Source organism: Vulpes vulpes, chromosome 11 (genome assembly GCF_048418805.1).
Source record: "Vulpes vulpes isolate BD-2025 chromosome 11, VulVul3, whole genome shotgun sequence".
NCBI classification, from domain to species: domain Eukaryota; kingdom Metazoa; phylum Chordata; class Mammalia; order Carnivora; family Canidae; genus Vulpes; species Vulpes vulpes.
The window spans coordinates 87,599,424-87,700,930 of NC_132790.1; the positions used below are offsets into that span (position 1 = coordinate 87,599,424).

Consider the following 101,507-nt stretch of genomic DNA (forward strand, 5'->3'; position numbering starts at 1 on the left):
GAAAAGGCAACCTACAGAGTGGGAGATAATATTGACAAATCCTGTATTTGTTAAAGGGCTAATTTCAAAATCTATAAAGAATTCATTCAACTCAACAGCAAAAACCAATCCTATTTAAAAATAGGCAGAAGTTTAAAAAAATCTTAAAAATTAAAAAAAAAAATAGCTAGAAGATCTGGATAGACATTTTCCTCAAAGAAGACAAACAGATGGCCAACAGGCATGTGAGAAGATGCTCAACATCACTAATAATCAGGGAAATGCAAACCAAAATCACAATGAGTTATCTCCTCACACCTGTTAGAATGCCTAGAATTAAAAAGATAAGAGATATGTATTCATTGGCAGAATACCTGAGAATGTTGATAAAAGGGAACCCTTGTGCAATGTTCATGGGATATAAATTGGTGCAGCCACAACAGAAAACAGTACGGAGGTTCTTCAAAAAATTAAAAATAGGAGTACCACATGATCCAGGAGTTCCAATTTTGGGTATTTATCTGAAGAAAATGAAAACACTCAAAAAGATAGCTGTACCCCATATTCACAGCAGCATTATCTGCAATAGTCAAGATATGGAAACAACCCAAGTGTCCACTGATGAATGAATAAAGAAATTGTGATATATATATATATATATATATATATATATATATATATATCTGTATATATATATCTATACAGAATGGGAAATTATTCAGCCATAAAAAAATGAAATCTTGCAATTTATGATAACATGGATAGACGTAAAGGGCATTCTGCTAAGTGAAATAAGTCAAAGACGAATACCCTATGATCTTTTTTATACATGGAACCTAAAAAAATAAGAACAAAAATAAAATGAGCTCTAGAAAGAGAGAGGTGGTTGCCAGAAGTGGTGGTTGCCAGAAGTGGTGGATGGGGATGGAAGAAACAGGTGAAAGGGGTAAAAAAGAGAGAAAAATAGATCTCCAGCCAAGGACAGTGCCCATGTTCTATTTTACTACTTTTAATATTAAATCTACCATTGTATCCTCAGTACATGAGTGTATATTTTCCAAGTTGTCTAAATTAAACTCCAATATGTAGTAACCAAAATAAATATTTATATTTTTGTGCATAGCATACACACCATAGACTGATAGTCAATATAAAATAGTACTTTAGGTCATTTCTGAGGTCCCCAAAAGGCTCATCATTAAATACACTGGATTGGGCTCTGTAGGAATCATGTTATTGAGTCTGAAAAAAAAAAATGTTGTAATGGAATGTGGTAGATGTAGTGTAGTCCCTTAAATCAGTTATTAAAAAATACTTTTTAAAAACAGATGCTTTGAAACTAGTAGAAATTATTGATGCTGAGAATACATTTGATTTAAAAAATCCTGTTTTCAATGCAAAGCTAAACTTCCAAACAGATACTATTTTCACAGACTCTGAGTTATGATTAAATATATAGTTGGGCTGACACAGTGTAGCAGTTGAAATAGAATCTGGGAAGGTAGGAAGGAAGGCAGGAAAGAAGGGAGGGAAGGAGGGGAAAAAAGAAAGAAAGAAAATGAATTAATTAATTTTGCTAAGTTAGTGAAAAATCTCCCACTCCAGTATCTGACCACCTTCAATATCTGAACTAATTCCCCATCCCTCACCCTGGTCTGCTTTCAGCAAGAGCCCTGTGGAGTCTGTCCAGCAAGAATCCTCCTCACCCCTGATGTGTGCTCTTAGTAATTTTCTACCCACTGCCCCCAACCCAGCTCCTTGGCTATAAATTCCCCCTTGTCCATGTATTCAGAGTTGAGCCTAATCTCTCTCCCCTAAAACAAACTCCCCTTGTAGTAGCCCCCCCAGAACAAAGTCTTCCTTACTGTCTTTAACAGGTGTCAAGAATATTTTTTTAACATTGTGTTTGTTCACCCAATGAATTATCGTAAGCCGTGAAAATGAAGGAACTATAATTGCATGTGTCAATGCAGATGAATCTTGTTGAGTCTAAAGAGCAAGTTGTAGAAGACATGATACAGGGGCAGCCCAGGTGGTGCAGCGGTTTAGCCCTTGCCTTTGACCAGGGTGTGATCCTGGAGTCTCGGGATCGAGTCCCACATTGGGCTCCCTGCATGGAGCCTGCTTCTCCCTCTGCCTGTGTCTTCCTCTTTCTCTCTCTAGCTCTCAAGGATAAATAAAACCATACAAAAAAAGAAAAAAAAGAAAACAAGATATAGCATTAATAAAGTTCCAAAACCAAGAACATAAAACTAAACAAAATAATGACAATGTTTAGGTATATATATATAACTTTTTTTCAAATGTCTGCATGTGTGTGTTTATAGACACACACACACATATATATTATATATATATATATATATATATATATATATATATATAAAATTTCCAAGGAAATGATAAACCTTAACAATCAGGAAAGTGGTTTTATGTGAAGCAGAGGCAAAAGGATGTGCTAGGAAAGGAGCACATGGGGTTGGATGGCGGGATCATGGGTGTTTATTATATTGTGAATAAATACAGAAATAAATTTAGGCGCCAGGAAGACTCCCTGGAGCAGATGATGGGGAGTACAGGCAGAGAGCTGAAGGGTGAATCCGAGTTACCTGGGGTCGGGCTGTACCAAGGACAAAGGTCAGTGTGTGCAAAGGCCTGTGTCTGGGAGAGAGAGCTTGACTTGCTGGAGCTGCCTCGGGGTGGGGTGGGGGTGGGGGTGTCCCAGTGAGGCCGGGTCCACAGCAAAGCTGCAGAAGAGTGAGACTAAAGGACGGGAGCCCTAGTGAGGTAGGAAGTGGGAAGCGATCCTGTAGGCCAGGCTGTACCCTGAAGGGGTGGAGGAGGGAGCCGTCATGCTGGTGTTATGAAGACACCTCTGGCAGTGCAGGGGAAGTAAGTAGGCCGTCCCCAAGCAGCCTAACCACTGTCTGTGCCGCCGGCAGGCTTCTGCAGCACCTTGGGCTCACACTCCGGTCAGGCTGCGTGGGCTCTGTGCTGGGGTAGCTACCTAGCCAGGCCACCATCCTGCCCCAGGGGCTAATTGGCCTAACCACCTCCACCTGGAATCATTCCCAGAAATGCCCTTCCCCGTCCGGGAAAGGAGCCCCAGAACCTCCATCCAAACATTCCCCTCCCTGGTTTGAACTGTCTTCACCAGTCTGTGTCCTTGGCGACCCGGGCGCTCTGCATTTAGGCTCCCAGGCGCCTGGCCCCGAGGGGCCCGGGGGCAGACCCAGTGATTGTGGAATATGGGAGCGAAGCCAACCCGGGGAGCGCACGCGGACACCCGGACCCGGAACTTTTAATTTCCCAGAGGAGGCCCAGAAGCTTCGAAGCAGCCTCCCGGGGGGCCCCCCTGCCCCACCCCGCCCCTCCCCTCCCCTCCCCACCCCCGCTCTGGCCGCGCCCTCTTCCTCCCCTCGGGCTGGGGCGCTCCGGAGCCCGCGGAGCAGAGACCCAGGGTCCCGCGCGTCGGGCGGCGGAAGGCCCCGGGAAGCAGGTGCAGTACGCGGTTGGAATCCGAGGAGTTGGCGCCCGCTCCTTAAAAATAAAGTGTGGACACGTGTCTAAGGAGGAGGCTACCAAAGCGTCCTCTCTCCCCGCGGCTTGCTTCCCACGTGCGTCGGGAAGAAGCCCCAGAGCCGCCGAGTGACCGTGGGTGTCTCCCCCGCGGGGCACCCCCAGCTCCCCGCGCCTGGAGGAGGGAGCGCCCGAGCGCATGAATGGGTGGGGGAGGGAGCGCGCGGCGAGCGGGCGGGTGAATGGCGACGGCGCAGGGGCGCGGGCGCGGCGCGGGCTCCACTTCCCTCTCCCGCCAGCTGGTGGCCTCGGGAAGGTGGCGGCGCCGGCGGCCCGGGCTGGGACGGGCCGGGCGCGGGATGGCGGGGGAAGGGGCGTTCCCGGCGGCCGCGCCTTCCGCGGCTATTGGATTAGTGGCCTTCGGGGATGAGCTCAGCCGGATCGGCTTTCAGCTGCAGCCTCGGGCCGGCGGGGCAGGCGGGGCAGGCGGGGAGCGGGCGGCGGAGGGGGAGGCGGCGGCTGCAGCATCCAGGGCTGGCCGCGGCGGCCGGCGCGCCCCGCGCACAAAGGCGCGCAGCCCCCGGGGAGGGCGATGAGCGCCCCGCCGCGCGGGCCCGGGCCCCGGCTCCAACTACCGCTGCGCGCGCCCGGGGCGCCGGGGGCGGGGGCCGGGGGCCGAGGCGCGGCCCGTGAGCCCTGAGCCCGGGCTCGCCGCCCTCCGGGGCCGGCGCGGAGCTAAGCACGGCGGGAGCGCGGGCCTCGGCGCGCCCCGGGGTCCGCGCGGGGAGGCGCTGCCGCGCTCGCTGCCGAGCCCTCGCGCCCCGCCGCCGTGCCCGCGCGCCAACTTCCCAAGAACGGCCAACTCCAGGCCGCCGTGCCGGGCGCCGGCGGGGAGGACGCGCCCCTGGCCGCGGGGAGCGGGCCGGCGTCTCCGGGGTGGCTCGGGCGCCCCTGAGTGGGCGGCGGCGGCGGGCTCTCGGCGCAGCGCAGGACGCGCCAGCCCCGCGACTCCCCCGGCGGCCGCCCGCCCTCCCTTTTATGGTGAGTACCGGCCGGCTCCCGGCGAGGGGCGCCCGTGGGCGCGCGGGAGCTCCTGGCGCGGGTCCTGCCCCGGTTCCCGGGAATTCCCGTCCGCGGGCTGTGGCCGTGCGGACCCGCCGCTTTGCGTCCAGGCTTGGGGCATTTGGGGCTTCGGGGCTGGCCCCTGATGCCGTAGGTTCGAAGCTTGCTGCCTCTCGGGGTGATGGAGACGGCGCGGAAAACTGCTCCCCGAGCCTCCCAGCCCGCGTTTGGGCGCAAGATCCGTCATTCATTTGCGGGGTGACCTTGGGCCAGGCGCCAAACCTCAGTTTCCTCATCTGTAGGATGGGGCTGATCACGGTACCCGCTTTATAGGGGCATTGGCAGATTTATGAGGTGATGCTCCTGTGCCTGGCACATAGGCGGTGCTCGGCCTGCTGCTGGCCGGCGTTATTATTAGCGGTGCGAGCCCAAGCGTGTCACAACTTTCCGGAGCTGTAGCCGCTCCCTCGTCTGTATAATGGGGACCGAGTAAATTCTGGGGGTCTGTTCGTCGGGGTGCGTGTGGGGGGAGGGGATTCGGAGCTCTGGGAGTCAAGGGCCTGGCACGCAGGAGGCTGTGATGAAGGGGTGGCTGTGGTTGCCGGTTACTCTGGACGCCGGGTGGGGAGGCTGGTCGCCCGGCCTGAGCGCCGCCGGGGCCAGTTTCTGGCCTCGCTTGGAGACAAACTTGGTGATGCTCAGGAAGGGAGGGGTCGCGAGCTCCGCGAGCCACGGGCTGGGGTGCAGGGGTGCAGGGGTGCAGGGGTAGGAGGTGGGGTCCGGGAAGGAGGGAGGAGGGCAGAGCCTGGAGCGCGGCAGGGGTGTCCGCGGGGGGTGGGGGGTGCGCAGGACGCGCCACGGGCTCACAGCCAGGAGGGGACACCGAGCCCAGGACCTCACCGGGCTGGGGTAAACTGAGGAAGCGCCCCCCTCCCCGCAGCCACCCTAAGGGCTGAGCGTGGACGATTGCGGACTGGAAGGGAGGGGAGGGCACCTCGGTGCCGCTGTCACCAGGAGGTGGAGAGCTCTGGGCTCTGGAGTCAGGCTAGAGTTCGAATTCCGCCTCCACCGGCAGCCCTCGCTGTGACCTTGGGCCGGTACTCTAATCTGTCCCAGCTCGGTTTCCTCCTCTGCCCTATCCTCCACGGGGGGGGAGGGGGGGGGGGCTGCGGGGTGAAGATAGGAGTTCTCTCCTCTCTAGGAATCCGAGCCCCCACTCCTCCACCCACCTTCTGGCCCTCCCCGCAATCTGATGAGCCTAAATCTGGAAGACGTGAAATGTTATGCTTGAGCCTCAGGGAAACGCTATTAAAAGGAGACTCCGGGATCTGCCCACCCTCTTCCCCTTCGGTCAGGCACCATCAGAAGAGATCAGAGCACTGACTCTCTCCCAGTCTCTCCACCTTCTCCCCTCTAGCCTCCAACCAAATCCTGCAGCTTCTGTCGCTCAGGCTGGTAGGGGACTCCCTCTCCCCCCTCCCTCTCCCCCACCTTCATCTGTTTCTGAAGGTCTGCAGATTAATGAAGTTTGTAGAAAGACAAAAGTGTCAATAGCGTGCTATAAGCATGCTTTACACGAGGGCCTATCCCTCTGAAGTACATACCCTCCAACTGATTCAATTTTTAAAACTTCCTTAAAAAAGTAGTCCTAAAAAGAATTTAAACTACCTCTGGCAAACAGCAACGTTCAACCTGCTGGCCATTTCACTCAAGTATCTCTCAAATGTCTTGTATTTCTGTTTCCTTTCAAAGACTGATACATTCGATTATATAAAAAGAAAATCTGCAGGGAAAAGAAACCACCAGCAATAGTCAAGAGATACAGGACAGACTAGGGGTAGAATTGCCCCTCCTATCACAAAGGGCTCGTTTCTTTCATATGTAAAAGGTTCCTCAAGTCAATAAGCAGAAGATCAAAACTGGACAAAGACCATAAACAGTCCACACAAGATGAAATTGAAATGATACTTAAACGTATGACAGGATGCTCTACCTCCCTCAATAAGAAGAGTGCAAGGTAAAACTACAGTAAGATACATTTTTTCACGTTATCAGATTAGCAGGCAGTAGCAATAAGCATTTATCAGAAACATCTTTTATTTATTTATTTTTAAAGATTTTATTTATTTATTCATGAGAAGGAGAGACATAGGCAGAGGGAGAAGCAGGCTCCTCACAGGGAGCCTGATGTGGGACTCTATCCTGGACCCTGGGATCACACCCTGGGCTGAAGGTGGCGCTAAACCGCTGAGCCACCGGGGCTGCCCCCACAGAAACATCTTTTAAAAATATAAGTGCATTGGGGCACCTGAGTGCCTTAGTTGGGTTAAGCATCGGAGCCTTGATCTCAGGTCAGGTCTTGATTTCAGGGTTGTGCATTCAAGCCCCACACTGGGCTCCAATCTGGCCTACCTGAAAAAGAATCCATCAGTCAAAGCCCTCTCTATCTTAGAACCTCCTCAAGGCTGCCCTGCACTAGAATCAACGGACTCCAGGGTCTTCCAGGCCTGGTTATTGTCCCCTTCTCCCTTTGTCATCATTTTCTTCTCTCATTGCCTTCCACCCCCTGGCCTTTCTGGTTTTGCTGTCCCCCCTGCCTTGACTACTTTTTCTCTTTCTCCTCATCTATTTTGCTTGCTTCCTTTTTTTTTTTTTTTTTTTTTTTTTTGAGAGAGAGAAAGAGTGTGAGTGGGTAGGGGGTGGAGACGGAGAGAGAGACTCTCAAGTAGACTCTGCAGCGGAGCCCAACACAGGGCTTGATCTTACAACCCCGAGATCACAACCTGAGCCAAAATCAATCACCACCGTGGGCTCACACTTCACTTAAGACTTGCTTCTTCTGACTTGGGTAGGCCTGTCCTTGGGGGACTTTACTCTTCTCCCAGAGTTTCTCATTCCTTTGTGAAGAGACTCAGTTTAACTTACCATATGGGGGCTACTTAATTCCCCCTGAGTTGGCTGGCCTGTTGTCCCATAGCCAGGCTCCTGAAAGGTCTCTTTTCTGTTGGTATAAGAACGAAGGGTCTCCGGCAACTCCCTGGCTAGACTCAGGTCATTTGTGTGGAAAATCAGGGCGGTGGTGGGACCTGGGGTGAAGTGATCCGAAGTTTCTGCTTCACAGTCATTTAAAAAAAAGTAAGTATATAAGGGCTCCTGAGTGACTCAGTTGGTTGAGCTTCCAACTTGGTTTTGGCTCGGGTTGTGATCTTGGGGTTGTGGGATTGAGCCCCATGTGGGGCTCTGTGCTCAGCATGGAGTCTGCTTGAGATTCTCTCTCTCTTTCTCTCTCTCTCTCTCTCCCTCTGCCCCTCCCCCTGCTGGCTTTCTAAATCACGCTCTCTCCTTCAAATAAATAAGTAGAATCTTTAAAAAAAAAATAAGTACATAAATGTGTGCACTTATATAAACATAACCATACATATTTGGTAAAGAAGATCAATAGCAAAAAATACATAAGATATCAACACATATTAAAATAAAACACGGTTCCTAAATAAGTCAGCTAGTTTATCTGCTGCTGCTCAGCTCAGGAAATAAGAATCTGGAGGCTGTGAGAAACACTTGTCTGTGCTGAACCCTTTGGGAAAGAGGATGGTGAACCCAAATCAGGTATCGTGGGCCCTGTGGGCCTTTCCAGGGCAGTGTTGACCACATGTGCTTTTTGCTTCACATTATTGAGTTTAGAACTTAATCCCCATTGAAGATGTGTACTTTAATTATGAGAAAAAAATATTTGTTGTTAAAAATCCAAACTACACAAGAGATGTGGAGTAGATATTCCTTCTTCAACCCCACTAGTAGTTTCTCACCTAGCCAGAGGTAGCAGGTGCTAGCTAGATGCTGGCAGGAGGTAGAGGAGAGCTGGGTGCTGGGTGCTGGCTCTGCCAACAAGAAATGCAGCATGTGGTGCAGAAGACAACAAGGACGAGGATGCAGGGAGATGGAGGGCTGGCACAGAGGCTGCCCGGCCTGCTTGCAGGGAGAAATCAGCCAGCCAAAGGAAAGTGGGAAGGTGCCCAGAGAACGTATGGATGAGATGTAGTGCTCCAGGGAGTCTGACATGGCTGCTCTGAGCTGGGCCATGCTGGGAGGCAGTGTGGGAGAAACAAATGTGAGCAGGCCTTGGGGACTGTTGTGCCAAGCTCTGGGGTGCAGCTTCCCCCTGAGAAGGCACCTGGAGAGATGAATGACAAGATGGATGATGGCTTGGTCAGACTGACCCCTTGGCAGCATGGGAGGGGGGTTAGGAGACACAGACTGGAGTCAAGGAGCCCCGTTAAGGAGACCATTGCTGTAACTGGAGCAACAGCAGAGGTAAGGGAGAGCTGAAGTTGCTGAGTGAGAGCTGGAGAGATGGAGGGACCCCCAGCAGAAACTAGGGTGTACACAGAGGAACTTGGTATACTGGGGAGGGATGAAACTGTGGCTCAGCCCTGGACATGTAGGTTATGAGATGCCAGTGGGTCCCCAGATGTCTGACATCTGGAGGGGGTGAGCATGCCCCCAACCCCCGGCGGGGAGGCTTGTGGTAGAAAGAGGCCAGCTGGCTTTACAAGGTTGTTGGAAGGAGCACCTAATCTGGTGATGGTCAGAGGCTTCCAGAAAGAGGGATCTGGTGCTGAGGGGAGAAGGCAGGGCCGGAGACCCAGTTTGAAAGAATCGGCAAGAAGCCAGAAATGAGAGAGGAGGAGCAGAACCTGAAGATGTGACCTAGGGGGCACCCCATTTGTTTATGGGGTAAGGAAGGTGCATCCTAGAGCCCGGAGGTGACCGGAAGCTGCCCTGAGCTCTGTACCTCCATGTGTGTGCAGAGAGAGAAGCCCAGAGCAGCTCCAGAGTCACCCACCTGGCTTAGTGCTGTGAAGGGTCATTGCTGGTGAACCCGGAGCCCTGCCTTCTCCAGGAAGGAGCTGAGATTGTTCCAGTCAGTCTGGCCACAGAGATGGCTCCCCTGTCAGCCATATACTATGAGACAAGTCAGTCACACAGATTCCTGGGGCCAAGGGCTCCCTCCCACCTGGCCCTCTTCTCCTCTCTCTGTCTCTCCCAGGTCTCCATGTTTCTCTGCTTCCTCATAAGCCCCCTTTCCTCTCTCATCCTCTCCCTGGTCTCTCAAAAATGCTCCTAGAGACACCTCAGGCTTCACAGAGGGACCTTCAGAAATCCCAGCAGGTGCCTATCGTGATCCCCTGGATCAAGCCCGAAGCATGAATAAATTTGCTTTTCTTTCAGGCATCCTGAGTTTTCCCACAACCAGTCACGCCAAATAAATGGGAGATAAATGAGGGGCTGGCCATGAAGATTATTGTGTTTCCCTCACAGAATGTTCCCCAGGAGGGTCCCAATGTGTAGCACCCTCCCCCACCACCTGTGTTCCAGCTTTGCTCTAGCCTGAGCCACGCCAGGCCTCACAGAGGCCAGCTGCCCCCCGGAACAACCCGCATGTGCCTGCAGCCGCCCTCTGCGCACAGGGGCAGCTGCAGGGTGACCAGGCCTGCCTGCCAGGGCTGCATGGGCCTTGCCGTAGGGCCTCTGGCCTCACTGCCTCAGAAGTGTGTCTCTTTCAAATGACCTTGTAGATAGAGCATGCTGGCCTGGTCTCTGACCGGCAACCTCCTTCATCCCATCCTCTGCTCCCCTTGCTGGCTGACAGCCTGAGCTTCTTCTGCCTTGGGGGCTCCTGGCTCAGTCACGCGTGGGAGGATTCCCATGGAAACCCCACAAGAAGGAGAGGCTGGGGGAAGCCTCATTGATTTGCACTCTAGGAAGACAGGCGTGAGACGGTTCCACCTGGAACTGGACAGATGGCTCTCTTTGTGAGCGCTGGGGAAGAAAGGACTTGCCCAGCCAGTTGTAGTGTGAATTCCATGCCTGTATATAGACGGGAAAAAGATAATGGGCGTCTGTGGATAAAACCCTGGAGGTTCTTTAGTTCATTCGTCATTGGTGGTTTCATCCTGAATGAGCATCTTTTAATAAAACAGCCCCTCTACTTAATATTTGTGCTAAGAAAATCTTTAAAACATCCCCGTCAAACCAGGTTCAGGTAGGTATTATTGGCACCATTTGTTGTAAAAACGCAGGAATGGAGATGACAGATGAGCTCATGGAGCTCTGTACTTCCAGCTCATGCCTCTGTGGAGGTTCTTTTGCTCATTTGCTCAGGCCTGTGCGTCGTGTAGATAGATGTTCACCTAGCACTTGCTCTGAGGCAGAGCCACTCGGAGTGCTGGGGCCTGCAATGAGGAGGCCCAGACCTGCTCTTAAAAGGTTCCCTAGCTGGTGGGAGGGAGGCAGCTAAGGAGACTCGTGGCCTCCAGTGATAAGTGTGGTGGACAAGTCCAGGGGCTCTGCGGGTAGGGGAGAGGGCTCCCCAGAGGTGTTGATACCGAGCCGAACTACCCGGATGTATGCATGGTTGGGGGGGGGGCGGTGTGCAGGGAGAGGGAAGGGAGGGAGGCAGCGGCGGGTTGGGACAGGGATGTGTGGGCTGCTGTGTGCCTGTTGGGAAGTTCGGCAGGGGGATGGGGGTGCAGTGGAGGGGTTTAGTGGAGGGGCACTTGGGGAGGTTAGGGTTAGGAGTCTGCACTTCATCCTGCCGTGAAGGACTGTAAGCAGGGGCATGATTAGATTAGCTTGGCTTTTTTTTTTTTTTTTTTTTACAAATGCCATAGCAGATACTTGAAAGCAGTACGAGTCTGTTAAAGGAACTCGAATGGTATCAGACCTCACTGTTTTTCATAGTCCTTGTCATAATTCAGACCTGTCACTGGGTGTGACCCCTTTGGGGCGAGCTCTCCCTAGAGGGAAGCCATCGGGCGTTAGACTTTCCTGTAGCCTCCCAGATCCCCAGGGAGGCAGCATTATTGTTGGTTAAAAGCAGGAATGAAATCCACACTCACCCCTAAGTCAGAAGCCAAAGGCCGCCCTGAGGGGAGGGCGGCTCACCCAGCCATTGCCAAGTCCTGCAGCGTGGGCTCGTGGGAGCGCCGTGCCGGGAGAGCCGGCGGACGGGCCTCTGACAGTGGCACTCCTGTCCTGTGCCTCTGGAGCCTGCGTGTCACATCTGCAGACCGCTGCGGCTCCTTGAGCGTCGCGGCCTCCACGCTTCATGTTTCCTCATTTCTCTGTCAGGTTGCGACACCCACCAGGGTCCCGGGAGGGGCGACTGGCGGTTTGGGGTTTTGTCTCCTCGCTCAGCTATCATTGAAGGCCCGGGGCGGACCGTCCGGGGGACCTCAGTAAGCGCCCCGTCCGAGCAGAGACTAAGAAATGAAGTCTGTTTGCGGGGAGTGCGGCAGAGGGGCGCTAGGCCCCGGGCAGTGTGCCCTCTGCCTCCCGGGTCCAGAGGCGACCCGATTCCTAGTCCCAGGAAGTTGGACTTTGTTGTAGCGCCTGTGTGCCTGGCCCGGGGCCAAGTTCTGTGCTGGAGACGAGAAGAGAAATGTGACAGGCGCCCACTCCTTCTGGCTGAAGGGAGAAGGCAGGGACGGAGTCTGACCGGGCTACTGCTCTATCCCCGGCTCCCAGCACCACGGGGCCCGGCACATGGCAGCTATCCTCCAAGTGTTTGTTGAGTGAATAAATGAGGACCGGGGCAGGAAGCGTGCCCGGCTGTATCTAACAAAGGGCAGCCTGGAGATGGCCAAGCGTCAGCTGCTCAGAGAAGATGACAGCGTTAGTGGCAGAATGAGGCCCCAAGTCCCCATCTCCTGACTACATCCTCTAAAAAGAGCAGAAAGCGAGACCCCCCTGAAGCTCAGTGTCACCTCCCCACACTCCTACATGTACTGTACCCTGTGTTTGAAGCACGGTGCCTGTGTCTGTGCCCTGGGGAGCAGAGAAGCCCAGGTGAAAGCTTCCTGCGCTCAGACGAACACTCCTGGAGTTAGAAAAAAAAAAGAAAAGAAAAAGCAGATCAACAGGATCAGAGAGCCCAGGCTGGCTCTGGATGGACAGAGTTGCAGGGCAGGTGCCTGGAGGCCTGGTGGATCAGGGCAGGCTTCCTGGAGAAGGTGGAGCTGTCAGGCAGGACTGGGGAGATAAAGCAGGAAGGACTAGAAGCCCCACCCACCACTGACCTATAGCAGGGGTTTAGGATCTGGGACTCTGTTCTGAGCTTCCTTTCTCCCAGCTCTGACCTTGAGTCAGCCGGTCACCCTGTCCCTGGATTCTGGTCCTGACCATTGCCCTTGACAGTTTCCACAGGGCCAAAACCAAATGATTTAGCCCCTCTTTCCTGCATTCGTTATTCAGTTACCAGTTGCAGAGGCCATAGGAGCTGGGACCTCCCTGGGGTGAGGACTGCTGAGGCAGGGAGTCCCGCTGGGGTGCAGGGTTGCTGAGAGCAGGATAGAGCCCCCATTGCAGCCGGGCATCTGGGCTGGAAGCTAAGACGTAATCCCCTGTTGCTGAGCGTGTGCACTGACGTCCGTTCTTTGCTCCTATGAACCATCCTGCCCTCTGCTCTTTAGCTGAGTCCTAGCGCACTCCCGTGGTCGTTTCCTTAGGATGCGTTCAGGCACCGAAATGGCAAGGTCGGAGAATACACACTTTGAAGGAGCTCTTCCCATTTCCTGGGCAGCTCCTGGGGGCCCTGTGCCGTTCCAGACTCTACAGACATCCTTGCAGAGGCAGGCAAGGTTAGCACTGAGTTAGCGGCACTTTGCAGGTGAGTGTCAGAGAGGTTACGTCCTGGCCTGGGGCCCAGTGGGCAGCTGGGCATTCAAACCTGCCCTTTGTTACATTGCGAGGTCGCTAGTTTTCCAGGAGCAGATGGACCTGAGCACTCTGGTCAGGCCCTGCCCTGGGGGGCGCAGCAGAGGGCCCGACTGTCATACGTCTGCCTTGCCTCCCCGCCCGCCTTTGGGTTCCCCACCTGCCACTGATGGGGCAGTGGCTTGAGGCCCTCAGTGACCCCGCAGGAGTCTCCTCTGGGGATGTGGCTTGGCCATTGCTTTCAGACACGCAGCAACAACTCCAAAGTTGGCCTGGTTGTGTACAGGGATAAAGTAGTTTCCTTAGACACGTCCTGTGCAGGCCACATAGCACTGATTACAGCTGGCATCGCGCACAGGCCCCGTTCCTCACAGTGTAGAAGAAGATGGAAGAGCACGGGCTTGTCCTACCGTGGCCCGCGGGTCCATCTCATTCCTGCCACTTGCTGGGAGCCTCTCTCAGCCAGTTTCCCCTTTTGAATAAAGGGGCACATGCCTTCCCGTGAAGCAGCTGTCATGCCACCTGTGAGTGCAGATGCTCACGGTCAGTGATGGAGACAGCGCCGAGGAGCACATGTAGTGGGGACTTTGGGTTCAGCGTGGGAACAGCTCTGCTGTGGTTTAGCCATGTCACTTTGCTCAGGCTGCTTCCTCTTGGCGCCTCAGTTTTCCGATCTGTTAGAATGGAACTATAAGGTGCCTTTAAGTGAATTATAAAAGGGGCAGATTCCAGCCCCCTCGCAGTCAGATGCGCTAGGGCAGAGAGTATAGACTTACGGAGGTGACCCTGGAGGAGTGTTGGTTCTATTAATTGAATCTCCCCTGAACCTTTCACGCACAATTTTGCTTATTCCTCATAATCTGGTTGAGGCTCAAGGGCTGGGTGAAGGTTGCTGTGAAGCTCCAAGATGACTAGAGAAAAGATAGAGAAAAAAGCAAGTTGTCTTGTTAACTGAACTACAGTGTCCAGTTTTCTTGTAGACACAACTGCTCTTCATTTCCATTTGGACCCTTTGGGTTAAACACCCGCCTCACTCCCCTACTTCTGCCCTCTTCCTCCTCTGCTTTCCCTCCACAGTAAGTGGCAGTGTACTGCACAGAATACTCTGCACTTTTGTTTCTGGAGCTTCATCTCTGTCGAATCTTCCATGTCAGTATGTTCTTTTCTCCAGCTGCATAGTATTCCATCATATGAATTATCATAATTTATTTAGCCTGTCTTTAGTTGTTTTTTTCCCCAATATTTTGCTATTACAAACCATGCTGCCTATGTGTATATGTAATATATATAATATTTGATTTATAAGTGTACTATACATAATACGTATGTGTACATAATACATATCATGTGTATTATACATACATATGTAGTTCTGCGTATTTAATACTAAATAAATAACGAAGTAGAACTGCTAGGTCAAGGGGAACACACATTTGCAATTCTGAGAGATGGTGCTAATTCGTCATCCACTGAGGTTACATACAGCATTTTACCTTCGGTTTAGCAATGTCTGAGCCTGTCTGCTTCTCCAAGAAGCTGTTATCCGGTTTTTTGAGCTTTGCTAATCTGATAAACAAAACTGGCATTTCATTGTAATTCTAACTTGTTTCTCTTTTATTATGCATTTGGTAGAGCATCTTTTCAAAAGAGCCATTTGTTTTTCTTTTTATGTGAACTATTTGTTGTATCTTTCACATTCCATGTGTGGGTTGGTCTTCTCTTACCAGTTTACAGTAGTTTGTCATATATTTGTGATTTGTGTCATAAATGTTTCCCCACATTGAAACAACAAGCTAGTTTAACCTTTTTTATGAGTGCTTTTGGTTTTTTTCTCATTTTCATTTCTTATTTCTTATGTTGTGTCTTCTCCCTCCCTTAAATGATCAGATTAAGTGGTTGGTATATTTTATTGTTTATTTTAGTCATCAAAGCCCCACATTTAAAATATATTTAGTTATATGTGAAAATGTTAATTATTTAATTTTAAGTGAAATAACGTGAATAAAAGTCCATGATGCCAATATTTAAAAAGAAAATTCACTAATATTTTGTAGATTAAAAAAAAGATAAAATGATATAATCCATATGCTAATAGTGTTTACATCTGGTTACCAAGACAGGTGGTGATTTTTACGTTTTGTGCATGTTTTTGAATTTTCTAGAATTTAAAAACTGATTTAATGTTTTCTACTTAATAGTCTTTAATTTTTAGAATAGTTTTAGAGTTATAGAAGAACTATGTAGAAAGTAGGTAGAGGGCAGCCCCAGTGGCTCAGCGGTTTAGCGCCGCCTTCAGCTCAGGGTGTGATCCTGGAGAACCGGGATCGAGTCCCATGTCGGGCTCCCTACATGGAGCCTGCTTCTCCCTCTGCCTGTGTCTCTGCCTCTTTCTCTCTCTCTCTCTCTCTGTGTTTCATGAATAAATAAATAATTAAAAAAAAAAAAAGAAAGTAGGTAGAGTTCCCATATACTCACACCCAGTTCTCTCTATTATTAACATCTTACATTAGTATGGTACATTTATCACAGCTAATGAACCAGTATTGGTACATTGTTACCTGAAGGCCAGGCTTTATTCAGATTTCCTTAGTTTTCACTTGGTATTGTTTCTCTGTTCCAGGCCACCATATTAAATTTGGTTATCATTGGGCTTCTCTTGGCTGTGACAGTTTCTCAGATGTTCCTTCTCTTCAGTGGCCTTAACTGTGTTGAGTATTGGTCAGGTATTTTGTTGGATGCCCCCTACTGGAATCTGTCCTATGTTTTTGGCATGATAAGACTGGGGTTATGGGTTTGTGGAAGACCATAGAGATAAAGTACTATTATGCATTATGTTACGTCATTTCATTACATACTATCAACATGAGAATGATATAATAATAACATTATAATAGATAATATAATATGGTTTTATTGCTTTGGTTTTGTTTTTGTGGTATTTTTTCCCCGAAGAACTAGTTCTCAGTTTTTTATTAGTTCTATTCTTTTTCTATTTTATGATGCTTAATTCATGTATTTTAATTTTTTAACACTTATTAGTATAAGTACACCAGCTATGATTTCTACTTTAGTAGGATCCTAGGGGCTTTAAGATATGGAATGTGTTTTGTTATTCTTACTCTCTCCATAGTCTGCAAATTCTATATAGATTTCTTTTTTTGAGTTGTTTAGAAGAGAGTTTTTTAAAATATCTAAGTGGTAGGGTTCTGTATCATAGTTTTGTGATGAGTTTTTAGTTTTTATTTTGTGTTGTTAGATTCTGTATTATCTCTGCTTTTTTTGTGTGGTTTATTTGCGGCCTAATAAATGGGAAATGACCTGTCTTATTAATTATGCAATTTTTTTTATGTCTTTGCTTAATTTGGTTCATTGACCTGTCATAAGCTAAAAAAGGTAAAGTTAGCTGCCCCTACTGTCTATCTGTCTGTTCTTATGTTTACTGTAGCTTTTGTGGCGAATTTTGGTGCTATTATTTGGTATGTTAGATCTTTAATACTGTGGAGTCTCTTTGGAGTCCCAACTTTGGAGATGTCTCTTGTAAGTAGCATACAGTGAGAGTCTTGTCTTGATTTCCAATCTTAGATTTTTTTTTTTTTTTTTTTGTAGTTTACCATGGCCATTCATTGACATAGCTAGTGTTTCAGGCTTAGTTTTACTATCCTATTTTATGTCTTTGTGTTATTGTTTCTATTGCTTCTTACAGCAAAATCTTTCACTGTGTGGTCTGTTTTATTTTGTGTTCTTTCTGACAATTTGGAAAGTTTGTGTTTTATTTTCAGTTCTTCCAATGGTTGCCTTTATAACTATGTAAGATGCATTTTGTCTTTTTTTTTTTTTTAGACTGTGCTAATTGTCTCCCTTCTGAAATGAGTGATCACAAAATTAGTTTACACGTTTAATCACAATTTTCATATGCTTCACAGCAGCCTTTTTCTGGTGAATTTTCTTGGTTTGCCTTTTTTTTTTTTTTTCTTTTCCTCCTTTCTTTCTCCTGGAAGCATCTTTGACTCTATTGTGTGCTTGCTCCTCTCTGAAAGAGGCGAGGCTTCTCTAGGTCAACATTTTGCAATAGATTTATGTAGAGGAGAGGCCAGGAAGTATCCTAGGAGAGCAGGAGCGCTCCCTGGTCTGTTGTAATTTTGTTCCCAGGACCATGGCCATGATTTCTTTCAGCCTTGCTTCTACCCAGGCAGCAGAGATCTGGAAGCCCTGGGCTCCCCCCCTGCCCAGGCCCTCCTTTCGCTCTGCCTCACTGACACACTGCTTCCTGTGATGATGGCACCCTGGGTTTCCTTTGCCAGCCCTGCCCTCCTCTATCCTCTGGGTGTCCTAGGCAGCTCCTGCTGTTCTGTTTAGGATCCCTTGGTTTTTTCCATCAGGGAGTGCCAGCTACTGGTCGGCTCTGCCAGCTTTTTCCGAGATCTGCGGCCACAGGTGCTCTCTCGCCCCCGTCGGATCTTCACTGTTTCTGGCAGCCCTTTACTGTTCTTGGCAGTCTTTCCTTCGAAGTTGTGGTTCGGGTTACAAATGTGTTCTAGTTTCGCTGAAGATAACATTTACATTTCTCTTTCTCTTTCTCCTTTATTTTAGGTGATTCGGGATAGGAAAAGGAGTAACTGTATTCTGCTATCTTAGAACTGTCTAGTGTTGCACATTTTTACGCGCTCTGGTTTCCACCAGATTAAACATTAGCCAGAGCTCTCGGGTTAGGATTGGCATGTGCTGAAGCGGGGGTCTGCAAATAGAAAGGAAAGAAAATGGGAGTTGAGAGTAAAATAGGAGAGTTAAAAAGGAATCCATAGTCTACCTGCTATGCTGTGCGGCAGCAGAGTTCTCTTCTTCTCCACTTGGACTGTGGCTGGCCGTGTGCCACTGTTTGGGTGGGAGGTTGTGGCCAGGCAGGGCAGGGCATGAAAAATGCCTACCTCTTGGTCTGTCTCAGGGGAAGTTGTTTCAGCCCAGCAGCTCTTAGGCTGGAGGGGAGGGTACATGCCTCTGCTCTGAGCTAGTTGCAAGGCTCACTTCTCCATCTTTCCCCACATCCAAGCAGTCCAAGCATCCGGGATTCTGGCTGGCCTCCTCGAGATGGTAGCCAAGTCCTCCTCCCTGAAAACCAGGATCCTGCCTCAGAGGAGGTTGTCCGGTGTCAGTGTTGTTGACCTTGTCTATGTGCCCAAAGAAAGAACATGTCCATCCAAAGGGAAGGGGTACTTGTGGGATGTCCAGAGGATAGAGCCGGAGAGGAAAATCTTGCCCGTAGAGTCTCAGGTTTGGCCCTTTATATTATTGTCTCTCAGGTTACCACACTACCCAGAGGGTGCTATTTGTCCCCATTTTACAGATGAGGAAACTAGAATCTGAGAGAGGCTCAGAGACCTTTCTTTGGACACACGGCTTAGAGAGGAAGACAGGGATTTGGATGCAGTTCTATCTGGCTCCAGAGCCTGGACACTAGCCCCCTTATTCCCCTGCCTCCCACTCACCTTCCCATGGAGACACTACCCATCCTCAGATAGTTGTCCTGTATCCATGTTCATGTCCCTGGGTGATTTTGTTGGATCCTCACTCTGTGTCTTTCTTCTCGAGCCTGGCTACATTTTAGATACAGGGAAGCCAGGCTTGAGAACCAATGCGCCACACCCTATATTTCTGCATCCCCTGTGTCTTGGCTCAGGCCTAGTCCCCTGGGACCAAATACACCTGGGCTCTTCTCTAGGCTCTGTGTGGTCTTGGGTCAATCACTTTACTCCTCTAGGCTCCGTCCTTACTTCTAAAATAAAATTGTCTGTGATCACTAGAAGAGCAGAACATGGACTCTGGAGCCAGATGATCTCAATGTGAATCTGAGCTCAGCACCTATTCAGCCATGGGACACCAGTTAATTAGTTACCCTTTCTGTAATCTAGTTTTCTCAACTATAAAAGGGGAATAATACCGTACACGTCCTACAGGGAGGGCTTAAGGATTAAATGGACTCATAGATGTAAACTGTTCGGAACAGTGTCTGGCACATGGCAAGTACTAGATAAGTGCCAGATATTATTATGTTAATTGTTATGATTAATGCATGCAAAGGGGCCCGGCCCCTGGGCACAGTGGCTGTCGTAACCCATGCCCTTTGCTTTCTTCCAGGAGCTTGGGCCCCTGCCCCAGCCCGGTAGAGGCTGCGGAGGTGTGCGGTCCAGAAGTCTGGTACCCAGCCCGGAGGCCCCAGCGAGGTAGCGGTGGCCCGCGGCGGCCCCCTCCCGGCAGCGCACCATGGGCCAGAAGCTGTCGGGGGGCCTCAAGTCGGTGGAGGTGCGCGAGCCGGCGCTGCGGCCGGCCAAGCGGGAGCTGCAGGGGCCGGAGCCGGGGCGGCCGGCGCGGCTGGACCAGCTGTTGGACATGCCCGCCGCGGGGCTGGCGGTGCAGCTGCGGCACGCCTGGAACCCCGAGGACCGCTCGCTCAACGTCTTCGTCAAGGACGACGACCGGCTCACCTTCCACCGGCACCCGGTGGCCCAGAGCACGGATGGCATCCGGGGCAAGGTGGGCCACGCGCGCGGCCTGCACGCCTGGCAGATCAACTGGCCGGCCCGGCAGCGTGGCACCCACGCCGTAGTCGGCGTGGCCACGGCTCGGGCACCTCTGCACTCGGTGGGCTACACGGCCCTGGTGGGCAGTGACGCCGAGTCGTGGGGCTGGGACCTGGGCCGCAGCCGCCTCTACCACGATGGGAAGAACAGGCCCGGAGTGGCCTACCCCGCCTTCCTGGGGCCCGAGGAGGCCTTCGCGCTGCCGGACTCGCTGCTCGTGGTGCTGGACATGGACGAGGGCACGCTCAGCTTCGTCGTGGATGGCCAGTACCTGGGCGTGGCCTTCCGCGGCCTCAAGGGCAAGAAGCTGTACCCGGTGGTCAGTGCCGTGTGGGGCCATTGCGAAGTCACCATGCGCTACATCAACGGCCTTGACCGTAAGTGCCCGGGGGGGCGGCGGTGGGGAGTGGAGGCTGCCTGGTGCTGGAGGCGTCCGGGAGGGTGGCAGGGAGCAGGTGAGGCCCTGCCCTCCGTGGTCGCTTGGGATGACCCTGCCCGTGCAGAGGACACGGACTCTGGGATGCTCTCATTTACTGGCTTGGTGATCTTGGGCTGTGCCTCAGTTTCCCCACGTGCAAAAGTGGCCCAGGGATAGGAATCTGGGTCAGGGCTGTTGCCAGGGCTCGACTAAGATAATAATGTAGGCAGAGTGCTTAGAACAGTGAGTGGCACCTAATAAGGATTTCCTGTGCTGCTGCTAATCATGAATCTTGCTGCCTGCATAAGGGTCATGCAAAAATGATGTCTCCTGTGTGCCAGGCCTCAAGCCCGCAGCAGGGGGAGAGTGACAGTAGAAGATACAGTTCCTGTACTTGAATGCCATGCACTCTGAGTTACTGATAAGTAATAAGTAGTGATAATAACAACTATCATTTATTGACCGCCTGCTGAAGGCAGGGACCAAACACCCAATTTCCAGCTCTTGCTGGTGAATTGCCTGTTAAAAGGGGTCACCTGCCCCTCCTCTATAGCTGATCATTGCCTCCTAGGACCGAGCGCCAGAAGTTGTAGAGTCTTTTGATTTTTCCAAGAGGACCCAGGAATCTAGACTTGTGTGAAAGAGCCCAATTTTTGAAGTTGGCAGCTGTTGAAAACACCATGTTGGCAAACAAAACACCCTTGCAGGCTGCAGACAAGCCCCCAGGCTACTTGGGGGTGATCCTTGGCAGCTCTTCGGCCTCCTCTCATTTAACATGCACCATCATGCTGTGAAGCAGCTTAAAAATCATTGCAACAAAATTGGTTATGACGTTAGGAGGGAGTCACTCAGGGAGGCAGGGTGGCCTCTGCACAGAGGCATGTGTGGCCGCCAGCTGAGTGGAGCCTTGCGGGCTTATACACTCCTCATCCACACATGACACTTCCTGCCGCAGCCCGGATGAAGCTCACGGAGGCAGGTGCTTGCAGCCAGAATTCCCGTTTATTCACATCAGATGAGAGCTGTAATTGCCCCCTTTTCAGAGATGAGAAAACTGAAGAGTAGAGCTATAGAGAACCAGGCCTTACGTAGGTCTATCGGCCTTCGAAGCCTATTCTTTTCCCCTGCTCCCCCCTCCCTTTCAGTTGAGGGACTGAGAATAAGATCCCAGAAAAGAAGTCAAGAAGAGGATTTTACTCAAGTAAAATTTATATTTCCTTGAGTGTAGGGTAGGTTGACTGATTTCAAGGGGGGAGGGCCACAGAAAGTGGCCAGCCGGTATGCTCAGCTCTCTGGTGTAATAGGCGACATTCTTGCTCAGATTTCATTTTCACGGATGTTAGACAAAGATTACCATCGATGGCAAAGTGTTGTTCTGTATTCTTTGATTAACTGGCTAGATCTAGGACCAGATGAATGTGTCCTGAGAAAGGCTAGTTTAGTCATCCCAGTGCCTTGTGGAGAATGTGATAGACATGAGGACTGGCCAAACCCAGTACTGAGAAAACCAACAGCAACAACAAACACCCCTTTCAAGCAGAATTGGAAAACGTACTTGCCAGGAATTATCATGGGAGGAGAAGAGTGGACTTGGCATACAAGGCTTTGGAGTCTGACATGCTATAGTTCCAACTGCATCCCCAATGCTCAATGGTTTTGTGTCCCTGGTGAGCCATTCTAATGCCTTACAACTCATTCTGCTTATCAGTAGAATGGGACAGTATCAGGCCCCTTTCACAGCTGCTGTGAGGTTGGTATGGCGGTACCAATAATATGGTAGGTGAGATTAGAGACTGACATACATGGATACCCAGTAGGAGCTCCTTGAGCCAATGGTTGGGCCCCCAAGGTGGGCTTCCTCTTGGGTATTGGTTCATGCTCAGCTATTTGTTGCTTTGTTTTCAGGTTCAAAGCTAAGGTGCTAATGAGGTTGTAGCCAGTGGCACGCCCATGCATGTTAGGCTCAGGAGCAGTCAAGCCATGATATCCTCCTTGGTGTAATGGTGGGGACCTGGATGAGAGAGGACAGCTGTTTCGGGGGCACTTTGAGCTCTGGATCCTTCAGGTGGCTACAGAAGCTTAGTGAGGCTGAAACTTGGTCTGTTGCATCCTCCTCCTCACTGGCAGGGACTTTTGAGGTTGGCTGGAGCTGGAATGCTCATCAGAAGGCAAGGGAAGGCCAAGATGTCATGTGATGCAAACCTGTAGCATCTGTTGTCGCATGTCAGGATTAGCTTGTCTGCTATGGCACTGGCCTGTTCTCCAGACAGGAGTAATATTCTCTCTTATGGGCAAGGTATGATTGCAGAAAGGGGGAGCCTGAGCTGTTCTGGGCTTTGAAAGGCCATGGTCAGCCTAGGATAAGCCCTGACTATAGAACGGGCCATAGGACATGCTGCAGTGGAGTCTGATAGGGGCTGGTTGGGAGGGGACTGTGTGCTGCCTGTAGCTGGTGACCTGAGCTGATGTCCACCAGGGGTAGCCCTGGACACCGGGAAGGGTTTGGTTCTAGGGAGTCCCTGGACAGGGACGGTGACCCAAGGTGGGGTTTTGTATGTGAGAATTCTGAGCCAACATTGGTTGTGGACATGATGTCAAGTCCCCACACTCAGACCCGACGGAGATATGGGGGAGCACAGTCAGAGACAGGCTCTGGAGCAGAAAGGCAGGGCTGCTCTCTGAGGTGGCTTCCCCAGAAGATCATCGGAGAGAGAACTGTGCCCAGGGCCCCTCACAGACCATGATCGGCTCTGGCCCCATCACTCACCAGAAGGTTGGCCACAAGGATTACTTCCTCTCTCTGAACCTCAGTGTTCTCCATTGTAAAATGGGCATGATAAAGCTTGTGGGCACAGAGCAGACACATAGCAATTGGTGCTCACTGCTTTCATTAACCAGGCGAGCTGAGCCAAGCCCTGGGATTCACCTATGGGTTACAACAAAAGTGGCCTTAATGGAAGCTTCTCCTCTAATGTGATGGAAGTAAGTTGATGGATATCCTTTTCTCAGTTTTTGAATTTTTATGCCTATGAAAGCAAGACTTAAAAAGGACTAACCACGTTTAACTCTGAAGCACTGGGGGCCAGAGCTCCTAGAAGCATGCTGTCCTGTCTTAAATGCATTCTTCAGCCACGGCATGGAGCGAAGCAGCTCTGCATCTCAGGGTTTACTGTAAAGAGCTGCAGGACGCCCAGGGCCCTGCCATATGAGCGAAGCATGGATCCGAGGCCGGGCAACTGGGCAAGCTGTCTCCGGATGATGGGGTCCACAGCCCAAATGATAACAGCAGTAATAACACACCACCAATAACTACCTCTTATGTAGCGCTTAGCCTGGGCTGGCCTCCTATTCACAAATTTTAACTCATTTAATCCTTGTAGCTAGTCTTTCAGCTGATGCCTTTATTATCTCATTTTACAATGAAGAGATGGAATCACAGAGAATCTGAGTAAGCTGCTCGAGGTCACACAGCCAGTAAATAGGAGAACCAGGACATTCAAACCGAGGCACACTGGCCCCGTGGGCCCCTTGCGGAGATGTTTGCAAAGGGGGCAGGATGAGAAGGAAAAGGAGAGGCTGCTCCACCGGGCAGGGTGGCCACGCAGCCAACTGGTCCTTTCCTCCTGTGGTGGGTCCGGGTGAGACCATGAGATGCTGTCCCGGCTGTTCTCCTCCCTCTTGCCTTCATCTCCAGCCCTCAAAGCTCTTGGCTCAGCACAGAGCTCCACGGGGTGTTCTGAAAAGTTAGCTGCATCAAGACAGCCCCAGCGGTGTCTGGGAATCAGGCCTGCTTTGGTCGCTAACGGGAGAATGTCACTGAAAATGTCCCAACTGCTGTGAGGTTTGGCCCAACTGCTGTGAGGTGGGCCAGGCCTTTGGAATCGGCTCCAGGCTGGTTTCCAGAACTGCTCCTCTGCTCCCTGGCTCCTCCTGCCACATGTTGGAGGCCAGGAAGGTTGACAGAACAGCTTTGTCTCCTGCCCTGGAGGTCTTGGGTGGTGAGTGGTGTGTGAGCGCCACAGGAAGTGGAGAGGGGCCCCAGACAGGGACAGGTGGGCTTGGAGCCCCGTGCCGCTTTGACAGGGGGCTCATAACGGTCAGACTTTTTAAAATACCACCCCTGTTTTGTGCTCCGGGCCAAGTGTCCTCTATCTTTCTTAACCCATACAGTAAACGTTGGGGCAATGTTGCCATTATTTCCATCTCGTAGATGGGAAAATGGAATTTTGGAAAGGTAAAGAATTTGTGCACTTGCTCAAGGCCAAGCAGGTAGCCAGCAGCAGAGCTGTGCTTAAACCCAGGTCGGAAGAGTCGCATGCCCTGCCCCCCTGCCGCCTGGGCCAGCCCTGACCCCATTCTGCCCACCGTGTAGGGCCCGGTTCCGCAGAGCAGGCGTTGGTTCCAGGGCGTCTTTCCTGGGGGGTGGAGAGGAGGAAACGGAGGATCTCAGGCCTAACTGGCAGGGAGGTCTTGTCCACCTGCATCGAACCGGGGAAACTGTATTTCCAGACGCTGTTCCTAGATGGTTTAATTGACCTGCCAACAAGTATTTATTGGCGCAGCAGCTCAGGAGAAGAGGCTGGCAGCCGGCCAAGGCTTCTGGTATTGATGAAGGCCAGAGAGACTTTTCTACTGGGCTGAGTACAAGGGCACCATCCCCTTGCCAGAGCCAGTCTGCACTGAACTCACCACCTTCCTGCTCAACTCCCATGTGTCTACAGGGTGCCACAGTCCTCCCAGCCTCCTCTGCCCTCTCCACCCAGGCCTGGTCTCCCCTCGCTCCTCTGCCCTCTCCACCCAGGCCTGGCCTCCCCTCGTTCCTCTGCCCTCTCCACCCAGGCCTGGCCTCCCCTCGTTCCTCTGCCCTCTCCACCCAGGCCTGGTCTCCCCTTGCTTCTCTGCCCTCTCCACCCAGGCCTGGTCTCCCCTCGCTCCTCTGCCCTCTGCACCCAGACCTGGTCTCCCCCTCGCTCCTCTGCCCTCTGCACCCAGACCTGGTCTCCCCTCGCTCCTCTGCCCTCTCCACCCAGGCCTGGTCTCCCCTCGCTCCTCTGCCCTCTCCACCCAGGCCTGGCCTCCCCTCGCTCCTCTGCCCTCTCCACCCAGGCCTGGTCTCCCCTTGCTTCTCTGCCCTCTCCACCCAGGCCTGGTCTCCCCTCGCTCCTCTGCACCCAGACCTGGTCTCCCCCTCGCTCCTCTGCCCTCTCCACCCAGGCCTGGTCTCCCCTCGCTCCTCTGCCCTCTCCACCCAGACCTGGTCTCCCCTTCACTTCTCTGCCCTATTATTCTGCCCTGATCCCAACTCATCCTCAGCCCAGGGCTCTGCCCCCTGCACCGAGTGCCCTCATTTAGCACCGAGTGCCCCCCATCTGCCCCATTCACTTCCTTTTCCACATGTGTACCTTCTTTCCCCAAGTGGATATAGAGTAAGTTTCCGTAGGACGATCGGTGTTGACCCAGGAGGCGCGTGTGCGGAAGTCAATACAGCAGGGACTTAAAAATATCTATGCATATACTTTTGAAAGGCAAGCTGTGCACATAGCAACAAATTTTTTTTTTGAGATTTTATTTGTTTATTTAGCAGAAAGAGAGAGAGAGAGAGACAGAGCACCAGTAGGCAGAGCAGCAGGCAGCAGGAGAAGCAGCCTCCCCACGGAGCAGGGAGCCCTACGTGGGGCTGGATCCCAGGTCCCTGAGATCATGACCTGAGCCGAAGGCAGATGCTTAACCCCCTGAGTCACCCAGGCACCCCCATAGCAACAAATTTAAATATTACAATGAAATACCCCCCTGGCCATTAGCTCCCCAGCTCCCCTCCCTGCTGGCAACCACCATTAATAGTTTCTCATGTGTCCTTCCAGAAATGTTATGACAGAGAAATTTTACATGAATGTGATCATGCTGTAAACATTGGTCTGCATCTCCCTTTCCCTTTAACAGAGCTTGGCGATTATTTAATATGATTGCCAGAGAGTTGCCTCATTCTTTATTAATAGCTGCATGGGTTTGCTTGGTATGGTTGTATCATCCTTTATTTTATTCAGACCCCCATTTTTTTTTTTTTTTTTGACATCTAGGCAGTTTCCAATCTTTGCGAGTAAACATTTGATTCCAATTTAAATTTCATTTCTGCCCCCTTCTGGCTAACTAACATCCTCGAACCTTCGTTTTTCTCCCATCTGTGCAGTGGGAATAATTATGTGTGCCTTGCATAGCTGCTGTATGAGAAATGAGGCAGAAATGAAGCATGGTCCAGCACGTGGCTCATGGGGGGGGGGGGTGCTGGAGGGCGCTGTGGGTCTTACTGTGCTTACCCGGCATTAATGACTGTACCATGTCCAGGGCTGAGCTCATCCTGGCCACTTGATGAATCTTGTGAATGATTTGCTTTGTAGTTTACAATACAGTAGAATCACATTAGTTTGCTGTTCAGGAGGCTTCACAGTGCTAGACTCGGACTATTGGAGTTGTATAATCTGGTCAGTCCTTATGTAGGTGAATGTCCGTGCGCTAAGTCACCTGTACAGGGCAGAGCCAGAATGGGTGTGGGTTGCTGTGCTGTTGCTGCTGTTGCCACTGCTGACGGCGGCAGCCGTTGGAGGCAGGGACTCCCTCGGTGACACCCTCGGAACTGGGCACCTGGTAGGTGCTGAGTAAGTACCTGTGACTATACTGGCCTCCCGCCACCTGTAGAGCTTTTCTATTCTGGAGCAGGACCCGAGTCACAGATGGCTGGAACAGAGGGAGGCTGGCCCTGAGAGGCCGCCCCCTTGGAGCGTGACCCCAGAGTGACCCATTCCCACCTCTCATTGTGTGTGGAGCACAGCACATCTGTCCCCACACCCAGGCCAGGCGGAGGCGGCACGATGGGCTGGGCAATTCAATTCAGAATCTGGACACTCAGAAACTGGCCTCTCCCTTTGTTTTCTACAAAAAGGCACAGGCTTGCAGCTGAAAACTGTTCATGCTCAGACACAGTGGCCCTGCTCTGAGGGGGGGAGGGGTCACATTTGAACAGTCGTGAGTAGGTTCACTCTTGGAAGTCCTGCCTGCAGGAAGGGGGCTTTGAAACACGGGCTCAGTCAAGAGAGCGTCGCTCGCTCGTGGGCCGCGGTGGAGGCCGTGGAGTCATACGCAGGGCCACTGGAAACGATCTGCGCCTGCCCTCCCCCTCTCAGAGGGCCTCAGTGGGGTTCCCTCCTGACTGGGCTGCTCATGAGCCATGACACTGAGCAAGGCAGTTCACCCTGGAGCCTCAGTTTCCTCATCTGTAATGATAATAGAAATATACTGTGCCACAGGCATTGGGATTGTGGGTGATCTACAGAAAGTGACGGGGCGCGTGCCTGGCACATAGTAGGCCCTGGGGAAATGTAGGTTTAAAAATCGCCGGTTATGACAATCACAGCTCCCACAGATGGGTAAAATTACTGTCAATGTTATTCAGTGTGGAAATAATTGTCGTTAGTATATTTTGGTCCACGTTGTGAAATCTGAGGGGTTTCATGTAAGGGAATATGTTGGTTTGGGGAGGTTTTGGTCTCTTTTCTCTTTAAGATACTTGATAAAGGGGCACCTGGGTGGCTCTGTGATTGAGCCTCTGCCTTTGGCTCAGGTCGTGATCCTGGGGGATCCTGGGATCTAGTCCCCGTAGGGAGCCTACTTCTCCCTCTGCCTGTATCTCTGCTTCTCTCTCTGTATCTCTCATGAATAAATAAGTAAAATCTTAAAAAAAAAAAAAAAAAGATACTTAATGGAAATACCACCTGAGGTTCAAAGACCACTGTGAGTCTATCACAAATGAGCTGAGAGTGTTGAGCCTTCCCCATGAGCAGTTTCAAAGGTTTCCAGCTAAGTGTCTGGTTTAAGTGTTTTGTGGTTCCTGGGGGCGACTTGCTTGGTGAACGTGTGTTCAGCAAGGAGATCCAAATAAGCGGCCTACCGACCAGCTGTGGCCCGCATATGTATTCAGTGGGGACGAGCTGCCGAAGTGCTGGGCCTGAGGGGCAGCCTATGCCTCTGAACAGATGGTCACTAGGCCCAGCTGTGGGGGAGCCCCATGTCGGGCCTTTGGAGGGAAGGGGAGACGAGGTGGCCGGGAGGAGCTGGCGGGAGGGTGAAGCAGGCCCTAGGCACTGGAATGGGACAAGTGCCATCTGGTAGCCAATGCCAGACCCCCATTTTACAGGTAGGAGCTGACTGGACCAGAGAACTGGGAAGACTTGTCCAAGGTCACTGGCTAATTAGCAGCAGATCCAGACCTAAAACCCAGGCCTCCAGTCCCCCTTGAAAATGCAGAAACAAGAGTGAGAATCCAATGTGGTTCATGAGCCTGTATTGAGAAACCCTGACATAGATGAGAGAAGACATGTCAGAGTTCAGGAGGAGAATGACGCCTTCCTAGGAAGTGGCCTTGGCAGCCTGGGCAGCCCTGAGACCCTCTGTGGCTCCCCCGAGCCTCCCACATGTCTGAGACCCTGTCCCGACCCTGCTCAGACCATAGAGCAGGGAGTTCAGCACAATCAGAGACCAGGGATCACCAGTCCCCCCATGTCCTACCCGGATGGGCTAGGCATAAGTTTCCTCAGCATTCTTATCTGTAAAGTGGGTTTGATGATTGGACTCCCCCCCTAGACTTGGTGTCAGCAGTGCTTCTCACACCCTGATGGGCATTCAGGTCAGCTGGGATGTTGTTAAATGAGGTTCTGACCTAGGAGGTATGGGTAGGGCCCAAGAGTCTGCATTTCTGACAAGCCCCTGGGTGAGTCTCATGCTGCTGCAATGTTGAGGGAAGGGCACTGGGCGAGGCTTCCACATGCATGGCTTGTCCCCTACCCCCACCGTCCACCTCTCTAACCCCCACTCTGGTCCTGCAGCCAAACCAGTCTGCTTATTCCTCCCTGCCTTGGTCTGTGCCGACCTCTTTGTTGGATATGGCCTGTTTCCTCCCCACCCCCCAACAAGGCCTAGTGTTACCAAGCCTGGCTCTACCCACCACCCCTCCTGCTTGGCAGACAGGAGGGTAGTTCCTGCACCCTGCCCTCCCCCCACTTCCCACCCTTCCACTGTCCAGCTGTGTCTTCTACACTTCCTCCCTTTCCTACCCAGCCCCATTTCCCTCTTGTTCTCATCCTCCCTCAACCACTGTGTGACTCAGTTTACCTGTCCTGGAACCCAAATTTGCACAATTACCAGCAAGGTATATACAAGGAAATCCGTGACTTTTCCATGAGGCCAACTTTGTTTGGGAAAGGATTACTGCAAATAGAAATGGCTCTTTGTTCAACAGTCATTGATTGAGCACCTACAAAAGGCCAAACACTGCTTGGCTCTGCTCATGCATCCCATCGTCTTATTTAAACCCCCATAGCCCTATATGAATGCTAGTAAGGGCCCCATGCACGTTAGCTCGTTTAGTGCCCACAGAAGAGGAGAAGGTGCTGGTACCCCGCTGCCCACATGAAGAGCCTGAGGCCAAGGGGATGAAGAGCCCACTCACAGCACAAACTCGGAGGCAGCCATCTGCACCGGGATCCGGATGGCCGGCTCAGCACCCCCCTCTAATCTCCAGGCCACACAGGGTCACCGTGAGCCTTGCTTCAGCTTTCCTGGTGGTCTGGGGCCTTAGCAGAAGGGTTTACTGGAGCTGGCGTCAGCAATCCCACTGGCACAGCATTTAAACCCCCTAAGTACAGGACAGCCACGCTGTGTTCATTCTCACCTGGGTGCACGGGAGCGGCGCGGAGGCGGAGTGGGTGCTGCAGGGGTAGCAATGAACGGGGTAAGCAAATCTGCAGGATGGCGTAGAAACGACTGGGGAGAGCCAACAGCCTCCCAGGCTGGCAGCCGCATTTGTTTGCTGCGGTCAGGAAGCCAGCCGATCCTCCCAGTCGTGTCCCTTGGTTAAGGCAAGGGGGCAGTTAGCATGAGTTACAGCCCAGCCCAGACACTAATAAGGCTGCTTGTCTGAGGCCTTCCATAATTCAAGTTAAGGCTGTACCGTTTAATGGCCCTTCTTCATCAGATCTTCCAAGACTCGGTGCCTCCTTAATGATTTATTTGCTTGGGATGAAATTAAGCCGAGACAGCGTGAGCTTGGAAAATACTGCCGTGCTGGTTCTTCCTAGTTCTTCATCCGTAGTGGCGGCGTTTCTATAAATAGAGCTGTGAGCCCTGCTTCGGGACCCTCCTGCTGGGAGCCCCGGTGGGCACAGGCCGCCCGTCATGATGCTCTTGGACCACACCCGACGAGGCACCTGGTACTCTTCGCCTTTCCCCGCCTCCGAGGCCGGTGACCCCGCTGGGAAACAGCAAGGGGCCAGAGCCACCCGCAAAGATATTGTCACCTTGGCTTTGGAGCCATTTAAGTGCAAGTGTTTGGGGTGATCCATTTGGGGCTACAGCCACGTTCCAGATCTTGTCCCTGTTGATGTTTCTCCCTCAAAATGCATTTCACGAGGGTATCCCAGGGTGAAGGCAGGTTTGCTTCTGGTGTTCAGTGAGGTGGATGACAGCTGTCTGTCTGGTGCCGAGGCCTGGCTAGGAAGGGCGTGTGGGATCCTGTTCATCTTCCTAAGCGTGGCCGCCTCTGGGGTGAGGGGCCAGAGTCACAGCTGAGGGCCACTCGGAGGGCTCACCTGGAGGCCAGGTGCCGAGTGGGGGTGAGATGGTTAGTCCAGCACCTCTGGGGTTCAGGAGACTCAAGAAGTCTCAGGAAAGGAATGAGTGTCATGGTGTGTGAGGACTGAGAGGTCCAGGAAGGTGTGCTGCTTCTGCACCTTTTGGGATGGCGGAGGTGCAGTATTGAGACCTTCGGAGTTACTGTTTTTCTCCCTGCTGGCAGAGGCGAGGTCATCCCATCTGTCCTGGTGTCCCCAGCATCTGGCACATGGTGAGTTCTCGGTGAACATCTATCAAATGAATGACTGGATAGCTCAGAGTCCACGTGGCAGGGTGAAAAACCACCACAGGTTCAGGTGGAGGACGAGGCTCAGAGACAAGAGCACTTTCTTCCTACAGCATCTGCACAAAAGAGTTTACAAGCTTCCCATTGAAACGGCGGCAAAGGGAATCCTCAGAAGTTTCCAATTAGCCAGGAATAGTAAATGGAAATTAGTTGCACTCTGCCCATAGCCACTAATTTGATCTTGGTATAAATAAGCCATTGCTCTTCCCTCAACCACAAACGGTCCTGCGTGGGCCAGTCTATTCTGCGGTTATAAGGAGGTGATTTATCCCTTCACTTGGTGTTTATGAAAAGCCTGACCTGTGCTGACCGGGGCCAGGAGCTGGGCTGCAGCGGGGAGCGAAGCAGGCCCCCTTTCCACTCTCCATGGAGCCACAGTCAGCTGGAGAGCCATGGTCACAGTGAGAGAGGCTTTCTATCACTTAGCTGATCGGTCAATGGCTATTTTTTTTAAACATCTCCACTGTACCAGGCACTGGGGGTATTGTGATGACAATTTAAGAAGAGAGACAGAAGCAGAAAAAAACAAATCTATGATAAATCTAGATAGAAATATGGCTAAATGAGCAACACAGGAGACCATGATGGGTTGGGGGGGGGGTCTCCAGGCTGCTGCCAGGGAGGGGAATTGGAGACCCAGATAGTAAGTGGAGGCAGCCCTGGGAGGATCTGGGGAAGACAGGGTTGGTGAGCACAAGGCGACGAGTCTGTGGCCGAGGGGAGCCAGCCAGGGCTGTGGGAATTAGGGAATAGCAGAGACTGGACTTGGGGGCCTGCAGGCTGTGGCATTTTCTTTCATCCTACAGACTCAGATGATTCACTGTTTTTTAAAAAGTTGTCAATGACGGACGCCTGGGTGGCTCAGTGGTTGAACGTCTGCCTTCGGCTCAGGGTGTGACCCGGGGTCCTGGGATCGAGTCCCACATCAGGCTTCCCGCAGGGAGCCTGCTTCTCCTTCTGCCTAGGTCTCTGCCTCTCTCTGTGTGTCTCTCACAAATAAATAAATAAAATCTTTAAGGAAAAAAAAAAAGTCAATGACCTTGTTTTAAAGAAGCAGCATTTAAAGTTCCTTCTCTATTGGGGCATGCCTCCTGGTTCTACCGAATGAACTTTGGTGAAGGTGGCCTTTGAGGTGAATATCACCATTTCCATTTTATAGATAAGTTGATTGAGGCCCAGAAAGTTTGGCAAGCCTTGCCCTGGTTGCGCAGTGAGTGGGAGAGCTGATTTGAACCCCATCTGTTATTTCTCCACTTTGTCACTGTTCCAGAAGCTGATTCTAGGGGTGTGTGTGTGAACACAATAGGGCTCCATGGTCTACTAAGAGCCGTCTGGCAGTCCAGCCAAGAGAAGGGGCCTCTACGGAGCAAGGAAGCCCATGTGGGCCTGGGCAGGTCTCCACCCCACACTGATCTTTTGTTCCTTCGGGTTGTCCAGTGAGCCTGAGTGAGCCGTGGCTGGGGATTTGTGGCTCACAGTCTTCCCTATCTGGGTGGTGGGTAGGTGACCCAGGGCCTGGAGCCTACCCCACCACCATGGCCAAGGTCTGGGCCAGCCACTGTCTACCATGCTTCGGCTTCTTCATATTCTTGGCTGCACCTCAGGGAGTGGGACAGCCGGGTGGGTTCTGGATGGTGGATTTTGCCCTGTGTTCTGTCCCCTGGTGTTGGGGAGCTCCAGGGCTCTGATAGGCATGCCTGTTGGCTCGGGCGCTTGTCACTTCAGGCTGGGTGAGCCACTCAGGAGGTACACAGCAGGTGCAGGGCTATTTCCTTTTTGGTTGGCACCGTCAGCTTCCCTCAGTTATTCAAAGTGTTGTGGCAAAATGGAGTATTCAAATGTTTGAGAGTTGAAAAAGCATTCTCAAGCTGAACTAAACTTGATTTACCCGGAGTCTGGTGTTGGGTGGAAAAGAGGGAAGAAGGGGTTAGGTCCTGGAAAAAAATGCTAGATTTGGAGCCAGGTAAGCTGGCTCAGCCCCATTTCAGCTTAGCCGCCGGCTATGTGTGACCTTGGGCAAGTCACCTCCCCTCTCTATGCCTTTGTGCCTCCACTGCAGGAAGGAGGGGATCGGATAAGATGACCTCAGAGGATCTCCATTATTCTGTGCTATCTAATATTCGGAGACTATCTGCACGGCTGATATTTTGGATGACAAACATTTTACACGGCTGTGCTATCCAGTACAGCAGCCACTAGCCACAGCCGGCTTCTTGCATTTGACTTTAAATTTATTCAAGTTAGGGACGCCTGGGTGGCTCAGCAGTTGAGCGTCTGCCTTCGGCTCAGGACGTTATCCTGGGGTCCCAGGATCGAGTCCCACATCAGGCTCCTTGTGGGGAGCCTGCTTCTCCCTCCGCCTATGTCTCTGCGTGCCCCCCTCCCTCATGAATAAGTAAATCTTTAAAAAAAATAATAAATTCATTAAAGTGAGATAAAACTTCAGCTTCTCAGTTGCACCGGCCACATTCATGTGCTCCATAGCAACTTGCGGCTGGTGGGTACCCTGTTGGACAGGAAGATGCAGAGCGTCTCCATCGTTGCACAAAGCTCTAGAGGCCAGCGCTGCTTCAGAGCTCCTGGGGAGGACCAGGGAGCATAACGGAGGGGTGTGGGCCCCTGTTCCCATCACCCTGGAGTCAGTGCCGGGAGAGGAGGGTCGGGTCTCCTGGGGGCCTGGCTTGAGCAGGGTGGGTGTGGGAAGAAGATTTGGCACAGATGCCCTTCCAGGGAGTGTTGGGACAACCAGGAAACCTTTGAGAATGTCAAAGGTCCTGGGCGGGAGAGCCAGTGGGGCGGTGACAGGAGGTATGCCTGGAATGCCGAAGAGGAGGGCCTGGGGACCGCAGGGGCCAGGAGCCCCATCTGGGGAGGGGCAGCTGCTGCAAGGAAGCCAAAGCCCAGGCCACCCGGGGTTCAGGCTGGGATGGGGTGGGGAGCAGCCGTGCCCCTTGCTAGATCTGTGTCCTTGGGCCAGTTCCTGAGCCCACGGGGCCTCTACCTCCTCGTGGGTAAAAGGGGAGACCAAAGAAAAGGTTTTTACGGAATGCACTAAGATCAGGCTCTTGAAGGCCCACCGTAAACGGTACAGCCAAGTCACACCTGAGACGGTTTCCCAGAGCACTGTTGACTCTTCACGTTGACCTGTAACCATAGCCTGGGCTGAGGGGTGAGTTTAAGGTTCTGGGGTGTCCACCCTGCCTTTCCAAATGGGCTCTTTGGAGAAGGGGACCAGCACATTCTCCCTGCGTCCCCTTGGCTCCGAACATGCAGGCACTTGCCCCACGCGGGTGAACAGAAGAGTGCTGGTAGCCACTGTGCAGGGGCTGCACAGGCTTGGCCGCTCTGCTCCTGACCCAGCAGCCTTCCAGACGCTTCCAGAGTCGTTGGACGCTCTCCTTGTCCCTGACACATAGGCACATCTGGCCAGGCCTGCTGGTCTTTTTCTGACCCCACAGCACCACTCAGGCTCTGACCCCAGCCCCACGGTGTGTAAACAAATCCAGGGCAGAGGGCAGAGGCCAGAGCTGGGCTTCCCGGCACCTCACAGAGTGCCCTGGGCAGGAAGTAGCCTGGTGTCTAGTTTCCCCATGCGGCCCCCTCCCCACGCAGAAATCAGCTTCTCATCTGCAAGTCTAGCGGCGAGGTGACGGGCTGGCTGGCTGGTGGAGGGCGGATGGCCCACTACATGCCAGCCTTGGGTGGGTTCGTCGCTCAGGCCGCCTCTGGCTTTTCATGAGGTCTGCACCATGGACGTGCAGGACCCAGAGGTGAGCCCGAGCCCAGCCCCGGCCGCATTTCCTGCCACAGACCTGGTGTGCTTCCCGAAGAATGGCAGTGAAGACAAGTCAGAGATAAACCATTTGATAAACATCTCCCTGCCCCAGTGTTCTTAACATATACATACATATATCAATACACACACACACACACACACACACACACACACACACACACATGCATTCAGTCCTTTCGGCCCCATGTGGGGTCATATTAACATCCCCATTTCACGGATGAGGAAACTAAGGCTGTGAGAAGCTGAAAGGTCTCAGGGCCTGAACAGGAGTTGGAGCCTTACCCGTCTAACTCCAAGTTTGAAGGCTCCCTTTCAGGATGTCCCAAAGGCCTCCTTTCTTGCTCCTGGTATCTTTCCTCTGATCACGACGAGCTGTAGCAGGGTTTTTAAACCAGCTACTAGGCCCCATTGCGTCCCTGTTTTCCTTGCTTAGCCTCAGCTTAACGATCGGAACTTCTCTAGATGTGTGTTTAAGGCCAGGTTTTGCAGAGCTGTGTGACCTGGGCCAGCCACAGGACACTCTCAACCCCCTCCGCCCAAGCCTCAGGTGTCTTCACTGGACAGTGGGGACACCTTGTGTATCCAAGGAGCTAGAGGGGTGGCTTCCTCCAGCTGGTTTGGAGGGCCCATGGAAACCGTGCTCTGGTTTCTCCGTTGTCCCTGTGCTACCCACCCCTCACACCCCAAATAGAACCCTGGGTGGAACCCCTCTTAGTTCAGGACATGTCCTGCAGAGGACATGTGCCAAGCATGGGCCCCATGTTCTCAGCCTCCTGCTGGGAGGGAGGCTCCAGCTGGCTCTGCCCTGGGGAGAGGGGGTCTTAGGAGTGTCCCTTTCTCTAGACCAAGCCAAGGAGATGTGTCCTGCGGGTGGCTTCCCTCAGCAGGGCTCAGAACCTCCAGCACAGGAGTGTGGCCTCCAGTCCTCAGACCAGCATTTACATCTCACCAGGCATATTTCAGCCCTGCACTTTTTTTTTTTTTTAAGAGATCTTATTTATTTATTCATGATAGACAGAGAGAGAGAGAGGCAGAGACAGGCAGAGGGAGAAGCAGGCTCCATACCGGGAGCCCAACGTGGGACTCGATCCCGGGACTCCAGGATCACTCCCTGGGCCGAAGGCAGGCGCTAAACCGCTGAGCCACCCAGAGATCCCCCAGCCCTGCACTTTTGTTTACGCTGTGCCCCCTGCCTGGATGCCAGCCCCACTTCTCCATCTGCCTTTCTCAAGGCTCAGAGAGATGCCAACTTCGTTTTTAGAGTCCTCTTTGTCGGGGCACCTGGGTGGCTCAGCGGTGGAGCATCTGCCTTTGGCTCAGGGCGTGATCCCAAGGTCCCGGGATTGAGTCCAGCATTGGGCTCCTTGCAGGGAGCCTGCTTCTGTCTCTGCCTCTCTCTCTGTGTCTCGAATGAATGAATGAATAAAATCTCTTTTAAACAATACATAAAGTCCTCTTCAGGGGTCTCGGTCCATAGTCACAACTCCATTCTGTGCTCCTGGAGCACGTTTGGGTGGATAGACGGAGTCCACAGGGCTCTGTAACCCAGAAAAGATGAAGGTACCACCACCTTCTTAGAGACTAATCCTCAGATGTCGTTCTCTGTGGCTCCTCCTTGCTGGACTCTGGCCCCTGTGTCCTCTCCCTCCACTAGCTCCAGAACCTTCTGAAGGCTCTTCAGGGCAGAGGGGAAAGGCTCTGAATTGGGCAGAAAGCCCGAGTTTGAATCCTACCTATGCCATTCCAGGCTGTGGGACTCTGCACTTTTGCTTTGTTGTCACTGTCTGTAAGATGGCTAACAATGGCTCTGCTGCAGGGTGGCACAGAGAGGCCAGTGAGCCTGCCAATGTGAAAAGCCAAGCACAGCTCCCAAGGCCTGGCGTCGGGGACAGAGCTCGTGTGGATTTGTTTCTTCTCCCTGATAGCAGCAGCATGTCATAGAGTCCCAGGTAGATAGTGGGCACACAGTAAAGACTTCTTGGTTTTTTTCAGTACTTTCTTTTGTAATGTTTCTCCATTAAACGCAACCTGAAGCGCCCCATGGCCCAGAGCAGAAGCACCACGCTTGCTCAGCCTTTGAGGGGGCCTCTGCCTGGCCCTTGCCTCCTCCTCCCCCCACACACCCCTTCCCTGGCCTCTCTGTGCCCTCCCCTCTATGCCGCCCGGGCCACCGCACTGGCCTATAAATCAAACCTGTCCCTGGAGACCTCTGACCCGAACCAGATGGCCATACAACGCCAGCGCAGAGTAAGCTCAGCTTCTAACAATGCTTGACCCCTCCCCTGCCTGACCCAGGGCCCTGGAGCTCCTTTACACAGCTGCCCTGTCAATCACTCCCAATCGGTTATCCAGGCTCTAGCTGGGGGCCCTGACCTCTCAGAGACACTTAGGGACTGTCTTGGAGACATTCCATTAAGCCATATAAGGATCTCTGGAGAGTTCGTGGTGCCTACTTTCTGTACCACAGGCAGTAGCTTGGCCAGAGCTGGTGTGCTCTGTGCCATTGTCTCCCCCTCCTCCAGGAAGCCTTCCCTGGCTACAGCAGCTACTACGGCTTTTTTGCATGGAATGTCTGACCCCTCCAGGCAATCATTCATATATTGTTCATTCGTTTGACATTTACCATGCTTCCTCTGCCTGGGCCCACTGGGAAGCTGGGACATTGCCCTTACACCGCCAGGAGTACCCAGAGACAGCTATCGATATAATTACAGGACAGGGCGTTAGGGACTACAGTTGAGCGTGAGACCCAGAGCACTGTGAGAACTCAGAAGGTGGATGTGCTGTAACCGTGGTACTCAAGCTGAGTTTTCAACATTTTTTAAAAGATTTTATTTATTTATTCATGAGAGACATGCAGAGAGAGGCAGAGACACACGCAGAGGGAGAAGCAGGCTCCCTGCGAGGAGCCCGATGCAGACTCTATCCCAGGACTCTGAGATCACACCCTGAGCCAAAGGCAGACGCTCAACCACTCAGCCACCCAGGCATCCCTCAAGCTGAGTTTTGAAGGATGAGTTGGTATTTGCCAGATGAAGGGGTGTGTGTTTCAGAGGAACAGCACATGGCAGGGACAGGCATGAGGTGTGAAGCAGCTTCATAGATTCAGGGGCCGACAAATTGGAGAGCATGCTGGAAGTACACCTTGGGGAGGAACTAGGGGATGGATGTGTATTAATATGAATCAGGCCTGGTTGTCTGGGACCAAAAAATCCCAATACTGTAGGCTTAAACAAGAATAGGGGTTCACTTCTCTCGTTTAAGAGAAGCCAAGAAGCAGACAGTCCAATGGTGTTGTGAGGCTCCACGAGGTGATCATGCTCCAGGTTCCTTCTGCCTGCTACCCTACCTTCCCAGCTTGTGACTTCCATTCCCAAAGGTACCTCATGGTCCAGAATGGCTGCCAGAGCTCCAGCTTTTGCACCCACACTTCAGGCAGTAGGACAGAAGAAGATATGAAGAAGGCGCACTGTTTCCTTTAAAAAGATGTTTCAAAATCACCACACCATGCTTCCCCTTATAGCTCAGTGGTCAAAATGTGATCACATACCATTCTTCGCCTCAAGAAAGATGAGAACTGCAGTTCTTATCAGTAGGTACTGCTTTCTGTAAAGGATCCTGAGGCCCTACCCTGCCTCCGTGGGAAAGAACACCGCTCAGATAGCAGGGCCTCCCTTTGCTTGGGCATGGAGCCAACAGCATGCATCCCCGTGCTTGTCTTGCTGGTCGAGGCCAGAAGCTCCTCTCCCCCAAGGGGTCCCCAAGGTGTTTGGTGTGGTTCCTGCAAGCAGAGCCGGGCACATGATCAGTCCTTCTCCAAAGCCCCAAAGCTCAGCAGAATTCTGGGCGCGGGGTTCCTTGGTGCTCTGGAGTCTGATTTTGTTTCTGATCTACCGCCTCCTTAAGGTACCCGTTGCCCTCCCGCAAGCCTAGAGTCTGCACAGAATAGTCTGTGCAGTTAGAGCACGGACCAGGAGGACAAGAAAGAAACGCGCCGTCCCTAACTCGCTGCAGCCTCATGCCTCCGGGAGAGGTCTTCCAGAATGCAACGGTGCCTCCTGCATCCGAGGAAAGTTTTGAGCCATTTTGTTTTCACAGCCGGAAATGCCTTGTCTCCTGGTTTAATTTCACACCTGCTGTGTGTCAGAGTCCCACCTCCTACCTCGAGGGGTGGTTGGGGGAGTCACACGGGAGACGGGAGGGCAAAGTAGGGAAGAGACGCAGAGGATAGCGGTTAGGAGCACAGGCTCTGGCCTCCGCCCGCCTGGGTTCCAATCTGGCTCCGCGGTAGTCACCGTGTGACCTTGCATATGTGACTTGACTTCTCTGTGCCTTGGTTTCCTTAGGTGAAATGGGGACGAGAACAGTAGTTCCTACCCTGTAGAGCCATTGTGAGGCTCACACATGTGATAAATGTACGTGAAGGGCTTGGAGCCCAGCACGTGGTGTGTGTGTGTAAGAGGTTATTGCTCCGAAGAGCACCAACTTTGGTATTGGGCAGGCCGGGGCTTTGATTCTGGGTAAATTACTCCTCTTTGCTCTTTCCTCATTTGTAACAAAACGAGGATAACCTGACCTACCCTGTGGCCTGAGGATTAGTGACAGGATAGCTGTACAGCAACACATAGAACAGCAGACAAGTCAGAACTACAGAGAAGATTAGAGGAACCATGCCGTGTCCCAGGCTCCATCAACAGCTCCTTTAACCTAAAAACACTTGAGAAGTGGGCTGCTATTAACATTACTCCTGAGACAACTGGGGCCTAAGGACTTGCCCAAGGTCATACATCCGGTGGGAAATGAAGTCAAGGTGTGACTTCTTGGGTGAACTGATCCAGAGTCTATACCGTCCTGTTTGGGAACATAAAGAGGAGCAGGCACTGATTTTAAGAGGGGAAGAGAGCCTGGGGCTGGGGGTGGAGAGGGCCCGGAGCTTCAGGGACAGCTGCCCCTGAGGTGACACACAGCAGAGGACCAGGGCTCCTGAGCCATGGTAGTTGGATTGGCACGCAGGACCTTGACCCCAGCTCAGAGGATGAGCTCCCTGGGCCCACCTCAGAGGAGGGCTATCCTTGCAGGCCTCATGTGGCCGGCAGTGCGGACAGCATTGTGGCTGCGGCAGGGTGACAGGCAGGGAAGGTGATGGATGGGACTAGGCTGAGGCAGGCCTGGACCTCTCAGCTGCATTTAGACTTTAGCTAAACAGGAGGAGCTAGAGAAGCGTGAAGAAAGCCACATTTTTGGAAGCTTTGCGGTACGCGGAGGGGTGGCAGGCACTGCAGACTCTGTGCAGACAAGATTGCAGAGGACAGTGGAGGATGGGGCAGGCCACGTGGGGAGGTAACCCAGGAGGACAGACCCGGCAGGAGGAGAGAAGTCTAGGGTGGCCACAGTCTCTGGGTCCCAACAGTGTCAGGGCCTATGACAGCAGCTTTGTAGGATGGTCTTGTCTGATCCTCAGATGGTCCTGGGAAGTCAGTGGGACATACCCATTTCCCAGATGAGGAGGCAGAGGCTCAGGCGGTGAACTGGGGTGCCTGAGGTTGCACAGCCGGGGAGCAGCAGAGCCTGGTACCACGGGCTGGGCCCTGCGCACCCCCTCGCCGAGCAAGGCTGCCATGGGGACAGGAGAGAGGCAGAGTGGGACAAGTGAGGAGTTGTTACCTTGTCCGTGGGGGTGGGGGGACGCTTCTGTGTTTACCACCTTAAGGAATAGGCTTTTCTTTAGGAAGCAAAAGTTTGGTTGTGCTCAGTGAGCAGGAAAATGGAAGTGACCCTGGAGCAGAGATTTAGAGCCCTGTTGGCCGTTTAGGCGGCATCGTGTTTAATAGCTTGGGACCCCAGCAGCAGAGTGGTAAATCCACTCTGCGCTGTGGGGTGGGGAGTCGGGCCTCTGGGGTCTCCCTGCTTTCTGAGTTCTGTCGGGACCCACAACAACTTGCAGCCTGTCTCGGAAGTGGACCCGCAGCTGGCCACCCCGCTCCCCTGGACTGCAGAGGCTGTTAGCAGCAGCCTCAAAGGAAGGCCCTGCCAGCATTACACGGGGGACACACACAGGGCGCAGAGTTATGCTCCTGTCAGTCCGCAAGCACCAAATACATATGTGTGAATCCACACCAAGAAATAATGCTGGAGGGCTGTGCTCCAAGCAGGTCATCAAAGGTTTCTCGTAGGTGGCAGGCGGAGAGGCGAGTTTCCTGCTTCTTTATGCTGAATATACGTTACAAATCAGCATGTACACGTGGATATAAAAAGTGTTCCCCATCCATCCCCATTTTCTGGCAGGTTCTTGGGGTGCCCATGCCTCAGCCCCCTAAGCCCCCTCGGTTTCAGAGCTGCTGTGGTGGGCGTCCCGAGGCCGGTTGTTTTGGTCCTGTGGTGGCATGTGCCTAGGCTCTGTCCTGAGCAGCAGGCAGCCACTTGGCTGGATGCAGCTACAACTTGGGGGTGCCCCTCAACTGTTGCAGGGAGAGGGGTCTGTGGATAAAGGCCCCCATCTGTGTCAGTTCGTCAACATGCCCACACTTGTCTTCCTCCCATCCCTGTTGTGCTCTGCACTCCCTCTCTTATTTTCAGAGATCATCTCCCCCCTAAAAGCTATCTGCTCCCAAAGCATCATCTCAGGGGAGCCCGCATTAAGCCAAGCCCACTCTGACCAGTGTCTTATAGGGCTCCTGAGACACGTTCTAGGGTATATACAAGCACATCTGCATCCGTATCTAAATCCGAATGTGTGCTTTTCACAAAGTGCAAATGGGACCAGACTGTACTTACCATTCCGCTGCTTGCTTCCTTGGTGACTCAGTGCCACACTGCAGTGGGGAATTCAGGCGCGGGTTCGTGCACCTGGCAGCCCTTCCTGGCGGCCTTGATCCTGCTCGCTGTGGGCGCCCACGGCCCCCAAGGATGGGACCGATCCCAGCTGGAGGAGACTGATCCTCAAGGAAGGGGAGTGTGTCACAAATCCCTGTCCTCATCCAGCAGGTCAGTATTCACTGTCCAAACACTGGCTGAGCCTTCTCCACCTCCCCGGCCAGCTCTGGGCTGGGCTTTGCAGCTGCAAAGATGGGCTGACATGACCCAGCTCATTTGTCCAGCAGAAGCAGAACAGTCCAGTAAGGGCTGCAGGTGCCCATAGACCACAGAAAACAGAGAAAGGGAACCACACGGCACAGATGGCAGATAAAGGAGAGCTCTGCAGAGGAAGGGACCTCTGCGGCCTGAAACCTGGGCGTTCGCCAAGTGGGACAGAGCCCGAAGGGGTGAGGCAGGCCAAGGTGTGGAGGCAAGGGGGGCAGGGGGAGGGAGGACAGGGAGCAGATGTGGTGTTCCTCCTGACTCAGCCTATCATTTTCCTCGGCTGCGATGGATTCTTTTATCGCGACTTTCACAAGCAGGCCTGTGTCTGCCAGCAGCCTTAGGGTCAGGAACAGAGGAGATGATGGACGCATTTGGACAGAGGCCCTTACTTTGTTCTTTGGGGAATTTGTCAAAAGCCGGTTATCTTTGAAAAACCAATTTTCAGGGATTTCACAGAAATCATTCCAGAATTTGTGAGCGTTGACAGCTCTGCCCCTAATCAGCTGGGTAACCTTGGGAAAGTCACTTTAGAGCCTGCTTTGGGATTGTTCTTTTTTGCTTGTTTGAAAGCAGCTGACCAAATCTGAGTGGATCCATTTGGGGGTGGGGAGATGGGGACATTCATGAATACTTCCACCCCTTGTTTCAGCTCCTGCCTCCTTCTAGACTGCTTATAAATTAAGGGATAAGCAGAAGGATTCCCTCCCTCTCTCTCTCTCTCTCTCTCTCTCTCTGACTCCTTGCCCCTCAGATTGGGAATACACAGTACGGTCAGCCCAAAATTTAAACCCTAACTCTACCACCATGTGACTCTGCGCAAGCCATTTTTTAAAAAATTCACTCATTCTGCACATTAATTGAGCACCTACTAAGTAATAATCACTGGTAGGCACTTGAGATACGAATGGCAGAGGCAAAATAGACAAAAACCTCTGTCCTCATGAAGCTTATATTTTAGTAGATGGAAATAGACAATCAGGCAATAAGTGATTAAAATGTTAGCTAGTGATGAGTACTATGGAGAAAAGTAGAGAAAGGGCTAGAGTGTGTTGGCGGAGGCCTTGTTGAGAAAGAGACATTTGAGGGACGCCTGGGTGGGTCAGCGGTTGAGCGTCTGCCTTCAGCTCGGAGCGTGATCCCAGGGTCCAGGATCGAGTCCCGCATTGAGCTCCTTGCAGGGAGCCTGCTTCTCCCTCTGCTTGTGCCTCTGCCTCTCTCTGTATCGCTCTTGAATAAATAAATAAAATATTTTAAAAGAGAGAGAGAGAGACATTTGAGCCAAGAACTTGAAACAGGAGTAGCAGTGAGCCTTGTGGGTACATCTGGGAAGGGCCATCCAGGCAGCAGTAACAGCAGGTGCGAAGGCCCTGAGACACATGTACTGTGCAGGGTATGAAGCCAGAGGAGGTAGGCACAGGGATAGACAAGACAGATCAGGCATGGCATGTAGCTTTTTCTCTGAGTGAGGTGGGGAGTCACTACAGACTCCTGGGAAGAGGAGCAACATGTTCTGCCTTAGGTTTTAGTGGGATCTCTCTAACTGTGGTCTTCAACAGATTGCAGCGTGGCCAGGGTAGATGCATGGAGTCCCCTTAGGAGGCCACTTCAATACAAGGGCTGGTGGCCCGGATCAGGAAGGTAAATCATATATTTTAAAAATTCCAACAGCATTTGCTGGAGTGGGTGAGAGAGAAGGGGGTCAAGGAGTCAGGGATGACCCCACACACACACACACACCCACCCCAGATTTTGAGGCCGAGCAACTGGAAGGGTGGAGATGCCATTAAGTGAGATGAGAAGACCACAGGTTGGGGTGGCCATCAGGAGCCTGACCTTGGGCACGGGGGTGGGGGTGGGGTGGGGTAAGATGCCCATAGGGCATTTGGGAGGAGGTGCTCCGGAGGCAGGCGTGTAGAGGGTGCAGGGGACAGGCCCAGCATCTATAAAAGGTAGATGGCTTTTATAGCCACGACACAGTGTGAAGTCCCCTGGGGAATGAGCGTAGTAACTGAAGGGAAGAGGTGCCAGGACCAAGCCCTTAGGCACTGTAATGCTTAGAAACCAAGCCTCAGTTTCTCGTCCTGCAAAATGGGAATTGAAACCAGAATCACCTCCTAACAGCTGTGGTCAAGATCATATGAGACGCTGTGTATATTATGCATATATTAACCATCTAATGACAAAGGGCATGGGTGAGGGTGCCATAAACACGAACCGTTATTAGGGATGGAAAGAGTTGTTCTCAATGGGAAAGTATGGCCTCCACGAGCGCGGGGCCTCTTATCAGTGCCGTTTAACTCTTGAATCCAGTCTCTGTTATCTTTGACCATCAGAGGTGTCCTGAGCAATAAGACGGGACATAATTGCCCCCACGTGGTAAGAGAGAAATCGGGGGCCCAGGGAGGTTACAGGAGATGTGCAGCTTTTCACCACATCAGCAACAGAGCCGGGGCTTGAGGGGACACCCCGACCCACGCCGCCCCGACTCCTGCTTCTCTCACATTCCTGCCCCGGCCCGTACAGGCCGCAGAGGGCTCGGTTGGGTGGCACCGGGGCTGCTGGCCCGTGAGCGTGGGGATGGCAGCTTTCCTCGGGACCCGCCACGACAGCTGTGCTCACCACCAATGGTCCCCGGGCCCAGGTTCACGCTGCGTGGCCGGGGACACGGGCTGCAGCCCCAGGGAGGTGGTGACAGCGCAGGGGGACTTCCCTTTGTCAGGCAACTTCCTTCCCGAGCAGCAGCGAGGCAGCGGAGCTCATTCACATACTAGGTCTGCTCAGCAACGCCTGCGTGAGCCCCGGTGCTGCCGTTCTCCGCAGCCAGCGCCTCGCCCCCCGCACAGCCCGAGCTCTGGAAGGAGCCGCCAACCGGCGTGGGACGTTGGCGCGGAGGCCTGGGCCGGCCTGGAGTCAAGCTGAGCTGGGTTCCGATCTCCGCTTCCTTTGCCCCCAGCTGGGGACCTGGTGCAAGCTGTTTTACCTCTTTGAGCTTCTGCACTCTCTCTCTTCTGTATGGGGGGATGGGGTGGGGGGCACCCTTGGTTCCCGGCGTAATTATGGACTAGAAATAACACGCAGGGTGTGTGGCTCGAAACAGGCCTCGTAAGTCGCAGGTGAGGGGATGGGTGTGACGACGATGAGCATTAACATTACCAGCAAACAAAATGAAAACTCTCAGGGTGAAATCAACCAAAGCCTTTCTCCCTCACTAGCCACATCTACTGCTCTCCACCATCGAAGCCGCTGGCTTTGCCCGTGTCCTGCCCATGAGCTGGCCCTCTGGGGGAATGACCGGCTGCGGGAGCTCAGTCTCCTGCGCCCAGGGCCCCCCAAGCTTGCTGATGGCAGGGGAGTGGGCCTCCAGGCCTCGGCACCCTGATGCAGGGAGAGCGGGGAGGGAAGCTAAGGAGGGGTATGCAGCCTGGGCACCGTCTCAAGACAAGGAGGGAGAAGAGGCATTGCCTCCAGCCTCTGGAAGGGACCCCGTCCCACGTCCAGTGGGTGCTAGATATCCCACAGACTCCTTCACCCCTGCTCCACCGTACAGAGGGGCTGCTCTCCCCATTGTAAGAGGCTCAGAGAGAGGAAGCAACTTGCCCATGGTCACATAGTCTGATGCTTGGACTCCTGCTCCTTCTCCTCTGCCTCCCTCCCTCTGTCCTCAGAGGAGGGCTGTGGGCCACACCGTGGCTGCAGGGCAGGTGTCAGCACTGGGCCTGGGCAGGGGGCAGTGGTCGGGCTGAGTCTGACCTGCCTGGAGATGAAAGGTGCCAGGATCCCTACTCAGAGAGGAAGAGGAAGCAGAAGGCGGGCAGCCCTGGTGCCGTGGGAGCATTGGCAGAGGTCATGCAGGGAGCAGCCGCGTTGTTTTTCTCATGATAGAGTCGGCAGGGAGAAATCAAGGCTTCTTGGAACTTAAACCTAACAATGCCAGCTGGCCATAATGACAACAGTAATAAAATACGTAGTAATGCCGTATATTGCGGTGGGCACTTTTCATACTGTCAGTCTTCCCAGCAGATCTGCCCCGTAGATGTTACTTCCTCTTCTATTTTGTAGATGAGGTCACTGGGGCTCAGAGAGGTCACTAAATTTGCCCAAGGTCACTCAGCTAACAAGTGGCAGAGCCAGCATCCAAACCCGGCCTGTCTCATTTCAAAACTATGCTCGTTCTGTTGTACTAACTGAGTATAATTTGATTCATCAGAATGTTTGATCTTAAGTGACAAAGAGGAGGCCCAGAGAGGTTAAGCTGGGCGTGAGGCCCACAGTGGATTAGTCACAGCTGGGGAAGCTTCCGGACCTCCAGAGCCACCTTACCACCATGCACTGTTGGAGGAGGGCTGTGTGCCAGCCGCCAGGGCCTGGCTGGTCTCCCCTCTTTCCTCCTTCCACATGCATATTTATCACACACACTTATGTATATTTTTATGAGCAGCTCAACCTCTGCAAGAGACGCAAACTGGAAGCCGATTGTCTTCCTTACCAACTGGGTATGGAGAGCCATCTGCCCATTCCCTGAACTCCCGCCAAACGGCCTCCCCCTCCGACACCACATAAACATTCTATATGACCTTGGACAAGTCATTGCCACTTTCTGGGCCTCAGTTTCCTTTTCTGGGAAATAGGTGCCAGCGGCATCTCCCTCTGGGATGGCAGGGTGCTTTATAGTGGGGTGGTGTCTATAAAAAAAGTCAGCCAGGTGCCTGGCACCCAGTCAACATTTAACAAATGCCACCCAGGCCTGGCCTGGTTCTCTTTGGCGCCCAGTAGCTGGCTTTGCTTATTCTGTGTCTAGAACAATATTTGCAGCTGTCTTGCTGCCTGGGGCCAGTTGGGGTACAGTGGTCCCGCTCTGCAGCCAAGGAAGCTCGTGTCCATCCTCCTCTTCCTCCAGTGGCTCCTCTAGCAGCCCCTGTTCCTCTGCCTCGGCTCCCTCTGCCCGACCGGGCATTATCCACCCCCACTCCCTCCTCCACAGCATGGGCTGCATGGTAGGTGCTTGGGAACTTGGTGAGTGCTCGACTTCATGCTCGGGCTCTATGCAGATCTGTGCTGACTACCACAGGGCATCCCAAGGAGCCACTGAGCCAGCCTCACCCTTGGGGTGGCTCCTCGCCTGCACACCCACCTCGTGAGGGCAGCTGAGCTGAGCAGCTAGCCACTCCTTCCACAAAATTCTGTGCCCTGAAAAGAGAAGGCCTCTCAGAGGAGGCAATTTTTTAAAGATTTTTTTTATTTATTAATGAGAGATACAGAGAGAGAGGCAGGCTCCATGCAGGGAGCCCTAGGTAGGTACTTGATCCCGGGTCTCCAGGATCACGCCCTGGGCTGAAGGCGGGCGCCAAACCACTGACCCACCCAGGCGTCCCAAGAGGAGGCAATTTTTGAGTTGACCTGAAGAGAACACAGGTTAGATCTTTTGCTTCCTCTTGGCTTTTTTCTTTTCTTTTCTTTTCTTTTCTTTTCTTTTCTTTTCTTTTCTTTTCTTTTCTTTTCTTTTCTTTTTTTTCTTTTCTTTCTTTTCTCTTTCCTTTTCCTTTTCCTTTTCCTCTTCCTTTTCCCTTTACTTTTCTTTTCTTTTCTCTTTTCTTTTCTTTTTCTTTTCTTTTCTTTTCTTTTCTTTTCTTTTCTTTTCTTTTCTTTTCTTTTCTTTTTTCTTTTCTTTTCTTTTCATTAGCTGATCCCAAAAGTCCTGTAACAAAAGGCTTTCAAGTGGAAACCCCTTTACTGTGCCCTGAGGAGGAAGCTGTCACGGGCTAGGACCGAGACTCTAGTGGAGGACCTGTCATCCCTCGCGGGGCCTGAGCTGACTGGCCGGTGCCCTCCGCGCCCCCTGGCCTGACCTCAGTGTCCCTACCGGCGCTGAGGGCGTCCTCCCGCTGTGGGAGCTGGCTGTGCCACCCCATTGCTCCGGGGAGCAGCCCTCCGTCGCGGTGTGGAGGTGCTGTACCGCCTCCTGTCCTCAGGATCGCTCTGAGTGCGCCTTCTGGCCCCGTCGTGCCCCGTCCCGCTGCAAGCCGGCTGAAGAACACATCCTGCCTGTGTCCCTGCCCTCCTGCCTGGGCCTCCCTTGTCCCCCACCCTTGTCCCCCCCCTACCCGTTTGCTCTGTGGCTGCACTTTCCACCTCAGAGAACAAGAGGGGTGCAAGGTGGGCACTCAGAAGGGCCTCGGGGCACCAAGGAAGCACTTGATGGGGAGAGGTGTTGAGGAAAGGCCTGAGCAATCCAGCCGTGGACCGTGCTCCCGGCGCGGCCTACGTGGTGTGCGTCCGAGTGAGGTGCGGGGCAGGCCTGCGGAGTCCGGGGACCACTGCTGCGGCCGGCTGCGGGGGGCATGTTCAGGGAGGGATTTCCGGCTACTCGGAGGCGGAAAATTTGAGACTGTAAGCGCCTCAACAGCTGTGTGCTCTGCACTGTTTGGGCCGCTGCCTGGAGCGCCATGGCTACGGGCTGAATACAAATGCATAATGGAAGAGGCTGTCCTGGGGCTCAGAACAGGCTTATTCATCCCTCGCTCCCCCACCTGCTCCCTGCCCGGCTCCCCTGAGACTTCTCTGGGACTTGATGTTGTCAAAACTCATATACATCCCAGTGTCATCTGGCCCTGTTGTCGGCAAGGCCCCAGACATCAGGGGGAAAGAGGGAATTCTCGCTTTTTTCCCTAAGTGAGGGAATCGATGGGGGAGGGAGGGCCCGGATCCGCCCAAACCTTCCTGGGAAGCAGCTGGGGCCTGGAAGGCACACGGATGGCTAGGGATCCCTGGTGTCCCGTCCCCCGGGCACTTGAGGTCATCCCTTCAGTGCCTTCTGCTTTGGAGGCTGGGCCGGGGGCTAACCAGGGTGGAGCTGGCGCTGTGGGTGGAGGGACTCTCCCAAGATGATGGAGATCTTGGGTCCAAACTGCTGGACACCCGCGAGACCCCTGTGACAGAGCCTGGGCTCGGAGTCTGGGCCTGGATTTGGAAAAACCATAAGAAGAGCATAGAAGGAGTAGGAAATTACACCTGACACAGAAGTGACAGCACCACGTATGCTTCCCTCTGGAAGAGGAGCCAAATCTGGGAGGTGATGACGACCTAGGGCTATAGGTAAATGAGCCAGATAGGTTCATAAGACAGCAAGTGAGGTAGATGCAAAGAGCAAAGGAGGTAGATGGCCTGGTAGATAGTCAGGGCTTCTCCAACACGGGTTATAGTGGAACCTCACCTCCTTTCATCTGGACCACATACTTCTTTTGATGTAGCCTCTGTTAGTCTCAGCTAACTAAGCAGCCAGCTCACATTGTCTAGTCTCAAGAAGTGTATGACTCTTATTTCACAGAATATACTGTCAGGCCGGTTCTCCTTGTCCTGCCAGCTGGATTTATCTCCAAGGCTTTATTTTTTTTTTTTAAAGCTTTATTTTTTTTTTAAGATTTATTTATTTATTCATTCAGAGAGAGTGAAGAGAGAGGCAGAGACACAGGCAGAGGGAGAAGCAGGCTTCCTGCAGGAAACCCAATGTGGGACTCGATCCTGGGTCTCCAGGATCACACCCCGGGCTGCAGGCGGCACTAAACCGCTGCACCACCGTGGCTGCCCTCTCCAAGGCTTTAAAACAGGACTTTATAGGAAACCCTGACGGGACCCATCTTACTACACTATGCCAAATTTCCTAGGGTGTGCAGATCATTTGTTTTTTTTTTTTTTTTCTTTTTAAAGATTTTATTTATTTATTTATGCTAGACCTAGAGAGTGAGACAGAGGGAGAAGCAGGCTCCATGCCGGGAGCCTGACTTGGGACTCGATCCCGGGACTCCAGGACCACGCCCTGGGCCAAAGGCAGGCGCTAAACTCTGAGCCACCCAGGGATCCCCTCATTTGGGTTTATAATTCCAAACTGGGTGTCATCTATCATTTCTGGCTTATGCTTCTTACGTATTTGGAAACATCGTAGCAGACACGTTAAAACATACAACATCCTTCGTTTGCCGTAATGAAGGTGTGACGGTGAGTTGAGTTGTGCTGTACTACACTTGGCTTCCTGACATAATGCCCTTTTTCTAGGGCAGATATTTAAAATGTAAATGTATTAACTTTAATTTTGCTGCCTTCTTTCAAGTAAGTTTACCAACAAACCAGCCAATAAATTTACCCCAACCTCCAGTGCATTTTAAGGATTTTAAGGAAGATTTATAATGCAGAGCCATGTGCCTGGAGCGCTGCGTGGCTGCAGCAGGCCTGTCATTTGCGCCCCCTCTTTCCAGGTCAGCCGCATTAGCATCCTGCCTGAACTTCCTGTCTCTGGGTTCCCTGTCCTCAACCGGGTGCCTTTTATACATGCCTTCCAGACTCATCATCCTGAAATACCATTCCTTTTTGTTCCATTCTTTCTTGACAGTCTGGGTTGGAGCTGGAAGCAGTCCCAGGCCTGCCTGGGCCTTTCCATCACTAGCTCCCAGCCCCGGAGTGACCTAAGGTCCTCGTGCCCTAATGCAGGCCATCCCTGACATCAGGCCAGGGCCTCTGTCGGCCGTTGGGCCCACCACACTGCCTGCTCCAGGCCCCTGGCCTCTCCCAGCATGGGAATGGGAAGGCCTCCGCTTTGACTTTCTGCTGGTCTCCCAAAGGAGAGAGAGACTGGTCTCCTCGCTGTTAAAGGCAGAGGGACGGGTTCAGGGACGTGCAGGTAGCCATCCCCGGGACGGAGGACTGGATGGTGCTAGGACGTGGCTGGTGCAGCAGGTCGGAGGGCTGGTGAGCCTCAGACTGGGTGGCAATGTGGTCATATCTGGAAGATAAATTCAATAACTTCAAATAATTAACATTATCCAATCTTTAATTGTATTTTTTTTAACATTTATTTATTTGAGAGATAGAGAGAGAGAGACAAAGTGCCTACAAGCAGGTGTGGGGGAGAGGGAGAGAATCTCAGACAGACTTTCCTCCACTGAGTGCAGAGCCCCACATGGGGCTTGATCCCAGGACCCTGAGAGCATGACCTGAGCGGAAATCAAGAGCCAGACGCTTAACTGACTGAGCCACCCAGGTACCCCTAACCATTAAAATTATTTTTAAATAAAAAAGAATAAATTACTAGTAATTATAGTGGCCCATCAGTGTGTCCCCATGGCATTTGAGCCCCCCTACTCTGAGTTCCCATTACTGTGAGTTCTCCCCATACTCGCATGAACCGGTAGGCTTGGAGGAGGTACTGCAGGCGTCCGGGCCACACAGGCTGGGACGACAGCCCTGTCCATCTGTGTGTCAGATCCCTGTCCTCGTTTCCCCAGGCAACCACCTTCTCACCCCGCAGCAGGGATTCACCGATTGCTGGAGAAGTGCAGCATTTCACTGTCACGCTGCCTAGGCCTTTCGCAGTGCCGAATGGTTTTCGTTACTGCGGTGCAAGGATTAAAAATCTGTTTTAGGGACACCTGGGCAGCTCAGTGGTTGAGCATCAGCCTTCAGCGCAGGTCGTGATCCCAGGGTCCTGGAATCTAGTCCTGCATCGGGATCCCTGCGGGGAGCCTGCTTCTCCCTCTGCCTATGTCTCTGCCTCTCTCTCAGTGTCTCTTATGAACGAATAAAATATTTTTTAAAATCTGTTTTAATAGCCCCAAGGACAGCTCCCGCCACATTATTTTTTATTTTAGTATTTTTCTGTTTCTTCTTTTGTGTTTACTTTTCCAGATAAGCTTTAGTTAATCATTCTGGCAAGTTCCCCCCAAATCCCATTGGTGCTTTAATTGAGATCATACAACACTTTCGGGCTATTTTAGGGGACAGCTGACATCTTTGAGTTATCGAGGACTGCGGCCCAAACATAAAATAGGTCTCTCCATTTATTTCCGGTTTCTGTTATGTCCTTTCTTGTGATTCACGTTTTTTTCTCTTACAAGCCTCACACATTTCCTGATGTGTTTATCCTCAAGTATTTTATCTTTTTTGTTGTTATCATGAAAGGAATCCTACCTTCCATTGTATTTCCCAACTTGTTATATGTCTACAGGGAAGCTGTTGATTTGTTGATGACCAGTAATTTTCTGCCTCACTGAATTCTTATTTCTCTCCAAGGTTCTCTTTTGGTTCTCCTGGGTGTTATAGGTATACAAGCAAACCATCTGCAGAAAATGACAACTTTGCCTTCTTCCTTTTATCTAATTATTTGGCTAGTACTCCAGAACAGTGATAAGTGGTGGTGGTGGTGGGATGGTATAATTTTTAATAACTAAATGGTTCGTGACCAAGTAATTATATCATAATTTAATTAACTGCCCACTATTATATACATTTAGGTCATCTCCAACTTTTCCCTCTTATAAGTAACAATGCAGTCGAATGCTTTTGCACCTGCTGGTCTTTTTATTTATATCAGCATGATAGATCGGTAGGAGTAAAAATAATAGGTCAAGGAGTATGAACTGTTTCTGAGATTGCTGATTCTCAGTGCCAAACTGATTTTCCAGAAAGGGTTTCTCTAATTAATTAAACATGTATATGTGAAAGCTTCAAATAGTGGCTGGTGCCTTGCAGAATCTCAGGATTGGGGCACCATTTCCTCAGAGAGGATGTATTATTAAGTGAGCTTGGTGGTCAGTCTTGTCGGGAGAGTGTTTTCTAGTCAACTCAGACCTGGTTCAGAACAAGAGATTGTGACATCATAAGGGGCTAGTGCTGAGGCCAAGTCTTGGGGTCCCCTGAGCTGCAGTCCAGCAGAGCCTGTGTTTACCTTCTTCTGAGAATCCCCTCTGCTGGGGACTGTGGTAAACTACACTACCATTGGGCATGTGTCCAAGATTGTCCTGACTGGTCTTGCCCAGGCCCGAGAAGCCACTCGTCTGTGGCAGGGGTCATTGGGTGGCTCTCTCCCTCTGTGCTGTCTCACTCTTCCTCTCCTGGCTCTGCAGAGGGGCCAGGTGCGGGGCTGGTCTTGTTCTTCCCTCGTAGCCCTCGTCTTTCCTTTCATAAAGGAAACAGGGTGGTATGGGCTTAATTGTGTTCCCCTAATATTCTCATGTTGAAGTCCTAACCCCCAGAATCTCAGAACGTGACCTTATTTGGAAATGAGATACAGTAAGATGTGGTAAGATGACATCACTAGTGTGGGTTCTAATCTAATATGATGGGGATCCTTATAAAAGGGAAATAGAGACACAGACACTGGGAGAAGGTCACGTGAACAGGAAGGCAGAGATTGGGGCACATATCTCCAACCTGAGAACCACCAAAGACTGCCAGCAAACCACCAGAAGCTAGGGGAGAGGCCTAGAACAGATTCTCCCTCACAGCCCCTGAAGGAACCCACCCTGGTGACACTCTGATCTTGGACTCGTGGCCTCCAGAACTGTGAGACCGTAAATTTCTGTTGCTTAAGCCCCTCTAGTCTGTGGCACTGTATTAGGGCAGACAATGCAGATGAACTCATAGGGCAAAGGCTCCTCTGCTCAACCAACATGAAGCAAAGGCCTCTTTGCTCAGAAAGATGGGTCCAGATGGCTTCCACAGATGAGGCCAAGGGTGAAGAGGGGCATGGGAGGAGCACAGCCTGTAGAGTGAGCATTCTGGATCCCAAGACTTAGCAGCCCTGGTGTGGGCCTAGAGCCTAGAAAGAGAGACGAGGGTGGCCTGGGTGCCCAAGGAGCTAACCACATGGCAACTCCCTGGGGAGTGTTTGTTGCACAAACCCAACAGAGTCCCTGTGAAGTGGTCAGAGGCCTCTGCTCTCCAGGCCCAAGCCCTGTAGCTACCCCGCTAGTGTTGGATGTCACTTCAAGGAGGCAGAGGACTGGCTTCTCGTGAAGCCTACAACTCTGCAGGTGTAGACAGAGGTGGAGGTTGTCACGGGTGAATGATACGGGCCCTAAAACCTGCTATCCAGACCTTCCAAGGCTGGCAGTAGAGGAGGGCCCTGTGGAGAAGGGTGGGGGACCTCGGAGCATAGCTGCTTGGGGACTGCCACAGCCCCCAGCAGGCTGGCCCAAGCTCTGTAGCAGCCCGCCCGTCCCTTCCTCCCTCACCACTGCAGACACGCAGGCTGGGTCACTGGGGGAAACCCAACTAAAGACTTGGTGAAACAGACCTTGCCAGACCAGAGGCCGGGGACCTTGTTTCCATGGCAACACCGCATCTTCAGCTTGGGGGAGGCCACCCCGAGACCCCTGCCCAGAATCTCATTCTGCAGCTGGGCAGAGACTTTGGAGTCCAGCCCAGCCAGCTCTGCCACAACTGGTTCATAATCGTGGCTGAGCTCCTCAACCTCTCTGAACCTCTGTCTTCTCATCTGTAAAATGGAGATAGATCCCACCTGTCACAATTCTCCTGAGGACTAAGTAATATAACAGATACATACTGCCCAGCACGGCACTGGCACATAGAAGTGACCACTGCTGGGGTGCTCTTATCATTACCTGCATATTACTCCCCAAATGATGGACACCTAGGTTCTGTCCACCTTACAAATATTTTTCCTTTCCCTTAAGCTGAGCAGCAGACAGCTCACAACACAAGAGGCATCAATGATGCACACTCATCTTAAATTAATCATAATAGGTTCTGCACTATTCATTTCCACTCACTAGCCCTTGCTCACCAGAGACATTTTAGGATTTCCCGAAAGCATTTTCAGGGATGCTTGTAAATTCATTCGGCTTTGTTACAGGCAATACTCCCACTCCAGGCTCTTTCCTCCGTGAATGCTTCTCCAGCCACACGTTCAGAGCCTCCCCAGGGCAGTGGAGGCCTTCATGATCCCCATATAAATGAACTGAAATCCTAATAGTTTGTTCGTTTGTTCATGCTTTCATTGATTCACTCCTTCCTTCATCAAAGAGCAGGAATTACTTAGGTGAGAAAGGTGTATCCAGGAAGAAAGAGCAAGAAGTCACAGTTATAAAAGGGCTCTGGGTCTGGGGGCTGCTCAGCTTGGCTGGGGTTAGAGGGGAGGATGGTAGTGATTGACTAAATATTTACTGACCACGTCCTAGGTGCCAGGTCCTGTGCAAAATGCTGATAAGACAGTGGACAGGGGAGCCAGGGAGCCTGCCTTGGAACTTTGAACTCAGCAGGAGACATGTCACAGCCAATTACAGAAATTATCCTGTGGTTGCTGTGGTGTTGGGGTGCCACACAGGGGAAGCAGAAGGTGCTGGGAGAGTGCTTGAGGGGGCTCTGGTCTGCCTTGGGGGGGTGGTGTCAGAAAAGGCCAATCTCGGGGACCTCTAAGCTTAGAGGAGGAATTAACTAGCCAAGTGTCTGTTCCACGGTGGGAGTGAAGAAAAGGGTATTCCAGGCAGAAGGAGGAGCATATGCAAAGGCCCTGAGGAGAGAAGGAGCCTGGTATAATTTAGGAGCTGCATTCACAAGTTGCATGCATGGAGCACGGCAAAGAACAAGGCTGAAGGGGCACGTGGGGTCCCACAAAGGTTAAAGGGAGCAAGCAGGAAGTAAAGCTTCGTGTAGATAAGACTTTCAGGTTAGGATAATTTGGGGAGTGAGGAGATTTACAAAGTCACAAACAGGGGTCAAGGGCAGGTGGCCAAGTGGCACCCTTGAGATGCCTCAAGTTCCATGCGACTGCTGGAGGAAAGCAGCGCCAGGGAGGAGAATGCTGCCCGGCAGGACTCCCCAAGCCTCAGGGCCGCCAGGCATCCTGCCTGTGGGTGAGAGGCCGCGCCTCTACCTCCACCTCCCACCTGGGCTCCAAGGGCCTCCTAGGCCCTTTCTTCCTACCGTCCCTGAATCCTAGAGGTGCAGTCACCGCCATGCGCAGCCTGCCCTTTGTCCAGCATCTCTATTTGCAGGCCTTAAAAAAGGATTTCCTGCAGCCTAAGCTAGCTGTGGTAACTTAGAGGACACGAAATGGCTCCGAAGTGGCCATGCCTGGCCTGTGTGCTGCAGAGAGGTGTCTGTGCATCTCGGTTTTCCAAGAACCGGAGATCAGACCCAACAGCCAGCTCCAGCAGGATTTAGACATTGTCACCTGTCCCAAATGTGCATCCTCGGGAGCCAGCAGCTGCCAGCAACCGGGAGCCACGGCCCCTCTGAGGCATTGACGAGGCTGAGCTGGCCTGCCCTTCCAGGACGCACTTAGTTCTACAGGGAGAGCTGAGAACAGTGCCGTGGGGTGGCCACAGGCCGGTCACACGAGGCCCAGAGCAAGTCTGCTGGGTCTTATCACCGAGCCACTTGGGGTCAAGCAGAGTGTGGGCACAGCAGAGCCCACTTGTCACCCGAGGGGACAGCACGTTTGATTGGCATCCTCAGCTCCACGCCACCTCGGCCCTGAGGATGAATGGAAAGACTCAGGGCCTCGAAAGGAACCCAGCTTCTGTTTTGAAGTTTAGCAAAAGATCTTAGATGCTATTTTCAATTCCTCTACACCTTCCTAGCATGTCCAACGGCCTGCTCCTCTGCCTCCCCCTCCCTTCACCGGTAGAAGCAGCAGCGAGAGTGGGCAGCAAGGCCAGAGCAGGCATGCGGGTGTGGACCGCCGTCCCCTCCCCGGCGGCCAAGCCCAACAAAGTCACAGGCAGGGGACCAACAGTGGCTGTTTTCTTTTCAAACTGAATCCTTGAAATGGATTCCATGATGTTTAGGGTGGCTGGCTTTAGGTGGGGGCCTAACATCCTTCCACAGGGTGCGCGTAGATTAGATCGTTGGGGTTCACCATAAGCCTGTACAGGGTTAGATGTTAATTACGTGTCAGTAAAACCGGAAAACAATTTTAAAGAGGAATGCATTTTAGAAAAATTCCCACCCAAACTAAAAGTGGGGTGGTACTTAAAAGGATATTTGAGGGCAGCCTGGGTGGCTCAGCGGTTTAGCACCGCCTTCAGCCCAGGGCGTGATCCTGGAGGGCCGGGATCGAGTCCCACATTGGGCTCCCTGCATGGAGCCTGCTTCTCCCTCTGCCTGTGTCTCTGCGCCTCTCTCTCTCTCTATCTCTCTCTCTCTCATAAATAAATAAAATCTTTAAAAAAAAAAGGGGATAATTGATCAGAAAAATTCACTGATGTTGAAAAAGCTCTTTCCCTGTTTCAGATCAATGAGGTGTCAGTGAAATAATGCCAGCATTAAATAATAAAGGCACCCCCAGCAGGGTGTGATTAATTATCTAATGAGGGTGCAAGCAGTGAGTGCTGTCAGCTTCTGAAAAGCCATGGCCCCTGTGGGTGCAGAGCTACAGAGGGATGGACCCCTGGGAGGAGGACCTTGTGCAGGGCTGGCACATAGTAGAATTGGGCTCAAGGGAGAGGGCCGGAGAGGCGTTTCAGGCAGGCAGGATGGCAGGAGCAGAGGCAGGGAGGCTGGAAAGCACTGGAGTCTGCAGGCGGGAAGTTTGTGGGTGGGTTCCTTGAGGGGAGCCTGCTGGGGCCAGACTGTGACCCGGACACACCGCAGACATCTCCCGGTGGCTGCTGCTGACCGGTCCACAGAAGCTTCTTTGAGGGCCTCCCAGGCATGCCCCTGAGGATGCCCGGTGCACAGCTAATGGCTGGCGTTGTTTTTGGCAGCTTGGGGTCGGGAAGTGCGTGGGAGGAGATGGCCTGGTGGGGCTGAGAGCCTGCCAGGCCTCATGGTCTGCACACAGGTGGCCAGTGTCAGACGGGCAGTGGTGTCTGCGGACCTCACTGCCCAGATGGGCAGGGCCTCCCATCACAAGTGAGCCTTTGTGGCCCGGGTTTACGAAACCAGCCAAATATTTTCCCTTGTCACTTTATGAGGTGCTAGCTCTGCCCATTCAAGCTGGGAAAAATAAAGCATCACATAATTTGCTCCATTAGAGTTGAGGAGGTTTGAAGTTAAGGGAATTCTGCACCCCTGGGAAGGCCTGTCAGCCCGAGGGGGAGGGGTGTTCCCAGGACCCCACCTCTGGAGGGGATGTGGGCACCATCCAAGTCAGCTGCAGGTTTTGCAGATGGAGAGAATGAGGCCATGAGCCTGGAAAATCAGCCCCAGAGATGGCGTTAGATGAAGAGAGCCAGTTCCCTAAGAATCTTCTTTTAGCTCCGTACTTTTAGGGACTGTTTATCCTCTTATTCGCAGGCGAGGCCAGAGAGGGCACAGAGACATAAGGCACAGAGGTTTCCAGAAGGGTTTCAGAGCCGAGGTACCTGGTGGGAGGGAACGTTGTGCAGTGAGGTTAAAAAGCATCAGCCTTAAGTAGTTAGCGAGTGGGGAGCCACTGCCACACCGTGATTTCTAGCTTCCCGGTGAGTTCTTATATTCCCTACAAGGCCTCCTTTCTTACTGACCATGGCCTATAATTTTATTGGTAGACCTACTTCCCTTTTTGCCTCTAGTAATGAGTGTCATTGGGTACTTGCTATTCTCCGTCAAGCACTTCATTAGGTTCCAGGTCCTTTCCTTCAAGGAGGTTCACTGAAACCCTACTCTATACAGGCCCCTGAGAATGCAGCGATGAAACTCTCCTTTACAAGTGGCTTATTTAGGGCAGCCCTGGTGGCGCAGGGGTTTAGCACCGCCTGCGGCCCGGGGTTTGATCCTGGGGACCCTGGATCGGGTCCCACATCAGGCTCCCTGCATGGAGCCTGCTTCTCCCTCTGCCTGTGCCTCTGCCTGTCTCTCTCTCTCTCTCTCTCTCTGTGCGTGTGTCTCTATGAATAAATAAATAAAATCTTTAAAAAAGTGGCTTATTTATAGTAGCAACGAACCCATTGCTACAGATGAATAAGTTGAGCTTATAGAGAAATGACCTGCCAAAGACATGAAGCTACTCTATCTATGGCAGAGCTGCATTTTTTAAAAAAATATTTATTTATTCATTCATTCATTCATTCATTCATTCATTTATTCATTCATTCATGAGAGACACAGAGAGACAGAGACGCAAGCAGAGGGAGGAGCAGACTCCATGCAAGGAACCCAATGTGGGACTTGATCCTGGGTCTCTAGGAACCCCCCCCCCCCCAGACTGAAGGTGGCGCTAAACCACTGGGCCACCGGGGCTGCCCGCAGAGCTGCATTTTAAAGCCAGGCTGGGGACAGCCCAGGTGGCTCAGGGGTTTAGCACCTGCTTTCAGCCGAGGGCATGATCCTGGAGTCCCGGGATCGAGTCCCACGTCGGGCTCCTGCATGGAGCCTGCTTCTCCCTCTGCCTGCGTGTGTGTGTGTCTGTGTGTGTGTGTGTGTGTCTCTGTCTCTCATGAATAAATAAATAAAATCTTTAAAAAAAAAAAAAAAAAGCCAGGCCTGTCTGACCTCAATGCCTGGCTTCTCTCTTCTCACTGGCCAGGTTAGAAAGAAGCAAATAATTAGTAGAGAAGAGACAATGTAGGTAGCCCCAGTTATAATTGTTTGGTTTGCCTTCGGAGTTATACTCAAATTATTCATAGTTTTGTATGCTAATTACCTTTAAAGATGAATAAAGATCTATTTTCTTGAAAGCAAACCCATGATGGCCACTGACCTCAATTCCACCAGATATGCGGTGACTCCGCATCGCCACCTGGTGGCCGAGCTCTCACATAGCAGAGGAGGGAGAGTGAGAAGAGCAAAGACTTAGCTAGACAACAGCTGTGGGTCAGTGGAAGGGACACCATGGCTCAGGGGTCCTGGCCTGTGACCTGCCCTGGCCACTTCAGCTCTCTGGGACCAGCAGATCCTTGATTGTGCAGTGCCTGGTGGACCGGTATCCCTGGAAATCCTTCTAACTTGTACATTCCCTGACTCCCCTGTCTTTCTAATGTTGCATTGCATTTGAGGGAAGAAGGCTCGAGTGGATCTTGAGGCACCAGTGGAAAAACTAGTGTCAGGCAAGGAGAGCTTTCCAGAGCTCTCCTCTAAGTGTGTGGTGTGCCCCACCATGAGTTTCTTACCTCTCTAGAATCTTCTCTGACTCCAGGACTCTTAAGGTCCTTTCTCACCCCCTGCCTTTCTTCACTGGACTGGAGATCCTTTTCCACCCATGATGGTGTCTCCATCAGGAATTCCCTCCAATCATAATCCAAGAACTCAAGTCCAGGGGGTTAGAGAAGGCCTAACCCAGTAAGGGTAGTTTATTAGTTGTATTCTCTTATAAGAACAGCAAATCTGACCCAAAGCACCTTATGTTAATAAACGGAATGTGTATGGTTTTATCACTGACTAGTACTTGGATAAATCTGGCTTCAGCCTCACCTACATCCAGGGTTCAAACACCAGTGCCAGGATCAGGTTTCTTTCTCTTCATTTCTCAGCTCTTCCTTTGTGCCTAGTGGTGCCTTCAGGGTACTTCGTGGGGTTTTAGGTTCTCATACTACACGAAATGACACCATCTAAATAAGGACAGTGATTCCCCACTGATCCCTAGATCTCCCATCCCACAGATCACCACTCTCAAGCCCCTACTACACACGCATTCTGGAGGCCCCATGATTAGGGTCTTCCTTTTCGAGTCCCAGGATGACTGCAAGGAGCCACTGGGGCCACCTTTTGGCTCCTTCTCTTGCAGGAGCCAGCATGTTTGTATCCACCTTGCCTGGCCCAAGTCCTGGAATGCATACTAATTGGCCTTGCTTACATCATATGCCCACTCACGAACCAATCACTGTGATCACTGTGATCACTGGGTTGGAATGTGCTGACTGGCTGAGCCCCAGTCAGTCTCCCCTGGGGGAGCCGGGATGGGGCAAAGTCTTGGGAACACACGGTCTTCAAGGGAATCTGAAGAGGAGAGAAAAGATGCTGGAGGCAAGCCTACCAAAAATCCATTAGTAATGAACATAAGGATTAATTGAATGAAAGTTTATAAATGATTGATCATTCGAATGAATCAGAGTGAAAATCAAGGGTATCCTTCTGATAACGTCGCTTGGTTGCCTCTGGCATTTCATTCAATAGCAGCTGGATGCTTTGCTCCCCACGCTGCCTTCCACAAGGGGCAGTCTGGGTGAAGACACATTTTTTTTTTCCCGATTTTATCTATTTATTCATGAGAGACACAGAGAGAGAAAGAGAGAGAGAGAGACACAAGCAGAGGGAGAAGCAGGCTCCATGCAGGGAGCCTGATGTGGGACCGATCCCGGTCTCCAGGATCCCTGGGCTGAAGGCGGCGCTAAACCGCTGAGCCACCCGGGCTGCCCCTGAAGACACATTTCAATGATGACTTCAATCAGAGACCTGGAGAAATGAAGGTATTTCTTTAGGTTTCTGGGTTTACCCACAGGAGTGTGTCTTGCATGTGATATCCTCCTGTAACTATTGGGACAGCCTTACATCCCCTCTGGTCTCTGGTGTTTGCTCAGAGATCTTATTTGTCGAGAGTGGGTTTCACTCACGGTGCTGCCCTTCCTGGACTGATGTTTAAAATTCCAGACAGAGACTTCAAATGGACAGAGCCTCAGGGACCCTGATCCAAGCCCCTGTGCTATGGATGGGGACCAGTGAGAGTCAGGGGTTTGCCAAGGCCACTCAACCAGTTAAGTTGCAGAGCCAAGACCCTCTACCTGGCAGCCCCTTTCTGTGGCTCTTTACCTCAGTAGGCAGGCAGGAAGGCACCGAGGTGAAGGCCCAGATGACACCTTTGCCTTGAATAGTCCACAAAATCATTTTTCTTTAGTCAGGCAAAAGAGTGGGGCAGGCCCCTCACTGTGTGTGTTGCAGGGTTCATCTATTGTGATTATTTCTGGCTGCGGGGCATCCCTTCCTAATTGTATTTTGCTCAGACTAATGTTAAAAATTAACTTTCCCAGCACATTCAAATGAGGCCAAGGGAGGGGGTGGAGTGAAAGCAGAGACTTGATTTTCAAGGAATAAACCCCAGGGAATCATCTGGAATGGATGCCCTGTGTGCATTTGATCCCTCAGAGATGCAAAGCCTTGTACTGAGCAGCATTCTGTGCTAGGGCCTGGGATAACACTCTGAAACCAGTCACAGACCCAGCCTCAAAAAGCTCCTGGTTTATTGGACCAGCCACACAGATTCTGATAATTCGGTGAGATAAGATTAATCAAGTGCTCTAGGAAGTGCAGTGATGAGAGTGACAGATGCTTGGGGAAGCGGTGGCATCTAGGAAGTGCTCACAAAGGAGGGATATCAGAGTTGAGATTTAAAGATGTTACTATGGCACTGTTGGTTGGAATGCAAGCGTGTGCAGCCACTCTAGAAAACCGTGTGGAGGTTCCTCAAGAAGTTAAAAATAGAGCTACCCTCGGCCCACCAATTGCACTACTGGATTTTTACCCCAAAGATACAGATGTAGTGAAAAGCGAAAAGCCAGGACACCTGCACCCCAATGTTCATAGCAGCAATGTCCACAATAGCCAAACTGTGGAAGGAGCCACGATGCCCTTTGACAGATGAATGGATAAAGAAGATGTGGTCTGTATATACAACGGACTATTACTCAGCCATATACCAGAGGGGATTATGCTGAGGGAAATAAGTCAGTCGAAGAAAGACAATTATCATGTGGTTTCACTTCTATGTGGAATATAAGAAATAGTGAAAGGGACCATAAGGGAAAGGGGAAGAAACTGAATGGAGAAAAATTAGAGAGGAAGACAAACCATGAGAGACTCCTAACTCTGGGAAATAAACAAAGGGTTGCAGAAGGGAAGGTGGGTGGGGAGATGGGGTAACTGGGTGATGGGCATTAAGGAGGGCATGTGATGAGGTGAGCACTGGGTGTTATACTATATGTTGGCAAATTGAATTTAAATAAAATATTTTTTAAAAGTATAGAGAACTGGGGCAGCCCCGGTGACGCAGCAGTTAGCACCACCTTCAGCCCGGGGTGTGATCTTGGAGACCCGGGATCGAGTCCCACGTCGGGCTCCCTGCATGGAGCCTGCTTCTCTCTCTGCCTGTGTCTCTGCCTCTCTTTCGCTCTCTCTGAATAAATAAATAAATAAATAAATAAATAAATAAATAAATAAATATTTAAAAAGAAAAAATCTTAAAAAAAATAAAAATAAAATAAAAGTATAGAGAACTGATGGTTACCAGAGGGGGGGGTAGTTGGGGGATGGGTGAAATAGGTGATGGGGGTTAAGGAGAACACTTGCTATGATGAGCACCGGGTGATGTATGGAACTGTTGAATCACTGTATCATACACCTGAAACTAACATAACACTGTATAGTGGCTGGAATTAAAATAAAAATTAAAAAATTTAAAAAAATTAAGATGTTACTAGATGGAAAGGCTGAGAAAGGCATTTCAGGGGTGGGTACAGCACGTGCAAAGGCCCAGATGCTTAACCGACTGAGCCACCCAGGTGCCCCTTCACTTCATATGTCTTGGAGGTGACTCAGCATATTGGGGGCTTCTTCATTCTTTCTGACACGTGGGAGTTCAGCTGTAGAGCTTAGAGACCTTCTCATCTGGTCCCTTGTTGCGGGTGGCAAAGACTGGAGACCCAGAGAAGTAGGAAGCCCGCCCAAGGTCTCCCAGCTGTTTGGTGACCGAACCAGAACTCAAACTCAAGTCTTCTGCTTCTCATATCTACCCAAGGCCAGCCAGGCCCACTTCCTTGCCTCAGTGGTCCTCACTGCCATCATTGGAAAAGGCGATGGCTGAGCTTGCCAGTTTTTATAGTCACTGGGACAGTAGGCTGCTAGAGCCACTGGCTTCTTGATGTGTGTTCCAGACTACCATAGTAACCTTTGTCAGTGCGTCCTCCCCTCTCCCTCCCCTCCCCTCCCTCCTCCTCCTTAGCCTTCTCCACCTTTGCCTCAGCAGCCCTGTATCAAGCCTCTGGCTCATCCCTAGCCCAGCAACTGGTCACTATGACAACAAGGGCTTTCCATCAAAAAGTGGCCTTCCAGGTATTTTATTTTGAGCTCCAATTAAGCAGGGCAGGCTGCAGGCTGGGAGCAGTGCAGGGAAGTGTGTTTTATGGCCTGTGAGAGAGCCCAGGTGCTATTTATAGCTCCTTAATCGGTGTTGCTAAATGGGGTCTTAATGCAAGTCCCGTGGCAACTGCACATTTTCATCACAGAGAATCTCCTCCCCTCAGCCTCACTCCCTCCATCTGTCGGCCTGAGTGGGCTCCCGGCAGCCCCTCCTGGGGGAGATGGTGCCTTCTCTGTGCTCAGCAGCTGTCAGCAGACTGCCTGGCCTTCCTGACCTCCTCCTGACACACACAGGCCCTTTGCAGCCCTGTCTCTGGGGATATTTGATCCCCAGCTGTCACTTCCATCAGGAACCCGGAGTCCTCAGTGGCCATTTGTGTCAGGGCTGGGATTGTGCCCCCAACCTCCCCCCACAACCCCATCAAAGCCACAGTGGGGTGAGGGACATGGATGGCTGGATACGTAAGTAAGTGCCCACAAAATCCTTCCCATTAATCCCTCATGGTATTAACAAGCAGTTTTCCTCACGGAAACAGAGCAGGGGAACTCTTACACCCCGCTCCCTACAGCTGGGGAAGTCAGCCCGAGGAGGGGAGAGGACCCAGCTGATGTTCATTGCCCCGGCGCTGGCCCTGGGGCTCCCCGTGTGCCACCTCCTTCAGGCCTCCCGTCACTTGGTTTATAGAGAGAAGGAGCCTATTTCAGCCCGGGTAGGCCAGATCTTGCTGCGCTAATAGACAGCCCCAAATCGTTGACTTCAAACAACCGGGGTTTGACTTTTGCCCTTGCTGAGTGCCCGTCACTGGTCAGCCAGAGGCTCTATTCTGCAAAGTTTGCATCCTTCGGGTCCAGGGCAAAAGGGCTAACCCATAAGTCACCGATGCAAAGGAGAAGGCAGCAGTGAACATGTTGGCTCCTGAAGCTTCCCCTGGGAAGTGATACACAGCACGTCCACTGACCACTCATTGGCCAAAGTAGGTGCACGGCCACACCTAACTTTAGATGAGTAGGGAAGGGGCAAGCTGGTCCTGTGCCTGGAAGGGGACAGCTGGGATATTTGAAAACAGCCCTGGGGCTCCTGGGTGGCTCAGCGGTTGGGTGTCTGCCTTTGGCTCAGGTTGGGATCCTGGGATCCCCCATCGGGCTCCCCTGCTTCTCCTTCTGCCTATGTCTCTGCCTCTCTTTCATGCTCTCTCTGTCTCTCATGAATAAATAAAAATCTTGGGGATCCTTGGGTGGCTCAGCAGTTTAGCGCCTGCCTTTGGCCCAGGGCGTGGTCCTGGCATCCCAGGATCGAGTACCACATCGGGCTCCCTGTGTGGGGCCTGCTTCTCCCTCTGTCTGTGTCTCTGCTTCTCTCTCTCCATCTCTTATGAATAAATAAATGAAATATTTTAAAAAATAAAATAAAATAAAATTCTTTTAAAAACCAGCCCTTGACCTCACAGAAGCTCAAGGTCAATGGTGAATGATTTCCCCAGATCCCACAGTTCCTGAAGTCAGAGCAGGGATTTAAACATTCAGCTGTTGCCCCCAGAGATCTGTGTTCTTTCCCCATGTCACAAAGTGGCTCTAGACATGGGTGCTAAAGACTGACTTCTGGCTCATATTCTGTCTCTGGTATTCACAGGCCATGTTACCCCAGGTAGCAAGTCACGTAGCCTCTCAGAGCCTCATTTCTCTGTAAAATAAAGATCCTCATGCAGGACTATGGCCTGAACACCAAAACTTTATTCCTAAGTTGGGGGCAAGCTCATTTGGCAGCCAGACTCCATCTGAACGGGTGTGAGCCTATTTATAGTCATCCCTTATTTCACTCAGTGTGAATATTCAGATGGTTCACTATAGAAATATTAATGTATTTGATTGCAGGCACTGCCCCAGACCACAGGGATGTTATGCAATTCAAGGCACATGCAACTTAATTACTAAACTCTGGAACTCTCTCAATTTTGAAACCGCCTGGGCCCAGGGTTTGGATAAGGGACCGTGAATCTGTAGCACTTCCCCCAAGGGGTCGTAGCAAGGGCTAAGGGAGATGCTGTGTCACAGATTCTGAGCACTAGGCCCAGCGTATAGTAAGTGCCCAATAATTGGTGATTATTTTAGGTCTCAAGATCGAACTGACAAGACAGGAAAGGGGCTCCGGTTTGCACTTCCCTGAAATCGGATCTCCCCGGTTCCTGAAAATTCTATCCTAGGAAACAGACGTCCTTTAGGGCCTCATAAATCGTTGAGTGTGATTTTGGAATGATTCACCCTGATAGCAAATAGGGTGTTTATGAAGGTCCTCAGAGAAGAGACAACATACTTTGTAAGACATATCAACTAATACACGACTGGGCAGGAATCTGAGGTCTTGTTTTATTGTTCACGTCTCAGAATCGTGGATCCTGGAAGAGAGTTCCAAAACCCTGTTCCTCTGAAGTCCTCAAGACCCTGTCTCAAGGGCGGAACCTGAGAGCCCACTCTTCACTGTCAACTTCCCTTCTGTCCTCTGCTAAATAGACTGGGGTTCTACAGAACTAAACATGCGTTTGGCAGAAAGCTTCCGCTGCTGGGCCCAGAGCCCTGCCCTCTGCCCTCACACAGGCTGAGCACTGCAGCCCAGAGAGGCACGGTGTGCGGTGCTTAGAACCTTGGTTAACACTGCCAGGGTTGCAATCCCTCCTCAACCACTCTCTAGCTGCGTGTCTTGGGCAGGTTGTGACCTCCGTGTGATGTACTGTCCTCATCGGTAAAGGGGGATATCGGTGGTTGTTGTGAGGATTAAATGAGCTAATTTTTGGAAAGTCCTTAAAAGAGTGCCTGGTGCAGCACACACACTAGAAATGTGGGCTGCTCCTAATAGGGTGAATTTGGGGCAGAGCTGACACCTGGGTCTTCTGTCTCTCACTCCAGGAATCTTGTCCAACTAAATTCACATTTTTAAAAATAAGCGTTGACAAGGATATGGGGGAAATTGCCAATGGGAATGTAAATTGATGCAGCCACTGTGGAAAACAGTTTGGTGGTGCCTCAAAAAGTTAAACGTAAAATCAACATATGACCCAGCAATTCTACTCCTTGTTACATACTCAAGAGAAATGAAAATAGGGGGACACCCTGGTGGCTCAGTGGTTGAGCGTCTGCCTTTGGCTCAGGTTGTGATCCTGGGGTCCTGGGATCGAGCCCCACATCAGGCTCCTCATGGGGAGCCTGCTTCTCCCTCTGCCTGTGTCTCTTCCTCTCGTGTCTCTCATGAATAAATAAAATCTTCAAAAAAAAAAAAAAAAGCTTGTCCCCAAATATACATAGACACACTATTCACAACAGTCAAAAGGTAGAAACCACCCAAAATGTCCATTAGTGGATGAATAAACAAAATGTGGTGCATGAAGACAATGAAATATTATTTAGCCATAAAAGGGAATGGAGTTCTGACACCTGCTAGAACATGAGGAGCCCCAAGGACGCTGTGCTAAGTGAAAGAAGGCAGATACAAGAGGCCATATGTTGTATGATTCCATTTATATGGAATATCCAAAATAGATAAATTCATGGAGATTGAAAGCCAATTAGTGGTTGGCAGAGGCTGGAGGAAGGAGGAATTCAGAAGCAGTAACTATATAATGGGTGCAGGATCTCCTTTGAGGGGGGCGGTGATAAAAAAGGTTAGGAACTTGATAGAGGTGATGGTTGTACAACACTGTGCATGTTTGAAATGCTATTGAATTATAAATTTTAAAACAGTTAATTTTATGTTATGTAAAGCTCACTTCAAATAAAAAAAATAAATTGATCGCAAGGAAGCTGTCACCAGACTTCAGTCAACAGGGCAGTTGTGCTCATGCAGAATGTATTCCCCAGGTGAACTCACTCACCCCGAGAATGACCCGTGGGGAGCTCCCTTCATCCCCCACAACCCCCAGGAAACTATGTGCTCCCCAAACTGAGGGTGCCTGATTCATTTCCGATCCCCTGACACCTGGCTTTGCACACAGCGGGTCCTCAAGAACCATGGTTCCCCGGGGAGTAACTGATAAAAGCGCAGTGAATACACAGCAGAGCTGTCCCCCACTTGCTGGCTCTGCACTATTGTGCCAGCAGCTTAGCCTCAGTGCTTGTTCTCCTCACTGGGAAACAACATTTGTCTCCAGATGCAGGACCCAGCAGAGGGCGGTTGCTCGCCTTAGGTAGTGGTAGTGGTGTGCACTATTATTACTTTAATTGGGAAACAAGCCCCCCCCCCCCCCCGCCCAGCTTTATTGAGATATAATTGCCATATAACATTGTGTAAGTTTAAGGCGCACCACATGTTGATTTGAGACCCCAACATATCCGAAAGTGATTACCTCTGCAGGGTAAGCCACCACCTCCATCACTAATTACCTTTCCTTTTCACTGGTGGGACCATTTAAGATCTAGTCTCTTGGCAACTTGCAAGATCGGTCAAGAGGATTCTCAACCTAAGTTCCTTTAGGGAACTGGTTTTGCCATAACCCAAACTGAGATATTTTCCTGCCTTTTTCCAGCTCACGCTAACAAAAAAGTTACTTTTGTCCGTCATTTTTCTCTACTAATCTGTTTGTTCATAAACCTCCACCATCTGCTACCCCTTGTCTGGAGTAAAATAAGAAATAAGAAGGTGTCTGATTTTATGGCAAAATAGATATGGGCATTTTACACCAAATATATCAGTCTTCTGGGGATTGAATAGTGTCTTGTGGGGAACACACTCTGGAGCGGACAGCTCTGCCCTTTACTTCTGGGTGACCTTGGGCGTCACGTGACCTCTCTATGCCTGAGATTCTCGGCTCTAAAATGAGGATAAGCATGGTACCTGCCTCATAGGATGCTATCAGGACTGAAGGAGTTACCAAAGGGCAAGTGACTGGCACTTGGGGCAAGCTCTGTATCCACATTGTTATCAGTGGCGGGGTAGTGGTGGTGGTGCTATTACTGTTACTCTGTGGTGGTCCTGCAGTGTCCCCTGACTCCCAGGTGTCCTGACCCCTCACGGTGGATTGTACATTTCACCAACCTGGTATCTACACAAGGAAAACTGGGTGAGAAGAAGGAGTGGATGCCTTTTGGCGTCCAAGCAAGTGAGATCTTTCCAATCTGGATACTCAGTATCCATGCTAAGAGACCATGAAGAGTGGGATTGGGTTTTCATGCAGTTCGGATTTCTTACATGTGATTATGGATAGTATAGCTAGAGACATCCTCACCACGGAAGAACAGTGAGCAAGGCACTGGATCCCATTGAGTTTGTGCCTCCGCGTTTGGATCAGACCTTCTGGCGGTTTATGAGGATGGGCTGCCCCTCAGGTGGTAAATTCTGACAGGGTGGTCGGGGAGCTTCACTGCTAGCCTGGGTCTGCATCTGGGCCAAGAAATATTTTGTTTGGCCATACTAAGATAACACAGAACTGTCACATAAAAATCTGGGTTTCAGGGTTAGTTTTTGTTTTTAAGAGCAGGAAATCTGGAATACCAGGCCCGCCTTCCTGCCTGGAGCCAAAGCTAGAGCTTATGTGTGTCCTCTGGTGTCCACAGGCCCCCATGTTCCATACCCACCGCTTAAACCTGCTCCTGCCAGTCATTTAGGTATCCCCTGTCCCCTGGGCATCGGAGTTTGCAGCCTCCGCTCTAAAATCCTAACATATCTGTGATAATGCAAGTGGTTTTCACCCAGGCACTGATCATTAACTTTTTAAAAAGTTACCTAAAGCAAGAAGCCATTTGCTTTGAAATGAGAAACAGCAATAGGGCAGTCATTTCTAAATTTGTTAGCTCTTAGGCCATATCATGGCTCTTTCCACACAGAAAATATTTACAGATCTCATCACTTACCACTTTTCATTGGACACTTCTTCTCTTCCCAGGCTCTCCCCTAAATACGGGGCTCCTCTTGAGCTCCTTGGATCCTCTCACTAAAGGAGCAGGGAGCCAGGCTGAGAAAACTAGGCAGGCTCCATCCAAGAATTCAGTTTATTCATCAGTTTTGCTTAACTTTAGAAAAACAAGCTTCCACCACCCTCCTCTGGGCCTGTTTCTGAGCTCACACTTGGAAAGGTCAAATAAACACAGTATGTCCATTAGAAGGCCTTCATATGAAACCCCGGGGGCTCATGCTGTTTAGCAAGATGCTGGAGTGATGACGTTTCCCAAGTGGAAGGAAGTTGGCCTGACCTTGGCTATTTGCTAGAAAACAGGAGCCCACTCTGCCAGTGAGCCCCAATGGTTGCAGGGCGCACGGCCCAGGGCTGCCTCAAGAGGGGATGCTGGTGCTGCTGCTCGTTGCTCCCAGAGAGGAGAGGCCCTCTCATGCAGTCGGCTTTGGCTTCCTTCTTTCCAAATTCCTGAGGCCAAATCCCAGGTGGGATCCGGTGATTGGATGACCCATTAGTAGCTGTCCCCTGCTGGGCGGAGTCCTTTGTCTGTGCCACATGTCCCTGCTTGCCTGCCAGCGATGGCTGGGCTTTGTTGGGCCAGGGGCTCGCCTCCAGTCCATTCAGGGATCTCCACGCATGGAGACAAGAAAGCAAGACTTAGAGCATCTCCTGACAGGAGAAGTGCTGCGTACGTCCTCGCCACGACTGTTTGCATTTTTACTATTACTATTGCCAAAAATCCAGCCAAAGAGCCCAGCAGAACACCAAGGCAGGCTTTGAAAATAAATAGATCAGCACTCATGGCTTTCCTCATGCTTCTGCTTCTGATGAAAAAATTGGAAGGAATATCCCCAAAATAGAAGGGGCTGACAGACGGGGCCAGAGTGTGGGATTTTGGGGAGCGAGCGTCGCACCCAGGCTTCCTGGTGCAGGAGCTGCTATGGCCTCCTCCAACCTCTGGTCAGAATTGTCTGTGGTCGTTGACGTGGAGGCATCCTTCAGGGGTGTCTGTCCTGCTCTCCATGCCAGCTGCCTGCTTTCCCTTTGTTCTAAAGGAGCAACTGAGGGACGCCTGGGTGGCTCAGTGGTTGAGCGTCTGCCTTCGGCTCAGGGCGTGATCCCGGGGTCCTGGGATCGAGTCCCGCATCGGCCTCCCTGCACAGAGCCTGCTTCTCCCTCTGCCCATGTCTCTGCCTCTCTCTGTGTGTCTCTCAAGAATAAATAAATAAAACCTTAAAAAAAAAAAAATAAAGGAGCAAGAGAAACAAGAGGAGCTGTCACATGTGATCGCCCAGCTACACCAGGGCCTGAGCCTGTGCCCCTCGCCTCACACCCTGTGCCCCCCACCCCTCGAGGCAGGCATCGTCCCCCTTCCATGGAGGAAGCAGCTGGCCACTTAGAGCCAGAAGTCGGCTCCAGGCCTGGGCCGTCTGTCCGTCCTTCCAGCTGTGCCTTCCCCCGAGCGCTGCTGAGTTCTCGGCAGGCAAGAGTGACTCCATTATCACTCATCAGCTCGCGTTCAAGTGTAACTCGTCTTCTGGCCAAGCCTCTGGCCAGAGAGAGGCCAATCTGCGACTTCTCTCTCTCACTTTTGCTCTCTCTTTTTTGGCTTTTAACAGAACCTCTGATACACAGAATTGGATTAAACGTGATCCTCACTTGTAATGCACCATCATTGCTCCCATGCAAAGCCCCTTTCATTCTAACATGCTTATTTAGGTATCTACTTCTTTATACCTTAATGCTGCCGTGAATCCATCCCCTGAGCCAAGGACCGGAGGGAGCATCGGCAGTTGGGCACCTCCGTCTCCATCCCTGTTCATCCCTGCCAACCTTCCCTTCTCTGAATTTTATGCATATTGTTCCTTATGGATTTTTCACTTAGAGACATATGTCTAAACAATGACTTCTTTATAGTTGTTCTTGAACTTTCTAGTTTGTTCTAATACCACACTGTATTCACTGCTATGGCTTTAGCTAAGTCTTGCTATCTGGCCAGGAAGTGCTGCTGTACCCACGCTCCTTATTCTTCTTTACAAGGGGATGCATCATGAGGAGGGGGACCCATCCCTGAGGACCCCAACGCTGCCCCAGATGGGGTATCCACCAGCTGTCCCGGCAGGAACATTCTGTTCCCTTCTGTGGTCGCCCCCCTGTAGGATGTTTTTTCCAGTATCCGTAGGGGCAGCCAGGTTGTTCTCAGGACTGCAGTAGCAGAGAAAACTTCTGGGGACATTGGGATGATCCATGGTGCAGGGTGGATAACAGCCAGAGGCCTCGCCCTTGCCCCCACCACCTCCCCGAGGCTCTCCCCGCATGACCAGGGGCTGTCCTCAGCCAAAGCCAGGATGTCCAGCCATCATGCAGCTCCCCAGAGCGAGCTCCAAGTTGAAAACAGTCAGATTTTCTGGGAAATTTTTCAGCTGAGTCAGGAACATCCCTCTACCAGACTGAGGAACTGGCGCAGTGTGTTACTAATTCTGTCTGCCTGTGGGGACCTTGCTGGAGGGTTCTTCAGCTGGCTTAGGGCAAAGTAAAAGGGCTACCTTTTTTTTTTTTTTTTTTAATTCATTCCTTGTACCAGAAGAACTGGGCTGCAGTTTCCTTTGTAAAGATGAGGCTTATTGCAGCTGCATCCTCTCTTCCAGACACCGGCCTGGTCATTCCCACAGACCAAGTGCCCATGGTGTCCAGAGCAGAGCCATAAGGGCTGGGTGGCAAGGACAAGAGCCGGTCCCTACCTGTGGGAGCCCACAGACTAAGGAGTGAAGATAGCACCAACAACAGAAATGATTCTAGAACAATTCAGGGTGGTCCAGGATTCATCACAGGTTGAGGGGTAGGGAAATCATATTCCCCAAACTGAAAATTAGACAGTGACATCTGGCAGTGGGACAGAGCATTTCCAACGGGGGCTGTCCCATAAACTCCTCAGGTGAGTCACCATAACGACGAGAACCGCTCAGAGGCCTCTGCGGGGGAGGGCTATTTGGGAGACAGGAGGAAGTCTCACCCAGCACAGTGGGGGAGCCGTGCTGGCTGGGGAGAGGGCAGAGGCGGGGAGACCCTCAGGAGGCTGCTTTTCATGGTGGAGTCAGAGGGCTGGTCGTGAAGATAGAAAGTCAGGGTGGATCAGAGATGTTTAGAAGGTAGGCATGGAAGGGCTTGCTGGTAGGGCCAATTTGGAGGGCAGAGGAGAATTTAGGAGCCTAAGACATGGCCCCCAGGACAGGGACCCACCAGAGAAGCACAGTGGTGAGGATGATGGGCCGGGATAAGTATTTGGTTTCTCTGCTGGGTGTTGGGATATATTTGGGGCAAACCCATGGAGCAGGCCTGTTGGAATCACTGGGGATCTGGTGAAATGGCTGATTTTGATGCAGTTGTTCTGGGCTTGAGATCCCCCATTCCCTCCCAGGTGAACCTGACGCTGCTGGTCTGTGGATGGCTCACTAGGGTCCCAGACTGGACCTGGGGTAAAGGTGGAGTGACGCTGTCCCTGACTCAGGTAATAGCAGGTGCTAAGTGCCTGTTGAGTTGAGGTACGTAGTCATTCTAGTTCTCCTCCAAAATGAAAGTGTCTCAGGCTTCAGGAATACCAATATTGATCATTCTGGTCAGAATTCACAGACATGAAACTGGAAGGGGATATGTGCCTTTTTGGAAATGCTTTCATCAGAAGAGTGAGGCACATACCATTTTACAGTGTGCTTTCATCCCTGGGACATGCCTGGTCACCCACGTGGACACTTGGCTAAAATCCAGGGTGCAGCCTCTATACCCAGTGAGGTGAGGACACTGACTTTTTATTCTAACAGACTAGATTTTCTTCAACCACTGATTATTGTTCCCTCAAAGTGTCATTTGAGAAAACTGATCTTTTCCCAATGTTACATAAATGATATTCTTTGAACACATCTAAGAGGTCCACCTTTGGGAGCCAATAAGCATCCTCACTCAACAGTAGAGCTCTTATTCATCTTCTAAAACTTCTCTTGCCTGCAGCCTTCTCCAGGAAGCCATCCCAGATACCCCCAGGCTGGGTTAGATGCCCCTCTTCCTGGCTCTCACAACGCCCCATGCAATTCCTGCTATTAAGCACAAGCCTGTCTGGGCTGCCACCATTTATTCCAGTCTCTTCTCTGTAGCCCCGTGAGCCCCTGTGTGCCCAGCCATCTACTCAGGTCTTGCAAAGCAAGTTTGTAAGCAGAAGTATGATGAATGCATGCATGTGTGATTCATCATCACACCAGAGGGACAAGACTTTATCCTAAAAGTCCACAAAGTGACACTGGGACTCTGGTATCCCTCCAAGCCCTTCTTAAGAAGACTTGGACTAAAACACTGATGCTCTCATGCTTTGGTTTCCCCCATCTGCAGAATGGGCCGATGAAGATATCTTCATCGTTCAGGGATATTTCAACTTTGCTGTCAATAGAGACCAGCCTTAGCCTTGTACTAGGGTAAAAGCTGAGCTAGGATTTCTCTCCAGGCTCTGAGTCTGGGCAAGTGATGGGACTTCTTCCCATCTCCCCAGTCCTCCCCAACCTAAACACAAAGAGCTTTGTCGTGGCTGAGGAGGCCCAACAGGAGCTGAGGCCACAAATCCCTAGGGAGGCCTGAGTCCTCCCCCCCCACACTCCCCCCACACACCCATCCTCCAGTGTCTGCCTAGAGCCATTCATTCTTCCTACAGCTGGGTGAGGGCAATAGCTAACACCCACCTGCTGGCTTTGGCAGGACCAGGGCAGAGTGGAAAGTAAGCAGACAGGCAGCCCCAGCTCTGCTGAGATCGTGGCCAAGAGGACAGAGAACACCATTGGATCGAAGGCCCTCAGATGAAGGATTCAGATCATCAGATTCTTCATTCCTTCGACAGTGCTCTTGTGAGCCTGTGGCTAAAACCAGCCTCACTTGGTAAACCTGAGTGTGCCTCTGAGCAGTCCGCCCTGCCTTTGATAATACAGCAAGTATGGCCAGCCAGCACTTCTGGGCCTGGCTCACCACCACCTCCCGCAGGAAGCCCACCTGGCTTCTGCCAGCAGCTTGGGAACCACAGCCCTAGGTCTCCAGGCCTCATCTAACAATTATTTCACAGGCTTTGCTGGCCTTACTATTCCCTTTTTCATGTACACTTAAGCCTAATTTGATTGGGTTCAGTTAGGGTCCTTTCACTGCAAGGATTAGATGTGATTTCTCTTCAGCTGTGGAAGGGACCCAGAGCCTTCTTGCCAAACCACTTGCCACACTGGTAGGGGCTGAGGCCCCAGGGAGGAAGATGAAGCCACTCTGCCAGCTGGTGGTCAAGGCCAGCTGGAGCCCAGGGCTGCCAGCTGCTCAGCTGCTTTGCACCCAGCTGCACGGCAGGGTCGGGGTGAGGAGGCCCTGAAGTGGAACTGAACAGAGATGAACCGAGCTTAAGATGCTCCCTCTTCTGGCGCATTCTCTGCCTGCAGCCACTCACCAGCTACCCATCTCGCCGGCCTCCATACCTTTTGTCTCTGGGGATGGTGAATCATTCAGCTGGGTGAGGAGGAAGGTGAAGGAAAGGAATCCTGATGGGTTGGGGCCAAAACGAGAGTGTCCTGTGGCCTAGAGTTTTCTCTGAGAGGAAATGACAGCCACAGTGGAGATGGTTGATCCAGTGGTCAGAGACTGGGGTGCTGGGATGGGCATTTAGAGATGTGGCCAAGCTCCATGGCATGGCCCAGGGGTAGGCAGCGGGGTGGAAGAGCATGTTCTGAGCATGAGGCAGTCCAGAGCCAGGAGCCTGCATGATGAGAGGTTGTGCCCATGGAAGCTTCCATCAGGGGTTGGGGGGCCGCAGGTGCGGGTGCAGCAGGGACCTGGGAGGCCAGGCCAGAGCCCTGACAAACAAGGGGTCAGAGTCAGTAGATGACAGCAACAAGGATCCGAGCCAAGCGGTGTGAGCCCCAGAGACTTCTCACAAGCAGATGGCAGGTGCAAAGCGAATGTGGCAAGAAGGAGCAAAAAGTCCTGCCCTACCTCCTGGGCCTGAGGGCACAGACGGCCCCACGGAAGGCTGAGGGCAGTGGAGTCTGGGGGAGGAAGCTGGAGGAGCTTTCAGAGAAGTCAAGGATGCAACTTTCTGTGTGTACAGCTGTGGTTCCAGGGAGCACGGTGGGAGACTCGCTGCGGGCTGGGGTCAGAGGTGATGGGCACAGAGCATGATGGGGGGGATGGCACTTGAGAGGAGCGATGGCCATAGACAGGAGATCTAACGGCTCTTCACGTCCATCACTCTACCTTCCTTCACGTCCATGCTCCATTCCCTCTCCTCTTTTCCTGGAAGCTCGTGGCGTCCTGTTACTTGGGTTCCTTCTTCATTTGCTGGAGTACATCCCCGTGTAATGTTCAGACTGGGTGGGCAGAGGCTCTTCTCTAGAGTCTGAAATGGGGTTGCTCTTTGCCCTACAGTGCAGTTCCCCTGTGCCCCAGGGGTGCCATGGGGTCTTCTAGTGAGGCCTCTGTGCTGGGTCCACCTTCCCGCAGGGTACTGGGCAGGGACCGGTGGGTGGGCCATGCCCACAGGGACTCCATCCGGATAGAAGCACCTTCCCACCGGCCACCATGCCCTCTGCAGTGGAGAAGGCTTGGCTCGTGCTCCTCTGGGCATCTCTCTTCAGCCTCAGCGCCGACCAGCAGCTTCCCCAGAGGTGTCCACCTCCCGCAGACAGCCAGCCCAGGCTTCAGCTGCCCCCCAGGCCGAGTTTAAGGTTCTCCAAGGGGTTACCCCAGTGTTTGCTCCAGGCCCGGTCGGCCCTTTGTTGCTGGAGCCTGGGGCTTCTCTCTCTAGGGCTCCCTTGGTGAGAGCCACATCCACCCCTGGTACACAGGACTGCCAGTTCCCTGCTTGATTTTTTCCCCCATCCTGCCCCACCTGCCTATGTCTTCCCAGAATTTACCCAAACATCTAGGCTGCTGACTGTCTTTCTTGCTTTCCAGGACTGTTGTCAGGTCCTTTAAACACATGCATGCACACATGTGCACATCTCTTCTACCCTTTTGGAGAGACACGGCTGGGACAGGACAGGTATAAACATGTGGCCCAGGCTGCCCCTTAAGCCCAGTCCCACGCAGTTCCGGTGGCATTTTCTAGCACTCTTTGTTCTGGGTCCTCCCCTTTGGAGGTTTCCCACGTCCTCACTCCGCAGTGTTGCCAGGGAAGGCCATGCATTATTTAGGACCATTCTGCTGTGCAGCACTCCTATGCGCATAAAGGGACTTGCTCACTCACTATCCCAGGGAAAAATGTGGGCCTGCGCTGTGGAGCCCATCTGTGCCAGTGACGCTTGTTGGCACAGAGTTCATCAGAAAACACTGCTCATGTCCCAGCTGCAGTCACAACCCTTCTTGCTGGGGAAACAGAGAAGCATCCAGATTCTAAATGCTTTCTAGATGTGAGCTGAGGTCGCTCTTGACCATGACAGGGCCAACTGGGTCCACGGATGCTATATATTTTGGAAGTGAGTGGGTAATGATATATTTGTCTGTTTGTGTAATTAACTAAGTGGAGTGACACCTGACGGATGAAGATGCAGAGGGCAAGGACCCAAGTCACTGGGGAGGAGGTGACACTTGGCTTGGTTCCTATAAGGGAGGCAAGCTTCTGGTGGAAGGTGGTGCAGCTGGTCTTCCAGCTGAAGGAGCAGCATGAGGGAAGGCCCAGAGGCATGGAGGCCATTCTCTGAGTCTTCCCACACCAAAACCACAGTCTATGGATAAGTGATTAGCACAGTGTATGGCACACAGAACGTGTGTGCACTTGTCCATGTGCATGTCTTCTCCTTTCTTTTCCTGAAAACCTAGGTACCCAGGTCTACTAGAATCAGATTTCAGGGCTGTCACTCAAACCTTCCCCCATCTGCTGACCATTGTCTAAAACTGTTGCAAAAGAATTTCACCAATGGACCTTAAAATGTTGATCTTTCTTCAAAATATAGAGTATAGAGGTGGAGTAGAGTGTAGTGACTCATGTCTTAATATCTCCTGCCGCAGGCAGAGAAGATGTCAAAGGGCCCAGGAAAGCTGCTTCAGCCGCCAGTCCCTGTGTGAAATCTCCACTATTCACATTTCCATCACAGACATAGACCGTCTAAGCCAGATGATCTAACTTCCCCCATTTCATTGATGGCAAAACAGAGTCCCTGAGAAGTTACATGGTGTACATGAGCTTGTACAGGGAGTTCGTGGTGGAGAATTATGGAAAATTCAGGTCACTGTAGAACCTTGCAGATGATTGCCTTGTGATATTTTTAGCATGGAACCAGACATTCAGCCCCGGCTCCAATAAATCTTCATCAAGAGCACAGTGTTGTTGTCAATTAGGACGATGCACTGAGGCATTTTTAGAACCACAATAAGTAAATCATTACTATTTTTAAAGGTACCTCTTGGGCTGCAGGCCTGACATAAGACATACTGTAGAGAGAAAGCCTCTCAGGCAAGGAGCATGTTTGTCGTACCATCATCACAACACGTGGTGGAGGTGTTGCTGTCCCCACTTCTCAGGGCAGAAAAATGTGGCCCCAGGAAGCTGAGCCAACTCTCTGGCTCACTGGTGATGGGAGCAGGAGCACAGGTTCCAAGCCAGCCTCTTTTCCCCACTTTACCCCACCGGGGTTGGGGGAAGATGCCTGGCTCGTGTTGTATCCACACCCACCCACCAGGGAGTGGAGACCCTCCTAACTCAGCCAGTGACTTTTTATTTTTATTAATGTAAATGTGTTTTTGAAGTATAAATAGGCAGAAAGTACTCAAATCTCAGGTGACTAAGCTTGATGGTTTTTACAAACTGAACACACCGGTACGGCCAGAACTCAAAGAGCAGAGTAACACCTACACACATACACACACACACACACACACACACACACACACACACACACACACACCGTCCAGGAGCTTCCTCCTGCCCAGTAGCAACACCGCCCTAACTTCGTCATCCTGTTTTTGGAACTTTACAAGTGAAGTCACACAAACTATACTTTCCCTTCACTCAAAATTATGTTTGTGATTCATCCATGTGTTTGCCCGTAATTGTGGGTCCTTCCTTTTCATGGCTGATCAGTGTTCTACTATGCGAAGATACACAATTTATTTTACAGTCCACTGTTGGTGGACAGAAGTGTTGTTTCCAGATTGGGGCTTTTACAAATAATGCTTCTGTGAGCATTCGTGTACGTGCATTTGGCCCCCTTGCGTGCACCAGGAGTGAAGCCGCGGGCCGGGTTCAGCGGCAGGTTTCCGGGGGGCCTGTGCCAGTTTGCACGCTCTCCGCATCGGGAGAGTTCCAGTGGCACCACATCCCTGTCTGCACTTGCTATCGTCTTGTTTCCATTTTGGCCGTTCTGGTGGGCATGTAGGACAGTCACATTATGACATTAATTTGCACTTCTCTGATGATTCATAAAGTGGAGCACTTTTTCGTATACTTACTGGCCACTTGGATATCCACTTTTGGGAACAAGGATTCCTTTCTCATTTTTGTTTTAGTTGGAAAACATCTCAGAAAATGGCTCCTGTGCTGAAAGATTCTGTGTTTCTCTTCCCACCTGGTCGATCATTTCTAAGCCTCAGCATCTGGCAGTTCTAAGAAGGGTTCCAAAGCCAAGGGGAGTCAGAAAAGAGGAGTCAGGGGGTGGGCCCAGCCGACACTGGGCATCCCCGGAGCTTTGGAAATTCCACAGCTGCAGCGAGGACTTGCTCTGTGCACCTTGGCATTGCTGTGCGGCTGTCAGTTTAAAGGGCCCTTTGAACCGAGGAGAGAGGATTTATATCACGCTTAGAGCAAAGACGTGCCCTGAACTCCAGCACCCGCACCCCTTTCTCGCTTCCTTTAGAGTTGGGCTCTGGATTGATTTCTGTGACTGCAGAGGAATAATGATAAACAGAGTTCTTCCCTTCTCCTCAGCCCCTAACTGGGCAGGGAACACATGGGGAATTGGGTTTGCTGCCAAGGTTTAGCATTTGGGGGCACTGAGGACCTAATGTGTGCCTAGGGCTTTAAAATATTGAAGAAAGCTCTCCCGCTCTGGCAGTGATTATCAGCTCAAAATTGCCCTGACGCCAAGTGCAAGCCCATCTCCTCTCACTCAGAGAAGGAACTGTTGGTCTCCCAGCCAGACCGCACCTCGTTACCAGCCCTCCCCAGGCTCAGCCTCATAAAGGGCAACCGAACAAATGCCCGGATGGGAAGGGGATAGCTAGAAGTGGCGAACAGTGAACACCCACTACGTGCTGGTCACGGTGCTAAGTGTGTCACACTTTCTAGCTCTCACTGAATCCTCACCACAAGCCTCCTGATGATCAAAACCTGCCCTGTTCTCAGGGGACCTACAGGTGCGTGGGCAGCTAAGATGGAAATGCTGCCAGGTAAGATTAATTTATTCCAATTGCTTGACACATCTGTAGAAGACATGCCCCGAAGCAGAACATCAGTTCGTTCTTTTAACAGACAATTTCTGGGCCACCTGCCTGTGATGGGTGCAGACTGAGGGCTGTAGGTCCTAAGACAGGTAAGTCAGGGTCACGTCCTGTAAGAGGTCTGCAGTCTCCCTGTGACCATTCATTGTTAAGTGAACAGTGTTGAAAACCCTGCCACGTTTGTGTAAGCGGAAGGAGAGCCCACTTCCGGTCAGTACACCTTGGGTATGGTGCCCGCCTGTGTTCCACCAACATGCCACAAGTGGGGACCAGCACCTTGTGGCACTCACCAGCTGTGTGTCCTTGGGTTCAGTTCCCTCCTCTTCAAAATGGGGATAATAGTAATAGTCATAATAATAATCCTACCCCGGAGGGCTGTTGTGATATGAGTTTGATACATACATGCATGTGAACAGCTGCAAATAAAGAGCTTAGGACAGCACCTGACCACATGCTAAGTCTTCTTCTTCTTCTTCTTTTTTTTTTTTTTTAGAGATTTTATTTGTTTGAGAGAGACAGAATGAGTACAAGCAGGGGAGGGATAAGCAGATTCCCTGGCTGAGTACAGAACCTGCTGCAGGACTCGATCCCAGGACCCTGGGATCATGGCCTGAGCCGAAGTCAGATGCTTAACTGACTGAGACACCCAGGCGCCCCCATAAAAAGTCTTCAATAAACATTAACTACAATGAGCCAGAAACGAACATAACATTGTGTGTCAGGGATCCCTGGGTGGTGCAGCGGTTTGGCGCCTGCCTTTGGCCTGGGGCGTGATCCTGGAGACCCGGGATCGAATCCCACATTGGACTCCTGGTGCATGGAGCCTGCTTCTCCCTCTGCCTGTGTCTCTGCCTCTCTCTCTCTCTCTCTCTCTCTCTCTCTCTGTGACTATCATAAAATAAATAAATAATTAAAAAAAAAAAAACATTGTGTGTCAGCAGTACTCAAATTTAAAAATATATAAATAAGTAAAAATTGAAAAGTAATTACAATTAGGCAGGAGGATTTGGGTTTGGGAGGGGGCTGTTCACAGAGGCATGATTTGGGGAGCAGTGCAAAGCTTGAATCAGAACCAGGCCGGGGACAGGGAGAAAGAGAGCTGGGTACAGGGGTGTAGCTGGGGGAACCTCGAGAGGTGTCAAGTGTTGGCCTAGGCAAGGTGTGCAGCCATGTGCCTGGCGGTGAGTGATCTGCTCTCTGGGCCTGAAAAAACAGGATGCCCAGTCCTCCTAAGCCTCATCCAAACTGTGAGGGTTTGTATGAGGGTCAAAAGAGGATATGGAGGCGAGAGTGTCTAAAGCCACAATACTCCACACAGCCTCACCTCCAGTGAAGGAGAGCTGGATACGCTCTGGTACGTGACCTCCAGGCACCAGCCAAGCCCTGCTTTAGTTGTAATGGCTCTCCATATTAACCCTGCAGCTCCAATAAATGAAAATCTCCATAAAACATACTCTTGACCACTTTCCCATTCCTTATGATATTATTCCTGTGACAACTCTCATGTTAGTATTTACTACCTGTGGTTTGATTGCATCTTAGTACATTATAGAATGCTTTTATTTATTTATTTTTAAAGATTTTATTTATTCATGAGACACACACACACACAGGCAGAGACACAGGCAGAGGGAGAAGCAGGCTCCATGCAGGGAGCCCGACGTGGGACTCGATCCCGGGTCTCCAGGATCACACCCTGGGCTGAAGGTAGCGCTAAATCGCTGAGCCACCTGGGCTGCCCTACAGAATGCTTTTAACCCCTCACTTATTCTGTTACTAAAAAAATAAGTGTGAAGGTGCAGCTTCAGGCTTCTAGCACATTCCTGTATTCTTGGGGAACATGTACAAGCTTATGAGACATGTAACCACCACCATCTTCATTCTTGATCCAGCAGACCAACACCTCTCCTCTCCCTCCGGGCCTCCCAGCCTGTCCTGTCCTATGCCTCTCTGCCTTCGCCTGTTCTCTTGGCCTAGAACATGCCCTTCCCTAACATCACATCAAACTCCTATTCACCCTTCAAACCCTCATTCAATTATCCTCTCTTTGAAGCTTTTAACCAATCCTTCCACAGGAACTGCCCAGTTTCTGTCCCCTGTGCATTTAGGAATTATCATGTATATTATACTTTATTACAATGATTCACCAGTCAGAGAATACTTCAAGGGCTGCCTCTGGTCTTGGCTTAGTTATCTCTGCATCTCATCTCGGGGTCCAATCAGAAGGCCTGGAAGAGCTTAATAAACATGTCGACAGCAAAACTAAACCTGGTTCTACATCCAGAGATTCTATGGCTTATGGATTTTAATTCATAAATTTTTTCACAACTGGATAGTAGAAGAAAATGCATCCCTCTGCTGATCATCAAAAGATACTACAGGAGAAGTTTGAGGGTTCACAGGAATTTCAAACAACCTCCCCAAGCCCAACCAGCTTCTAAGAGAAAGCCCACTGCAGATCCCTTCCCAGGTCAGAGGCTTTCATTTTTATCATGACCTGCAGCGAGAAGTATTTTTTCCACTGAGACATACTGAACACTTCCTTACATCAGAGACAAAGCTTTCACGGAGTGATACTCACCCGTGCTCTGTTCATTGCTCTCCATTTTCTCTTTCTTTTTCTTTCTTTCTTTCTTTCTTTCTTTCTTTCTTTCTTTCTTTCTTTCTTTCTTTCTTCTTTCTTTCTTTCCCCTCTCTCTCTTTCTTTCTTTTTTATCTTTCTTTTCTTTCTTCCTTCCTTCTTTCCTTCCTTCCTTCCTTCCTTCTTTCCTTCCTTCCTTCCTTCCTTCCTTTCATTGCTGGTCACCATCCAATAAATTGATTTCATGATTCTTTAGCCTAACCAGTCTAAAAAAAACACTGCTCTAAGCCCCCAGCTAATATAACCAGAGGCTTCTTGGAGGAGGAGCCCCCCAGGCCCTGAAGGTCAGCTCAGAGGAGCAGGGGTGCCACCAGTGGGCAGAGGGTAGGCAGGGGCAAGTAGGTGTGGAGGGCACCAGCAAGACTAATCCACTCGCCCCTCTCGTTGCAGCCGAGCCCCTGCCGCTGATGGACCTGTGCCGGAGATCCATCCGCTTGGCCCTGGGCCGCCAGCGCCTACAGGACATCGGCGCCCTGCCCCTGCCTCAGTCTCTCAAAAACTATCTGCAGTACCAGTGAGGCTGCGGAGCAGCAGTGGGTACCCACAGCCAGCAGGGCCTGTCATTCGTGGTCACGCAGTACCTTCAGGAAGGAGCACCAGGACACACAGTTCTTTGAAAGGACCAGGACACCTTTCCCAACCTGGAGAACGAAGCGTCTCTTGCCAACAGTATTTGCGGCCTTGGTAAGTCAGGCACCTCCTTGGTGGCCGTGATGAGCCTGGAGCCTGCGCCCAGCCGAGATCCCACCCGCCCACCGAGACCCAGCGGCCACCGGTATTGCTCAGAGAGCCGGTCTCCTTCCTGGAGAGAATGAATAGAACATCTGGGCAGGAGGCACTTCTATTGCGTGCCCTGGTGCAGACAGGGCCGGGGAAGCTGGCCGGCTCGGGGAGAAAATTGCCTCTGAATAATGAATGACGAAAGCAGCTTGATGCGGGTGCCCCCCGGGCCCCCACCCCTCGACACTTTAGGACTCTGTGCCCCTTTGCAAGGCTATTCCCCAGGGATGCCCAACTGCAGCATTGGCAAGTGGACAACGCAGTGTTTGGACCCCTTGCAGCTTACCTCTCTGAACATTGTTTACTCTCCCCTTCAGCACCCTCTGTCCCCCCGCTGACCCGCAGCTCTCGGGCTCCCCCAGGCACCTCTATTCAGGGAAGCTGAGTCTAACTCACCCCAGGGACAGAGAGTATCCTTAGTAGTAGTAGTAGTAGTATCTTAAGTCACGCTGCATTGTAAAAGAGGAACGTGGTGAGGGCAGTACTTAGTCCAAAGGTGCTAAAGGGGGAATTTGGGGCACTGTGCCGCCCAAGTGGATGATGTCCTCAGGCTGGGGAGCCTTCCTGGGGTGCTGGGAGGGTCTCTAGGCAGCCGTCCGTTCTGGAGGTGCCTGGCTGCCGCAAAGCTTTATCGGAGCGAATTATTTTTTCACTTTAGGAGACATGTACAAGTTTGTTTCTGTTTCAAGTGTGTGTGTGATGTGCTGTTTATTTATCAGCTGGGGGCCCCAGGGGCAGCCCTGTAACCGGGAGGGTGGACGCGGGCGGCCCCTTCTCTGCCTGCCCTGAGCCTGGCCCCCTCCCGGGGACGCTGCTGCTGCTGCCGCTGCAGCCACCGTTGGGCATCTCTCGTGTGTTCCTGAAGCTCTCTGCCCAGACCCATTTTTAACTGGAAATTGCCACAGCAGTGGGATTCCAGAGCCCCAGACGGCACTGCCTCCCCCCACCTTAATGTGAATTTGACTGATGAATGAGGAGCGTTTCTAATAAAGTTTGTCGTTCAGTCCTCCGGCTGTTTATTAGATGCTGTGTGGGGAGGGCGGGCGGGTGTCTTGCATCAGCCTAGCTGGTGACCCCAGGCGCGCAGAAGGCGGGGATGCGGACCCCTCTCCAGGCCCTTCTCGCCTCTTCGGTCTTGTTGCCTCGTGAGCCCAAACCCGGGTCATTTTACAAAGGCCTGCCCTGCCCTGGGTGAACGAATGTGCCTGGGTCCTGGCTCCGCACAAAGCTAATCATGGTGGTGGAAACACAGGCTGACCTCCTGGTGCCAGGGTGAGGGTGCCCAAGGGGTGGCTCTGCAGGGGGCGTCCCGCAGGGTGAACCCTATGGGATAACAATCTCAAACCAGACCCCAAGGTGGGGCCGGATGCAACTTTGGAAGCACATGTCATCATCAAGGAGTAGTGCAAATTGCTGACGGGTGAGTGTGTGGCCTAGGCAGGCTTGGGGCTGTAAGCAAGTCGGGGTCAGGACCGGCACAGCAGGCACTCAACCATACAGGCCACCAACATGCCCTGTGCCAACATCTGAGGACCCAGGGCCAGGCAGATCTGTCTCTCCAAGGGAGACGTTTACAGATGTTACAGACCAATAAAGTGAGAGGGAGGGCGTGAAGGGGGGGTATAGGAGGATAGGGCCTGAAGGGAAGGCTCCCTGGGGAAGGAGGCCCTCTTCCTTCCTCTCTGCTTTGGGAGCAAAGACAACCTTGGTAAGGACAGACCAAAAGCATCAGACTTTCTAAACCTACCACCAAGGACAGTGTTTTTCCCTCACTCTCATCTCGGGGCTGGAGGCTGGGCTCAGATTCGGAGTCAGGAGGCCGGGGTTTGGGTCCCAACGTTGTCCCTTATATGTTGTGACCTTGGGTGCATCACTTCCTTCTCTACACACCGTAGGGGCCGGAGCAGGTGGCCAGTGGATGAAGACCCCTCTGCTCCCAACTCGAGGGTCTGTTTCAGCACCAGCCTTCCTGTGTAGAGGCATCCGTCTTGTCCACACCTTGCTCATGCCATTTCCTTCACCCCAGCAATGCTCTCCCCATCCTCACGTTAGAACTTTCTCCGGGATTGGCTTAGATTGACCCTCCTCCAGGGAGCCACCCATCAACCTTTGCTCTGGGAGTCCACTCCTCACCTCCTGTCTTGAGGAGGCCTCTCCTGACATCCAGGGCCCTCAACCAAGTGCTTGGGCTAGAGGCCCTCCCGTCCCCGTGGGCTGGGAGTCTTGGGATGCTAGAGCCTGGGCCTGTTGTTTCCACACTGTGGTGGACGAGCCACATGGCCTCACCAAAGACCAGTGAGGTGGAGGTGAGTGTGGAAGTCCCCCCTTATAGCTGGGATGTCCATGGAACTTGCAGATCAAGTCCTGAAGGGATGGGGAGGGATTCCTGCTGGAGCCAAGAACCCGACCTGGGGGCCCCTGGGGCCTAGGCCCTTTCACTCCCCTCACCATTCCGCAGATACTGGCGGGCATTGTTGGGAGTCGGGGTGCACCCGCGCTGCTGGAGCAGGAAGGCAGGGATGTGACCCAGCCCTGATGGAGCTCTCACTGTAAGGGGAGACAGGGAACATGAAGCAAAGCCACGGAATGACGTCAGAGGGAAGACAGGAGCCGGGCGGGGCTGGAGGGCAGGGAGTGGAAGGCGCCCAGGGCTGACAGGGGTCAAGGAAAACCAGTACAGAGATGCAGAGTTGGGAAGAAGTGAGAGGAGCCATACATATGAAGTGGGGGGGGGGGGGGTTCCCTGAGTGGGGGAACTTCCTGCTGTCCCATCCTCCTCGAGGTGGGAGCTCCTGTGCCCTGGTGAGCTGGGCTGAGGGGAAGAGCCTCCACTCTGCCTTGAGCTGCAGATTAGTCCACCCTGGGGTGTGTATGGAGGGGGGGGGTGTCAGTCTTCCCGGCAGGCAGCCTAGGAGCCTCACGAGCACTCCCCAGAGCCAGTGCCCAGCATAACCCAGCCCCCAGCCTCCTCTCATCCTTGGCATGTTCTCTGGGGTTTGGCCTTTCTCTCCATGACCTGTTTCTGATGGAGGCACTTGCTGAGACAGGCCCACTAACTGCTTTCTAATTGTCTAAGAATAGAGCATGAGGGGGACCCAGTCCCCCAGAGAGCAGAGCCCTGCTGAGGTCCCTGGTCCATGCTTTACCCCCATCTAACATTGCCACTTTCTGGACAAAAGCCATCCTCTTTCCAGTGTTTTCTCTCCAAACCCTCATGACAGCTGCTGGCTTCTTTGGGGACCACCTTTCACTAAGAAACAAAGATGTCATCACCTCACAATGTGGCAGCCAAAGTGGCAGCAAGTAACAACACAGTGGTGGTTGATTTGTGCCCAGGACAGCTGCACCTGCTCCCCAAAACCTTACTCCCAGCTGCAGCCTCTGAGCAGGAGGCACATCTGCGCCTCAGCAAATGGACAGGAGATGATGCAGCATCTGTCCCCACGTCCCTGGCAAAGAGCAGAAATCTCTACTTTTAGGCCCAAACACAGAATTGGTCTTCTTTTCCTTCTAGTTCCGGGGGGGCTAGGTTGCATTCCAGTCTGCAGATGTTTCATCATCCCACTCAATGTGTGTGTTTAAATAAAATCGAGCCCAACTCAGAAAAATCAAGTAGTTTAACAGAAAATCCAAATTTCTGACTTCTCTTGAAAAATGGGGAGATCTGGTAAGACCAGGCCCACATTCCTCCATGGTGATGTTGGCCAAAGCTGAGTAGTGACAGCTTCTTGAGAGGAGGTCTCTGTTCTGTGATCCACCCCTAGGTCCATCCTTCCCATAGCACAACATCAAGACCTCTCACTGCCAACCTCCCTCATGGGTGTCACTGTCTGGATCTGAGTCAACGATTTTAGTTCACTTCTCTGGACTATAACTGTAATGCAATCTCATACACAGGCGCACTCAACCGAGGGCGGCTTCAGGAGGGGAGTCTGCTAGTTCTAGACTTAAGTTTGAAGTGTCTCACGGCCCCAGTCACTGATATCCAAGACGCCCACAGACACCCAGGATCTCTGCCCGGATGCCAGGGATAACAGGTATGTCCCTGGTTAGATGACGAACTCCCAGACAACAAGGACAGAATTCTTGGGTCCTCTTTTTAATGAGCTGCATGATATGACTAGGCAAGCTTGGACGCCCATTAGAATACCCTGAGGAACTTTGTAAAAAGTTCCAGTGCCCAGCTCCTTCCCCAGACCAATTAAACCAAGATCTCTGGAGTGGGACCTGGGTCTTGGTTTTTAAAACTCTCCAGGTGATTCTAATGTGCAGCCAGGTCAAACTACCCTCCCCACCACCACCACCACCAGGAGGTGCTTAATTAAGTGGTCTCAGTGGAGACATGGTTGACATTAGTGAGAATGTATATCACAGAACTGAGAAAGCTATCCCAGCCCACCCACAATTCTCAGGGAAGGGAAGATTTTGAAGGGCACTTGTCATCTATGTGATAAAGTCCAAAGCCAGGGAGTACTTCCCAACTCTCCTTCTTCCTTTAGTGAAGCTGAGTGGGTTGCTCTCCAGAACCAGGATGGAGGGGCCATTCACTTCTGCCTTGATGGTGCACAGTTCTTGATAAATTCATTCCGACCCCACCTACCCCTGACCTGTGGGGCCCAAGCATATGAAGAATTTCCTGGAGAGGATTCTCATGATCAATCAAAATAGCCATAGAATGAAAAATACAGAATGACCGAGAATGGCTTGGTCTTGAACTTACTGTTTCATTAGAAGAAATGAGATGGTGAGATCCCGCTATAAGAATGCTTTGGCTCCTGGTATTTCCAAACCTTGCTACCTTAAGCAAGATGATGCATTTGGCCAAAATAATGATGCCCTCCACCTCTTTGATGGGCTTGGGGAGTAAATAAGCCAGTGACAAGCTTGGTGACAGTGTTCCCACCTGCTTGAGATGACAGACACAAAAGCTTGCCCACTCTCACCACTTCTATACAACGTTATATTGGAAACCCTACGCAGTTCAATAAGACAAGAACAAAAAATTAAAAGGTACAAAAATTAGAAGGAAGGAAATAATGCCATCATTATGTGCAGATGACATCATTGTATACATAGAAACAAATCTATAGAAAACTGAGAATTTTTTAAAGATTTTATTTATTTATTCATGAGAGACACAGATACAGAAGCAGAGACACAGGCAGAGGGAGAAGCAGGCTCCATGCAGGGAGCCCGATGCGGGACTCAATCCCAGGACCCTGGGATCACGACCTAAGCCACAAGCAAACATTCAACCATTGAGCCACCCAAGCATCCCGAAAACTGTGAGAATTAATAAGGGAATACAAAGTCAGCATTTTTTAAATCGCATGTCTACATATGAACAGCAATTAGAAAATGAAATTTAAACCAGTGCCATTTATCATAACAAAAGTAGGAAAATCTCTGAAAGACGTACAGGGCCTCTACACCAAAAACTGTAAAACATTTGCAAGAGACATTGAAGAAGACTTAAATAAGTGGAGAGATATGCCACGTCAATCAGAAGATGCAATATTGGGGCACCTGGGTGGCTTAGTGGTTGAGTGTCTGCCTTTGGCCCAGGTCATGATCCCGGGGTCCTGGGATTGAGCCCCGCATCGGGCTCCCCACAGGGAGCCTGCTTCTCTCTCTGCCTGTCTCTGCCTCTCTCTGTGTGACTCTCATGAATAAATAAATAAAAATTTTTAATAATAAATAAATAAATAAATAAATAAATAAATAAATAAATAAAAGGAGAGGGGTGTATTCCCTCAAAACTTACTTCCTTCTCACTGGAAATGCTTTGGATTTAATGCAGTATTACCCTTGACAGTAATTAGTATAGTGATTGCATCTGAGAAGGGAGAGGGTTCCGAAGGAGGAGGAGGAGGAGGAAAAAGGAGAAGGGATAAAGAAGGCTGGGGGATTTGAAGGTTTTGAAGAATAAAGTATCCCATTGTCTCAGGAAAACACTTCCAGAGAGCCGAGGTCCTCGAAGCACTCCCAGGAGTGCAACATCTGTTCAGGGATTTCCCATTCCGAGTGGCCTCCTATAAAGCAAGTGCGGATGCCCTTATGAGCCCAATTGCACACAGGGGAGAGGTTTCACATTTCCATCTAAAAAAGCACATTTCTTCCCTGGGTAACGGTCATGTTACATAACAGCCCCTGGGACTGTCACATAGAGCCTAATAGGATATCACTGCCCACTAGTTACAGAAAAATCAGCTTTTTTTTTTTTTCTTTTTGTAAACAGAGAAGACAAGCCTTTTCCTTATCTTGAAAAAAATATCTTGGCCAGTAAATCACTTCTCCTTTATCAGTGTGTGGGCAGTTCTACATTCCTCCCAAACTCCTCCAAGATTTTCAGATGAAGTTGCCAGGACTGGGTCTGAATTCTTAGAAATTTAAAACGGAGACTGAAAATAATCTCTTTTGGTGGAAATACAAACAAATAGTTCCAGATGGACCGGCAGGCATGATGTTGGGGCTGGAGTCACAGGGAATGGATGGGGATTGTATGGATGAAACAAAATAGGCAACAAGTTGAAAATTGTTGGAGCTGAGTAATGGGAACATGAGAGTTTATTATACTGTCCATTCTATTCTTAGTGTTTGAACTTATCCATAATAATAATATAAAAGAACCAGATTCTCTGCAGATGAATTGATTTGGAAGGATGAGCATTTACAACTGGTCACACGGATTAATAATCAGGAAGATTCTGACCATTGGAATCCACTTGCCACTTCTCATCCACATTTGAAAATGAATGAAACATTTCCTGATTTGCCCTCCAGGTCATTAATAATTTTCTATCATCAATGTGTCCTTCGTTAACTGGAGCCGAAGTTTGGAGTTGAATAGCTTGATCACTCAGATATATTTGGTTTGTACGTTCTTTTTTTAATCTGGATTCTTTCACTCGGCACAATTACTTTAAAATGCATCCATAGTTTTATGGGTAGCAATAGTTCACTCCTTTTTCCCGCTGAGTAGCATTCCATTGGATAAATACATCACAACTATCCATTCACCATTGATGGACATTTGCATGGCCTCTGGACTGGGACGAATACAAATAAAGCTTCTGCTTTATTGATCATTGCTACCTGGTGTACAGAAATACAACTGATTTTTGTATATAGATCTTATGTCCTGTAACATTGCTACACTCACTCATTAGTTCCAGTGTCTTCTGTAAATTTCATTGAACTTTCTACATAATGGACCTTGCTGTCTGCAAATAAAGACCCCATTCTCTACTTCTTAATTACTAATCTGGCTGCCTTTTATTTATATCCCTTGACTTATTGCATAGGCTAGGCCCTCCAGTATAAGGTTGAATAGAAGCAGTGAGAAGAGATATTTTTGTTTTGATACTTAAGGGCATAAGTATTCAGTTTTTCACTTTTAACTAAGATGTTAGCTAAAGGTTTTTCATAAATGTTCTTTAACACATTGAAAACGTTCCCTCAAAAAGAATTGCTATATGCTGTGAGTTTTTATGTGGAGTGGATGTTAGATTTTGTCAAACATTTTTGCACAAGTAGTGAGATAATTATATGGTTTTTCTTTTTTAGTTTATTAATATGGTTAATTGCATTGATCAGTTGACACACGTTAAGCCAGCCTTGCATTCCTGGGATAAACTCACCAGTAATATATTCTTCCTTTTAAATTATTTTTGAGGGACACCTGGGTGGCTCAGGGGTTGAGCATCTGCCTTCGACTCAGGGCAAGATCCTGGGGTCCTGGGATTGTGTCCTGCATCGGGCTCCTTGCATGGAGCCTGCTTCCCTTCCCTCTGCCTAGGTCTCTGCATCTCTTTCTCTCTGGGTCCCTCATGAATAAATAAATAAAATCTTTTAAAAATAAATTATTTTTTATTTTGATTTACTAACATTAAAATTTTTGCTTTCATTTTGTGAGGGGTATAGTCTGTATCTTTTTTTCCCCCTTGTAATGTCTTTTCTCTAGTTTTGGTGTCAGGATAATAATGACCTCATAGAATGAGTTGGAAAGGATTCTTTCCTTTTCACTTTTCTAGAAAAATTTATGTAGAATTGATTTTATTTCTTCTTTAAATGTCTCATAAAATTTATCAGTGAATTTGTCTATGCCCGGATTCTTTTTTGTGAGTAAAAAAGCAAGTCCAACTTTAAACATTATACTGCCTACAAGAAATATGTGTTGCCTTTTTTTTTTTTTTAAAGGAAGTTCATGTTCCATCTGTTCTTTATTCCCTTTTTCTTCTTTTTTCTGCCTTCTTTTGGGTGACTTGAATATTGTTTATGCTTCATCTTATCTCCCCCTTTTTTTTGGCTTATAAACTATAGCTTTTTGTTTTGTTATGTTAGTGGTTGCTCTAAGGTTTACACATTTTTAACTTATGCTCTACCTCCAAGTGATATTTTACCAATGCTTATATTGCATGAGAACCTTGCAATCATATTCTTTCATTTCACCCAACCTAGGCTTTGTGTTTTTGTTATCATAAATTTTATTTGTACACATATTATAAACCCCACAAACCATTGTGCTTTGTGGTTATTGTTGTTGTTGTTTAGATCATTATCTTTTCAATGAGATTTAAATAAGAAGAAAAAATCGTATATATTTACCATTTTAGTTGCCATTTACAGTTTTCTTCATAAAGATACATATCTGCATATCTGAATTAGGATTGCATATTTTCATACTGACCATCTGTTAGCAAATCCCATTTCTATCTTTCATTCTTTCTATTGTTTGTTACTTTGCAAGCATTGAACATCTTGAGGCTCCTTCCATCTGTGATGTGTCATGTCCCTCTCTGATTTCTATAAGAACACCATTTAATTCAAGTATGCTTTAGAATGTTTTAGAAAGATAGCCCATTCTCCCCTCCGTATGACAGAAAATGTGCCAGGAGCCTACTGCTGATAAAATGAATAAAGGGGGTGTAACAATTTGGTGCAAATAAATTGACATCTGAACAGAAATTCAAAGAGATCATTGATGCCTGGGAAACTTCTGTTTCCTAAAGAGAGACCATTTCCATGATTTCTGTAGGTAAGAGAAAAATCCTAAGCCTGGGGAAAATTATAGAGAGATGTTTGGAGCCTAGATCCTGACCAGATGGTAAGACAGGATACTACTCCCTCAGTGATTTGCTCATAGTAGACACTCAGTAAATATTCACATGCTTCTTTAATAGAGAAATCAAAAATTACTATTAGCCCTCACACGTTTGAGTTCATGTGTTCCTCCTCCCAGAAGTTTCAGAGTTTTAAATCTTATTGGTTGTTAGGAGATAGTCCACTTTGTCCCCAAGAGGGAATTGTCATTCCTTCTGGCCATCTAGCCCCTCTGAGCTGCGTTTTGGAGATCCTCCACTGTATGGGCCAGGGCCTCTTGACTAGAAGAGCTAGGGGGCCCTCTTTCCAGCTTCCCTTGAAACAAGGAACCAGCCTAACCCCCACTCTGTCAGTCAGCCGCCCCATACCAGACTGAAACTGAGTTCATGAAGTGAAGAAACAGGCCCCATGCAATCCACTCAGCAAGGGTAGCAGCAACAGGAGACTCAGCCACAGAGTGCAGGGCTCAGTGCCCCCATGGTGGGGGAGGGGAGGCAGTTGCTGTCCATAGTGCCTATGCCTGTTCCCCAGTGTGATTCCTCTGACCATGAAGCTGCCTTGTCTGGTTTTCCAGTTCACCTGGAAATTCTGTGAGCTACTTAATGTTTTCTAAGTTTTGCTCCTCTCTGTATGACCCATGGACCAGCAGCACAGGCATCACCTGGGAACTTATTAAAAATGCAGACTCTTGGGCCCTACCTCAGACCTACTGAGACAGTGTGTATTTTAACAAAATCCCCAGTGGCCTGAATTTGGATTAAAGTTATGAAGCACTAACAGATTTCTCAACTATCCATAGAAATTTTCCATCATTTGCAATAAAGAATCTGCTGATGAGAGGCATCTATGTGGCTCAGTCAGTTAAGCGTCTGCCTTCAGCTCAGGTCATGATCTCAGGGTTTGGGATCAAGCCCCACATTGGGCTCCCTGCTCAGTGGGGAGTCTACTTCTCCCTTTCTGTCTGCCCTGCCTGCCATTCATGTACGCACTCTCTCTCTCTCATAAGTAAATAATCTTTTTTTTTTTTTAAAGAATCTGCTAAAAAAAAAAAAAGAATCTGCTGATGGGGCACATTTCTGTGCCCCAGTATATTCATCCATATATCAGGGAGGTTGGACTCAATGCTTTCTGAGGCCTCTTCCCCTCTGACATCCTGTGGTCCTTGAGTTTTAGAAGTCCCCCACCATCCACTTAAGGGACTCACTCCTCTGGATTTGGCCCTGCCAATCCATTCACCTAAATCTCATTTTGTTACTTCCCCCTACCTACAGGATTAAGTACAAGCTATTTAAAATGACTTGTAGATAGTGTCACCATATGTTCTGATTTTCCCTGTCTAGTTGTGGTTTATTCCCATCATTCCTATTTGCTCTCAACGTCTTTTGTTTGGATCTAAGACTAGGTGAAGAGTTTTTAGACTTGACACCAAAATCATGATCCATAAAAGGAAAAAAATAACAAACTGGATTTAAGCAAAATTTAAAACTTTGGCTCCATGAGAAACTCCAAAAAGAGGACAAAAAGACAAGCTACAGAGTGAGAGAACTATTTGCAAGTGGCATAGCAGCAAAGGACTGATATTTAGAATATATAAAGAACCCTTAAAACTCAACAGTTAAAAAAAAAAAACAACAATCTAGCTAGAAAATGGCAAAACATATACAGACATTTTACTGAAGCAGTTATATAATTGGCAAGTAAGCACATGAGAAGATGTTCAACATTATTGGCCATTAGGGAAGTACAAATTGAAACCTACCAGAGTGACTAAAATAAATATTAGGAACAACACCACTGTCGAGGATATGGAGCAAAGGGGACTCTTGTGCACTGTTAATGGAATCATAAAATGGCCCAATCGCTATGGAGAAGAGTAGGAGGTTCCTCAAAAAATTAAAAATAGAAGTACCATAGAATCCAGTAACCTCACTTCTTGACATATATTCAAAGCATTTGAAAACAAGTCATCAAAAAAATATCTGTACTCTCAAGTTAATTGTAGCATTATTCACAATAGCCACAATATGGAAACAACCTAAATGTCCATTAATGGATGAATAGATAAAGAGGATGTGATATATGTGTGTGTGTGTGTGTGTATTTGGAATATATATATATTTATTATATATTATATATATATAAATACTATTCAACCATAAGAAAAAGAGAAATCTTGCCATTTGCAACAAGATGGATGTACCTTGAAGACATTATGCTAAGTGAGAGAAGTCAGATAGAAAAGACAAATACTGCATGATATTCATTATATGTGGAATCTTAAAAAAAAAATGCAAAAATTTGAAAGAGCAGAGAGTGAAATGGTGGTTACCAGGGGCTGTGATTGGAGGAATTCACGAGGTGTCATTTAAGGGTACTTACTTGCAGCTAGTAGATAAGTAAGTCCTGGAGATCTAATACACAGTATAGTGATTATAGACAATAACTCTATTATAAACCTTAAATTTGCTAAGGGACAAGATCTTAATTGTTCCCACCATTAGAAGAAATGATAATTATGTGACCTCATGGAGGTGTTAGCTAACACTACGATGGCAATCATGTTACAATGTAAATGGATCTGGACGCCTGGGTGGCTCAGCAGTTGAGCATCTGCCTTTGGCTCAGAGTGTGATCCTGGAGTCCCAGGATCAAGTCCCACATCTGGCTCCCTGCATGGAGCCTGCTTCTCCCCCTGCCTGTGTCTCTGCCTCTCTCTCTCTCTCTCTCTCTCTCTCTCTCCCTGTCTTTCATGAGTAAATAAATAAAATCTTTTTTAAAAAAACAATATAAATGGATCATATCAATGTATTTTACACACTAGACTTCTACAATGTTATATGTCAATAAAACCTTTCTCATTAAAAAAAAAAAAAAGGCAACACCGAATATTGGTGAAGATGCAGAAGGACTAGATCACTCACATGCCATTGGGAATGGAGAATAGTCCAGAGTTCCTTGAACTCTGGAAAACAGTTTAGGCAGTTTCTCAATACACTAGCATGCAACTTCCATAAGATTTGATACTTAGGCTCCTAGGTATATGTATTCCAGAGAAATAAAGACTCATGTTCACCTAAAAACCTGTACACAATTATTTATGGCAGCTATGGTCATAATAGTCAGTGCATCCCTGTGCAACTCCACTGGACAAGAACACCTGGAAGTTTGTGTCTGGTTTCTCCTGGGCACTGCCCCATGAACCTTTCTCCTTTGCTGACTTTAATCTGTATCCTTTTCCTTTCATAAGAAAAAAAACCTGGAAACAATCAAGACGTTCTTTTTTTTTTTTAAGATTTTGTCTATTTATTCATAAGAGACACAGAGATTAAGGCAGACACACACAGGCAGAGGGAGAAGCAGGCTCTGTGCAGGGAGCCCGACATGGGACTCGATCCCGGGTCTCCAGGATCACGCCCTGGGCTGAAGACAGCGCTAAACTGCTGAGCCACCCGGGCTGCCCCAATCCAGATGTTCTTCAACAGGTGAATGGGTAAACAACCTGGCACACCTATACCATTGAATACTACTCAGCAGTAAATAAGAATGAACAGCTGATACCTGTGACAACCTGGATGAGTCACCAGAGAATGATGCTGAGTGCAAAAAGCCAATTCTAAAAGTCACACACTGTACGACTCTTGAAATGACAAAATTACAGAAATAGAGAACAAATTGATAGTTGTCAGAGGTGAAAGAGACTGTCGGTGGAAGGGAACCAGATGTAGCCATAAAGGACAGTATTGCAGATCCTTGTGGTGATGGGAACATTCTGAGCTTCACTGCCTCAGTCTATATCCTGTCTGCAATGTTGCACTACAGTTTTGCAAAACATTATCATTGGGAGAAACTGAGTAAAGTGTACACAGGACCTCCCTGGATTATCTCTTACAACTGCGTATGAATCTATAATTACCTCAAAATTAAAAATGTATTTTTTAAGCATGTATTTTATTTTTTTTATTTTTATTTTTATTTTTTTAAATAATAAATTTATTTTTTATTGGTGTTCAATTTGCCAACATACAGAATAATACCCAGTGCTCATCCCGTCAAGTGCCCCCCTCAGTGTAAAAATGTAATTTTTTAAAAAGCATCCCAATTGAAAGAATAGTATGGTCATCATACTATAGGGCCTGTCGTGATCTGACCTTTGTTTCATGTCCCCAGCATCATCTCCGGAACATTCAACTTGCACCTCCAGCCACACAGAGCTGCTTGTGTTTCCCGGGCTCCCCCAGCACACCCCCACCTGCTCCTAGAGATCTCCTCTGCTCCCCCTGTGCCTCTGCTGGAAGCATGGATGCCTTCCAGACCCTGCTTCCATACAGACACCTCTGTCGTCCGGGGGTTAGAACTATTATCTCGGGGCTGGCCTGAGACATGGTCTCAGAGAGGCTGACAAATAGAGGCTGCTTTGACAGTTTAACAGTATTTGTTGTACATGTAGTAGGTGGATGTGCTCTATGGGTATTTTTAATTTAATTTCCCCTCCAATGTTCTGTGGGCCTCAACCAAACCAGGACCATGGTCCATTTTGTCAAGTGGGGACATCTGAGTTGACTGGTATCATATTTTCAATTTATTCCACTGACATTTTAGCATGGAGATGGAGTGGGCACTCTATAGATTGGTCCCCGGGGCCCATGGGCCTGCCCTTCCCCGTGGCTCTGCCGGCTGCGGTGGTTTTCCTGAGAAGATCAGGAAAGTCCTCAATTAGGTTAAACTTTCAATCCCTCAAGGCATATGCCTGCCTTTGTCAATTTTGTGTATTCCTCTAGCACTTCTTAAACCTGTCTCCATTTCCAGCCTGGGCTTTCTCTCAAAGTGACCGGCTGCCTTTGGGGAAACAGGATGTCCTGCTTTGGGCTTTAAAGTCCCCCTGAGTGTCTAGACTTTGTCATAAGATCCAAGTCCTATTCTTCATCTCCTCCATGACTTCACACACTTCATGAGTCTTTAAGGATGAAGGGGCACTTTCTTTTTTGTCTCTGTCACGGAAAAATCACTTTGCCGTGTGCCCTGGCCTCGGGATGCTCTTTCACTCGCTGCAGAGAGGACCCTTCTTTCTGCTTGTCGCTGCTGGACGCACAGCATTTAACTACAATTGCTCACCCTTGAGGTTACCGCCCCACAACTCAGGCTCCTCTCCCATCTGATTTCTAAACTTTATTCACTGCAACCACTGAAATGGGTTTGCATGTGCTCCACGACCCTCGAGAGAAAGACACATGACTTCTCTTTTCCTAATTCAAGTTCAGTCTGAATCTCAGCCCCCACTTACCAGGGCAGTGAGATGTCCAATATAACCTAGTATTGGGGGTACTCTCTCTTCTCCAGGGTCACTCGAGGAGCCGGTGGAGCTTGCAGAGTCCTGAAAGCTTGAGAAAGCCATCTCTGGTCTTCAGGCCATCACAGTCTCCAATGAGATTCTCATTGCCCGTGTTATTTATCACCTACTTATTTGTTTATTTATTTGAGAGAGAGAGAGAGAGAGAGAGAGAGAGAGCAAGGGAAGGCGCAGAGGGAGAGAATATCCAAGCAGACTCCTCCTCAGTGCAGAGCCCAACTCAAGCCTCAATCTCGTGAACCATGAGATCAGGACCTGAGCGGAAACCAAAAGTCAGATGTTGAACTGACTTAGCCAACTGGGTTGTCCCCCCATGTTGCCCATTTTAAATGCGCGGTGTTACCTCCTCTCCAGCTTGGACACAGGGTTTGTTCATTGCTGTTCCCTGGAGCCATATCCCTTAGCGCCCAGTACCAGACATCTGTATGGCATCCCTCAGAGGCCCTGCTATGAAAGTGAGGTGTCATTCTCATCTTGCATGGACTCAACTTTTTCTCCCTCCATCCCCAGAAGTCACTCAAAGCCCCAGGCTCTAACCTCTACTTCTTCCCCTCAGGCTCTAACCTCTATTGGCTCAACCTTAACCCCCTCCGAGTGGAGGAGCCGTCTTCTAGGTGTCAGATGTAGCTGTCACTGTAGGTACACTGTCCCTAATCCCGAACTCACCTTTCTGGAGAAGCCAACAGAGTCTCCTTGCAGGCCCCAACGCTCTGCTTCAGGACTTCTCCAGCTGCAGGAGTATACCTGGCCCAAGGTGAAGTCCAGAAGCACCCAGAAGCTCATGCCCTCGGAGCAACCTCAACCAGTGATGAAGGCACTTGGTGGATAAATACACTAGCTCTGGGCCGCAAGGGTGGGACATTACATGTTTGTTTCCCACAATCTCCCAGATGTCCAGGTAGGATGGAGCCCAGGGGCCCCTAGTGGTAACCTGCTCTTTAACACCTACCAAAGTAAATAACACCTACTTTGGCTCCCTTTCTCTCCACTCCCTTACTTGTGACTCATGGGATCACCTCCCAGGTTGCTTGCAAATCCTTGTCTTGGAGTCTACTTCTGGGGACCACAGCTTAAGGCTCCTGGTAGCTTCTATTCTGGGCTCTAAAACTCAAAAACTATCAACACCTCCAGAGGCAAAGGAGTCCAGACCCAGTTTGCCCTTATCTGTTAAGAGAAGCAAGAGAAGAGAGAAAAATGACTTCTTCCTTGAGAGAGTCTCCTATCGCAAGAATATGAGAAATGAACACTGCAATATGTTTTCCTGCCATAGCACAATCACATAGTGAACACCGCCTGCATGTCCAGCCTGAGCCACGGCCATGGAGTTGGCGTGGATAAAGAAGAAAAATAAGAAGGTACCGATGACCCAGATCTCAGGAGAAGAAAATCAGCATTCAAGGAGTGGGAATGAGCAACCAGGGGAGGACACCTGGGTGGCTCAGTGGTGGAGCATCTGCCTTTGGCTCAGGTCGTGATCCCAGGGTCTTGGCATCGAGTCCTGCGTTAGGTTTCCCACAGGGAGCCTGCTTCTCCCTCTGCTTATGTCTCTGTCTTCTTCTCTGTGTTTCTCATGAATACATAAATACAATCTTTAAAAAAAAAAAAAAAGAACAACTAGGGAGTACCTAGTTTGAGTCATGAGTCGTATGCTCACAGACACAAGTATTTATTGGGGAAATTAGAGCCCAGAAGAATGCAGTAACTTCCTCCAGCTGAAGGTCATGTGATCCAACCTTGGTGTGACTAGACCTTGGCCAGCAGAGCCTACTGCCCTGTTATGGGGGGATCTAGGCCACTAGGAGGGGACGTTGGCAAGAGTAGGCTCCACGTTCGACAAGGCTTCTCTGCCTTGACTGAGCTTTCTAAAACCATGTACTCTAGCCCACCTACTCCTTCCTGGAGGGAAGGTGTGGTGTAGGGAAGATAAAATGAACGCTTATGAAATTAGTGAACAGCATTGTGGGGAACATCCAGTTCACCGCTCACCTGAGTGATCCAGGGGTTCCTAGGGGTCACACAGAGCAGAGAAAATTGTTGGACTCTGTATTTAAGTCAACAGGGTGAAAGTCACTGCAATTAGGGTCTCAAACGCCTCCCAGAGCCCTGATTGGTGACTGTCACCTATCCTGGCCTCCTCACCTGTAACTTGTACTAGAGGGCCTGGTGTGGTTGGGAAGTCATTGCTGAGACAAAGCACAAGCTGTGTTTGTTTGCACGGTGGGCACCCTTCTCAAAGACACAGTCTGTTTGGAGCTCGGTTTCCCTGGCTTTCCTCTTCTAAAGGCCAAGAGCTTGCAAACACTGCAATGTGAACGATGCATTAAAATTTTATACACTAATATATATTTTACTGAACTTTTTAATAACCCAGAGAGAAATGGCCTTAAATAATTCAATATGGTGTTGGCCCCAAGCTGAACTATGCTACAAGTAACCATGTATAAAATATGACACTAATATTGCATACCTTAATATAATAAATGTTTATCTTGATAATAAGCCATTTGAATTCTAGTAATGTGGGAGTTACGGTTGCCATGGCATGGTCTTGTTAAGTTTTTAAATGAGACGTCAACAGCAACGGCCACGTAAATGCACGCGTTCACCTACTTGCTGTTTATAAATGAACCAACTGGACAGTGAATAGCTTATTCATCAATAAAAGTTTTAAATGCTATTTATGAAGCAATTGAGTGACTGGAGGAAGTGTGTTGCCAGTAATGTATGTTCCTTCTCAGAGCCAGCTTTGAGATTTTACAGAAAGTCCGGCACGAGGACAGAGGTCACCCTCCCTGCCCAACAAGGAGGCCATTGTCAGGAGAAGGTGCCACTGGCACTTAGTAGGTGCTTGACAAATCCTTGTTGGACAAACTTTTAAATGGCTGCCTCAGGAAAAAGAATTCGAGAATCTGAGTGGTTTCCAAACCTGGCTGTGTATCAAAACCACCTGGACATTGCATTAAAAATACAGACTTAAAAGCCCCACCCAGACACAGAGTCAGAATCTCCAGATATACAGCCCATGACTCCCACCCCAAGTCTATGGTAAATTTGCCTTTCCTTAAATCTCTACAAAATTTTTAGGCAGAGGATCTTAGAGTTGGAAGAACCCCTGGCGATGACCTAATTCAGCCCTCAGAATCACATAGCAAGTTTGTGGGAAAGCGAAGACCCAAATCCAGTCTTCTGGCTCCCATGCCAAAGCTCTGAAATTCTTTCCAATAGGCCTGGCCTCTAAACTGGAGCATGTTCCCATTAGTTGAATTAGTCAGAACTCTTTTAGCTACAACTGAAAGAAACCTAATGCAAACCAGTTTAACCAAAAAATTACATGGCTTCAGGTATAGCTAGATCCAGGGACTTCACGGCCCATTGGGACTTGGCCTCTTTCCATTGTCTCAGCTTTGTTTTCCTTTGGT

General features: G+C 50.4%; 1 protein-coding gene across 1 annotated transcript; it reads left to right on the forward strand.

Moving 5' to 3' along the window:
* Nucleotides 1-3,793: 3,793 nt before the first annotated feature.
* SPSB4 (splA/ryanodine receptor domain and SOCS box containing 4) lies at nucleotides 3,794-84,645 on the forward strand. The gene is made up of 3 exons (XM_026018559.2): nucleotides 3,794-4,539; nucleotides 19,411-20,230; nucleotides 83,250-84,645. Exons 2-3 carry the CDS (start codon nucleotides 19,537-19,539, stop codon nucleotides 83,375-83,377), a joined length of 822 nt encoding a protein of 273 aa, XP_025874344.2. The 5' UTR covers nucleotides 3,794-4,539; nucleotides 19,411-19,536; the 3' UTR covers nucleotides 83,378-84,645.
* The last annotated feature ends 16,862 nt before the right edge of the window (nucleotides 84,646-101,507 follow it).

Excerpts from the sequence above, each read along its gene's own strand:
- SPSB4 (XM_026018559.2), top strand. The coding sequence starts at position 19,537 with ATGGGCCAGAAGCTGTCGGGGGGCCTCAAGTCGGTGGAGGTGCGCGAG. Across the intron at positions 20,231-83,249 it reads CTACATCAACGGCCTTGACC|CCGAGCCCCTGCCGCTGATG; the intron begins GTAAGTGCCCGG and ends CTCTCGTTGCAG.